This window comes from Aotus nancymaae, unplaced genomic scaffold (genome assembly GCF_030222135.1).
Source record: "Aotus nancymaae isolate 86718 unplaced genomic scaffold, 86718_ANA_hifiasm-v0.15.2.pri h1tg000131l, whole genome shotgun sequence".
Classification (NCBI taxonomy): Eukaryota; Metazoa; Chordata; class Mammalia; order Primates; family Aotidae; genus Aotus; species Aotus nancymaae.
This window is the reverse complement of record NW_026988546.1, coordinates 11,300,198-11,422,093: the sequence shown is the minus strand read 5'-3', so window position 1 is coordinate 11,422,093 and position 121,896 is coordinate 11,300,198. Positions and strand designations below refer to the sequence as shown.

The 121,896-nt window shown below is 44.1% G+C and overlaps 1 protein-coding gene across 2 annotated transcripts; it reads right to left on the bottom strand.

Annotated features, from left to right (window-relative positions):
• Nucleotides 1–1,116: 1,116 nt before the first annotated feature.
• On the bottom strand, nt 1,117–93,165 carry GPR45 (G protein-coupled receptor 45). 2 transcript variants are annotated; one of them, XM_021677396.2, is made up of 2 exons: nt 93,116–93,165; nt 1,117–4,781 (listed from the first exon to the last, which is right to left on the bottom strand). In XM_021677396.2, exon 2 carries the CDS (start codon nt 4,717–4,719, stop codon nt 3,418–3,420), a length of 1,302 nt encoding a protein of 433 aa, XP_021533071.1. In that variant the 5' UTR covers nt 4,720–4,781; nt 93,116–93,165; the 3' UTR covers nt 1,117–3,417. The 2 variants fall into 2 exon arrangements, with proteins under 2 accessions (XP_021533071.1, XP_012326910.1); XM_012471487.2 differs by lacking the exon at nt 93,116–93,165 and adding an exon at nt 8,564–8,614.
• Between the last annotated feature and the right edge of the window lie 28,731 nt (nt 93,166–121,896).

The following is a 121,896-nucleotide window of genomic DNA, read 5'->3' as shown; positions in this document are numbered from 1 at the left end:
TTTAGCTGTGAAGTTGCCCAGACTTCACGCAGAGTCCAGGGTTTAGGTGAACTACAGGACTAAAGAGAAGATGCAAAAAATAATAATGAAACAATGGACTGGGCACAATGGTTCACACCTGTAATCCCAGCACTTTGAGAGGCTGAGGCGGGCAGATTACCTGAGGTCAGGAGTTCAAGACCAGCCTGCTCACTACGGTGAAACCTCGTCTCTACTAAAAATACAAAAATTAGCTGGATGTGGTGGCGCATGCCTATAATCCCAGCTACTCAGGAGGCTGAGGCAGGAGAATCACTTGAACCCGGGAGGTGGAGGTTGCAGTGAGCCAAGATCATGCCACTGTACTCCAGCCTGGGTGACAGAGTGAGACTCTTTCTCAAAAAAATTAAAATAAAACAAAATAAAACAATGAAACAGTGCTTATCCTGCAAGTCTCAGGGAAGGAGACTAGGACCGGATATTTATTTGGTATCTTAGGAAATCGAAGTTTGTTAAAGGTTCAAGCGAGGCCAGATAGGATTATGAAAGTGTCATACTGCAAGTAAAAGGAGAAGATTAACTGGCTGGAGTGATTTAGCAGCACCATAATAAAAAACAAAACAAAACTCATGGGCACTCACCCGTGACCTACGTTGTTCCAACTGTCTCCCAGTTGTCATAGTCGTCATCTTATCTTTAGTCTTTCCAGCATTGCTTGTAACTTTCAGGCTCTAGACTTCCTGAAGCCTTTCGTCTTAGGGGGTTGCTGTGGCCTGAATGTGGTGTCTCCCAAAGTTCACGTGTTGGAAACTAATACTCAATGTGATAGTATTAAGACATGGGGCCTCTGGGATATTATTAAGAGATGGTGAATGAGATTAGTGCCCCTGTAAAAGAGGCTTGAGTGCTCCTTCCCCTTCTGCCATTCAAGGACACAGCAAGAAGGGGTCATCTATGAGGCAGAGCAGGAACCCTCAGCAGACACTGGATCTACCTACACCTTTAAATTGGACTTTCCAGTCTCCAGAACTGGAAGAAATAAGTTCCTATTGTTTAAAAATTACCCAGTCTAAGGCATTTTGTTATAGGAGTCTTAACAAACTGACATAGGGGTGTTAGGCATTGGATTCTGGCTTAATATGTATGGTCTTGGTGCAAATTTTGGCAAGAACATAGGCTTATACACTGAAAGAGCAATAATACTTTATTTAAAATATATACAAAGTTATTACTTTGAAACATATATATTACTGTCCAACATACATCATATAACACTGATTGATGTAAATTTTGGTACCTTCATCTATTCAGTGTGATTTCTCTTTTGTTCAAGGCTCCTGAAGTAAATTCTCTGAAATGCCCACCAGAGGGGAGGTGCCCATGGGCTTGGTCCCCTTGGTGACCTGGCTGTGCTGTTGGGCACTGCTGAGGCCCTACAGCTCTGCTCCATGGAGCTGAAGGCAAATCCTGGCCTTTCTGGGTGAACTGGGACACAGAATTGATGGGGCCCACCTCCCTCGGTCACATGTCAATTGCACATATTCTCCCTTTCTCTCCATCTGGGTATAAACGGGGAGGGGAGCAAGAGGGGAACAAGTGTCAATTATCTTCTGAACCCTCCTCTGGGCTAAGAGGAGGGTTAAGGGAAGTTATGTTCTTACTTTCACCCCCCTTTCTTCCCTGCCTCCATTACCACTACTGTAGGAAGAAAGTATGAGAAGGGGGAGCTGGCTCTTAATGCAGTTTAGAAAGAAATAAGGAGTAAGCAAAAATGAGGCTTCTGTGCTCTTAGGTTGAATTTGAGTTCCCATGATCCTGAGATAAATCAGACAACTGCTTTTGGGCACGGCTCATGCCTCATTCATCACTATCTCCCCCATAGTGCCTTACATCTAGTAGACAATCCATGCTCTTTGCATGGATGAATAAATGAATGCAGGGGACCTGACGACTGCAGGCAGAAAACACACATTTCAGAATCAGAGTGTTTGAGAGATGAAAGGGGACACTGGAAATCATTTGATCTGCTTTCTTGTTTGGCATATGGGGAAACTGACACCCAGAGAAATAAGGAGAAACAGACAAGGTCACATGACTAGTTCCTGATAGAGTCAGACCTGGAATCAAATTTTTAAAATCTCTCCATAAATTTCCCACCCTCTTCAGATCTGGAAAAATAAAGAGAGCCCGGTGGGCTCAATGCTATGCCCTGGACTCAGGACCCTTATATTCCAGTGTGGGGACCCCTGGTGATGGTGGAATAGGGCACAAGTGGAGACGTCCCCTTTGGCCAACTTCACTCCTGGGATCCAGTCCCAGTAGATAAACAGATGGCAGCAGTGGGTCTGAATGAGGTAGGAGAAACACAGAGACCAAGGGGGACCCCAAAAATTGGGCTTGTTGGTGTGGTGCTGCACCTGCAGTCCACACTGATGGACTGTGGTCCAGTGCTGATGTGGATTTGGTGGCTCGAAGGGCTCTGGAGCTCCAGGTGTCCAAAGGAAACGTGTAAACTAAGCCCAGCCTGCCCGCTGCTGACACTGAAAGCTGGTCACTACAGCTGCTTGCTCCATGGGCAAGCTACAGCACACTAGAAGCGGATGGGATAAAAACAAAGAGAGGCAGGGAGAGAGGTGGAGGGAAAGAGGGAAGGGCCAAGGGGCTCTCCAGCAGACAGGGAGGCTGAGCGGCCTCGGGGTGCAGGGACGAGGTGGGCCCAGAAGGTGGGGGGCGTTGGGGACATGCAGGAGTGCCTGGATGTGCTTCTCACTTCAGCTGGGCTGCCCGGGACCTTCTCTGGGCTTTGAGCCTCTGAGGCCCCCCATGCATCATCCCAGGGAGCTCAAAGCACAGAGGCTCACTCCACTTCCCCATGTGATTTTGGTTTGTTTCCAGAAAAGATACTTAGGCATGGCCAGAAATGCACATCTGACCAACATAGAGAAACTTGTGCATTCCCACACACCACAAACATCGATAACTGAAGCGCTCTGGTGTCAAACAAAATCAAGGAGCTGACACCTACTGCTGCACTTTCTCTTGAGCAGGTGCAGAGAGGGCTCCGAGGGCAGGTTGAAGCTCTTGTGACCGACGCCTCCTCCTGCCCCACACTCAACCAGCTTCACTCCCTGTCGCCCTCTTCCTCCCTTTCCGCCCAACTTCTGCTCTCCCAGCCCACTCCATTTTTGCCTTAAGGACTTTGCAGTTCCCATCAGCCCCATATTCAGCTCTCCTGCAAAGAGAAACAAAAATAATTCATCTTGCCAAAATTTGAAATTTGGAAGCTGCAGCTCATCTGATTACAAACGAGTACCTTTGTGCTTAAATAGCCACTACAAAGTGTAGACTATAACCAACATGCCAGGGAATAGAGCAGGACAGACCAGCCCACCCTGGGACCTGGGCTCAGCTGCCCTTTCTCTGCGGCCCCTTGGCCGCCTAAACCGCAGACTGGTTTTCGTTGCACACGTAGACTGTGCTCGGCTGGATTCTCCTTCGGATCCGCTCAGGCACTTTGGGGAGGATTTGGAAGGTCTGGGGCAGCAACTCTATGCAGGCCTCACGGAATTTTTTGATTCTCCAGCAGTAGACGATGGGGTTGAAGACGGACTTGAGGTAACTGAGCCACAGGATGCAGGTGCTGGTGGCATAGAAGGAGGAGCCGCAGTAAAAGCGTTGGCTGAACACAGACAGGAGGCTGTAGACGGAGTGGGGCAGCCAGCAGAGGGAGAAGCCCACGAAGAGGATCAGGATGGTGGTGAAGGCCTTGGTCTTGAAGCTCAAGTCCACGCTGACCTGCTGCTGCCGCTGCAGGCGCCGCAGGCCCGCCCTGGTGAGCTGTCGCAAGTCCAGGCTGTCCGACTGGTTGTGCACGCGAACCGCGTTCTTGCGGACCGTGTTGAGGATGCACATGTAGGCGCACAGCATGATGCCAAAGGGTGCAAAGAACACGGCCACGACCAGGGTGACCACGTAGGCGCGGTCGGCGGGGAGCTCCGTGTAGCCCAGCACGCATTGCGGGGCCCGCGCCGGCACCTCCACCAACGTCCAGCCCGTGAGCGAGGGCCCCGCGATGCAGAAGGACAGCACCCAGGAGACCGCGATGATCACCTTGGCCCTGCGCGGGTTCAGCTTGTCCTGGCGCTGGACGATGATGAGGAAGCGGTCCACGCTGATGATGAGCAGGATGGCCACGCCCTCCAGGACAAAAAACCAGTAGAGCGTGGCTGAGAGGCGGCAGAAGTGGTCCCCAAAGTGCCAGTGCACGGTGATGAGGGTGATGGCAGTGAAGGGCATGCAGCAGAGGGACAGCATGATGTCGGAGAAGGCCAGAGTGGCCAGCAGCAGGTTGATGGCCGAGCGCATAGCTGGCCTCTGGTACACGATGATGCAGACCACCGTGTTGCCCAGGAACCCCACCACGGTCATCAGCAGCATCACTATGGCCAAGGAGATCCTGAGGGGTACGAACAGCGGGGTAGGCCTGGAGTCCGAGGTCTTGCTGGTGTTTAGCAGCAGGTATGGGTAAGCCTCCAGGGATGTGCTGTTGCAGGCCATCGTGGGGAGACCCTTGGAGCTGGGACAGAAATCGCCAGGGGGGGTCCCCTCAGCGCTTGGGTGGCTGCCATTCTTTATCTGCTGGCTGCATCTTCCTGGATGTCTGTGGACCTCTGGGGCACTGGAATGGTTTTGTGGAGAAGCGTCTGTCTTTGGGAGCACTAGCTGGAATTTGTGATTCATGGATCACATCCTAAGCATTTCTGCCTCTAGCGACTGTGTGCACAGCTTCGTGCTTGGATGCTCTGTAGTGGACAGTAAACAAAAGTGCAAAAGAGGAGTTAGAGTTTCCAAACGCACTGAAGAGAGCACGCATTTACAGGTGTTTCTTAAGTTTATTTATCACTTGGGACAAAGCTTGGTATCACAAATATTGTCTGAGTCTTGTCAAGCAGCCCAGAAAAACCTAATCAGCTCTCCTCTGGGGGAACTGAGGAAGTCAATACTTTGTAGTTAGCATTTATGTAATAACTTCAGTTTTCAGCAGCCTGTCGGAATGAAGCCTGGGTCTAGCCAACTAACATTAGAATCCAGCTCCACAAGGGGGAGGCTTTGCCTGTTTCATTCTCTGCTCTCTCTCAGTACTGACAACAGTGCCTGGCATGCAGTAAGTGTCCAATAAATACTTGTTGAGTAGATGAACAAGTGATAGTTAATGCTGCTGCTATAATATTTGTTTAGCTTTAAAACAAAACAACCCCCTCTATGAATGACTGACATGTCAAAAGCTGTATAAATTTACATCTCAATATACCATGAACCCATCACCACCAAGGCCAAAAGCATACCCAGCTCCCCCTGCCAAAGCTCTCTCCTGCCACTTTTCTAGTATTATCATTTGGTTTTGTGGTAAGAACACTTTACCTAAGATCTTCTCTCAGCAAATTTTAAGTATACATTTTTAGGTTTTAATTTTTTAAAAGAAATGTAAGTGTGTTTAACTTTAAGTGTAAATTCACATGGAGTTATAATAATAAATAATATGGTGAATTCCTGTGTGCCCTTCACTCAGTTTTCCCTAATGGTTACATCTCGGATAACTGTGGTGCTGCTATAGTATTACTTTTGGAAGCACAGATGGGGAGAAGGGAACTTTCCCCAAAGGTAAGGTCTTTTAAAATACATTGTTAGCTGGGTGCAATGGCTCATGCCGATAATCCCAGCACTTTGAGAGGCAGAGGCAGGAGGATTGCTTGAGGCAAGGAGTTCAAGACCTGCCTGGGCAACACAGAGAGATCCCATCTCTACAAAAAAATGAGCCGGACTTGTATCTATAGTCCCTGCTACTCAGGAGGCTGAGGCAGGAGGATGGCTCGAGCACAGAAGTTTGAGGCTATAGTGAGCTAAGAAGATGTCACTGTACTCCAGCCTGGGTGACAGAGTGAGACCTCATCTCTAAAAAGAAAAAAGAGTATGAAATGAGCTTTTATTCCTTTACTTTCTTAATAAACTTGCTTTCACTTTCAAAAAGGTAAACATATTATTAATACTGATTTTGTCTCACTGATGTGGCAAGAATGTGTTCAGTAGCTCAGGTGTGCAGTCACATCTCCTGGGCCAGATGAAATCCAGTCTGCACCATTTATCCACCTGGGACATCTGGCTGTTGGATACACCTCTGCTTGTAAGAAACTTCTCTTTTTCCAAATTCCTTGTGGCCATTGTTACAGATATCTCACACCAAGGGAAATGCGGGCAATGTAAGAAGCCAGGAGGCCTCAGACCAGGCCTAGAGGATGGGAGTGACAATGTCTTGGTGATGCTACCTCAGTTTAGACCCAACCAATCCTGGGTCTTCCAGATCAAGAGCCTTTCCTTCCCAAACACACCCAGAATGGGTTCATCTCTCAGTGGTGGGCACTGGTATCCAAACTTTTTCTAAGCTATAAAAATCAGAAAACTGGTGTGTTATTTTATAAGTGGGAATTATCTCTCATGCAGACCAAAATTATGACCCTTTTTCATCTCAGTTTTCCGATTTGTGAAATGGAGGTAATTACATATTTATCCCCAGAGTTGTTAAATATAATGTGCAATGCTTGGTAAAAGAAGGTCATTAAGAAATTAAGTCCATCTCCCTCACTGTTTCAAGTTTAGGAGTTTCTGTCTCTTGGATTAAACTGCAAATGTGTTGATGGCAGGAACCATGACATGTATGTAGGAAGCTCTAATGGATTAAGCTCCTCTTGGAGCACAGAATAAAGGACCACTGAGAAAAAACACACCCTCGTGCATCCGTGTGCCTTCAATCTTAGCTGATAGTGAATTCCTCATCTGTACTCTATGCTATAAACTTAGATTTTCCCCACAACGATAATTACAGAAAGTGATTTCACGCTTAACTAAAGGAACAAATAGTGCAAGGTACTTATTTATTTATTTATTTATTTATTTTATTTTTTGAGACGGCGTTTCGCTCTTGTTACCTAGGCTGGAGTGCAATGGCGTGATCTCGGCTCACAGTAACCTCTGCCTCCTGGGTTCAGGCAATTCTCCTGCCTCAGCCTCCTGAGTAGCTGGGATTACAGGCACGCACCACCGTGCCCAGCTAATTTTTTGTATTTTTAGTAGAGACGGGGTTTCACCATGTTGACCAGGATGGTCTCGATCTCTTGACCTCATGATCCACCCACCTTGGCCTCCCAAAGTGCTGGGATTACAGGCGTGAGCCACCACACCCGGCCCAAGGTATTTTTTTTTAATGTGTGTGTCTTGAGGTTGAATCTGATTAAAATTATTTTGGCTTGTGGGCAACACCCTGTCTTAGATATTTTAATTTAGCATTTTGGTCACAGTCCCATTGTTAATATCTGAATCAACAATGCTTTTATTACAAGGGACCAGGGCACTAAGATCAAAGTCAAAGATAACAAGTGAACAAGAAATGTTCTGCTGCTGTTTTTGGAGTAATAGCACCCACCATCTCCGGCGGTTTTCACGGTGAGAAATGGGTGCCACACTATGAATTTAAGGCTGCGAAAGAAGCAAGCTAAGAACTGAACCGTTTCAAGGTACTTCTTTTAGTTCCTTTCCAAATGATCTCACCCTGGAACTGGGAGGCTGTGCAAGTGTCAGGAGGTAAATAATCATCTCTAACCGAAGTGTGATTAATCAACTAAGGAAAAGATGGTGACCAGGCTGTGTGCTGCTGTGTGCCATGTGTGGCTAGCTGTGTACTGGCAGGGTCCTCAGTAAGCTGTGTCCACGCAAAAGACAGAAGGCGCTTTCAGCAAAGCGGACACGTGGCTACCCATGCACCGCCTTCACTGCAAGGTTTTCCAAAGCCTTCCGTGTGGGCTCCCTCGGCATCCTCACGCCTGGCAAGAAGGCAGGGAAATTATGAAAGGGAAGTTCAGATGCAGCCACGATGAGCTCCAGTTCAGCAAAGTAGTGGCCTGTGGAGCCGAGAATGGAAACTGATACTCCCAGGGAAGGACGGGTCTGTGGTGAGGATGGCGGCTTGGGGAGGATGACTTCATATCTGCGACACTGACAAGCACCGGGAAAAGGAAAACCATCCCCCCGCCCCCACACTACACCAGTTGAGGTACAGACAAATTTCACACAAAATCCCACTTGTTCTCCTTTCCCGGTAGGTGAAGAATGAACTTCTAAAAACTGAGCTTCAGTGGTTGATGACCTGTGAGGATGAGGGAGGGAAACTTTGTCTCAGCTCTCCAAATAGGACAACTCTATGTGCGAACACCGGGGGCGCGCTGGGGCAGCCTCGGGAGGCTGGGAAGTACCAGTGTCTGGTGTGTTAACAAAGCCTTCCTTCCTCCCTCCCTCCCTTCTTTGCCTTCCTCCCTCCTTCCCCCCTTCCTTCCTTCCTTCCTTCCTTCCCCCTCCCTTCCTTCCTTCTTTCCCTCTTTTTTCCTTCCTTCCTTCTTTTCTCTTTCATTTCTTTCTTTTCTCTTTCTCTCTTTGTTCCCTTCCCCTTTTTCTTTTGCCAACTTTAAAAATCTTTTTATTATGGTAAATTTCAAACATATGCAAAAGTAGATGACATAGTATAGCAAAGCCCCACCTGGCGAAGCTTTTGACCTCCATTTCCTTCCGCTTAAGCTGGCATTTCCTTGTCCCCATACACCTCCCGTCCAGGCTTTTGTTTCCAGTATGGGGAGATCCTGCCAGGTTTTCTTGGGGAGAGGAGGCCAGTCTGTGATTGGCCCGGTAAGTCAGACATGAGAGGGGAGAATGTGGCCCAGGAGAGCTTTGAGGGACAGGGGGACACAGCCAGGGTCCCTGCAGCTGCACTGGGGCATCTAGCTCTCCAGGACTCCACCGTCCTAAGGTCTGGTCAGCGGGGATTCTGGTGGCCTTTTGCTAGAAAACTTGCGTTTCAGGTAGCAGCTCTCATCTTCGGCTGGGAATATGTTTGGCTCTAAGTAGACAGGAAAGAGAAGGTAAGGAATGTCTGTCTCCTTTTCCCATCCTCAAGATCAGGCATGAAGACGATCTGCCAGACCCCGATTGAAGCGGGGAGGGGACAAAGGGGGGCAGAGTCAGGGACCGGCGGAGGCACAGTCGGGTAAGCTGCGTGGCGGGGAGCCGAGGAGCAGCAGCGATTGCCACATGGAGGAGGGAGACTTTGCCACGTGGAGGAGGGAGATTTCTTGGCAACCGGGCGGTGAGCCCTGCGCGGCCTTCAGCCAGGGCACGTGCCTCCTTCCTCCACGCGCTGTAACAGAGCGGCCAAAAGGCACTGCGGGGGACGGAATGGATTATTGTGTCTGAGGTCCCGACCCGTCCAGAAAGCCCCCAGCATCCCTGTTAAGTGTTCAGGAAAACGACGGAAGCTTCCCCACCTTCAAATCCCACATGCTGCCGTATCCTCCCCAGCAGCTCCACCCACCCCCTGTGACACTTCTCCTGTTCCTTCAGCAAAAGCTGCCCTGGAATCGTCCCTGTTCCTCCGTGGCTTCGTCTATTGGAGCATCCATCCTTATTGGACCCTTCTCCAGCTCTGCCCTTCGCAAGGTGTCACGTGCATCCTGGTGCCTCTGCACCTGGACCCTGTGGGACGAAGGCTGTGCCCGGGTGTGTTCTGAGGGCGGGGCTGCCAACCCCTGATCAGAGAAGGAAATGCGCAGTGGGAGTAGCTTCTTTTGGAACTGTTTTTAACAAACATTAAAAAAAGAGTCAGGTACACAATACATACGGGTACATTTACATTTTAATTATCAGATTTGGAATTATATACACACACACACACACACACACACACACACACACATCTGGTAGGATTTCCTTTCTCTTTGCTGGTTCTATTTCAGCCAAATAGTAGAAATTTGTTGGGCTCTTTCTCCGCAGTCTTTAATATTGCTGCCGGTACAACCAATTGATTTTGTGATATTGGATTTTTAATCCCTGCTCCAGAAGAACATATTGGTTCAGAAATGCCAAATTTAAGAGATGAAGTCAATTTTGGCAGATGGAGAAGCGAGGAACAGCCCTTTGCTGTGGAAACAGCTTGACTCTGTCATTACCTGCAACCTCGTCACCTGTCTTTTTGATACAAACTCTCAAACAGATGGTATATTTCAATTTCAATAACTTTATTGGCGATGAAAAAAATATGCAAGAGCTGCCAAAAGTAATACATCAAGTAGCTGTGTTTAGAAACAGGTGTCGTGCCACGTGTCTTAACTTCAAAGAAAAGTGAGCTGAAAGGAAGCAGATTTTTTATTCCTCAACTTGGACAAGATTCTTGGGGAGAAATTTTCAACTAGAACACAACTGGGAAGTCTTTTAATGAGGCAAATCTTCATTGCCTATTCTTCTTAGTATTGCCTAACATTTCTCATGTGCTGATAGTGCTCCAGGCTAAGCCCCTTACATGGCTCAGTGGTCGTGAAGCTCAGCCCCTGCATCTTCAGCATCCGCATCACCTAAGAACTTGAGAAAGGAAAATTCTCAGGACCACTTCAAACCTACTGAATTAGAAACCCTGGGACGCCAGGGGGCGCAACCTGCATTTTCATAAGCCGTCCAGGTTAAACATTCTCAGTTATAGGAACTACGGACATGGCTTTTCTCAATTAATCCTCGCATTGACTCCTCTTTACAGATGAGGAGCTGGATGCACAGTTATTTTCTTAGAAAGTACAGTCATATGATCCTGCACTAGAACCAGACGGTCTGACTCCAGGACCCATGGCTTAACCCTCAGGCTATGCAGAGAGACCACTCAGATAATGATATAACTGGCAGTTCCTATCAGACTTTTATATCAGAAATAAGTCAGCATTGGGAGCCACAGCAAGGATATCTTTCAGCAGGAAAGGTCAGATGTGAAGGCCGTGGGTGCAAGGCCCGTGTGTGGGACTGTCACAGGGATACAGGTGTCTTGATAGGCGATTAAGACATAGGCTGCCCTCAGGCCTGCAGGACCCTGTGTACATCTGATGCAGGAGCTTTTGCAGATGCTTCTCAAGCAAATGTGGATAAGAGCTATTTGTCCCCTCAAATTTAAAATCTGGAGGCTGTCGAGAATGTAGGATTTAACGCCAGACCGATGGGAGTTACGGGGTGGCCACAGGGATTCAGACACTATCTCATCTCTTTGTTCAATCCTTGGTGCTTCCCCCACCCTTTTAAAGTCAACACTCATATAGAAAATGTTACTTGTAGGGCACACTAGAGTGACCGACCGCAGGCCTCTAAGAGGTTAATACCTCAGACATACCAGCAACCCATTCATAGCTCCAGAGCCTTGCACACGAGCTGGTGGCTGGGAGGCTCTCATCTTAGAGGCCAGCTTGAAGATTTCCGGCCTCTATATATCCTCAATCTAACAGTGACAGAATCGTTGCTCTGACCAAAGAAACAGTCATGCGTGGTATTGGAATAAGACTTTAAATATACAAAGAGCTTCCAAAATGTGCTTTTACTTCTTTCTCACAGCCGCTGGGATGATACATGACTATTCCCGTTTACAAATGAGGACACTCAGTCAATGCAATTAGATGAGTTGCTTAAGTTGATGAAAATGGAAGAATGGAAAATTGAGTCACGACTTCTCTTTCACTCTTCAACTCTTCCCTCTTTTCCTCTGTCCTGAGTAAGCCCCATGTTAGGGGTACCCACTCAGTGTATGTGAAGGTTTCATTGTGTGGACAAATTTATTTCTCTAGATTCAGATAGATTATGATTCCAATTGACTGGCTATGTTTGCTCTGGCTGTGAGAAAAAACAATTGGTTATTTAAGAACTTCTGAAAAGTCCAAAATAACCCACAGGATGGCCATAAAATACCCATATTTATGTATCTTTATGCTACCACTTTTCTTGAGAGCAGGAGTTCTTAACCCCCGGGACCAGAGTTCCCTGGCCTGTTAGGAACCAGGCCACTCAGCAGGAGGTGAGTAGAGAGCGAGCGAAGCTTCTTCTGTATTTACAGCCACGCCCCATTGCTCACATTACTGCCTGAGCACCGCCTGCTGTCAGATCAGCAGCAGCATTCAGTTCTCATAGGAGCCGAGCCCTGTTGTGAACTGTGCAAGCGAGGGATCTAGGTTGTGCACCCCTTAAGAGAATCTGATGCCTGATGATCTAATGCCTGATGATCTGCTGAGATGGAACAGTTTCATCCCAAAACCATCCGCCCTTGGTCCTGTGGAGAAATTGTCTTCTGTGAAACTGATCCTTGGTGCCAAAAGGTCGGGGACCACTGCTTTAGAGGAGGCCAAAGCATATAATCCACAGGGTCATCAGTTTCCAAATTAATCCTGTAGAATTTTGTTTGTGCATTTTACTATTAAAAGCCAACTTTTTCACTTCCTTTCTTAATTAATTTAGAGGTGCTGCATCTAAGGTAGTGTTTTAAAAATCCCCGAACTGTATATGAAGATTTTGCTAGAGGCACAAAACATGTGGCACTTGTATAAAAATGGATGGAGCTTTATACTTTAACTGAATCTAAGGCAATTAGCACTTTTTCAAGATGCTAAAAAATAAGACCTGCCAATGTTGTGTTTCTCCAGGTGGAGCTGTGACATCTCAAGTAGCCTGCGCCCAGGGGCTCCCAGGACAGCTGTGGTTTACACAGGAGAAAAACCCAGTACTGACACCTTGAATTTCACAGGGCTGCTTTATGAATCCTGTTTCCTTCTCCAAAATTACAACTGCAGGGCCCCCTACCACACTTTTACCTGGCTTGCTCAAAAACTAATTTTAAACTTTTTTGTGACTTTGGCATTTTTTTTCTGACATTTTATGCCCTAATTCTAAACAAACAAACAAAACCCCTAAGCCTGGTAAAAATATACTTTTTCATTTGTAATATAAAGAAAACAGACGCAGCTTTCGTATCTAGGAAAATTATTTTTGATATTTTAATATTTTGACAGCTTCATTGAGATCTCGTTTATGCTATCACGACCTTTGCCCACTGTACATTTACAATTAAATCATTTTTAGCCAATTTAAATGTTGCATAACTATCACCACAGTCTGCTTTGAGGACATTTTCATTACCTCCAAAAAGAGCCCTCATGTCTGTTTGCAGTCAACTGACTGAATTTTTTAATAAGTGTTCCCATTTATTTTAGAAAAAAGCGCTCCTCATATAACCCAAGACCTTGCCAATTTCTTTTCTTTTATTCATTTATTTATTTATTTTTTGAGATGGAGCCTCTCTGTGTTGCCCAGACTTGAGTGCAATGGCGAGTCAGGGCTCACTGCAACCTCCGCCTACTGGGTTCAAGCAATTCTCCTGCCTTAGCCTCTCGAGTAGCTGGGAATACAGGTGCCCGCCACCATGCTTGGCTACTTTTTGTCTTTTTAGTAGAGACGGGGTTTCACCATGTTGGTCAGGCTGATCTCTAACTCCTGACCTCAGGTGATCTGCCTGCCATTTGCTGGGATTGCAGGTGTGAGCCGCCGCACCCAGCCAGAACTTGACAATTCGAATTGACATCCTGGTAACTCTAGCAGCACCTCTGCCCTTCCTACCAGGCCTACAACATATGGAGGAGCAAGGTTGGAGCATCGTTTAGACCACTGAGTCCTTGTGCCCTGTCCCATGTTGATATCCATGATGCTAAATTAGGAAGTATTAGTGGGGCAGGAGGCAAGACAAGCTAAATTTATTTGCCCATGTAAAGCCACCAAAGTACCCACCAACATATAGTCATGATGAACCAATGAAATACAGGAGGAAAGGGGACCTCTGTAATAAAGTGTCAAAGCTTGGAGTCAGAAGATCGAAATTATAGTCCTGGTTCTGCCTTATAACCTGGGAAAAATCCCCAACTGTTCAGTTTCTTCTTTTGTAAAATGATATTAGGGTTCCTATCTCACAGGCTTATTGTGAAGATTGAATATTTAGAAAAGCACGCTGCATATCACAAAACACTACACAGGGGTAGGGAAGGGTCTTGCTTTTTGTTTTTGTTGTTGTTTTTGGGGTGGGGGTGGGAAGTACAATGTCTCACTCTGTCGCCCAGGCTGGAGTGTGGTAGCGTGATCTTGGCTCACCACCACCTCCGCCTCCCAGGTTCAAGGGATTCTTGTGCCTCAGCCTCCTGAGTACCTGGGACTACAGGCGTGTGTCACCACGCCTGGCTAGTTTTTGTATCTTTAGTAGAGATGGGGTTTCTGCCATGTTGGCCAGGCTGGTCTCCAACTCCTGACCTCGAGTGATCCACCTGCCTTGGCCTCCCAAAGTGCTGGGATTCCAGGCATGAGCCACTATGCCCAGCCTGGGAAGGGTCTTTATTAGGATAGTTAGTAAGTTCTGTCCCAAGCACAAAACATGCCAGATTTTGTGGGCTGTCTGAACCAGCTACGGGTATGTGGGTCCCCTGGGGTAGGGTCCTGATTTCTTCCTGATAATTTTGCTTCTTAATAAAGTCAATTTTGAATGTTTCAAACGTACGGTGTTTCATGCTTTGCACAACTTTTCATGATCTCATTACCTGAGCTGTTTTATTCCCATGAGGTCACACAGCATTGCTTGGTGAGGCTGAAGCTTGTCACCCGGCTTATCCTTTTAAAATTTCTCTAAGCTGGACTTTTGCCATTCTTCTCCAACAGTGGGTCAGAGCCCTCCAGCTGGCAGAAAGCACATATCCAGAACCTCATGAAGTGCCAGACTCTTCCCTCCCCTGCACTGTCAGCTGACTTAGCACACTGTGCCATTTTCCTTTTCTGTCACGTTAAAAAAAAAAAACAACTTGGACATAAAATCCTAACTTTCTAAGACACTGGACAAGAAATTAATGTATTCATTTGTTCAGTTAATATTTACTGAGCAGCGTTACCATGGGTCAGGCATGAGAGAGTCAATGGTGAGCTCTGCCTTTTGGAGCTTTATAATCTGATTTGCTTTTCTCCAGATGTGATCTGCAGATAGCTGCATAAAGATGACACTGGCTGCTTATCGAGAGGGCAGATTCTGGGGCCCCATGGCAGACTTACCAGATTAAAATCCCTGGCTAAGGGGCCAGGACTCTATCTCAGAGGATTCTTAGTGCCCCAACCTTTGAGACTGGTAGGAGATGGTAACAGAATGTAATAGAGAAGTGGAAGAGGCTGAGCTCTGCTGCCACATGATGCAAAGACAATTTATCCTCTACAATTAAGAATGGGCCAGGCATCATGGCTCACACCTGTAATTCCAGCATTTTCGGAGGCTGAGGTGGGAGGATTGCTTAAGGCCAGGAGTTCGAGACCAGCCCTGGCAACATGGCGAGAGAAAAAATAATAATAGTTAATAAATAAATGAATAAAATTAAAGAAAGAATTATACCAGACTCCTGAGGAAATGAGAAGCTATAAAAGATTGTGTCTTATACGATTGCACTTGGGGTTTCATATGAACCTGCCTGCACTGAGATCTACATGCCTCATTCTACTTCCCACCCAATCACTTTTTTTTTTTCTAAGCCTTAATTGTTTGTAGAGCAGCTTTAGGTTCACAGCAAGATGGAGAGAAAGTACGGAGATTTCCCATCCACCTGCTACCCCACATGTACGCAGCCTCCCCCACTATCAACATCTCCCGCCAGAGTGGTCCATCGATCACAGCCATGAACCTGCACTGACATATCACAAACCCCCTTGGTGTTGTATGTTCTGTGAGTTTTGACAAAAGTATAATTTCCAGCACTGTCGTGTCACACAGAATAGTTTTACTGTCTTTAACCGCACCCATGCTCTGGCTGTTCATCCCTCCCTACCCTTGAATCCTTGGCACCTACTGATCTATTCCTGTCTTCCTAGATTTGCCTTGTCCAGAATGTCACATAGAGTCAGCCCTGTATCCCTGGTCTCCACAACCGTGGACTCAAACAACTTCAGATAGAAAATATTGGGAAAGAAATTGCATCTGTACTGAACATGTTTGGGTATTTTTTCATCATTATTCCCTAAACAATACAGTACAGCAACTATTTACGTAGCATTTACATTATATTAGGTATTATAAATAATCTAGAGATGATGTAAAGATGATTTACATAGAAGGATGTGGATAGCTTATATGCAAGTACTATGCCATTTTATACCATGGACTTGAGCGTCCAAAGATTTTGGTACCTGAGGGAATTTCCAGAACTAATCCAGCATGGATAGTGAGGAAAAGACTGTAGTTGGAATCATACCATATGTAGCCTTTCCAGACTGGCTTCTTTCACTTAGTAATACACATCTAAGTCTCCTCCATGTCTTTTCATGGCTTGATATCACTGAATAATACTCCATTATCCAGAGGGACCGAAATTTATCCATCCGCCCACTGCAGGACAGTGCTATGGTCTGAATGTTTGTGTCCTCCCAGAACTCAGACATTGAAATTCTGATCCCCAAGGTAATGATATTAGGAGGTAGAGCCTTTGAGAAGTGATTAGGCTAGAGGGTAGAGGACTCATAAATGGGATCAGTGTCCTTTTGAAAGAGGCCCAAAAGGGGTCCCTTGCCCCTTCCTTCATGCAAAGATACAGTGAAGGTGCCATTCTATGAATAGGGAAAAATGTCCTCACCAGATGCTGAATCTGTTGACACCTTGATCTTAAACCTCCCAGTTGCTGGAACGGCAAGAAATAACTTTCTGTTGCTTATAAGCTACCCAGTCTGTGGTATTTACAGCAGAGAACAGATTAAGACACAAATCGTGGTTACTTCCAAGTTTTGGCAATTATGAACAAAGTTGCTATAGAATCCGTGTGCAAGTTTTTCTGTGGACGTAAGTTTTCAACTCCTTTGGGTAAGTACCAAGGTGTGTGAATATAGATTGCTGGATACTATAAGAGTATGTTTAGTTTTGTAAGAGACTGCCAGACTATCTTCCAAAGTGGCTATACCGTTTTGCATTTCCATCAATAATGAGTGAGAATTTCTGTTGTTCCACATTCATCCCAGCATTTGGCGTTGTTGGTGTTCTGGATTTTGGCCATTCTAATTGGTGTGTAGTAGTATCTCATTGTTGTTTTAATTTGCAATTCCCTAATGACACATGCCATTGAACCATCTTTTCTTAGGTTTGCTTGCCATCAGTCTATCCTCTTCCGTGTCTTTTGCCCATGTTTTTGACCAGATGTTTCATTTTTTATTGTTGAATTTTAAGAGCTTTTTACATATTTTGGATAACAGTCCCTTATCAGATATGTCTTTTGCAAATATTGATCTCCCATTCTGTGGCTTGTCTTTTCATTCTCCTTATTATGTCTTTTGTGGAGCAGAAACTTTTTATTTTAATGGAGTCCCTCTTATCAATTCTTTCTTTCATTGATCATCCCTTTGGTGTTGCATCTAAAATGAATCTCCAAACCCAGAGTCATCGAGATTTTCTTTTATTTCATATTCTAGGAGTCTTATAGTTTTACATTTTACTTTGAGGTCTGTGATTCATTTTAAGTTAATTTCTATGAAGGACACAGGTGTGTGTCATGATTCATTTCTCTTGTGCATGGACGTCCAGTTGTCCCGGCACCATTTGTTGAAAAGACTCTCTTTTTCTTGTTGTCATTGTATTATTGCCTTTGCTTTTTTGTAAAAGATCAGTGGACTCCACCCTCACTTTTTAAGCATCCATCATTTTAAGTAGAAAGTGCTCACATTAGGCTGAGGGAGAGGGCGATGTTTGCATGTTTGCTAGTAAAGGGAAGAGGACATCAGCCGTGGAGTCCTCTCATCCTTCTTGACTATCCAGACACATCCCAGAAAGACTGTTATGCCCAATGCACTACTGATTAAATGGTTATCTAAATTTACCCAGAAACCACCCTTGTGATAATGTTTGCTGCTCAAAAGGTTAACATTGGAAGGCTGCTTTGGAAAGCCCAATCCAGGAAGACCTGTGCTCTGAGAGGAGGCACTGCCGAATGGTTAGTAATGGGGCGTTGGAGTTAGTTCTTACAACCTGTGTGACTAGAGAAAAGCCCTTTAACCTTCTCAGCTAATTTTCCTGACATATAAAATATAGACAATAATATTCATTACCCAGACTTGGTGTAAGAAATAAATCATGCACTCTGCACAGTGCTTAATACAGTGACTGTTATTATTACTGAAAATTGTTACCAAGATAATATTTCATCTTCCTCTACCCCATTGCTCTCTTCCTCCTTCCCCCAATCTCAGGCTCTATCATCCCTAAAGACTTGATATTATTAATCTATTAGCCAGGGAGCTGCTTCATCTTATAGCATCTACTGACCTGGCCTAAGTGAGGCCCGATGGATGCTGGCCTCATTGGCTGGATCTACCTAGGGTTACCATAACAGTTTACCACAAGCTTAGGGAGCTTAAAACAACAAAAATGTATTCTCTTACAGTTCTGGCGGATGAAAGCCCAAAATCAAGGTGTCAGCAGGGCCACATTCTCTCTGAAGTCTCTAGGGGAGCAGGCTTCCTTGCCTTTGCAGCTCCAGGTAGCTCCTGGCAATCCCTGGTACTCGGCTTGTGGCTGCATCCTGACAATCTCTGCCTCTGCCTTCACCTGGCTTTCTTCTGTGTCTCTGCCCCTCCTCTCCTTTTCTTACAAGGACACCAGTCATTGCATTTAGGTTCCACCCTAATCCAGGATGACTTCATCTTAACTTGGTTACATTTCTAAAGATCCTATTTCCAAATAAGGTCATATTCTGAGGTTCCAGGTAGATGTGAATTTTGGTGGGGACAATGTCCAACCCATTACAGAGTCCTTGAGGTTCAGGACAGCAGGTTTTCAACATCAATAAGAACAAGTTGGTCTGTTCTGTTCCCAGAGCCCATCCCCAAAGGCCCCTTCTAGACAGGAGTGGCATGGAGGGACCAGCTGAAGTTCGGATGTCATCTTTACCCAAACCAAAACTCCAAGACCATTCAAAAACTCCCCCAGTGACTGACTGTGCAAAGTGATTTAGAAAAAATCTTCCGGAATTATTATATACTGTTTGTTTCTCTTTTCTAAGAACCATTTCTGAAGATGTCCTTGAAATAAGTAACATAAAACAGTGCCCTTGTAGTCTATGAATTGAAAAGAGCCCAAGTGGATAAAACAAAACTAATTTTGGCAACAGATAATTCATAATAATATATAAGAAGTATCTAAAAGCTCCCTGGGCTGGGCGTGGTGTTTCACGGCTGTAATCCCAGCACTTTGGGAGGCCGAGGCAGGTGGATCACCTGAGGTCAGGAATTCGAGACGAGCCTGACCAATATGGTGAGATCCCATCTCTACTAAAAATACAAAAATTAGCCAGATGTGGTGGCATGTGCCTGTAGTCCCAGCTACTAGGGAACTGAGACAGGAGAATCACTTGAACCCAGGATGTAGCGGTTGTGGTGAGCCGAATTGGTCCACTGAACTCCAACCTGGGCGACAGAGCAAACTCCATTTCAGAAAAAAAAAATAATAATAATAAAAGCTCCCTGATTTAGAATATTAATATTTGGAGAAAATTACTATTAATTAAGAGCAAAATGATATTTTAGGTTATATTTCCTAAAAAAAAGTTCTTCTTTTCTTTCATTCTTTCTGTCTCTCTTTCTCCCTCCTCCTTCTCCATTCTCCTACAACCTCAGGAGTTAATGGCAGGACATTAGTTTGCTTGAAAGAGAAAAAAAAAATAGAAAAAATTAATAGAAAACAATATTTTTCTTGCAACTTTTTACAGAATATTTATATTTATTTGTTTGTTTGTTGAGACAGGGTCTGACTCTGTTGCCCAGACTGGAGTGCAGTGGTAATCCGGGCTCACTGAAACTTCACCTCCTTGGCTCAAAGGATCCTCCTACCTCAGTGTCCTGAGTAGCTGGGACTACAGGCGCATGCCACCACACCTGGCTAATTTTTGTGTGGTTTTCTTTTTTGTATTTTTTTTTTTTGGTAGGGGAGGGAGTTTTGCCACGTTGCCCAGTCTGGTCTCAAACTCCTGAGCTCAAGCGATCTGCTTGCCTTCGCCTCCCAAATTGCTGGGATTACAGGCATGAGGCACTGCGCCTGACCAAGAAAATTTATTATAGTAAAATGAACATGGGCTTTGGAGTCAAGCCATGACTTGAGGTAGATCTGGTTGCCAAACTTTCGAAAGCTATTTTAATTCTGACTGATGTGACTGTAGTAGAAAGGAATAATGAAAAGCATTTACATTAAGAAGAATAATGAAAGAAAGATGTATTTCTTCTGTTAAGTGTGAAGGTGGATAATCACTGCAGTGCCCCCACCACTTCCCCAGTGTGTCCCTCACTAGATATTGAAACCCCTGGGCCAGGTTGGTGTGTTTCTTATCTTGAAGAAGGGAGTCAGGTTTTTCAAATGTTGCCACGGGTTCCCCCATGTGGAGGTACCCCCTGGCTCCTTCAATTTCCTGATCAGGCCATTTTTCTCCACTGGCCACAGATGATTGGGGGAATTCAGAAAGCTGACTATGTACACAAGGAAGCCCTTCTCAGTTGAAGCAAAGCAATCAGACTTTACTGTCTTGTGAGGCTTTCTTCTTTAACGCAACCTCATTTTATTGTTGCAAAATACCAAAATACCATGAAATGCAAAAAAGAAAAAGAAAAAGGGAAGAAGAGCAAATAAACTTTTAGAAACAGATCAGCCTTCGGGACGTGTTTTGAAATATGCAGTTGGCCCATTTGAGACCAAGCTCTGTATTCTTCACAGCTACTGATAAGCATGATGATCTTCTCAGGGCAATATTTTTTATTTTATAAAGTGGTTAGCAAAACATTTATCTCTGGTAGGTACTTGATTCAGTAAGGAAGAAAGCAGAAAGTGCACCGCAGCCTGGGGATAATGTGGAAAAAACTGGGTGCTTCTTAGCAGAGCAGATTCCCGCCAGAACAGCACTTTGAGTTCAGTCTTAGGGACTGCACTCCCAGCACGCACCCGAGTGATCCTCCTGCGCCCCGGGACAGAGAACCCCTGGGCTGCGCATTGCCATATTTCCCTTTGTTGAGTTCATCTGCACCTGTGCTTGTCAGGACAGGATGCTTCACATCTGAGAAAGAACAGTCTGAGTGATGGGAAACAGCAGCACGAGGAAGAGGAGGATTCGGGGAATGAAGTGTTTTTTTTCCTAAGGAGGAGTGAAAAGGGGGGTTAATTCAGCCTCAGCTGCACTTTGGAATTTTCAGGAACCCTGAAGCTGCCTAGTGCTTGTGCCCCTCCCTGGAGTGACATAATTGTGGGAGGCGAGGCCAGGGCATTCAGATCTGTATATCCTCTCCAGCAATTCTTGTGCACAGCCAAGAATGAGAACCTGTGATAGAGGATATCATGGGGTGAAGGACGAAGACTTGGAAGAAAACAGCAGACTTATCAGTTGGGAAGAGAGGAGATTCAGGGCAGTGGGCAGAGGCTGGGGGAAGCATCTTAGCTTGATGTTCTGACATTGGAGGCTTTACTGATCCTAGAAGGAGTGACCTTCATAGGTCTAGCCAATTCTTAGTGATAACAAATGCAGGATGCACCCATGGGTGTGCCTTTTTTTTTTTTTTTACACAGTTTTGCCCTTGTTGCCCAGGCTGGAGTGCAATGGCACCATCTCGGCTCACTGCAACCTCCACCTCCTGGGCTCAAGTGATTTTCCTGCCTCAGCATCCTGAGTAGCTGGGATTGCATGTGCGCACCACCAGGGCTGGCTATTTTTTGTATTTTTAGTAAAGATGGAGTTTCACCATGTTGACCAGGCTGGTCTCGAACTCCTGACCTCAGGTGATCCGCCTGCCTCAGCCTCCCAAAGTGTTGGGATTACAGGCATGAGCCACCGTGCCTGGCCGGGTGTGCCTTTCATCTGTAAACCAACCAATCCAGCCCCCACACTCCAAGCACCTCCACTATAGGACTCTCATGCTCCCGGCCACTATCTGTCTGCCCTAATCACTCCAGGGCAGATACCAGACAACCCAGGGCGTCCCTATGCCCCAGAGCTCACAGAAATTCTAACTAGCCTATCCTGGGTCTGCCTTCCCTTTAATGAAGGGTCTGTCATGTTTTTCCCGTTCCCCACTCCCCGCTTCCCCTCCTCCCTCCCCCAGATTGGCCCTGGTGCTCTCCCGTGTCACCCTGTGTGGTGTGGCATGTCCCCTTGTTTTGGAAACTGTGTATAATAAACTATCTTTTCAATGGTAGTCATTCCCTGATCTGTAAGCCTCACCATACCTGAATAATAATAAAACCTGTTTTTTTTTTTTTTGAGATGGAGTCTCTCTCTCTGTCGCCCAGTGCAGTGCCATGATCTCGGCTCATTACAACCCCCCGACCCCCATCTTCAAGCGATTCTCCTGCCTCAGCCTCTCGAGCAGCTGGTACCACAGGCGTGAGCCATCACACTGGCTGTATTTTTAGTAGAAACGAGGTTTCACCATGTTAGCCAGGATGGTCTTGATCTCCTGACCTCGTGATCTGCCCGCCTTGCAGACCTCCCAAAGTGCTGGGACCACAGGCGTGAGCCACTGTGCTCGGCCTAAAACCCCTGCATTTTAAAACAGAGAGACGCAAGCTGAGGTGGAAGAGGAGACATAAGAAATATTTTTGAAAGGAGGGAAGGAGAACTGCAGCAGCCTGGCTAGGGGTAGAGGACCAAGGGAAGGTTTTGTGTTTTCTTAAGTCATAACACCTATTTCATAGGGATATCGAAGACTTGGGATTAAATTTACATTAAACAAATAAACAAAACACAACAAGACTTCATTAAAAGAGATCTTACCCTGCCAGGAATGTGCTCACCCTGCGGCGGGGCTGTGGTTTCCATGGGATGCATGGGGAGGGATGTGACAGAGGAGAGTCTGAAACAAGCGCCGGGGCCCAGCTCGCTGCACAGGAGCTTTGGAAATGATAACCAGCAACCATAAAGCGTATCCTTGCCTTGACCACCAAGATTAATGAGAATATTGTGGTGTAAGCACATTAGTTCCTGAACAAAAGTTTTGTTTTTTAACTTAAAAAAAACTGGTAAAATGCATATAATCTAAAATGTAGTGCATTACCGCATTACCATCCAGTAGTTAGTACATCCACACTGCTGTGCAAACAATCGCTAGATCTTTTTTTTGAGACAGAGTCTCCCTCTGTCGCCCAGGTTGGAGTGCAGTAGTGCAAACTTGGCTCACTGCAAACTCCGCCTCCTGGGTTCAAGTGATTCTTCTGCCTCAGCATCCTGAATAGCTGAGATAACAGGCACGTGCCACCACACCCAGCTAATTCTTCTATTTTTAGTAGAGATGGGGTTTCATCATGTTTGTCAGGCTGGTCTCGAACTCCTGACCTCGTGATCCACCCACCTTGAGCTCCCAAAGTGCTGTGATTACAGGTGTGATCTATGATGCCCGGCAAAAGCTTTTTCATCTTGCAAAACAAAAGCTGCTCCCATTAAACTCAAATTATCTATTCCGCCCTCCTCCAGCGCCTAGTAACGGTCTATTTTGTTTCCATGAATTTGACTACTCTAGGTCTCTTGTATAAACACATTCTTTTCTCTTAGCACATATTTATATTCTGGTAGCAGAGGCCTGGGAGGGGGAAAGGCAGCCTGAGAGGAGGAGGGCGGGCCCACGATGATAAATCTGAGTGAAGCTGATGATGGTATTAGCCACAGTTTGCTGAGAGCCTCATCTAGGCCAAATATTAGCATAATAGACTGTCGAATTTAACTTTTACCACAAACCCAGAGGTAGGGTTTATTTCTACTTAGAGATTGCATAGCTTGTCTGCCCAGAATGTCAGGGTAGCTATGGGGGAGGTCTAACTGTAATACTATTCCATCCTCTCATTCCTGGGCTGGCGGGTGTGGGCATCTAGGATGTGACAATGCCTCTCTGCCCTGGCGTACTGTCATGGTGCCATGGTGCAGCATAGCTATTCAGGAGGCGTCTGCCTGAATCTCTGAGGGGTGAGGTGTGGTGTGGGTGTCTGCTGTAGAGTACTGCCACCAACCTGTCTTGGGGCACATGGAGCCAAGGGCTGGATCTAGAGAAATGCCTGCTTATGCTCGGTCAAGTTCTTGTTCAGGAGAAACTATGTAAATAGGAAGTTACATTTCAAAGAAACCCCATCAGACCAATGGTAATTACTGCTTGTAAATCGTCATCCATCATGTTCAATAAATATGTGGTTTCTCTAAGCATCTGAAACAATTTGCTCATAATTGTTTAATTTACAAAACAAATATCATTTCTTTGTCACCTTTAATGAATTGAATTAGCAATTCCATTCTAGGAATTGGTTCTAGGAAAACAATTATTGACATTTACAAAGATTTAGCTGCAGGAATGCTTTATGCCTATAAAAGAGAGAAGTTGCAAACTCATTCAGAATTCAATGACAGCAAGTTGGTTAGGAGGAGAGTGGATGCAGCACTTGGGATAAATGTTGACTGTGCTGTTTGTGAGTCTTTATGAACCTGGGCCAGTTCCTTACCATTGGTCCCTCATCAGAAAATGGGCATCTTGAGATTCCCTCTCTCAGTGTTATGGGGAGGAGTCCTGCAGCGCCTACAATATGGTGAGCGCTAGCTAGTCCTTCTGCTTGGCCATATAGCATCTAAAACAAAATTATCTTAGGCATCAGAAATGGCACTGTAGGCAAATATTCAATGGCATGGAAAGATGTTCATGAATGAACAAGTACAAAATGAAGGTTCAAGAAGAGTTGATAGAGCTTGACCCATTTATAAATGTGTGTGTGTTAGAAACCAGACTGGAAGTAAGTGTGCCTAGGCAATGGTTGTCTTGGGCTGACCCCGTTGATCTCCCTGGCTCTTACCTCCCTTCCTGAAGTCCCTCATCAGCACAGCAGCCAAGGTGCTCCTGGTCAGATGCAAATTAGATCAAGTCACTCTAGTGAATCAGTTTCTCTGTTGGCTCCAAACTCATTTGGGAATGGGAGGGAAGGTCAAATTTATTACTTATAAATCTAGAAAGCTCTCTATGCTCTTTCCCTCAGCTCCACCTTCCCTCTCTGACTCCCATATCCTCTCTTCCCCGCCCCCCTAACCCCACTGGGCTCCTTCACAACGATTTCCTTGCTGTGCCTTCAACAGATGGGGCCTGCTCCTGCCTCTGGACCGTGGTACGTGCCCTTCCTTCTGCCCAGAATATTCTTCCTCCAGTGGTCCACGTCTCCTTCCCTCACTGCCTGCAAGTCTTATTTCAGACATCACCTTTCAGTGCGTCCTTCCCCGTTCATCGTAGTGACCGTGTTAATCACGACCCACTGCTAGTTCACGCCCCATCCTCCTCTTCTTAGCACTTATCACTAACATGCACGATAGACAGGGATTCCCGCTGGTTCTGTTCACTATTGGATCTCCAGCTCCGATAACAGTCTCTGGAGCATAGTGGCCACTCAGTAAACATTTACTAGATGGATGAATTATTTTACTTTTTTTCCATTGCTAACTTATATGTTCTAAGATTTCTGCAGTTAACATATCTTATTTTGCTAATAAGAAAAAGATCAATTTAAAAAATGAGTAGCATTTTATCTATATGTTTCCATTTTATGCCATTTCTGTTTTAACTCAAGATACTTGGACGTGATGGAGAGGAATGGAAAACAGAGACAGTGAGATGAAGGGAGAGAGAGGGGGACAGACAGAACCTGCAATTTCAGGCCACATCTTGGATAGCAGCCAAGTCCTTTGCCAAATTGGGGGACTGGAATTTAATACTACTGCTTATCAAGGAAGCCAACTTACTCATTTAAACCTAGGGCTAGAATATTTCAATACCAGCTGCTCCAATTTCTAGTAATTTCCAACATATTTTAATTGTTCAGGTTCCTAATAACATCAAACACATGTTTTCTCCAGCATGAGGAACACATTTAGTTCAAAAACAGCCAAGATGGAAAACACTGGAATACATGGGCAAGCCACAGGAGTGAACCAACCCCCAGGTTAGCAATTTCCATGTGGCTTCCCCCATTTTCAACCAGGAGAAGAGGTTTATTTGCCATAATAGAGGCTGAGGTCAGGTTTCTTGAGACATTCTTTTAACAATCAGGTAAAACACAAGCCTGTTCTGTGTTAACCGCCTCTGAGTAATATTATCCGGAGGTCTGGAGTGTATAAGAGAAGATGATTCTGACTTGGATTCAAAGATCACTCTGGAGAAGGGCTGGGAGTGTCCCAGGTCTGTCCTTGCTTTTCTCACATAGCCTCTCTAGGAGACCTCTCTCTTCTATTCTAAGTTCTGGAATGCTGCTCAGCCCAATTCCACACACCCAACCCAGCTCCCTTTCTTGAGTACCAAAGTCCACAGGACATTGGCTCTTGGATATTTCATACCCAATCTGCCCAACATGGAACTCAGCATCTTCACCCTCACAGGGGGCTCTCCCCATGCTCTGTATCTCAACAGACAGCACCACTGTCCTTGCGATTTCCAAAGCAGAATCCTGGAGTTACCCTCGACATCTCCCTCTCTCACCCCATGCTTCCAAACAATCATCTATTCTCTGTCTTAAGAATCTCAAAACTCAATCCCCTTTTTTCCATCAGTGCTTGTGTTTGGAGTGTGCTCCTCTTTTAGCTGGATCACAGCAACCAGCAGGCCCCAGGGTGGCCCTCCTCACACCCACCACAGTCCACCCTCTGCAACAGCTGGAGTGTCCTCTCACCAATGAAGCTAGACCACATCACTCCTCGGTTTAAAATCCGTCAACGGCTCCCCCTTCACCTTGGGATAAAGTCCAGACGCCCTTCCATGACGTACAAGGGTGTGTGCAGAGTCATAGGTTGTAAAATCAATAACCAGCACTTAAAAAGCAGAATAGAATAGAAATACTTTAGAGTGGTTTGAGCATGATGAGGGCAAGTGTTGTTTGTGACTGTGGATTCATGCCTAGGTGTGTGCCCTGAGTTTGATTGTAAGATGTATTGTTTTTAACCTGTGAATTACAGTCAAGACAAGTTTGAAAAATACTAGCAGACAAGACCTTTTGGGATCTGGCCCAACACTCTAGGATCCTCTCTTACTTCTCCCATTTTGCAACATTCTCTGGTTACAATGTAGAATCTGCAATATCCGGACACCTGCAGTATCTCAACCACGCAGTGTCCACCACCTCCAGCCCTTTGTGCATGCTGTTCTCTTCTTACAGTTCCTTGCTTGCCCTGCATCTACTGAGCCCTGCCACAGCCTTCCTTGAGCCTCAGGCAGGGGTAGGTCACTGCCGTATGTCACATTCACACTGTCTTGCTTCCCCTGATTTGTGCCTATCTTTTCAGGACAGAAATCATGTCTATCTTTTCACCTGTGTCCCCAGCACATTGCAGAGTGGCCAACATACCAGAGATACTCAACAACCTTGTTTTGGATGAGCAACCAAATGAGCCTATTCATTAACTCGAGAGTTGCTCACCGAGGATTTCTTGGGCCTCTCTGATGTGCCAGACCCTGTGGGCACATAGAAATAAATGAGACTGCATTCCTGCCTCAAATTCAGAGAATATGTCCCTGACCTCTTCCAAAGAGAGGCTCTCAGGCAAGCTCATGAGCAAAACATGGTACAGGGTGATGCCTCCTAGAGGAGGAAGGAAGGTTCTTTTGTGCTCCCACAAATAGAAATTAAACAAAACCTCCCCTAGCCACATGCCCTTACACCAAATTTCATTACTAGATACGAACCCCCTGGTTCATGCAGAACTGTAATGTTTTGGGGTGATGAGAAGGTGTCACTCCTTGGGCCTCAGGCAGAGATAAACAGTTTGCCAAGCTCCCGTACTACCCCAGGGAGAAGGAATACATTATCAACCTCAGTTATTCACACCTCATCATGGATAACTTTATTAATCTGATCTGAAATAAAGCAATGTTGGGCAGAAGGGGAGGAGCTGGAGAGTTTCAGCTCTTGAGACCAGGTGTCTCATAGAGAAGAAGGAGAGAGAAAGAGGAACTGGAAGGACACTCTCCACTTCTGCCTCAGCATGCCGGAGACCACAGGGCTTTGGGATCGGCCAACGTGAGTCCTGATCTTGCCTTGGCTCTGTCTGCTTGGGTAGCTGTGGCCGAGGTACCTAAGCTTTCAGAATCAGTTTACTTATCTATAAGAGGGGAGGAAATATCTGTGGCCAAGCTTGTTGCAAGGATGAAAACAAAATTTGGAGGCTGACTCTCCATATGGGCTTTCCATACATAGCGCCCACGGTTATGAGGCCAGCTGGGGCAACACTCAAAATGGTCATGAGGGAGGAAACGTGGGCTCTTAAAACAGAGAGGGGGGCCTTGGGTGGGAAACAGGCTCAGGCAACTGTCACACACCCTGGAGCAAAGAGTGGGTTGTAGGACAGTTGTAAGAAGGAAAAGTACCACGGCCCATGATTAAGAAAGTAAGGAGGGACTTTTGCAAACCATTAAGCCACGAGGCACTTTTTGCATTTGTTTCATTTGATCTTTCCTTTACATATGTTATGAGCTTCTGAGTCCGGCAAACCCGCCACCAGCAATGGAAAGCTTTCTGCAGTGACCACGCGGATTGGAGGAGATAGTTAAAGGAGTGAATATGCCTGCTTGTTCTCCCTCTGGGCTTTGCAGTCCTTCTGCTTATCTGATGTGAACGTGCCTCGGGAGCATCCCAGGACGGCGTGTTCTCTGTTTCCCGACCTGCTGGAAGACCGGCAGGAAATGAGAGGATAGGCAAGGCCAGCTGGGCCCAGGGAAATGGAATACCCATGTCTCTGTTCAAAATAACTTCCACCGATACCTTTGAGAAGCTAATATAAACCATGCGAGTGCGTCTTTGTGTTCCTGAAAACATTTAATGTAAAACATGCACAAAACAGTCGCTGGGCTTTGAAGGAAAGGTGGTTTGTGTTCCCCAGAGAAAGTCAGAGTCATATTTCTATAAGAAATTTGTAAAAATGAGGAAAATGAGGGGCCCACTTGGCTCTTCCCACGTTGGAGTGAAGGGTAGTGAAAAGTGGGGTGCACTTTACAGGCAGGACTAGCTGGAGGCCCACCATGGTGGATGTGTTGGTAAAGCTGGTAAATTTATGTGCCAACTTGGTGAGGCCACAATACCTACTTGGTCCAACATCAATCAGAATGTTGCTGTGAAGGCATTCAGTAAACTTTGAGTAAAGCAGATGACCCCCCATAATGTGAGAGGATCTCATCTAGTCAGCGAGTGGGAAAAAGATTGAACTTCCCTGAGAAAGAGAGAAGAGAGAATTCTGCTTTTTCAGATCACCTTCCACTTAGCGCAACATCCACCCTTCCTGGGAGCTGCATGCTGCTGGCCTGCCCTACAGATTTCAGACTTGCAGCCTTGACAATTTCACAAGCCAAACCTTAAAATAAATGTATCTCTTTGTCTACACAACCCATTGGTCCTATTTCCCTGGAGAACCTTGACTAATAACGGGGCTGAACACCCCACTCCCACTTCAGGTAGGAAACAGGTGGTCAGGGTGAGAAGGGGCCGGGGAATGAGGGTATTTATTGGTGAGGGCTAGTGGAGTCAGGTTAACATCGGGGTAGTAGGAATCATAAATGGTTCTTGTGTCCCCCCCACCAAGCTAGGAAATAGCAAACTGGTTCTAAAAGGTTCATGGTCACACATCCATCCGTTCATTCCTTCTTTCGTGTAACAAATTCGTGATTCGAAGGCCCTCTCTAGGTGCTGAGGGGTAGCAGTGAGCTAGCCCTGCCGTCCTAGCAGGGAAGTGACCATACACTGGTAAGTCAGGATTTGAAGAGGAGGAAAAGGAAAGAATAGAGATATAGACTACTTAAGGCCCCTTTTTTGGTGGCACACACTGGGCTAGGTCAATAAGAAAGACACAATCCCTCCTTCCAGGAGGTTTTCTGAGGGAGGCCAGTGAGTTACTAGGCCGCTAAAATGCAAGTTCTGTGCAGGAGGCACACAGCATCCTGTGAGGCCATTGCGTTCTTAGGAATCACCAGCACTTAGGACTCATTCCTGGAGGAAGTGTCCTCAGAGCTTGCAAGCAGCTGCAACCCTCCTCAGGTCTCCCTTTAGGAAAGATATACACAGCAGCAGACTTGTGCACCTGTGAAGTCCCCCAAGTGGGCTCCCGGGGGCTCCGTGTCACTCAGGCACTCTGCCTGGGTGCTGCTTCCTGATGTCTTTGCTTATTGAGTTGGTCCAGTAGAAGACTGCGTCCGTTGATTCGGATTCCTGTAGGTCTGTATGCTTTCTAGTCTAGGACATAAGTAACATCTCCATCCTCCCACACAGAAAAGCCCCAGCCAGTCAAGGGGGTGGGAAAGAGGGAGAGCATAAAAAAACAGGCTGTGGTTTCCTGCCATACAAACTAGGGCCCCCAAGAGCTGTGGTCTATCCGGTCAGACAGACTCCAGAAATCAACAGAGAGGATGTGCCTAAGGCTGGCTTGGTGGTAATGGTGGCTCTGAGCTGAAAGAGAAGTGTTTTTCCTTGCCAATGGCTACATTGTAGACTGCATACACTGAGCAGGGGCTGATGAGCCTTCTCTGTTGTTAGTAACCCTTCCTCAAGCCAAGGCTTGACCACAGCATTAGCAACATTTGCAACATGTGTGTCTTCTTCAGAGCCCTTTCATTTTGCTTGACTGCCTGAGGGAAGTGTCCACTTAATTGCTACAGATGCACTGGCAACTCTCTCTTGTATTTTGCACAACATAGTGATGGAGGAAGCCCAGTCTGAAAGAAGCAAAGCACTAGTGACAACTGCAAATGGAATGAATGATCACGCCCCAGCAAGAGCAGAGGCTGCAAGGGAGCAGAGAGGTGGCACTGAGAACACACAAGACTAATATTTTATCTGGTGGATTAGGCCTTAGTTGAGAGAAGGGATCACGTCTATTTCTTTTATATTCCTTCTACTGAGGATATTAGAGAGATTTATGTGAGTGAACACAGTCTCTATTTATTAGATTAAAATGTGCTATAGTAAGCTCTTAATTTTCTGCATCAATGGCAGGAGGCATTTCTGGGCAGCAGAAGTACTAATAATAATGATAATGATATTAATACTAACTACGACCTAAAGACTCAAACCTTAAGACCTGAAACCCTGGATCTCCTAAAATATAGCACAGGGGGAAGTTCCATGACATTGAATATGGCAGTGATGTCTTAGACATGACACCACAACCACAAAAAAATCAAATTACCTAGTTTTAAAATGAGCAAAGAACTTGAAAAGACATCTCTACAAAGAAGATATGCGAAAGGGCAATAGGCATATAGAACAATGTTCAACACCACTAGAAATCCAGGAAATGCAAATCAAAACCACAATAAGGCTGGGCGCAGTGGCTCGCACCTTTGATCCCAGCTACTAACAGGGCCGAGGCAGGAGGATCGCTTGAATCTGGGAGGCGGAGGTTGCAGTGAGCCGAGATCATGCCACTGCATTCCAGCCTGGGTAACAGAGCGAGACCCTGTCTCAAAAATAAATAAATATTTTAAAAAGATAAAATTGAATGCATTGCTTATACTCTTCACTATAAGAAATGAAACTGGCCAGGCTCAGTGGCTCATATCTGTAATTCTAGCACTTTGGGAGGCTGAGGTGGGCAGATCACTTGAGGTCGGGGGTTTGAGACCAGCCTGACCAACATGAAGAACCCCATCTCTACTACAAATACAAAAATTAACTGGGCCTGGCAGCATGTGCCTGCAGTCCCAGCTACTAAGGGGGCTGAGGCAGGAGGATCACTTGAACCGGGAGGCAGAGGTTGTGGTGAGCTGAGATGGTGCCACTGCACTCCAGTCTGACCACTGCACTCCAGTCCAGACCAAGACTCCATCTCAAAAACAAAACAAAAAACCACAACAAGATGTCACCTCCATATCACCATTCGGATGACCACTACAAACAACAACAACAACAAGAAAACAGCAAGAGTTGTTGAGGATGTGGAGAATTGGAACCCTTGTGCACTGCTGGTGGGAGTGTAAACTGGTGTGGTCATTATGGAAAACAGTATGGCGGTTTCTCCACACATTGAAAATAGGATTACCACGTGAACCAACAATGCTACCTGAGTATCGCCCAAAGAAGTGAAAGCAAGATCTTGAGCAGATATTCGTACATCCATGCTCATAGCAGCATTGTTCACAGTAGCCAAGAGGTGGAAACAATGTGTGCCCATTGATGAATAAATGGGTAAAGAAAATGTGGTCTTTCCATACAATAGAATATTATTCAGCCTTAAAAAGGAAGAAAATTCTGACATATGTTACAATACCAATGAACTTTGAGACATTATGCTGAGTGAAATAATCCAGTCACAAAAAGAAAAATATAGTATTATTTCACTTATATGAGGTACCTCTATTAGTCAAATTTACTGAAAAAGTAAAAGGATGGTAAGCAGGGGCTGAGGAATTAGAAAAAAGAGAATTATTGTTTAATTGGTATAGAATTACGGTTTTACAAAAGAAAAAGAGTTCCAGAGATTGGTTGTACGACAATGTGAATATAATTAACGCCACTGAACTGTACATTTTTAAATGGTAGATGGCAAATTTTAGAGTATGTGTCTTTTTTACCACAATTAAAAATGCATTAATTCAAATTTTTTGAAAAAGAAATGACTACTGTTTATAATTACTATGTGTCAGGTGCAGAACCATGCTTCTTACCTATAACATTGTATGTGATCATTACAATGACTATACAGCATCCTTCCGGGGTAGGGACTATTAGTTAACCCATTTTGCAGAGAAAGTACTAAAGCTTAGAGAGCAAATAGCGTACTCAAGGTCACACACTGGTCAGTGGAAATGGTGCAGTCATTATGAAAACTGGTCATTATGGTTGAGTGAATTATACAACTAACAAGGACTGAGCTGGGATTAGACCTCAGTCCAAGGCCGGTATCATATTTTGGGGCAGTCAGAGAGGCTAGGGTGGGGTGGCATTTTCTGACCTTCACGTGGGACTAAGGCATCTTTTTCTCCCAATGAGGAGTGCTTCATGATCAGGGAGGCAGGCTGCATGGCTAGCTATTTTGGAACCAGGGGTAGGTGATGGGTCTTGTGAACCATTAAGGGGATATATTTCTAAGTCAATGCAGAGGGTTTGAGGAAGGTAGTGTGGCATGAGGGACCCAGTTTCCAGAAGCAACAAATAGGAGGTTAGTTTCCAGTGATGCCAATGTCTGCGAGACCCGTGCACCAAAGAGAAAGAAATGGAAAGCAGCATTCATGTGAGCGAGATCCTGTGTTACGGCGTTTACTGATCTTATTTAATTCTCAGAGAAAGAGTCATGAATCAGGGTTCTCATCATCATGCAACAGATAGGAAATTGAGGCTCACAGCAGTTCAGGAGCTCACCCCAGGTGCCATGGTCAGTACGCAGCAGAACTGGAACTACATCCCAGGTGTTTGGAGTGCTGGCTGTTCTCCCGGCAATTCCACGCACAGAACCTTCGACTATCACAGCTGTCTACACTTTTCTGGTCAACTTGCCCTCCCTCTCTCCTAGAGGGGCCCTTTCTACCTTCTCTCTCTTCAATACTCATCATCTCTTCCATACCCCGGTGCTGTGTGACTTGCTTCCAGCCTAATAGAATCAGCAGAAGCAACAAGAATAAAGCCTCCCCAGTCTATGCCCAAACCCAGCATGCTAATTGCATCTATCCTCTCCGGCCCTCTCCCGGCCCTCTCCTGGCCATGGCTGAACTGTCTTTGGTCCTGAGGCCATTCCCTCCCAACAAGGACACTGTTCCAGCACATCTCCTTTCTGTCTCTAGTATTGTTCATTTCCCTTCACTATTGGCTCACTCCCATCAAAGCACAAATATACAACAGCATATTATCTTCTTTTTTTTTTTTTTAACAGAGTCAGGATCTTGCTCTGTCACCTAGGTTGGAGTGCAGTGGCATGATCATAGCTCACTGCATCCTCGACTTCCTGGGCTCAAGTGATCCTCCTGCCTCAGCCTCCCAAGTAGCTAGGACTTCAGGTGTGTTCCACCATGCTGGGCTAGTTTTTTTTATTTTTGTGGAGATGGTGCCTTACTATGTTGCCCAGGCCGGTCTTAAACTCCTAGGCTTAAGCAATACTCCCACCTCAGCCTCCCAAGTAGCTGGGACTAAAGGGAATGCCATCATGCTGGGCTATTTTTCAGTAGAGACAAGATCTTGCTGTGCTGCTCAGGCTAGCATCTCACATTTTTGAAAGCCCTTCCTGGATTTCACAGTACACACTACCCGCTCCTTGAAAGAGTTGTCTCCACTCCTTGTTTCCTCTCCTTCTTTCTCCATTCTTTCTTGACTCCTATCGTGTCCTCCTCCCACCACTTCCACAAAACTGCTCTGTTTGACATTACCCCATGACCTCTAAAGAAGACGTCCCTAGCATATTTCACACCCGTGCAGGTCATTTTCAACGGCCTCTCCTCTATACAGCACAATTATAGTCAGCAATAATCTTTGTTTCCTTGATTCCTTCTCTAATTTAAACACAACTAAAAAAGAATAAATTTCCACTTCAAAGCTATTCAAATTCAGTATATTTCATGATGAAAATTTGCACTTAGGCAACCAAAACATTGCACCTTGCAGTTTGCACGCTCTTTTACTGTCCTAAATTTGAAACACAAATAAAAATGTCAGTTGGCTACACTGACATTTTTGAATGACAGAATCGAAGTAACTCAAGTTCTGTTTGTTTAGAGACAAGACTTCACTCTGTCACTGACATGGCTTGGCTCTGTGTCCCTACTCAAATCTCATGTTGAATTGTAGTCCCCACATGTCAGGGGAGGGGCCTGACAGGGGGTGACTGGATCATGGAGGTGGATGTCCCCCTTGCTGTTCTCCTGATAGTGAGTGAGTTCTCGCGAGATCTGATGGTTTAATAGTGTGGGCACTCCCCCCACACCCCACTCATACTCTCTCTTCCCCCCTCTCTCCTGCTTCACCACGGTAAGACGTGCTTACTTCCCCTTCACCTTCCTCCATCGTAAGTTCCCTGAGGCATCCCAACCATGCTTCTGTACAGCCTGCAGAACTGTGAGTCAATTAAACCTCTTTTCTTCATAAATACCCAGTCTCAGTCAGTTCTTTATAGCAGTGTAAAAATGGACTAATTCACCCAGGCTGGAATGCAGTGGTGTCATTATGGCTCACTGCAGGCTTGAACTCCTGTGCTCAGGTAATCCTCCCACCTCAGCCTCCATAGTAGCCAGTAATACAGGCAAGCTTCACCATGTCTGGCTAATTAAAAAATTTTTTTTGTTAAGATGGAGTCTTACTATGTCGTGCAGGCTGGTCTGTGTTTGTTTGGACCATCTCCATGCTGTCATTATCCACGACAAATCTGTTTAAATGTAGGAATATGGTCTCACAGGGACTGGAGATGGTGAACTGGGCTCAAACCCTTTTTGGTAGTTGCAAATGACTCTAGAAGCAAAGAATGTAGCTGAGTACGTATCTGTAGGGCCGACTATATACTGGTCATTCTCTCAGGATACCATTTTATTAAGAGAAACGAACACAAATGTGCTAATTTGAAACTTTTACATGTGTTATTTAAACCCAATAACAATTGCAACAGTGTTTAGAACTTAGACCAACTAAAGATTTTTTTAAGTTACATTGTTCAGAATTGCCACTGCATGGTGAGGATAAAAAGAAGGCTCATTTTTAGTCAGTTAATAGTTATTCTAAATTCTGTCCAGACAACATACCCGCTACTCTTACTCCGGGGGAAGATCCCCTCCTGCCCCACCCTCCATATTGCCAAACCCAATGGTCACTTCTCAGCCCTCTTCCTAGCTGACCTGCCCACAGCATTGAACACAATTCCTTCTTCCTACAACACTTTCTTCACATGGCCTCTGGTCCCCCAATGCCTCTGGTTTTCCTTCTAGCTGCTCCTTCTCAGTCTCTGTATTGGATCCTCCTCATTTTCACAGCATCTAAATACTGAAATCACAAGCTTCAGTCTTCAGACATCTCACTCTGTAGGTGATCTCCTAAAGTCCCAAGACTTACTAACTGGTAATTTTGTGGAGACTATTATCTCTGGACATTTAAGGACATCTGTGTGCTGGACACTTCAAAATTTGTATCTCCTAGTTGAGACTTCCTCTCTGAACTCAGATACTTTTATATTTAAGAGACGGGAATCTCACTCCATCACCCAGACTAGAGTGCAGTGGTGTGATCACAGCACACTGCAGCCTCCAACTTCTGAGCTCAAGAAATCCTCCCACCTCAGCCTTCTGAGTAGCTGGGACTACAGACATGTGACACCATGCATGGCTAATTTTTAAAATTTTTTATTTGTAGAGACAGAGTCTCACTTTGTTGCCCAAACTAGTCTCAAATTAGTAGCCCCAAGTGATCCTCCCACCTTGGCCTCTCAAAGCGCTGGGATTACAGGTGTGAGCCATTGTGCTAGGGGCAGATACTTATATTTAATACATAATTTCTCAACACCTCCACCAGGATGTCTTGCTGGTGCCTCAAACTCACTCCTTGCCCCATCCAAATCCAGCTCTATGGATGGGCAGATGGCAACTTTAGTTTTCATATGACTTAAACCAAATCCTTGCATTAATACTTTGCTCCTCTTTCTCTTATACCCCACGTCTAACCCATCAGCAAATCCTGTTCACTTCACCTTTAAAATATATCCAGAACCTCCTGACTGACTCTCACCCCTGCACTCTTGTTCAAGCCACCATCATACCAGCTTGGATTACTGCAGTAGCCTCCTGTCTCTATTCCTGCCCCTCTGCATAGGAGCGAGGGTGGTCTTTTCAAAATGTAAGGGAAATCACTTATCCCTTTGCTCAAAACCCTCTTTCCATCCCAGTCAGAACAAATTCCATTAACTTTACCAAAGCCTTTTAGGCCCATTAATAAAAATCCAGCACTATCCAAACCTCCAGCCACTACGTACTCTTACCCACTATCATTCTCTAGTGTGCTCACTCTCTGCAGCCATAATGCTTCCCAATGCTTCTCAAAACTCTCAGTTACATTATTGTCTCAGAGCCTTTGCACCAGCTTTCACTCCTTCCTGGAACAGTTTCCCCAGCTACCTACAAAGTTCACTTCATCATTTTTTTTTTTAACTCTACTTAACAATCATGTGATCAGAAAGGCCTGTCTTTTTAAACATGTTGTATTTTTGTGGGTCGATAGTAGGCATATATAGTTATGGGTTACATGAAATGTTTTGATACAGGCATGCAATCCATAATAACCACATTGTGGAAAATGGGATATCCATCACCTCAAGAATTTATCCTTTGTATTAGTATTACAAACAATCCAATTATACTCTTTTATTTTAGAATGTACAATTAAATTCTTATTGACTATAGTCACTGTATTAGTCTGTTTTCATGCTGCTGGTAAAAACATACCACGACTGGGCAATTTACATAAGAAAGAGGTTTATTGGACTTAGAGTTACACGTGGTTGAGGAGGCCTCACAATCATGGTGGAAGGTGAAAGGCACATCTCACATGGTGGCAGAAAAGAGAAGAGAGCTTGTGCAGGGCAACTTCCTTTTTTAAAACCATCAGCTGTCATGAGACTTGTTCACTAATCATGAGAACCACATGAGAAAGACCTGCCTCCATGAGTTAATTACCTCCCACCAGGTCCCTCCCATAACACTTGGGAACTCAAGATGAGATCTGGGTGGGGACACAGCCAAACCATATCAGTCACCCTGTCGTGCTATCAAATACTAGGTCTCATTTATTCTTTTTATTTTTTATATGTTTTTGTACCCATTAACCTTCCCCATCTCCCCACTACCCTTCCAAGCCTCTGGTAAGCAGCATCCTACTCTCTAACTCCATGAGTTCAGTTGTTTTGATTCGTAGCTCCCACAGATAAGTGAGCACATGGGATGCTTGTCTTTCTATGCCTGTGTCTTTCTGATTTCACGTAATATAATGACCTTCAGTTCCATCCCATTTATGCAAATGACTCAGTTTCATTCTTTCTTATGGCTGAATAGTACTCCATTGTGTATATGTACCATATTTTCTTTATCCATTCATCTGTTGATGGACACTTAATGTTGCTTACAAATCTTGGCTATTGTGAACAGTGTTGCAACAAACATGGGAGTGTGGACATCTCTTTGATATACTGATTTCCTTTCTTTTGGGTATGTATCCAACAGTGGGATCACTGCATTGTATGGTAACTCTATTTTTCGTTTTTTGAGGAACCTCCTAACTGTTCTCTATAGTGGTTGTACTAACTTACATTCCTATGAACAGTGTATGAGAGCTCCCTTTTCTTCACATCCTTGCTGGCATTTGTTATTGCCTGTCTTTTGGATAAAAGCCATTTTAACTGGGATGACATGAGATCTCATTGTAATTTTGATTTGCACCTCTCTGATGATCAGTGATGTTGAGCACCTTTTCATATACTTGTGTGCCATTTGTGTGTCTTCTTTTGAGAGTTGTTTATTCAAATCTTTTGCCAATTTTTGAATTGGACTATTAGATTTTTTTCTTATAGAGTTGTAGGCTCCTTAAATATTTTGAGCTTCTTAAATATTCCTGTTATTAATCCATTGTAAGATGAGTAGTTTGTAAATATTTTCTCCCATTCTGTGGGTTGTCTCTTCACTTTGTTGATTTTTTCCTTTGCTGTGAAAAAGCCTTTTAACTTCACGTGATCCCATTTGTCTGTTTTTGCTTTGGTTGCCTGTGGAGTACTGCTTGTGGAGTAGTGCTCAAGAAATGTTTGCCCAGACCAGTGTCCTGGAGAGTTTCCCCAATGTTTTCTCATAGTAGTTTCATAGTTTGAGGCCTTAGATTTAAGTCTTCACTCCACTTTGGTTTGACTTTCTGATATGGCAAGAGACAGGGATCTAGTTTCATTCTGAACAGGAATGTTCAGTTTTCCTACCACTATTTATTGAAGAGACTGTCCTTTCCCCAATGTATATTCTTGGTACCTTTGTTGAAAATGAGTTCACTGCAGCTGTGTGGACTTGTTTCTGGGTTCTCTATTCTGTTTTATTGGTCTATGTGTCTGTTTTTATGCCATTACCATGCTACTTTGGTTACTATAGCTCTGTAGTATAATTTGAAGTCAAATAATGTGATTCCTCCAGTTTCGTTCTTTTTGCTTGAGATAGCTTTGGCTATTCTGCATCTTTTGTGGTTCCATATAAACTTTAGGATTGTTTTTTCTACTTATGTGAAGAATGTCATTGGTATTTTGATAGGGGTTGCACTGAATCTATAGATTCCTTTGGGAAGTATGGACATTTAAACAATATTGATTCTTCCAATCCATGAACATGGAATATCTTTGCATTGTTTGTGTCTTCTTCAATTTCTTTCATCAATGTATTATAGTCTTCATTGTAGAGGTCTTTCACTTCTTTGGTTAAGCTTATTCCTTGGTATTTAATTTTATTTGTGGCTATCACAAATGGGATTACTCTTTATTTCTTTTTCAGATCGCTCACTGTTGACATATAGAAATGGTACTGATTTTTGTATGTTGATTTTGTATCCTGCAATTTTACTAAATGTATTAATTCTAATAGTTTTTGGTGGCAGTTTTAGGTTTTCCTAAATATAAAATTGTATCATCTGAAAACAAGAATCATTTGACTTCATCTAGAAAGAACTTTCTTGACCAACATATGCCTCATCACTCTCTATCTCCTTATCTAGCTTCATTTTTCTTCTTAGCCCATGCTACTAGGTGATGTCTTAAATATCCATTATTATGTTGCTCACTTTAAAGTGTCCCGGGCATGAGCCTGATTACTTGACTGATGATCTCCTGCAAGGCTTAGGTCCAAGGGCTTTCGGAGATCTCAGCAGACATTGCCAATTGATCATAGCACTGTGTGTGGTCTCCAAAGTGTTTGTGATTCACAGGCATGATGGAGAGCACTGGCATGAGAGAGGGCATTTCTTGTGCCATCCCTAGTTGAAAACTAGTCCAATGTATACACCGTGTTCCCATGCTCAATGCTGATGCTGGAGTTTGAAATTTGCCTGTTGGGTTGATCCAGAGGCTAAGATGGGTTGGGATGGGGGAAGATGATAGCTCCTGACCTCCGAAACTACCCTACAGAGATGGCTCACTGAACTGGGATTCCCCCAATGCCTCAGAAAAGCTTGAGGCCCCTAGCCATCCCCAATTTCCTGAGAATTCAGAGCCCAAAAAACATTCCTCTTCTTTTCTCTTTGCCTCAGCACTTTCCATCAGGTGTTCTGGAGAACAATACTCTCCTCTGAGTTCAATCTCTGTTGCCCTCTTTGTCATCTCCTCTTACATCTGCCAGACTTCTCTTACACAACATGCTGAAACCAACTTCATGCTCTTCCCCTCTAAGCAGAAACCCTGCTCTTCCAGTCCCACCTTCAGCAAATGACCTCACTGTCCATCTATTGCCTGAGAACTATGGAGTTAGCCTGGACATTATACTCCCTCCTCATTTATCCCCCACACCTGTTGATTGTATCTGTCAATCTTCTTTTCCTGTCCATTTCTCTCTAGACCACAATCGTAGGGTGAGTTATCATCTGAATTTGCATATTAAGGATTCTGAGAAGTCCTGCAGGGAGGAAACTCTATTGACTTGGTTAACTCAGGGTTTCCAAATCATCTTTGACAAAAACACTTGATCCCTGCAGCATATCTCCCAAGACTGTGTGCCGAGGAGCATTGTTTTTTTTGAGACATGCCCCTGATTTGTCTCCAGAGTTGGGAAAGGCCTATAGGATTTCTACTCTGTGCTGATCAGGAGCTGTTTCCAGGGTTTGATAAAGTGACGTGGCTTCCTTTGCCCCACAGTGCCGTGCTGTGGGGTGCAGAGGCGAACACCTTTCTGTAACTCAGGATCTGTAACACATCTGTTCAGCTCTTTACTCAGATGGCTCTGTCCACATTTTCTTTCCTTGTTTTTTTTTCTGGGGTACATATAATGAAACACACTCCAGTCCCCAGGTGAGGGATGTGTCCATGTCATCACCATCCCCTTCCCTCTACTGCCTGACCTGCAGTGTTCCAATCCTAAACAATACTCACCCACTCAGTGATTTTTAACTAGCGCATTCCATCGGCTTTGTTATTTACATACACATTTATTTATTCAATCAGTGTTTATTGTGCTAGAGAGACACTATTTTAGATGCTAGCGATACAGTGGTGAACAAAATCGTTAAAGTCCCTGAATTCACTAAAATAACAGGGAGATAGATAATAAACAGAGAAATAAAACAAATAAATGTGAAAATGACCAGGTGGTGGTAATAAAGATAAAGCAGGAGCTAGCGGCTGATGGAGAGCCTGTGTTGTGTGGAAGACTGTGTGGGTGGGATGGTTGGGGTGGGAGAGGCTGTGTCAGGGTCATGGTGATACATTCTTAAGGTCACAGGAGGCTGGTGGAGGCCAGACGGAGGGCAGCTGCTGTGGAAACAGAGTGAGGTTTTAGATTTGACCTTTCAATAATGTTTAGTTGGTATCAATAATGGCATCTTCTATCTCTTTTGTAAATAGGCATATGCCAGGCAGAACTGTATATAAAGAAAGACTCACACGCTAAGAAAAATTCTTTATCTTAGCAGATAGACTGAAATCATTGTCTGTGACTTCTGTGATCTGAACATTTGTGACCCTGCCCCTCCCACCCTGTAATTCATATGTTGAAATCCTAACATATGAATTATGGGGTGATGGTATTAGGAGGTGGGGCTTTAGGGAGGTGATTAGGCCATGAAAGTGGAGCCCTCATGAATGTGATTAGTGCTCTTATAAGACAAGACCCCACAGAGCTTGTTCACTCTTCCCGTCATGTGAGGATCCAGCAAGATAGTGTTGTCTATGAACCAGGAAGAAGGCTCTCATCAAGAACCAAGTCTGCTGTGCCTTGATCTTGAACTTCTGGCCTCTAGAACAGTGAGAGATATATTTCTGTTATTTGTAAGCCACCCAGTCTATACTATTCTGTTATAGCAGCCAGAATAGATTAAGACAGTACCTAAATATGTGTATTTTTCTAAAATGTGTATTTCATCTTTGAATTTAAATACAGAAAGCACTCCTTGGAGACAGACTTCTAATTTAAGATTGCTTTGAAAGAAATGCAGGCATGGATAAGTGGGTGACCAGTCTCACCACACATACTTCCAAATAGGATTTGAGACTGCAAGGCACACATTCTCTTGTGCCGTCACAGCCGGCAGACAGTCTCTCATTTCACCTGAGCTGTCCTCACCACTTGGTACTGCTTCCCAATACAGGCAGTCACCAGATCACGGACAAAATGGTGAACTCCAGGAGACTCCAGTACCCCTATGCATGGAGACAGAGGGGTGGTTAGGTGAGAGGGATGTTTTGCAAAAACATTTTAAAGTGCTAGTGGTCTTGGGTCCTAACTCTTCCCTCTAGGTTCACTCCCTTTGGGTTGATTTTCCTTACCATCGCAGTCCCTGACACCTCCTTCTCTAAAATCCTAGGTCTTCTCTGTCTGCCCACTCAATTGGCACTTTGTTTATATCACTCTAGTGATGCCCAGTGGTACGCATTTCCCATATCAATTGCCCTTGGCTGCATGGGTATAGAGTCCCTCAAACTTCCCTCAGGACCACCTGGGGTCAAGTTACAATGCAGAGTCTAATTCAGTAGGTCTGGGTGAGGCCAAGCCTCAGGTGAAGCCCATGCTGCAAGGCTGGGTCATGCTCTGAATAATGAGGTATAATAAAATTGTAATATGCAAACTGACATAACTAGGCTCAAGTTCAGCTCTGCTCTTAACTAACTCTAACTCTGCAGCTTTCAGATCTTTAAGCCTCAGTTTTATGCTTGCCTGCCTGCCTGCCTTCATTTCTTTCATCTTTCTTTCTTTCTTTCCTTCCTTCCTTCCTTCCCTCCCTCCCTCCCTTTCTTTCTTTCTTTCTTTCTTTCTTCCCTCCCTCCCTCCCTCCCTCCCTCCCTCCTTTCTTTCTTTCTTTCTTTCTTTCTTTCTTTCTTTCTTTCTTTCTTTCTTTCTTTCTTTCTCTCTCCTTTCTTTTCTTTCTCTCTCTCTTTCTTTCCCTTCCTCCCTCTCTCCCTTCCTTCCTTCCTTTTTTCCCTCCCTACCTCCCTCCCACCCAGATTCTTGCTCTATCTCACAGGCTGAAGTGCAGTGGCGCAAACACAGCTCACTGCAGCCTCGACCTCCTGGGCTGAAGCAATTCTCCCTCCTCAGCCTCCTGAGTAGCTGGGACTACAGGTGTTGACACCACATTGGGCTAATTGTTTGTTTGTATGTTTGGTAGAGACGGGATCTCATTTTTGTGGCCAAAGCTGGTCTCGAACTCCTGGGTTCAAGTGATCCTCCTGCCTCAGGCTTTCAAAGTGCTGGGATTACAGGTGTAAGCCACCAGGTCCAGCTAAGCCTCACTTTTCTTAACTTAAAAGTGTCACACATACATTGTAAGCTGGTGGATAATGGATACTATCCACACCCACAGAACTTCTAGTTTATGAATTCTTCACAACTTTCTTCACTTTCTTTTATCATGCTCATACTGGAGGCCAATTTGCTGTCTCCTGACTGCTCCCAGGGTTTGCTGAGCTGCTTGGGTGGCACGATGGATGTGCATGTTTAGCACACAGCCTGGCGTGTGGTGCCTGGCGTGTGGTACCTGGCTGTGGCTGTGATGATTATTTTTATTATGGTTGCACAAAACTTCCCCAAATCCATATGATTAACATAAAATAACTACTTCCATAATCTGCATCACTACTAATTTCCAGAGGAAAACTCTGAAGAACTGTGTGGGCTGCCTTTGAGGATGAAGGAGATGTCTGCCACAATCTGTTTCCATTCTGAGGGCACAAGCTGAACCTCAGCCTCTTCACTCCTCACTTACAACCCAACCCTGAGTCGGTCCGTCATGACCCTCCACTGAGAAGAGCAAATTATAACGATCTTTGTATGAAGCAGTCTGAACTTGCCTTTCTGTTGCTTATAAACTAAGTTGCAACCCAAACTGCTGAGAAATCTCTGCACGTCAGATATTTTTCTCCTAATTGATAAGAAAGTGCTCAAAAATAGAACTGTCATCTGACAAATCCTGGAACTAATTGCCTTACACATAGCAGGCTGCTAAATGTGACCGGCATTCTCCCCTCCATTCAGTGGTTCCCAAGGAAACAAGGTTAATGCACTCATGACTAACGTTTGACTTGTCAATCCCAGTTCACTGCAGTAGGCATAGAGCATGGGGGAAAACACTGAGAACGTCGTTTCATGCTTTTCTTCCCCTTCTGCTGGCAGTGCAAATGTCTCAACCAAAGATTAAACACATGCTCAGCCAACCATCAAAAATCAACCAGCATCTGCCCTTATTCCCTGCTTCTAAGGTTTGCCTGAGTGTCCTACTGGTACCACAACACTGAGGCATTCAAACTCCTCAACCACAGACTTTGAACAGGAGTGAACTCTTTAGCAATGACTGGTTAGAGTTTTCTTTGGGTGTGTTTTGACAATTTATTGCTCTTCTTCCATAGACACGTCACCTTATTTAAAAAATATGTAAAATATTTCTACCTATAGAAAATAACAGATAGAATTATTCCACATTAAAATTAAAAAACATTATATATATATTTTTATATACATAAAATTTTTATGTATATATTTATATGTATTTTTAAAATGTATATTTTAAAATGAAATACACATTTTATTTTAATAAATGTATTCTAATAAATTTCATATTTAATAAAAATAAATATAAAATTTTATGTATATATTTTTATATACATAAAATTTTTATGTATATTTTATATACATAAAAATATATATCATATAATTTTAATATAAAATTGCATATATTTTTTATATATAATTTTTTCCACTTAAAATTATAAAACATTTTAATATATAAATATATAAAATACATTTTTAATATATTTATATGTATATATATTTATATACAAGCACAGGTTTCTTACATGCATATATTGCATCATGGTGAAGTCTGGGATTTTAGTGAACCATCATCCAAATAGTGAATACTGCACCCAATAGGTAATCTTTCAACCCTCACCCTCCTCCCTTCCTCCCTCCTTTTGTAGTCTCTACTGTCTATTATTTCATTCTCTGTGTGTACACACACACACACACACACACACACCCATGTGTGCCCACTCTTTAACTCCCACTGATAAGTGAGAATATGCAGTATTTGACCTTCTGTTTCTGAGTTATTTCATTCAGGCTAATGACATACAGTTCTATCCATGTTCCTGCAAAAGACATGATTGCATTCTTTTTTATGGCTATGTAGTATTTCATGGTAGATATTTATACCACATTTTCTTTGTCCAATCCACCACTGATGGATACTTAGGTTGATTCCATATCTTTGCTACTGTAAATAGTGCTGCGATAAACCTTAAAAGTGCAGATGGCTTTTTGATATAATAATTTCTTTCCCTTTGGGTATATATCCAGTAGCGGGAATGCTAGGCCAAATGGTAGTTCTACTTTTAGGTCTTTGAAAAATCTCCATACAGTTTTCCATAAAAGTTGTATGAATTTACATTCCCACCAACAGCGTGTAAGTGTTCCCTTTTCTCCATATCTTCACCAACATCTGCTTTTTTTAAAAAAAAATTTTGAGATGGAGCTTGCCCTGTAACCCAGGCTGGAGTGCGGTGGCACAATCTTGGCTCACTGCAACCTCCACCTCCCAGGTTCAAGTGATTATCCTGCCTCAGCCTCCCCAGTAGCTGGGATTATGGGCGTCTACCACCATGCCCAACTAATTTTTATATTTTTTTATAGAGACTGGATTTCACCATGTTGGCCAGACTGGTCTTGAACTCCTGGCCTCAGGTGATCCACCCTCCTTGGTCTCCCAAAGTGCTGGGATTGCAGGTGTGAGCCACTGTGCCCGGCCCAACATCAGTTGTTTTTAGACTTTTTAACAATAGCCATTCTGACTGATGTAAGATTGTACCTCATTGTGATTTTAATTTTCATTTATCTGATGAAAAACCGAAAAGATTATTAAAATGATGTATGTGTCATATTTCACACTTATAATCAGAAATGACAATAGTAATAATGACAGTAAAATCCCCAAATTCATCATCTTTTTCTCCAATTCAGTCCTTTCTGACTTCTAATTTTGATTATGATGGCAACACAGTGCTCAAGACAATCAGCGTGAAACCCTTAGAGCAGTGATTGACGGTTACCTCTTCTTTAACTCACAAAGCCAATTGATGGCACCTCCAAGTTAAAAAAATTTTTTTTTTATTTTTCTGGTTCTCATTTCTACTTTATTTTAAAAGCTTCAATTGCTGTTCTTTTTCTCATTCTAGTCCTTTCTAAGTTAGCAGTTTTAGTCATTTGAAGATATCATTCCACTGTCTCCTTGCTTCACTGTAGGTTGAGAAATCAGCTGTCAGTCTTGTAATTCCTTTGTGTTTACTCTGGCTGTTTTTTTTTTTTTCTCCTCTCCAAATGACTTTAAAAATTTTTTTTTGGTGTTCTATAATTTCTCTATGTTGTGCTCAGTTGTAGATGTCTTTTTTAGTTTTTATTTTTCTTTTCTTTTTTTTTTCTATTTTAATTAATTAATGAAATAAGAACAGGCTATGTTGTTGCCCAGCCTGGTCTTGAACTCCTTTGCTCAAGTAATCCTCCCACTTTGGTCTCCCAAAGTCCTGAGATCACACGTGGAAGTCAGTCACCATATATGGCCTTTTTTTTTTTTTTTTAATTTTTTGGATGCCATTATAGAAATACTTTATTTTGTCTGTATCATTGTGAATGCTACTACTGTTATCTTAGTAATACAAAACTACCACATTCTCTTCTCTATTTAAAAAGTCTTTGGTCAAGCTCTGGAGAATTTTTATAGGCACATTCTCCTGTGCGGGCTGGATCAGCAAACACTTCAATAAAATCTATTTCCAGGAAGAATAGACCATCATGCACTTTATCAGCCAGAGTGACTCCTGTAGAAGACACCTTGTGAAGCAGAAGCTGGTACTTGCATCCCAGATTCTTCCATGATTAGAGAAAAAAAAGTTTGGAAAAAGGAATGTTTACTGATTAATTCTAAAAAATGTTTCGAAGGATACAGATGAACAGCCAGATGGAAGAGGTATGTAGGATGAGGTGTGGGAGAAGGGATGAGGAGCTTCACTGCCCTCTCAGGGCACACTACCCTCCAGGAACCTCCATGTGTTCAATTATCTAGAAGCTCCAGATGTTTTTTAAATATTCTACTTGACATTAGTTAGGCTTCCTGAAGCTGAGGAAGCTCAAGTTTTCCTACTATTTCTAGAAATTCTTAACCATTATGTTATCCAATTTTGAGTCTCTTTCATTCTTCCTTTTTCTCCTTTTGTCACTCTATTTAGACATTTGAGGGAAGTTCTCACTTTATTCTCTGTGTCTTCAAACCTCTCTTATTTTCCATTTCATCATCTTTCAGTTACGCATTTCAGGTGATTTCTTTAGGATTTTCTTCCAGTTTACAAAGTTTTTCTTTTGCTGAGTCAATTCTGCTATTTAATCTGTTTAGGGAGTTTCCATTTCCCCTTTTTCATTTACATGTTCATGGCACAGAGCTTTAAAACTCCTGAAATTTGTGATAGAGATGTCTTTTTATGCTAATGAGACAACTCATGGTGGCACCCTAGATAGCTTCTGGATGGGGCTGGCCAGAGAAGCCAACCACATGATTAGAAGGTTGGAACTTTCAGCCACCTGACCTCCAGGGAGGGGAGAGGGGCTGGATTTTGAGTCCATCATGGGATCAATGATTCAATCAATAATGTACATAACAAACCCCAATAAAAACTCTGGACACTGAGCTGTGCCTGGTGGCTCATGCTTGCAGTCCCAGCACTTTGGGAGGCCAAGGAGAGTAGATCACAAGGTCGGGAGATTGGGACCGTTCTGACTAACATGGTGAAATTCCATCTCTACTAAAAATACAAAAATTAGTTGGGTCGGGGGTGACCCAGGCCTGTAGTCTCAGCTACTTTGGAAGCTGAGACAGGAGAATCACTTGAACCTGGGAGGCAGAGGTTGTAGTGAGTGAGATCACACCACTGCACTCCAGCCTGGCAAGAGAGTGAGACTCTGTCAAAAAAAAACAAAAAAAAAAACAAAAAAAACCACTCTGGACACCGAAGCTCTCCCACCGAAGCTCAGGAGAGCTTCCTGGTCAGTGAGCAGATCAATGTCCCGGGAGAGTGCTATGCCCTGATTCCATGAGCAGAGGGCATGGAAACTCTGCTTCTTAGAGCTCACCCTATGTCTTTCATTTGGCTGTTTCTTCTCCTTGTATTTTTTTATGCTAAAACTGCAATTGGGTCAGGCACAGTGGCTCATGCCTATAATCCCAGCACTTTGGGAGGCAAAGGTGGAAGTATCACTTCAGCTCTGGAGTTCGAGACCAGCCTGGACAAAATGAAGAAACCCTGTTTCTACAAGTAAGCAAACAAATAATAACAACAATAAAGAGAGAAAAACAAACAAAATACAAAAATTAGCCAGGTATGGTGGTGTGTGCCTGTAGTCCTACCTACTTGAGAGGCTAAGGTGGAAGAATTCCTTGATCCCAGGAATTCAAGGCTGCAGTGAGCCATGATTGTGTCACTGAACTCCAACCTGGGTGACAGAGGGAGACTTTTCTCAAAAAAAAACAAAACCCCACAAAATTGTCATTGTAAGTATAGTGCCTTTCTGAGTTCTGAAATTTATTTTAGTAAATTATTGAACCTGGGTTGCAGGGAAATTGTGGGAATCCCTGAATGTATAGACAGTTATAATTGTGAGTAGCCTGATGACCCTTGAAGTACAGCTGGCATCTGAAGTAAGGGAAGTCTTGTTTGGAGACCATGCTCTTGGACTTGTGGAGACTATGCTAACTCTGGATGGTTAGTGCCAGAAGTGCACTGCTGTACACGCAGTTGGGATTGAGACAGAAGAGAATCCCAACCTTTCTATTTACTGTATATGAGACTTTGAGCGAATCACAAAAACCTCTCTGTGACTCAATTTTCTTATCTTACAAATGACAATATTAGCAGTGTGTACCATAGTAAATGTTTGGAAAATAAGTGAGATAACTCAGTGCCTGGCATATAGTAATTGCTCAACAATGGTGGTGAGTGCTATAAGTTTCTGCTCAAATGTCACCATATCTAGAGAGCCTACTCTGCCACCAACAAGAAAATATTACTCCTTTTTCCTTGCAATGAGTACTTTTCTGTTCCTTACTCTGCTTTATTTTTCTTTTAGCCTGTACCATCACCTCTATTACTCAGCTCTTCCCATGATAATGTTTCATAAAAAAATCACTCCTGAAGTTCAGTTGCTTGCAGTAGCAAGCCTTTATTCTCATGCTCCTGGACCTATAGGCCTACTGGTTTGGCTGATTCAGGCTGGGTTCAGCTGAGAGGTTCTTCTTCCATCTTCAGGTCTGCTGGGCTTGTCTCCAGGCTGCATGTTGGGTCCAAGCTGGCTCCACAACTGTCTCATTATGCTGGGACCAGAGACCACCCAGGGTATGTTCTCATGGCAATACGTATTGCAGAAGTACAAGAAGCAGGCCAAACCCTGCAAGCACATTTCAAGCCTCGGCTCATGTTGTGCTTGCAAATATCCCACAGTCCAAAGGGAGTCACCCAGCCAAGTCCAAAGACAAGGGGCAGGAAAATGTACTCTGCCTGCTGGTGGAGAAACTCCACTGTCACATGGTAAAGTGTGGTGCATAATTCTAATATGAGCAGAGTGTAAAGAGCTGGGGAACCAACCTCCCATACCACTTGACAGATTATATTTTCATTTGTTTTTAGCTAGAGTGTATTTCCTGCCACAGTAATATAAACTCTACTCTAAGAGGAGAGGAACATTCGTTAGTTTGTGCACAGTTCTATCCTCAGCGCCTAAAACAGTAGCCCTTCAGCAGATAACTGCTGACTGAATGAATGAACAACTGAGCCAAGTGAGAACAGTAGTAATAGTCATGCCCCTCACCATTCTATGAAACAGCTTCTAATAAGCTGTGAAATGACCAAGAAGAAGGAGAGGTGAATAGACAGGGCTCCCTTGATGTTGAAAGAAAGGGCATTGCAGCAGCATCTGTGAGCTGATTACCTCCTTATATCAGAAACTCACAGTGGTATGGTGGAGTCACAGGTTCTGAGCCAGGTCACCGTTTAACCATGTGGATAGCTTTACATTCATCTTCAAAGCCAGATTCTACAGCAGGAGCTACACTTAGAGTGCCAAAAGGTGCTGATGAAACATTTCAGTACTTCAGTTTCCCTGGTTTTCTGTAAGAAAAGGCTCTAGTGCCAAGCGGACTTTGTTAAAGAAATGCTCACAAGCTGGCTGATAACAGAATCAACCAGCTTCAATTCAGTACATAGGATTCTACACCTGGAGCTGGAAACACTGAACGAAGCCAACTTTTTGATATTTCTTTGGCTTTTCTCAAGGAATGACACCATGAATGGAGAGAATCCTAAAAATACAAATTCTCTGCAATTTAGCAAATAGAGGAACAATGAAAAGTCTAATAATAAACTTGAGACAGACTAAATACCACATAATTAGCACAGTTGAACCAAAGGCAGAAGAAAAACATGTAATTAAATATGAATACTTTAGGAAGAAATCAAAATGGTCCAATAATAGCTAAGTCAACCAGAATGAGAAAGCTTATAAAAAGCAACCTCTGATTGATTTTCTCAATAAGAAGATGATATGGGTCCAAATAGAAAAGGCTGGAGGGAAAGGGGAGAAAGACAATGGTACAGAAAAGGGAAGATTATGTTGTAACTGAAGAGAAAATAGCTGCTTCTCTAGGTGGACCTAGGAGGCCAAGTTCTCTTATGACCGGTAAACCAAAATGTGTGAAATTTCGTTTACATATATTCATTAAATCCTTACCATGCTCGAGTCCAAGGTTAGGAGCTATTCTGAGGAGGGCATGTGACTCAAATGTAAGGAATCTGGTTTCTACACTGGTACACTTAGGACCCTCAGGGGAAGACCTTTATCAGTGCAAAGAAAGTTCAAACTAAAGAAATCTTTTAGTCCTTTGTATCACAGGAGATTTGGGGTTGTCTGTGCTTTTGCCGAGTCAGGAGTTCACTCCAAAGTCTGACTGAAGGGCAATAAAAGGTGTTCCCGGTGGGAAGCTGCTGCCCCACCTTCATTTCAGCCCTCAGTTTCTTCACAAGCCCTTTCTTCAAATTCAGTGTTAGACGCCAGTTAGGTACAGATCTGCCTGGATTTCAGTTACACTAAATATAATCTCATTTGAATATGCACAAAAGTACATGTCGGTGTTGATGAAAAGTCTCTGCTTGACCAAACTTTAGTCAGGCTTTTCAATCTTTGCTGAGCCCATCTGTGCACTTCCTTGTAAAATCCAGTCGTAGCAAAGAATCCTGCTAAGTCAGTTTGGCAAGATCCTCTTATCCTTGACATCTGATCAACCTCCGTACCTGATCAGGGTGCTCAGCCTCCACCATCCCCAGGGGATATCCAGTCACCTCGGGCTGTTTTCAGGCCTGTTAAGTTTGTTTTGCCAGAATCCCCCATACCCTTGATGTTTCCTCTCAGTAATTTCCATCCATTGACCCTGACCCTGCTCCCACTTGCCCATGCTGGATTAGGAGTTGAGCCCAGTCTCTCCTCCTCTGCAAAACCCCATTGTAATCATCCCTACATCTATCAAGATGGTCCTGAAGAAAGTTGACCCTACTGTGCTTTATCAAGTGTCATTGCATATTTTTTTCTTTAACAGTATAAGCTATTTATGTGTGTGGCTCCTATACTGCCAGAAAACTCAACACAAATACAAATTCAATAGAGACCCAATGATACATTGTTTAAAAAAATCAAATGAACAGCAAGCAATAAACATTCTGCACATGACGTTGTCCAGCATGGAGGGTGCACAATGCATGTCTGTGGAATGAGTCTCCACAGACTGAAGAGTGATTTTAGCACGACTGCTACGTTTTTAACTGACTTTGCAAAGGCTAAGATGAGAAGTGGGGAAAGACTGCAGCCAGAGCTCTTGGCAGAGCAGTGTTGATCCCTACGTAGTGACAGCAGAAACTTTACTTGGGAAGGAAGGGGCAGGAACTCAGCTAGGGGAGCTGTCTCCCTCTGGTCTGTCAGCCCTCAAAGGCTGGGTCCTTTGCCTGTTTTGTTAGCTGTGTCCCTGGAGCACCTGGGATTGTCTGATTGTCTTTGGCACACAGTGGGAGCTGCACATGTACCTGCTGGATGCTCTCTCACCTTCTCCGCTGCGGGCTCCAGCCCTCCTTCCTGAACTGCACACAGGAGGGCCTCCTGAGATGCTACGCCCACTTCTCCAGAGCCCGGCTGCAGCCACACCTGATTTAACCTGGTTGCCTGCTTTGAAGCACACAGACCAGCAAATAGCAGCAAGCTGAGCATTTATTTCAGGCTAGAAAAAAGCCCAGCACTGACAAAGGCCCGGAGGTCCTGGCCATATGCATGTGCTCAGTCTCTATCAAGCCCCCAGCTGGAGGGAGGGACATCCAGAGCTCAGGCACCCAAGGAAGTGAACACTTTGGACCCTGGGGTTATTTGAAGAAGCCACTCAATGGTGCAGAAATTCTGCTTCTAACTCCCCTGGCCTTCTTGTCTTTCTTTCTACAGAGAGAATGGAAGCATTGGTGGGATGGAGGAGAGCAGTGGCAGCAGTGGTAGCAAGGCCCTGAGAGCTGAGGGTCACCTGCGATGGCCCAGGGCGCCAAGGGCTGCTACTGGAACCCTGTCTTGCAGGAGTGTGCCCATCCCTGGGCCTTGAGCAGGGTTCAGGAAGTGTTCTCAGGGAGGGTTTGCTCTCTGGGGCAGGTAGAAGGTTCCTGTGGCAGGCAAAGCCCTGTATCCCCTCACTGGGGGCCTCTACAGCAGCCGCCGCCCCCCCCCCAACTGACCCACGTAGCTAGTGCATTAGGATTTATTAGACCTGTTATCTCTCATTAACATGTATAAAAAGCGATCAAGCCATACTACACTCTCCCCCTTCAAAACCTTCCCATTGTGTTCAGAATATAAACCCAGAACCCAATCCCTTCCCCTCCCACCAGGCTCCAACCTTCCCCACTTCACTGCAGCAGCGTGGGCCCCTATGGTTCCTAGAAAAGCCAGGAGTGTTTGTACCCCGGACCTTCGCACTGTACTTCCTCCAGGTGACGCCATGGCTCAAGCCACCTCGCTCATGGCTGTGCCCTAGTGCCCCCCTGCTCCTGGCTAACACAGCGACCCCAGGCTCTCTCTGTCCCTCTACCCTGCTTTATTCTCCAAAGCACATTCCTCTACTTCACACTGAATGATACATTTGCCTGTTCTTCGACTTATTGTGTCGCTCCATTAGCACTGTGAGGGGAGAGGCTTGGTCTGTTCTTTTCCCCATCCTGGCCCTAGTGCCTAGAATAGTGCCTGGTTCTCAGTGGGTAAATAATAAATATTTGTTGCCAGACTAAATGAACATAGCTTCCCAGAGGAAAGCACAGTGAATCTACCCGTGCACCTGCAGAATCTGTCCGCTCTGCTAAAGGAATGCATATACTCACCCTCAGTGCTGTTATTACGAAGTTTGTTAGTGAAGTAATAACAGTGGTTAACAATGGCTGCCCTTTGCTGAGGCCTTAGCACATTCCAGGCACTGTGAATGGTATTAGCTTTGATTTTGCTTCTCACAACCCCCTTACAAAGGGGTATGTTGTTTCCGTAGGGGAAGATGACGCTGCAGCTGGGTGATGCCTAATGACCTGCTATGACAGGTGAGGCAGGACTCTGGACTGTCGGCTGCTGATCAGGCAGGTGAGCCCAGAGTGAGCCACCAGACAGTCCGTGGCTGCAAGAGACTCTCCAGGAACCTATACATCTGGGGTTGTCAGAAAGATTCCTGACTTTTGGCTTTTCTCCAGTTTCTGTGCAGAAAAAATAAAAGTATAATTACTCAGTTCCTCCTCTTTCTGCTAAAGAAGCCCCAGAGGAGGGGTGTCTGGCTTTCTAGTGGCTCTCTAGACTCTGGCAGTGACTGTTATTAAGCCAAGTAAGGCAACATTTAACTCGGAAATTCTGAGTTCAGACTGCACCACATAATCCCTGGGGACAGTCAGGTCCCACCCCTGACATTCCCTTTGCACTGACTTGAGGAGGGGCCCAGCCACCTGCTTTCTCTTAAAAGAGCAACGATTGATTTCAATGTGCAGGGGAGTCTGGAGGAGGCTGTGGAGGCCGGGCCCAGGATGAGGGGTGTGGGGAACTTCACTTTCTACCTAAAGTTAGGGCAGAATTCAGACCTTTCCTTTTGCCTCTGCTCCAATAGGGGGAGGTACTGTCAATGATGCTGTCTTTTAAAAAACATTTTGATATTTTATTCATTATGAACATTTTTGGCATTAATTTTGATTTAAAAAAATATTTTGCATTAAAATATTATGTATCTTGATTACTGAGTGTTTTGGCATCACCGTAAGTTTTGCACCCGAAGCAAGTAGCACACTCGCCTCTCTCTCATCACAGAACCTGGCAGGGACTAGACTATCTTGAGACTGAGAACATCTTTGTTTTCAGGATCTGAGATGTGGGTGTGGCCCTGTGAGGTAAGGAGGGGGAAAAGAGGCTTGGCAGAGAGGAAATGAAAGTTTTTCTCTCTCCAGGTCTAAGCAGACAATGAGGTAGTGAATGCAGCTGAAATGGCGTCTAACTCCATCAGCAGAGCCTCCCTCCAGGTTCTTCACTCCCTTGGGCTCACTCCAGGGCTCATTCAGACTTTGGCTGTAAATCCCATCTTAGTGTGATGATACCTTCAGCCCACATCATTCCCCGAAGCCCCAGACTCCTTGATCCACCTTCCTGCTTGACAGCCTCACTTGGGTATCTAAGCACATCTCAAATTTGTTCAAAGCAGGCCTCTTGGTTCCAAATCCCTCCTTGCCAAGAGCAAAACAACAGCAGCAAGGAACCCTGGTGTTCCTAGACTTCCCATCTGAGTACCAATGGCACTGCTGTCTACAGCCCCAGCGCACCCTTATCTGTAGGTGATCTCGCCAGCTCCTTGGGAGGCTGAGGTGAGCGGATCACTTAAGCTCAGAAGTTCAACACCTCCAACATGGTGGAAGTCCATCTCTACAAAAAAATGCAAAAATTAGCCAGGTGTGGGGGCACGTGCCTGTGGTCCCAGCTATTTAGGAGGCTGAGATGGGTGATCAGTTGAGCCGAGGAGGTCGAGGCTGCAGCGAGCCACGGTCACGTCACTGCACTCCAGCCTAGGCAACTCTTTCTAAAAAAAAAAGCAGGAAACAAAAGACCTAAACAGATATTTCTCAAAAGAAGACATACACATGGCAAACAGGCATATAAAAAGTGCTCAACATCACTGATTATTAGAGAAATGCAAATCAAACTTCAATGAGATCTCATTTCACCCCAGTTAAAATGGCTTTTAGTCAGACAATAACAAATGCTGGTGAAGATGTAGAGAAAAGGGAACACTCCTACACCGTTGACGGGAATGTAAATTAGTACAACCAATGGAGACCAGTTTGGAGGTTCCTCAAAAAACTAAAAATAGAGCTACCATATGACCCAACAATCCCACTGCTTGGTATATACACAATGGAATGCTACTCAGCCATAAAAAAGAATGAGATCCAGCCATTTGCAACAACATGGTTGGAACTGGAGGCCATTATGTTAAGTGAAATAAGCCAGGCACAGAAAGACACACGTCGTATGTTCTCACTTATTATGTAAGAGCTAAAAATTAAAACAATTGAACTCCTGGTGATAGAGAGTAGAAGGATGGTTATCAGAGGCTGGGAAGGGTAGTGGGAGGTAGCAGGGAGGTGCGAATGCTTAATGGGTACAAAAATATAGTTAGAAAAATGAATAAGACCTGGTATTTGACAGCACGACAGGGTGACTGCAGTCAATGATAATGTAATTGTACATTCTAAAACAATTAAAAGAGTATAAATTGGATTGTTTGTAACACAAAGGTTAAGTGCGTAAGAAAATGGATACCCCATTAACACTGATGTGATTATTATGCATTGCATGCCTGTAACAAAACATCTCATGTAGCTCATAAATAAATATACCTACTATGTACCCACAAAAATAAAAGTATTTGAAAAAGAATAATTTCTCTAATCTTTACAATGCAGATGGCATTAGCCCATTCTACAGACTCTTACAGAGGTTTGCTGGTGACCTGCCAATGGCCGCGGAGAGGGGAAGCAGTGGGACAGGACATAGCTGAGGTCTCACTGGCCCTAAGGCGTGTGCTCCTTCAGTGACATTAACTCTCAAGACAGAAAATGTTCCTGCTGTTTTAATTCATCATATGCCCAGTGCTTCAATGACAGTATCCACTCTGCTCACAGCAGCCCTATGTAGAAGCCATCGCTGTCTCCATTTCACAGACAAGGAAACTGAGACTCCCAAAGTCACATAGCTAATACATGTCAAAGCCAGGATTACCGGTCTCCAAATCCCATGCTTGCTCCACACGGCAGGCGGCCTTGTGGTAGAGCCCTCTGCCTTAATTCCATCTTTTTAAAAACACCGTCTCCACCTTTGTCATTCATTCATATCTCCTCTCCAGTAGAATGTGACGCAGCATTCCACTCCTCCCCTCCTTCCTCTTGGCATCTCACGCCACAGGCCTGGATTCTGGAGTCAGCACTGGGCTAGTGATGGGGAAATCGTTTTCACGGGGAAATCAGGATGGGCAGCTGAAGTTTTTGAGAAAATGCAGTGAAAACAAGAAGCAGCTTCTGTCAGTGGGCAGGCTCTGGCCGAGGGGCCAGGGTGAAGGCTTTTCTGTGGGAGTGACCATAGCACGGAGTCCCTGGGGTTTCTATGGAGACACCTCTGTGGCTTTCTCTGTCTCACTCACCTGTGGCAGAGCTCAGGTCACGAGCTTTGGAGCAGTCAGAGGTTCCTCATAAAGGGAGGGGCGCTGGTGCTCCCTTCCCTCCAGGTCATGACAAAACCTACCCTGGGCTCTGTCAGAACAGCCCCCCTAACGAGGTGCCCCTTGCTAGGAGAGGGAGTGAAATAGAGGCAAGTCCCACATTTGCCAGTGGAATTTTCCAGAAGCAGCTTTGTAAAGCAGATTATCCTGAAGCTCATTTTTTTTCCCACAGCAATAACACTGTTATTAATGCCATGATTCTGACAGGGAAGCTCAGAGAAGCCGTGGATACGGCTGGCTTGGCCAACGGGCTGCCTGCTCAACAGGAGTCTCTCTTCCTGCTGTCAACAGAGTTTGCATTTGGTCCGGACACACCTGGACATCCATGCAGGTGGGCAGGCCCCAGTTCTAGCCATTGTGATGTAAGGGGAGCTGGCCATGGTGCCTCTGGGACAGATTTTTGCTCCAGTATAAAGTGCAAGAGTGTGAGAGGGGGCCCAGCCACTTGGCACCTAGGAAGCCACACAAGGCTGAAAACCAGCAGCAGCTGCGCTGCAGAGCCAGCAGCCCTGGATCGGGGGCCTGCACCTTTGGTTTCCTGAGTTGATCAAGCGTCTTTATCGCTAAAGCCACCATTCACTCTGTTTTCTCCTCCTGGAAACCAAACTTAACAGGCAGGCCAACAACCAGCTGTAAAAGCAGACAGCCCTTTCTCTGGCCTCGGTGAGTGCCACTCTAGTTAGTGATGTCTCAGATGGAGGGATCCTGAAGGGGCCTCTGTGTTGTCCAGCCCAACACCCTCCTTCAACATGGAGGGAAATCGAGCTCAGGGAGGCGAAATGCCTTGCCCAGTGGAAGAACCAGGAATAAGAACTACACTTCCAAGATTTGGACGGCTGGGAGGACCCACACCCAATCCTGCAGCCTGCCGCATTGGTCTTATGCTTTAGCCAACCCCAGTACAGCCTGTAGGCACAAGGCAGCCTCTGGGGACCCCTCCTCTGGCTTCCCTGTGCCTGCCTGCCATCCGGGCTCTCCAGTCCTAGAGGGACTCTAATGAGTTAACTGTCTCCAGGGTGGTGGGAACCACTTGGGTTACTGCCTATATTTTGGAAGATGCAAATTCAAAGCTCCGGAGAAAAGGATTAACTTTCTATGGCAGAACTTCAGAATGCTTTTTTAGAATCTTTCTCCCACACTCCTAAAGCACATTTCATCAGACCCTGCTACTCTGTGCCCCACACATCAAGGGGTGGCTTCTCAAGCTAGGATGTTTTCTGCTTGGACTTAGAGAAGATGGGCCCCATTTCATGCTTTCCCAGCACAGACTTGCAGCTGTTTCAACCCTTGGAGGAGCTCAAGAGACTCAGCAACCTGGGTTCTCTTCCCACTTTGGTCACTCAAAGCGGAAGCAATGCTTCAGTGTGCTGGCCATTAGGCCAGTGTTTTCATGAGCCATCTCATTTGCTTCCACAATAGTACCTTAGAATGTAAAGGGTTAATCTGATTTTTAAAAAAGCAACAACCACCAAAATACAACAACAACTGAAAAACAAACCTCTGACAGAAGAATCAACTCCCCCAAACCCACGTGCCCTGGGCTAAAGTGGGAGGTTCCGCAACATCCCTGCGTCACTGCCTTCTCTTGTCTGGGCTCAGGCAATGGCTGCTTCTATTGGGCATTCCATCAAGAGGGAAACCACAGTGATAAGTGCAGTGCTGTTGACAGTCTTTTAGTTTTTATTGTGGACAAAATAATAATTCCATGTGTGACTAGAATCTCTAAAAGTCTTGACAATGAGAAGCAATGCATGAGAGGATAAGCGCACACCAAATCTCCAACTTAAAACCGAGTGCTCTCTGGCCGGGCGCGGTGGCTTACGCCTGTTATCCCAGCACTTTGGGAGGCCGAGGCGGGCAGATCACGCAAAGTCAGGAGTTAGAGACCAGCCTGGCCAACATGGTGAAACCCCGTCTCTACTAAAATTACAAAGAGTGGCCGGCCATAATGGCGTGTGCCTGTAATCCCAGCTACTTGGGAGGCTGAGGCAGGAGAATTGCTTGAACCTAGGAGGTGGAGGTTGCAGTGAGCTGAGATGGTGCCATTGCATTCCAGCCTGGGCCTCGCAGCAAGACTCTGTCTCAAAAAAAAAAACCCCAAAAACAAAAAAACAAAAAATAAAAACAAACAAACAAAAAAACCAGAGTGATTTCAAATACTGTGTTGACTTCACAGGGCCACCATAGCAAGTCCCATAAACTGGGTGTCTTAAAACAACATGAACTGAGTCTCTCACAGTCCTGGAGGCTAGAAGTTCAAAATCAAGGTGTGAGCAGGGTTGGTCCCTTCTAGAGGCAATGCGAGAGAATCTGTTCCAAGCCCCTCTCCCAGCCTCTGGTGGTTGCTGCGCACCTTGGTGTTCCTTGACTTGTAGACACACCAGCACGCCCTCTGCCTCCATCCTCATGTGGCTTTCTCTCTTTGTGTCTGTGGGTCTCTCTGTCCATCAATCATTGGTTATGTCCACCCTAATCCAGTGTAACACCATCTTAACTTGATTACGTCACTAAAGATCTTATTTCCCAATAAGGTCACAGGTATCAGGTGTTAGGACTTCGACATAGCTTTTTTGGGGCCCCAATTCAACTAACAACAGATGCTGCTCTGTTTATATATATGTGTGTGTGTGTGTATGTGTGTGTATACACACACACACATATACACACATATTTCGGTATGTATAGACATTTGTGATACATACTTACAATCATCTTTTTAGATAAATGCTGGAATATGTACATATGAAATGATATAATGAAACATATGAGATTCGCTTCAAAATAATATAAAGCAGAACCACTGTGTGAGTTTAGATGTAACAAGATTGGCCTTTAGCTGATAACTGTTGAAGCTGCCAGGTGGGCACATGGGTACACGGAGTTCGTTAGATGTGTTCTGGTTACCTGTGGCTGTGCAGCATCTCAAATTTAAGACACAGAGGCTTAAATCAACCACACTCATCTTATTATTTCTTTCAAGCTTCTAGGGAGTTAAGGAACACTGCTAAATGGTTCTTGCTTTGGTTTTTTTTGTTAAGGACTAAATGTTTGTGTCTCCCCCACCCACATTCCAACGTTAAACACCACTCCCCAGTGTGATCGGATTGGGGTCGGCCTTTGGGAATGATAAGGATGATAGTCCCGAGAGAGCTTGCCGCCTGCTGCTGACTGACAGCTGAGGACCCGAGGAGGAGTCAGCAGCCTGCAGCCCGGAAAAGGCTCTCATCAGACCCTGACCTCCTACTGCTCAGCCTCCAGATCTGTGAGAAATAAGTTTCTGTTGTTTACAAGCTGCCCAGTCTGCAGTGATTTGTTATAGCAGCCTGAATGGGCCAAGACCATCTCTCGTGTAATTACAGTCGGCTGGCTGGAATCAACTCAGGGCTCCTGGCACCTGTGCTGGGGAGACGACCACATTGGAGGCTCCCCGGGCTCCTGTGTGTGATTCTCCAGTACCACGGCTCTTTCAGATTCCTTCCCCAGATTGCCCTGCTGTTGTGTGGCAGCATAATTTCTGCCACATTCTTTGGCCAAGGCAGTGGCAAGGTCCATTTGACTACAAGGGGAGAGGGACGTAGACTCTACTTCTTGATGAGAGGTGTGTGAAAGGCCTCGCAAATGCATTTTAAAACAGCCACGTACTATGCACTCTACATTTGCCTATGTTTAAATGCTTCTGTAATGATACGTATCAACATACAATTTATAAAATGTTATTTAGGAACTCTCTTTACTTCCTTAAACTAATTTCAAATTAAAATAATATAAAAGTTCTGCATACAGTTTGGAGGCAAAAGAAAGGAAGCAGAGAAGGGAGGAAAGAGGGAAGGAAGAAAGGATAAAGGGAGGAAGGAGAGAGGGGAAGGAAGGAAGGAAGGGAGGGAGGAAAAGGAAGGAAAGGAAGGAAGAAAGAAAGGGAAAGAGAAAAGAAAGAAAGGAAGGAAAGAAAGAAAGAAAAAGAAAGAAAGAAGGAAAGAAAGAGAGAGAAAGAGTCTAGAAAAGAATATCTTTCCAGGATCATGCAGAAAATAAACACTGATGTGAAGAATCTGGGGAAATTTGAATGCTATTTTATTAGACTTTGTAGCCTATAATTTCAGTTCTCTTTTTATACCATCTCTCAGTTTTAGGGTCTGTAAATGTCTGCCGACATATATATGCCGTTGCCATATGAGAAAAAATACAGACTTTGGGATTTTTTTTTGGCCAGGCAGAGGGAGATATTGGGGAAAGCAGAGTGATGTGCAGGGAGGAGTGGGGGCTCTGCCATCTGGGGATTATCTCAGTGCTTCTCTGAGGGCCAAGAGGGACAGGAGAAAAAGTGTGGTGGTGGTCCCATCACGCTGCCCACCGGGTATTTCCCACCCACGCAGCAGACTCGCCCTCTCCTCTCCCTTGAGGGTGGGTGTGGCAAGTGGCATGCGTGCCCAGAGAACTGTGAAGTGTCTGCTTCTGGGCGGATGTTCATAGCCAGCATTAAGTCACTCTCTTCCTTCTCCTCTCCTGGCACTTGGAGATGGCACTTCCCCTGGTCTGGGTCCCTCGCGCATTCCTATTGAAGGCGACAGAGAGAAGAGCCCCCGCCAATCCGTGGTGCACACAGAGCATGGGCTATAGACAGCCCTTTGTCACTCTATGGGCTGTTTTCGCAGCATCACCTTACCCCTCCTGACTGATACAGCAGATGGGGTCTTGGGGTTTGGGCCAAAGCTCTGCCAATAACTGGCCATGGAGGTTTGCCTTCACTGACTGAGCCATGCATATTAACGCTTCCAGCAAGCTTCAGAAAATACGAGGCGTCTCTGCAAGACATATGAAGGAGCAGCTAGCACTGGCTGGGCACACAGTGGGTACTCAGTGAAACTCACTCTCTGCCCTACGCATTGCCTTCATAGTCTCTGTTTCCTCATCGTTAAGATGAGGGCATGCGGTTGGAGTGGATGGCCTCTGCCTTGGTCCCTTTGAGGTGTGATAGCTATCTTCATGACTTGTTTCCCTCCCACTGACCCCGCCCTCTAACACCATCACCCTGGGGCTTGGGTTTCAACATGGGAATTTGTAAATTCAGGGGTACCCACATGCAGCCCTCCGCAGTATCTGGGAGCCCTTCCTGCTCTCAGTTGGTGATGCAGTCACAGCTAGAGAGCCAGGGTGTCCACGCTTGCTTTGATAATGATGGATTATTTGGAGGAGGACGCTGAGTGGCCAACTGTGCCTTCTTCCTTCTTAGAAGAGAAGCAGGATCGTTCCTCTGCCCCCAGAGTCACTTACTATGTTTGTAAAATACTTGGCAGTCCTTTGCAAATAAATAAGTGCTCGGACTTATTGGATGTCTCCCTGAGGCTTTGTGGATAAGCACCAGGAAGGTGACCAGCAGACCTCGAGGAAAGCCACAAATGTGTGTGTTTTCAGCTTCTAATCAGCCATTCTCTACATTGGCTGTTTGTTTTTCACTTGCTTACGTGATCAGATCTGCTTGGCAGACCGCATTTCAAGGCTTCCTCCTCAGCAAAACCATTTTAACACTTAATAAGCCTTAGGGTGGAGTGCAGCTGCTGTTAAGTCCTGGGCAGCGCTGGCAAGATTAACCCTCCCTTCTCCCCTCAACCTCATCTTAATGTTTTCTTCTCCATTAAGTTCTGTTTGGCACACAAATATTTGTAGGCTCCCTCAGGAAAATCCTTCAGGAAAATCCTTCCCCTTCCTCTGGCGCCTGATTCCTTCAAACAACAAAAAATTAAACCCTCAGGAAAATCCTTCCTCTTCCTCTGGCGCCTGATTCCTTCAAACAACAAAAAATTACTGAGCACCTACTCTGTGTGAGGCTTGACAGGCTGGACTGGATTCAGTATGGGGCCTCATCCCATGGGGTGTAAGAGAGATGGGCTTTTCCATCAATCAGCTGAATGATGGAGAGGGAGAGGCTGGTAGGAGCTGTGAAAGCGAGATCTATGGCACACAGACCAGGCCTGGTGGGGGAGGGTCAGGGAAGCCTCCCTAACATGTGTGTGTTCCCCAGGTGTGTGCTGTCACTTGCCAGCTCCCACTCTGGGGACCTTACACTCTCCCACCTCTGTGCTGAAATTCCCAGATCTTTACCTCTAACCCCTCCCTGGAGTTTCTGGCTTGTATTTCCAACTGCCAGTGACACAACTTACTATTATACCTTGTAATCATAATATCACATGTACCTAGCACCTGCTCCATGCCTGTTTTACATGCATGTACACAATCACTATTCCTGTTTTACCCACGAGGACTCTGAAGTGCAGAGGTGTTAAATACTTGCTTGAGGTCACATGGCTAAGAAGTGGTAGAACCTGCATTTGAACCCTTAACTCTGACACCGAATCTAGGCTCTCCACCAGCCTTTACCTCACACTTGATCTTAGCCAAAAGGCCGAGAAGCGATCAGCCTTTACCTTATTACCACCTGGCTGGCTCTTGGCACCTCATATTAAAATATCTAAAACTAAGCTTACCTTCCTCCTCTCCTCCCAGCCCCTGTCCACCGTGCTGTAAGAGAGTTGTCCCTCCTTCTGTCTTTTTCTGTAAACTGCATCATCTTTCCCTGCCAAGGTGCTCAGACTGGGCACCTTGAGTCACCTTGGACTCCCCACTCTGCCTCTTCCATCCTATCTAACCAGTTGCTAAGTCCTGTGGCCATTTCCCTGCAAAGTTTTCAAGATCGTGATAGCAGCTCTTCAATGATCCAGTTCTAGCCTTGCTTTTACCCAACTGATCTCGCAAAAGACATGCTTGCAACGTTCACCTTCTTAGATCCCACGTCAGTTGGGTTTCTCCCTTCATCAAATACCTGTGGCTTCCTAATGAAAATCAGAATTCGTAAGTCCAACATTCCACCTGAGATTTCTCTTGGGTTGCACATATCTCCACTGGAAATTACCATGTGCACCTGAAACTCAGTGTATCCCAAACTGTACCACACTTTCTGTTGCAAAGACTCCCACACGCCATCTATTCACCCTTTCTTCCTTTACTGTGGAACCAGAGTCTTAGCATAAGCCGTTTCCCATTTCCCCTGCAGCTATGTATGGCCATGTGACCAAGTACTAGGCAAAAGGATGTCAGCTGCTTGTGGGTGATAACCTTCAAGGGGAGAGGCATACTCTCCTTCCGTTTCACTTGGGCCACGTGTGCCTCGTGGTGAGCTGTGCTGGATCAGCAGATAATGGAACAAGGTAGTTGATATGGTTTGGCTGTGTCCCTACCCAAATTTCAACTTAAATTGTATCTCCCAGAATTCCCACATGTTGTGGGAAGGACCTAGGGGGAGATAATTGAATCATGGGGCTGGTCTTCCCCATGCTATTCTCATGATAGTGAATAAGTCTCACAAAATCTGATGGCTGTATCAGGGGTTTTGCTTTTGCTTCTTCCTCATTTTCTCTTGCCACTGCCATGTAAGAAGTGCCTTTTGCCTCCTGCCATGATTCTGAGGCCTCCCTAGCCATGTGGAACTATAAGTCCAATTAAACTGCTTTTTCTTCCCAGTGTCGGATATCTTTATTAGCAGTGTGAAAATGGACTAATACAGTAAATTGGTACCAGTAGAGTGGGGCATTGCTGAAAAGATACACAAAAATGTGGAAGTGACTTTGGAACTGGGCAGCAGACAGAGGTTGAAATAGTTTGGAGGGCTCAGAAGAAGACGGGAAAATGTGGGAAAGTTTTGAACTTCCTAGAGACTTGTTGAATGGCTTTGACAAAAATACTGATAATGATATGGACAATGAAATCCAGGCTGAGGTGGTCTCAGATGAAGATGAAGAACTTATTGGGAACTGGAGCAAAGGTGACTCTTGTTATGTTTTAGCAAAGAGATGGCGGCATTTTGCCCCTGCCCTAGAGATTTGTGGAATTTTGAACTTGAGAGAGATGATTTATGGTATCTAGTGGAAGAAATTTCTAAGCAGTGAAGCATTCAAGAGGTAACTTGGGTGCTGTTAAAGGCATTCAGTTTTATAAGGGAAGCAGAGCATAAAAGTCTGGAAAATTTGCCACCTGACTATGTAATAGAAAAGAAAAACCCATCTTCTGGGGAGAAATTCAATCTGGCTGCAGAAATTTGCATAAGTATCAAGGAGCCTGACATTAATCCCCAAGACCATGGAGAAGATGTCTCCAGGCCATGTCAGAGACCTTCATGGAAGCCCTTTCCTTCCTAGACCCAGAGGCCCAGCAAGAAAAAGTGGTTTCATAGGCTGGGCCCAAGGTCCCTGTGCTGTGTGCAGCCTAGGGACTTGGTGCCCTGTGTCCCAGCCACTCTGGCCGTGGCTGAAGGGGGCCAACGTGCAGCTCAGGCTGTGGCTTCAGAGGATGGAATCCCTAAGCCTTGGCAGATTCCACATGGTATTGAGCCTATGGGTGCATGGAAGTCAAGAATTGAGGTCTGGGAACCTCTGCCTACATTTCAGAAGATGTATGGAAACATCTGAATACCCAGGAAAAAGTTTGCTGCAGGAGCAGGGCCCTCATGGAGAGCCTCTGCTAGGACAGTGCAGAAGGGAAATGTGGGGTTGAAGCCCCTACACAGAGTCCCTGCTGGGGCACTGCCTAGTGGAGCTGTGAGAAGAGGGCCATCATCCTCCAGACCCCAGAATGGCAGATCCACTGACAGCTTGCATGGTGCGCCTGGAAAAGCTGCAGACACTCAACCCCAGCCCGTGAAAGCAGCTGGGAGGGAGACTGTACTCTGCAAAGCCACTGGGGTAGAGCTGCCCAAGACCATGGGAACCCACCTCTTGCATCAGCATGACCGGCATATGAGACATAGAGTCAAAGGAGATCATTTGGGAGCTTTAAAATTTGACTGCCCCACTGGATTTCAGACTTGTATGGGCCTGTAACCCCTTTGTTTTGGACAATTTCTCCCCTTTGGAACAGCTGTATTTACCCAATACCTGTACCCACGTTGTATCTAGGAAGTAACTAGCATGCTTTTGATTTTACAGGCTCATAGGGGGAATGAACTTGCCTTGTCTCAGATGAGACTTTGGACTGTGGACTTTTGGGTTAATGCTGAAATGAGTTAAGACTTTGGGGGACTGTTAGGAAGGCATGATTGGTTTTGAAATGTGAAGACATGAGATTTGGAGGGATCAGGGGTGGAATAATATGGTTTGACTGTGTCCCTACCCAAATCTCAACTTGAATTGTATCTCCCAGAATTCTCACATGTTGTGGGAGGAACCCAGGAGGAGGTAACTGAATCATGGGGACCAGTCTTTCCTGTGCTATTCTCATGATAGTAAGTTTCACGAAATCTGATGGGTTTATCAGGGGTTTCTGCTTTTGCTTCTTCCTCATTTTCTCTTGCCACCGCCATGTAAGAAGTGTCTTTTGCCCCTGACATGAGTAGGTGACCTCCCCAGCCATGTGGCACTGTAGGTCCAATTAAACCTTTTTTTCTTCCCAATACTATGGAGCCACCACCTTAGTTGTAAGCTGCTTATGCTTTAACATGTAGGCAGAAATAATGTTGTCTAAGTCACTTTGTGCATGTGTGTGTGTGTTTTGTTTTGATCTTTGTTTAAACAACCAAATCTGTATTCCGATAATACCTTGCTCCTCCCCCTACCCCAACTCCCTTCTTCTGGTTAATAACACCCTGGACCTCGACTGCTTAAATCAGAAAGCTGGGTACCACCAGCTGACTACTCTTTTCACTCACCCTGTCCCTCCAATCAGTCGCTGATTTTTCCAGTTTCACTTTAATTATTCCCCAGACCCGGGAGCGCTCCTTTCCATCGTGACTCCCTTGTCCTTGCACACTTTTCCTTTTCCAACCATGTTTCTCGGTCACCTGGCCCTGTTCTGTCTACCCTCCTCAGGGGATTGTTTTAGCCAGCACCCCAGACCATGACACACCTGCTCAAATCCTCTCAATGACCAAATCAAAGAAGGGTGCATGGTCTGTGAGGTGGGGCCGGTGGATGTGAGGAGCAGAGGAACTGTTATGGCATAACAAGACTTCAGAGACTTTCCAGCCACATGCAATGTGTGGATCTTGTCTGGATCCAACACACCACTGTACAAAAACATTCTGAGCCAAGTGGGGAAACTTGAAAACTGACTGATGATTAGATGACATTATCGAATAATTGTTCATTTTTAAGGTGCCATAATGAGATTACGGTGTTTTAAAAAATAGTATTTTTCTCATAGGAATACATCCTGAACTCCTGACAAATGAAATAATATTATGTCATGGGGTTGATTTAATTAAAATAAGTCATCAGGGGGAGGGGAGCAATGGAAAATAGAAATGAAGCAAGATTGGCCAGGGACTGATAATGACTGAACCTGGATTACAGGTATGAAGAGGTTGGTTATACTATTCTACCTCTGTGTTTACTTGAATGTTTCCATGGTAAAATGTTTTTTTCAAAGCCAAAAACCAGAAATCCAGTGTACAAGGGAAACTGGATGAATTCTGCTGCTTTCAGGGTCAAGCAGCAGGTCCTTCAAGCAAGGCAGGACGTGCTTCAGGCCCCCCGCAACCCTCAACCTCTGTCCTCCGAACTCCTGTCCCTCTCCCTCCCCATCGGGATCTCCAGCCCTGCCAGGCCTTCTGCTGCTACCAAATGAGCCCTCTCACAGCCCTGAGCCTCACAAACATTCTCACATCTGCTGGCAGCATTCCTTCCCCATCAGTCCCCGCTTGCTCACTACACGGCCCTTCTGGAGTCTGGGCCTTCCCATGACCCTGCCTCACACCCCGACCCTGCAGGGAGGAAAAGTAGTTTTCCCTGAACCATCCTCAGTTCATGGCTGAGACCCTTATAACAAATGACAGATTAACAAGAGGAAAGCATGCAAACACGTTTAATGTAAGTTTTACACGACACAGGAGCCCTCATGAGGAAATGAAGACCTGAAGAAATGGTTATATTCTTACGTTTGGTTTGATGAAGAAATGGATAGTTGTAGAAAAGTAAGTCTCGACAAAGGGTGTCTGATCTAATGGCAACAAACCGGGGAGAACTTAGCAAGGCCTGGTTGTTCACATTCTTCTCTGTGTCCCTGTGTTTTCAGAAATAAGGATGTTCTTTGCCTCTGGGTACAAAAAGGGCACCTCTGGCATGAGTGTCTCATAATCTGCCTCTAGGGGGAAGGTGAGAGAGACCTTCCTGCTTCTGCCATTTCCCCAAATGCCAGGGTGTTGGGGTAGCAGGCCTTGAACCCCATCAATCCGCACAGTGCTTAGGGCTCCATCGAGAATGGTACCCTCCAAACAGTTCTGAATTCATTTGCTTTCTTCTGCATCCCCCTCTAGAACCTGAGCTCCTTGGAGATGGCAAGGGTGACCCCTGAATATTGTCTCCAGAGGCAGGGCACTGTCCTGGGCCACAGGGAGCGTTCAATAAGTGAGCAGAATGACTTCGGGACAAGAAGGCTAAGCCGAGTGACAGTGCTGCTGCTGTGGACCAGGGTGCACGCATGTCCCATTGTTCACTCTGAAGTGAGGTAGGATCACACAGGTGGAGGAGGACTTCCTGGTTGTCACCAAATCCCCTCTTGTCATCCCAGAGATGGGGGACTTTTCCAACTTGAGGTCAGTATTAGAAAAGTAGCCATCTTGGCTGCCACTCTTCTTTAAAATGAAGAGAACAGATGATGAAAATGTCTCTGCTGAGAATGTGTTTTTCCAAAAAAAAAAAAAAAAAGATTGGAAGCCACGCCTCCTCCTGGAAACCTCAGGTGACCCTCTACCCTCTTGAATGTGGCTCTGCAGACACAGGGTCAGTGCCTCCACTGTGCTCTGTCAGCAGAAGACAACTTCTGAGCAGCAGGGATGGGGCTTCCTTCCTCTGAGAGTCTGAACTATAAATATCTGCGGAGACAGATTTCTCCATAGGGAACGAAAACGGAGAAATTTGTGATAACAAATAAGGAAGCGGCTCCTATCTCTTTAATAAACAGGATTCCAATTCTCCTCACTTGCCTCTGGGCCCCATGGTGCAGTCTGTTTATAATTCCTTATAAATCCTTTAACCCTGCAAGTTTCTTTCCACGCATTGCCATTTCCCTTTGCTCTTTCCTGGGGGCAGAAATAGCACCTGGAGGAAGCCATTCCATTCACTTCCTGCTCCGAGGAAATGAAAGAGATAAAAACAAAACCACCAACTATCCCATGGCCTGCCTCGGTCTCTTTTCTGATGTGAGCCTCAGGAAAGAGGAAATAATATTGCATTAGATGAGGCCAAAACAATGGCTGTTTGCTGGATGCAGGTGAGTGGTCCTCATGAGTGTTGAGGGTGCTCCTTGGGGAGCGCTGGGCACTGAGATGCAGCCAGGAATGAATGAAATCTAAAGCGTCCTTCCATGCAGCTCACACCACGTGGGGAATTCCAACATCGATCAACACAGCCACCACTACTCACTCAAACCAATCCAAATATCTTGAGCAGTTTGGAAACAAGTCATGGAAATAAAGCAAACTACAAATCAGACCACGCTTCCAGACACAAGCCCAGCTTTTAATCCTTCACTAGCACAGTTCCTTTCTCAAGGGACTCACAAATGTTTGACGAAGGAATCAGTAGATAATTAGTAATCACCTAACAGGCAATTCATCCCTGGACTGCTGTGTCCATGACAAATGCCACATACAGCAGAAGCGGGAGGTTGGGGGCTGATATTTATGTAGCGTATGTGACGTGCTTTACAAATGCTGTTTATTGAATCCTACAGCAGCGCTATAAGGCATTGTTCATTATCCCTATTTTACAGATGAGCAAATGGAAGCTGAAGCTGGTTATACAACGGGTGCAAGATCGTAAGAGGGAAGGGGAGAAGCATTGTAAGGGCTGAACTCCAGCTTTGTCTGAGTTCAAAGCCCTGCTGTTTCTAGAATGTCATGACTTTTCAAGCTTGCTCCAGCAGGACAAAAATGGCTTATAAGCTTGATTGGGATGTTCTGCTGCTAAAATTAAATAATGATTTATAATGATAGGCTTGTCCCAATTTGCACAAAAGTTAACTGAGAAAATTTTCTTAATTTCATGTTTTTGCTTCTATTATTTTTTCCTAGGCCGTGGTGCTTGCCACCCCTTATCTGATAGTGACACCAGCAGTCCCAAAAGGAATGAAAAATTAGGAAACGATAATTAACAACCATTCATGCTCTATTCAGTAGATTTTCTTTTATTGCGGAATGAATGCTCCCAATTTTGATTTGATATCAGGGGCTCATGAGGGAGCTATATACACAAAGTTCACTCAAAAGATGTCTGGACTGGCTGTCCTGAGGCCAGCCATCTGAGGGAGAGCATTGTGGTGAACTCAGCTCCAGATATGCAAGGACACACCAGGGTATGGAATTAATTTCCTATTCAGAAGTAACTGGTCATGTTCCGTCCTCACCTTCAGCAACTAGCTTATCTATACTGGTTTCTATCATGGACAGCAACAGTCCTTGGTCACTCAGTAAATCACTGATTTCCCACAGAAGGCAAGTACCTTTTATTAAAGGAGGGAAATTAGGCCACTGCCTGAGAGCCATAGAGCAGTATTGTTACACGCAAACAATTACGTAAAAGCCAGGTCCCACTGAGAAGCCACCTCCCAGGACAAAGAGGAAAGAAAGAAAGAAAGAGATTTGCAAAGAAGCAGGGCTGAAGCTCGGCAGCCCTGCTGAGATGCCAGTTTCTTCCTTCCTGGAGCCATTTATTCAGTTACCCCTTCATTTACTTCTCACTATTAACACAGTCCCACTCTATGCTGTGCCAGGCCCCTTGCCAGGACCCTTGATGGACAGGAAAGTGGGATTCTCTGCATCTGGGAGCTTCCAGTCTGGTGGAAAACAGAGTAATAAACAGAATTTATATGACACTGTGACTCACCTGCTCTGCTGGGTGTGTGATGGGGTCTGAGTGGGGGCCACCCAAGAGTAGGGGCTCTGGGAGGAAATTATACTGTATTTTCACACTGTAATGATGCCCCAAAGAATCTCCAAATCTGATAAAGGCAATAAAAGAAAAGACAGATTGGACTTCATCGAAATTAAAACTCTCTGTGCATACAAAGACACTATCAACAGAGTGAAAAGGTGGCCAGGTGTGGTGGCTCACACCTGTAATCCCAGCACTCTGGGAGGCCAAGGCAGGTGGATCACCTAAGGTCAGGAGAAATATAAAAAAAAATTAGCGGGCACCTCCCAGCTACTCGGGAGGCTGAAGCAGGAGAATCACTTGAGCCTGGGAGGTGGAGGTTGCAATGAGCCAAGATGGCACCACTGCACTCCAGCCTGGGCAACAGAGTGAGACTCTGTCTCAAAAATAATAATAATAATAAATTAAAAATAAATGAATTAACTAATAAGATAAAGTAAAAATGCAAACCATGGAAAATATTTGCAATGCATGTATCCAACATGGGATGACTACTTGGAATACATAAAGAGCTTCTGCAATCAATACCAACAAGAAGCAACGCAATTAAAAACAGGCAGAGGACTTGATTAGACATTTGTCTAAAGAAGGTGTACAAGTGGCTAATGAGTACACAAAAATACGTTCAACATCATTAATCATTGGGACACAAATCAAAGCCACTATGAGACACCCCTCAGGCCTATTAGCGTGGTTACTGTTTAAAAAGTAGAAAATAAAAAGTTGGCTAGGATGTGGAGAAACTGCAACCCTTGCGCATTGCTGGCAGGAATGTAAAATGATACCATTGCTGTGGCAAGCAGGATGGCAGTTCCTCAACAAGTTCCCCATAGAACTACCAACGATCCAACAATTCCACTTGTGGGCATATACCCCAAAGAATTGAAAGCAGGCATGTTTTCCAATATCTCCCTGTGCACCCATGTTCATGGCAGCATTATTCACAGACAATGAGAGATGGAAGTGGCCAAAATGTCCATCAATTGGTAAACGGATAAGCCAAATATGGGATATTCATGCCATAGAATATTATTCAGTCTTAAAAAGGAAGAAAATTCTGGCACAAGCTATAACATGGTCGAATTTTGAGGACATTATGCTGAGTGAAAGAAGCCTGTCACAAAGATAAAGGTAGTGTATGATTCCATATATATGAAGTATCTAGAGTAGTTAAATTCATAGCAGCAGAAAGGAGAATAGTGGTGCCAGGGCATGGTGGAGGGGGAATGGGGAGTGAGTGTTTAATGGGGACAGGGTTTTAGTTTTGGAAGATGAGAAAGTTCTGGATATAGACGGTGGTGATGGTTGCGTAACCGCGTGAAAGTACCACTGAACTGAACACTTAAAAATGGTTAAGACGGCAAATTTTATGTTAGGTCTATTTTACCACAGTTTAAAAACATCTCCAAGTCAGCGGTAGTGCTCCCTTAGTTACTTCAGTTATTTTAGCCTTTTCTACATTAAAGAACACAGTATTCTTTTCTCTGTCAAACAAAGGCAAACAAGCTCTGCGTGAGAAGCAGTGTTCACTTATCTTCAGCAATTCAAGAATTATTTAAATATTTGTTGAACTTCACTTGTATGCCAGTGCTTTCTTGGGCACTAGGGTTATAGCCATGAACGTGATTGAAACTGGTAGAAATTTATGTACCTCTGGCTTCTTCATGGAGTTATCATGCTAGGGGAAACTAAGAACAATTATACACACACACATATACATATGTATAAAATATAGAATTGGGATATAGTGAGTCATAAAAGGCCTATATAGCAGGGTCCCTTTCTTTAAATTCTATGGACCAGTCTGAAATCTAAGGTTGTATTAATCAAGGTCTCAGCAGGAAATAGAGACAGGATCTCACTCTGTTGCTCAGGCTGGAGTGCAGTGGTGTGATCACAGCTCACTGCAGCCTCAGTCTCAGGCTCAAGTGATCCTCCTGCCTCAACCTCCAGAGCATGCCACCACATCCAGCAATTTTTAAATTTTTTGTAGAGACAGGGTCTTGCTATGTTGCCCAGGTTGGTCTCAAATTCCTGACTTCTCTTGGCCTCCCAAAGTGCTGGGATTATAGGTGTGAGCCACCACGCCTTGCCTTGAAGAGGGTTTAATAAAGGAGCTCTTTATGAAGATGTGGACTGGCTATAGGAAAATCACCCGGGGAGTACTTCAGAAATCCACTCTAGTAACAGTGGAGCTGCTACCACCACAAGTTGTATGGCTAAAGGAAGGGAGATGCTGGAACTTGGGAAGAGAAAATGGTAAGAAAAGCTGTCATGAGAGGAGCAGTGAATTTGGTGGAGGGACACAGTTAGTCCAAGGCTACCCCCACAGTCAGTCCAAAGCTACCCCACAGTCAGCCCAAGGCTACCCCACAGTCAGTCCAACCACAGTCAGTCCAAGGCTACCCCACAGTCAGCTCAAGTCTACCCAACAGTCAGTTCAAGGCTACCCCACAGTCAGCCCAACCACAGTCAGCCCAAGGCTACCCCACAGTCTGTCCAAGGCTACCCCACAGTCAGCCCAACCACAGTCAGGCCAAGGCTACCCCACAGTAAGCCCAAGGCTACCTCACAGTCAGTTCAAGGCTACACCACGGGCAGCTCAAGGCTACCCTGCAGGAAGCCCAAGGCTACCCCACAGTCAGCTCAAGGCTACCCCATAGTCAGTCCAAGGCTATCCCACAGTCAGCTCTAGGTTACCCCACAGTCAGCCCAAGGCTACCCCACAGTCAAACCAGGGTTACCCTATGGGGAACAAATACCCAACCTCGCTCTCCAATCTACTAAAATCTTCTGCTAGTTCTTTAGTGATTCTTCAAATCCAAGCAGATGAGTCCATACAATTCAGAAGGGTAGGAAGTGGCAAAATGGTGAGAGGTGGGAGTGGGGATGGGGACTTGGAGAGGCAGATAAAAGATGTTCTGCACCATGAAGAAAACATCAGGTAGGTGACCATCCTGAGCATAGCTGCAGGAAGCTGCCTCAAGGTCAGGCCATCTTCTAGGAAGTAGGCAATGCCAATGCAAGGAGAATCCGAAAATTGTTCTAGCTTTGAGCCATCCCGGGGAATCAGGCTTAGCTCACTGAAGCCTGAGATTTGATGAAGAGGCCAAGATAGTTTTGCCATCAATCCGAGTGGGTAGGATTAGACTGTTCCAAGCATCCCGAACCAAAGTTTGACCTAAACTAAAGCCCAAACCACATCAAGACTGGATTCTAGTTGAGCAAATATTCACTTCTCACCTTCATCTGCTGTGGGTGGGACAGATTTTCCCACCCTATGTATTACTTGTTTATTGCACTGCAAGGGAATGTTAGCAGATGCAAGCTGAAACATGCTGCAGAGATCTACCTTGAAAACACGTGCCCTGGGTAGCTGCAGCCCTCAGTCTGGCGCCCAGATGAACGTAGGGGTGGCAGATCCAAACCCAGCCTGAAGTCAGAGGCCAGGCCCTGCTGATCCATAGCATAAAGAAAAGTCTCACATCTGAACCCTTCCTAAGTCAGCTGAACCACAGTGGACCTGCAGATCCATGAGCATGAGAATAAATGTCTGCTGTTGTCAGCCACTGTGTTCTAGGCTTGTTGGTTACACAGCATTATTGTGACAATTGCTGACCGATATTAATAATATGGCAACAGACTCTCGGGAGTTCTCTTGATCAAGAAAAACATGAAGCCAATCCAGGCATCTTAGGGCTATCTCAGGCTGCTTCAGATGCCAATGCCCCTTTTCTATTGGGCCCACAGCAGCAGGCTAATCTTACAGAATGACATACTATCACGTGTATTGCACTCTGCAGTTCCAGTGAGTTTTCATGTAGAGGAACTCGTTTAACCTCCCTTCTTCCCCTCATTTAACAGATGAGGAAACTGAGGGCTAGAGGTGTTAGGTGATTTGCCCTGATCACAGCTGCTAAGCTGGAGTCAGAATGATGTGTTACCAGGAGTTTTAGCTCCATGCCACTGCAGAGCATCCTCCTGGTCCACTCATTTTAGCTGCATCAGTGACCTGAGAGATATAAACCAGTTGCCCATGGTTTAGAGAAGGGGAACTATGTCAGTTCAGATGAACAAAAACTAGAGTTACTAGAGTTAACACGTACAAAAACAGGGAGTCCAGTTAAATTTGAATTTAAGATAAATGACATGTATGTTTCATGAAATAATTAGGACGTATCTGTACTAAACAATTATTCAATGTTTATCTGAAATCCCGTGTTTCATGTTATGGATATACCACAGTTTGTTTAACCATTTATCTGGTATAAGATGTTTCCAGTTTTTGGCTGTTGCAAAGCTGCTATGAGCAATGGTGTACGTAAGGCATTTGTGTTCACGTATGTTTTCCTTACTCTGGGACAAATGCCCAGGTGTGAGGTAGTTGGGTTGCAATATAAGCATATGTTTAGTTTCTTGTTTTCTTTTTTTTGAGAAACTGCCAGATGATTTTCCAAAAATGAGTGTAACATTTTAAATTCCCACCAGCAATGTATGAGATGTTTCTTCACATCCTTGCCAGTATTTGCTATTGTCAGTACATTTTATTTATGTGCTTTGATAAGTGTATGATGGCATCTCATTGTGGTCTCAATTTGCATTTCCCTGATGGTTGATGATGCTATCTTTTCGTCTGCTTATTTGCCCTCCATATATCCTTTTCAGTGACATGCCTCTTCATGTATTTAGGCCATTTTAATATTAGATTATTTGGTTTCTTTCTATTGACTTTGGAGAGTTCTTGATGTATTCTACATAAGAATCCTTTGTCAGACATGTGGGTTGCAAATATTTTCTCCCAGTCTATTGCTTGTCTGTTAGTCCTTTTAACAAGGTCTTTACAAAACAAATATTTTAAATTTTGATGAAGTCTAATTTTTGATTTTTTTCTTTTGTGGATTATGCTTTCAAGTGTTATCTCTGAGATCTCTTTACCCAGTCCTACTATGTTTTCTTCTAAAATTTTTTTGTTTTTGTTTTTTTTTGAGATGGAGTCTCATTAAGTCACCCAGGCTGGAGTGCAGTGGCTTGATCTTGGCTCACTGCAACCTCCACCTCCCAGCTTAAAGTGACTTTCCTGCCTCAGCCTCCTGTGTAGCTGGGATTACAGGTGTGTGCCACCATGCCTGGCTAATTTTTGTATTTTTAATAGAGACGGAGTTTCACCATGTTGGTCAGGCTGGTCTTGAACAACGGACCTCGGATCCACCTTCCTCGCTCGGCCTCCCAAAGTGCTGAGATTATAGGCAGAAGCCACTGCACCTGGCCAAAGTTTTATAGTTTTATGTTTCACATTGTAATCGATGATCCATATTTTAACATTTGTACAAAGTGAAAGGTTTAAATCAAGCTTCTTTTTTCTCCTTGTGGATGTCCAATTGCTCCAGCACCGTTTGTTGGAAAGAGGATCCTTCCATTGAATTGCTTTGGCACCTTTGTGTTTGATTTTGGAATCAGTTGCCATACTTGTGTGGGTTGTTTTTTTCCATTGATTCAGGTGTCTGTGTCCCACCAATACTATGTAGGTTTTAATACTGTAGCTATATAATAAACCTTCATGTTCAGTAGACAAATTAATTTCATTTTATCTTTTTTAAAAAAACAAAATTGCTTTAGCTACTCTAGATCCTTTGCCTTTTAAAGTAAATTTTAGGACAATCTTGTTTATATCCACAAGAAAAATCTTCCTGGGATTTTGATAGAAATTGCATTAAACATGCATATCAATTTGAACAGAATTACTGTCTTCACTATGTTGAGTATTCCAATACATGAACATTGCGTATTTTTTCATTTATTTAGATTTTCTTTGATTTCTTTCATCAATGTTTTGCAATTTTCAGCATTTTTATACATGTTTGAAAATTTTTTACACCTATTTCAATTTTTTGGTTACTACAAATAGTATTGTATTTTAGCTTCCAAGTATTTATGGCCACTATACAGAAATATAATTTATTTTTGTAAATTATTTTTGTAAATATAATTTATTTTGTAAATTAATCTATATTATAATGTCACATAGTTCTAGAAGAGTTTTTAGAGATTCTTTGGGTTGTTCTTCATAGACAGTCCTGTAATTCTCCATCTGAGTGCTTTGTATCTCCCTTGCTTACCTTATTACACTGGCTTGAACTCCCAGTAATATGCTGAATGGGAGTGGTGAGAGTGGACATCCTTGTCTTTGAGCTTAGAAAACATTCAGTCTTTCACCATTTTTGTCAGCTTTAGGATTTTTGTAGATTTCTTTGTCAAGTTGAGGAAATATTCCTCTATTTCTTGTTTTCTGATAGTTTCAATTATGAATGGATACTGGATTTTGTCAAATGCTTTTTCTGCATCAATTGATATGATTCTGTGGTTTTTCTTTTTTAGCTTGTTAATATAGCAGATTATATTGATTAGTTTTCATATATTTAACAAGATTTGCATACCTGGAATAAACCCCCTACTAAGTTATGATGCATCATTCTTTTTATATATTGCTGAATTCTGTTTGCTAATATTTTATAAAGACATTTGCAACTATATTCATAGTGTTTTAAATTTCTGTTTTGTACTGGTTAATATTGTCTGGTTGGGGTATAGGACAATAATGGCTTCATAAAAAAGATTGGAAAGTGTTCTGTCCTCTTCTGTTTTCTAGAAGGCATTGGGTAGAACTGGTGTCAATTCTTTTTAAACTTTTAGTAGAATTCTACAGTGAAAGCATCTTGGCCTGAAGATTTCTTTTTCAAGAGATTTTAAATTAGGAATTCAACTTTCTTAAAAATTATAGGTCTATTCAAATTATCAATTTCACATTGGGGCATTTGTGGTACTTTGTGCTTTTTAAGTAACTGGTTCATTTCACCTAAGTTGTTCGATTTATGTGTATAGGGTTGCTCATAACATTCTTTTACTATCCTTTTTATGTCTGTGTGACCTGTAGTGATATGCTATTCATTCCTGATAACAGAATTTGTATCTTTGCTTTGTCTATCCTGTTAAAGATTTGTCATTTTTTAAAAAATCTTTTTGAAGAACTACCTTCTAGTTTCATTAATTTGCTCTCCTCTTCTTTTGTTTCCTAATTCACAGATTTCTTTATTTTTTATTTTTAAATTATTTATTATTATTTTTTTAAGATGAAGTCTCTCTCTGTTGTCTAGGCTGGAGTGCAGTGGCGGGATCATAGCTCGATGCAGCCTTGAACTCCTGGGCTCAAACAATCATCCTGCCTCACCTTTCCAAAATGCTGGGAGTACAGCCATGAGTCACTGTGCCTGTCTCTAATTCACAGATTTCTGATTGTATCGTTATCATTCTCTTCCTTCTGCTTGCTTTTAGTTTATTTTGCTCTCTTATTTTTTAGTTTTGAGGTGGGGGCTTAGATCATTGATTTGAGATTTTTCTGAATTTTCTAAAGTAAACATTTAATGCTATAAATTTCCCTCTAAGTATTGGTTTAAATGTGTCCCACAAATTTTGATTTGCTGTATTTTCATTTTGATTTAATTTAATCTATTTTTATTTTCCATGAGGCTTCCTTGTTGAACCATGAATTACTTAGAAGTGTGCTGTTTTGTTTCTAAGTATTTAAAGATTTTCCTGTTATCTTTCTGTTATTGATTTCTAGTTTGATTTCATTGTGGTCAGAGAATACCACAACTGAAATTGTATGATTTCAGTTCCTTTAAATTTGTTGAGGTTTGTTTTATGACCCACGTGTAATTTACCTTGATACATTTTCATGAGTGCTTGAAAAGAATGTGTATTTTGCTGGTGTTGGATGGACTGTTTTATAAATGTTTGTTAGGGTCCATGATTGGTGGTGTTATTAAGCTCTATATTCTTATTGATATTCTTTCTAGTTATTTTATCTGTTGTTGAGAGAGTGTTGAAAGCTCCAACTATGATTGTGAATTTGTCTATTTTTCTAATAGTTTTTGTTCAGCTCTATCGGTATTTGCTTTACATTTATACACTCTGTTGTTTGGTGTATGCACATTTAGGATTGCTATATTTTCTTGGAATATTGACTCTTTTATTATAATGCAATGTCCCTATGTCCCTAGGAATAGTCTTTGCTCTGCATTCCACCTTCTCTGATACTAATATAGAAGTTTCTCCTTTTTAAAATATTACCATCATATAACTTTTCCCATCATTTTATTTTTAATCTACTTATATGATTATATTTGAAGTGGGTTTCTTATAGGCAGCTTATAGGAGAATCATGTTTATTAATCCACTTTGTGGAATCTGTCTTTTAATTGGCATACTTAGACCATTTATATTTGATGTAATTATTACAATGTTAGGGATTAAGTCTACCATTTTGCTTTTTCCTTTCTATTTGTTCTCTCTGTTGTTTGTTTTTCTGTTCCTCTGTTTTTGTTTTCCTTCTTGTGGACTAGTTGAACATTTTTAGTATTCTATAGTGTTTTTAAATGTATCTCTTTGTATACTTCTTTAGTCACTGCTGAAGATACTACATTACAGATGTACAACATATCATATTCAACTCATGTTGCCATTGTACCAATTTTAGTGAACGTAGAAACTTACCTCCCTTTACTCTTGCTCACGTGTAATGTAATTGTCTTCAATATTTCTTCTACATACTTTGAGAACTGCATTAGGTCATGTTATAATTTTTATTTCCATCATCAAATATAATTTAGAAAAGTCAAATAAAGAAGGTAAGCATATTCTTTTTCCCTATTTTTTTGCTTGCTACATTTTTCCTTCTTTCATATTATTCTCTGATTCCTTCTTTTTTAATTTCTCTTTCTGTTTAGAGAAATCCTTTTAGCCATTCTCTAGGGTAGTTCTATATTCTATTATTTTATAGTACATCTGCAAATTATATGATTTTCCTTCATCTGAAAAGGTCTTGATTTTCCCTTTATTACTGAGATATTTTCACTGGATATACAATTCTAGGTTGACAGCTCTTTTGTGTCAAGACTTGAAACATACTTTGTCACTTTCTTTTGGCTCCATGGTTTCTGATGAGAAGCCTGCTCTCATTCAAATTGTAAATCCCCCGACCCCACTCCCCGATAGGCAAGGCATCACTTTTTTCTGGTGGCATTCTGGAGTTTTTCTTTGAATTTAGTTTTCAGAAATTTAATGATGATGATATGTCTTGGCGTGTATTTCTTTTGGTTTATCTTATTTGGGGTTTGCTCATTTTCTTGAGAAAAGGTTTATCTCTTTGGTCAAATGTGGGAACTTTTCAACCATTACTTATTTGAGTATGTTTTTAGCCCTGCCCTTTTAATCCTCTTCTTCCTGGACTACAATGACATAAATGTTGGAGCTTTTTTTTTTTTTTTTAATATAGTCCCCCGGTCCATGAACTTTTGTTCTTTTCTTTTTCTTTTTTTCAGTCTACTTTCTCTCTATTATTCATATTGGGTAGTTTCTATTTTTCAATCTTCAAATTCACTGATTTTTTTCTTCTCTCCCATTCTGCTCTCAAGTTCATCCATTGAGATTTTTATCTTACTTGCAGTTCTAAAATTTCCACTTAATTCTTTATATTGTCTATTTTTTCACTGAGATTTTCCATTTTTTCATTTGTTTCATGTGTGTTTGTGATGCTCAGGGTATATAATCGCTGCTTTAAAACCCTTATCAGATAATTCTAATATACCATCTTGGTGTTGACATCTGTTGCTTGATTTTTTTCATTCAAGTTGAGATTTTTTCCAATTATTTGTATGATGAGTGGTTTCAATTGAGACCTGGACATTTGGGGGATTAGGTTATGCTGGAGAAGAAGCTATTATGTAACCTATCACCCTGCCCTGAGATTGTCTAATTACTGCCCTGGGCCTGGAGCTTTTTGCCATATGAAAGCTGGGTACTAAGCTGTTGTTTAGCTGAAGATTCTTTTTATTTATTAGAAGAAAATATTTTCCTGCTCTGATTACACAGTAAGCTTCCTTGTACGGCTTACACATGTATCATATGATACCTGGCCAGCCCCAAGATTATATCTGTCCCCACCAGGAGAGAATGGGGTCTTTACATGCAGCAAGAGAGGGCTGTGTGTTCCACCTATTGCCCACATTAGCTATCAGGAGGAACCTCCTGGCCATGGGAGACCAGCACACACTACAGATGCTATCTTGCTGCATCTTTTCTTCTTTCGTAAGTTGAGCATTGTTCCAGTCAGTGCCTTGAGTGTGAGTCCTCCTTGGCCACTCTGAACTCACAGCAGATGTAGTGGGCCAAGGTTTGTAGGTGCCTCCTTCTGGTGGTTGACATTGCTGTGCTTCTTGCTATCCTCCATGTAGTGGAAATCCTCATGTGGGATCAGTAGCTGGATCTGCCTGCTCAACATGTTATGAAATTCTGGAATTCAAAAGGTAGGAAAGAACCCAAGGAACTCACTGTCATGCCATGCTTCAAGTCTTGAGATCCCTAGTGGGTCTGTCTTCTTCCTTCCCCTTTCCAGAGTCTTCTTATATTCATCTTACACACAATGTCCAGAGATTTTAGTTTGACTTAGCAGGAAAAATAAGAACCACCATGGAGGGAAAAAAAATCCATATTTCTTTTAGTTGAACTATCTTTCTCCTTGCTTTAGGAGTTATATCTGTTTCCGTTTTTAACATTGAAACAATATCTGAAGATTTCACTTTCTAAATACTCCCTAAGTTGAAAGTATGCTTCCTTCCAAGTTCTGTGCTTTTTCCCTGTTTGGAAACTTGTTATTTCTCACTTAGATCATTTCAATGGCTTCCTAACTACTCCCTAAACTGACAACCTCTCCCTTTTTTCTAGTCTCTCCTGATCTATAGATTATGACCAGGTTTATTTCCTTAAGCACAAATTTTATCCCTTGCTTCCCTTCATAAGTTTTGTTTTTAAAATAAATTTCATTGTGTATATTCAAGGTACACAACATGACCTCCATAACTTTTATCATCTCATTACTGGCTACTTAGTAAAATTCAAACTCCTACTTGGGGTTCAAAGCCATTAATATAATGGTTCACCTCCCTGTTTACAGCCTTATCTTCCCCTGCTCTCACATAAAGTGATCCACTTCCAGAGCTTGGACACACACTGTGCATTTTCATCCCAGGTCTTTACTTGTGCTCTTGTCTGGCTCAAAGAAATCTTCCTTGATTACCTAAGTCAAAACTGGTGCTTCCTCCCCATCCACAACCATAGACTTTTGCTTACATCTGCCTTATAATCCATGTCATAGTTACAAGACACAGTATATGGTTCTGGCAGGGTCTCTCCCCTTGCATAGAATCATGCCTTCTTGGCTCAGTGGCCTATGAGGGAAGCAGACCTATCAATGGCCTGCAAGGCTGGGCTGGCTGCTTGTGAGTGGGAGGTATAGTGTGGAAGCATCTGTTTACTTCTAGAAGGTGCACCAGTTCCAGGAAATTCTATTCCGCCCTAGGATTCTCTGAAGGTCCAGAAAAGGAGGGTTTAGAGACAAGTCCACCATGTATGTCTCTGAAGCATTTGTGGAGGTGCTCTAGAGCAAAGCTCCCTTCCCTTCTTAGATTTACGAGAAGTCTGCAATATGGACAGTACACCGTCTGTGGCTAAAGGTGCTTTCCCTGTAAGGGGAGTAAGTGGCATCATGAGGAGTGAGGGAAGAGAGGGGCTGCTAGGGTTTACATCTTACCAGCTGTGCAAACTTTGGACAAATTACTTAACTTACTTAACTCACTTAACTCATCCACAAAATGTGGATAATTAGAGTACCTGAAGAGAATCAATTAAAAATGCTTAGAACAGTTCATCATACTCAATAAATGTTAGCAATTACCATTTGCAATATTTTCCACCAAAGGGCCCTGAAAAGTACAGGAATACTAGGGATGATCTGGAGGAACACCCCAAATCAGTCTCTATATACATGAAATTTCTTTTAAGGCTTTTGCTACATGTTAAATATTTGTGGAATTTTGCATTCCACTCCTAGACAAAGTTGAGTTTTTAATGTCTGACTAATATTTCTTTTGCAGAGATAGCTAAGAAAATATTATATTCTAGAAAGACACCTCTCTGATGGATCTCTGGCATCAGGTGGAGTCTCAGTGGAACATTCACACATTGGAAGTGCACAGTCCCCACAGGCCTTGAGCCAAAGATGCAGAGGACCAGCGACCAGGCCAACACCAGAAAGTGTGTCTCACTCATGAGTGTCATGTGGGGTAGGTACAGCCCCTGCCCTCCCATTCGCTGACCCTCCATAAACTGAGGCTCACAGTCTCAGTCCATCTTTTTTATTCAGGAGCACTTAACTCTTGTTGGATGTGTGAAATGTGGTCAACGTAAGCGTGGAAAGAAAAATCTTGGCTTGGATTGCCTGGGCTATGATCATGAATAAAATAGGGCTAAAGAGAGCTATAATCTAATGCACTATATTACTATAATTAGAGCTTCATGCATAGCACTCTCTCCCGCCCTCCCTCCAAAATAATAAAACAGTTTAACATCAACAGTAGTGACTTTAGTCTCCACATGCAGTATTCAGTGATTGGGTAATTATTGTAACAGCATATAGTTAATGGATGCTGAGTTCAGAGTGTAAGAGAAAAGAGATGAGAAACAGCACACAAATGAATAAAATCATGGAATCATAGCACTGCAGAGCTGGGTGGGACCCTGGCAGTCATGCACCTTACACACCCATTCTACAAAAGAGGAAAGTGAGATTCAGAGAGGTTAAATGATCTGCAAATGTCAGATGCTTAGACAGAAGTGGAGTCACAACAAAAGCAAAGTTTCCCCTCTCATGTGCAGTACTCTTTCCCACCCACCATGTTGTCAAAAACTAGGAAGTTTTCTGCATGGCAAATAGACTGTTAGACAAAACCTGCTGAAGTAGAGACAACATTTCTGTGAGATTTAGTTGCTGGCTGTCTTTTCATTGCATGTCATGGCTATTCGATGTCAACAGCAGCCAGCAGTAAACATTTTTTGTTGTATCCATTTTGTTTGTTTGATGTAGAAGAGAAGAAAAATTAGCAAAGGCACAAATTAAGATTTTCTTTACTGATAAGGCTAATTGTTTTAATTTTAATTAATTTCAATGCTGTTAGATTTTGTTACTAAAATAAGAATATCAAATAAATAATGAATATTTACATTTCATAGTCCTTTTTTTTTCCTTTTTGTTTGAGACAGAGTCTCGCTCTGTCACCCAGGCTGGAGTGCAGTGGCGCCATCTTGGCTCACTGCAGCCTCTGCCTCCTGGGTTCAAGCGATTCTTCTGCCTCAGCCTCCGAGTAGCTGGAATTATAGGTGCATACCATCACACCTGGCTAATTTTTGTATTTTTAGTAGAGGTGGTATTTCACCGTGTTGCCCTGGCTGATCTCGAACTCCTGACCTCGATTCAAGCACCTCAGCCTCCCAAAATGCTGGGATTACAGGCGTGAGCCACTGTGCCTGCCATACATTTCATAGTCCTGTACTACATGGGAGAAATTTAGGCAGAGTCAACACTCTTTCTAATGAGGGCACATGGGCTTCCCAAAAAATATAAGCCAAAAGTCCTCATGGTATAACTCGGAACCAGATTCCAGCTTGTGGATGTGTAACCCCAGTTCAGCTTGACACAAATGTGCACCATTTTCTCCCCAGTGTGTTGGACATAAACACAGTCACAGTCAAAGTCATCTACACACCCCCTCTTTTCTCTTCTCCTTCCTGTAGAAAGGGAGAGGCTGATGTCAGTGGAGAAAGGGTGAGCTCATCTCTTCCACTAATCCCTGCTGACTGTCATCTGCTTCTCAATTCCAGAAAGCCAGTCCTAGGGGATGGAGTCAAGTTTCTTCCTCCTTCCTCCTTTGTCCAATAACTGCCCAATAAAATGCCCCTGCCATCACTAGGAGCTGAGGCTAACCTGAAGGGGGTGGATGTGTAATCCTATTCTGCCTATGATGGGAACATGTACTACTTTGGAAAGAGCAATGGGAGGCAAAAAGTCAGGCACCAAACCGGGTGGGCAATTGCAGGAAGTGGCAATGCAGTCAGAAGTCTTTTAAGAAGCAAGGTGGCGGGCACAGTGGCTCATGTCTGTAATCCTAGCACTTTGGGTGGCTAAGGTGGGCAAATCACGAGGTCAGGAGATCGAGATCATCCTGGCCAACATGGTAAAACCCCGTCTCTACTAAAAATACAAAAATTAGCTGGGCGTGGTGGTGTGTGCCTGTAGTCCCAGCTACTTGGGAGGCTGAGGCAGGAGAATCGCTTGAACCAGAGAGTTAGAAGTTGCAGTGAGCTGAGATCACACCACTGCACACCAGCCTGCTGACAGAGTGAGACTCCGGTCTCAAAAAAACAAAACAAACAAACAAACAAAAAGAAGCAAAGTATATGCCATTACATCCAAGAGAAACAGAGACACCACTAAGAAGCAAATTGCTCTTCAAAGATAACAGTCTTTCTTTCCCAGACTTTGACCTTCCTCGTCCCCTGAAAGGCAGTCAGGAGTCAAAGGTCTTGCTTCACAGAGTTACACCAAGTCAGGTTTCAAGATGGCAGTGGGAGGATGTTGAGGTGGTGAGGGACGTAGGCATGGGAAGCAGAGCTGAGAACAGGGACATGAGCATGGAAGACCTCTTTTCCTGGGTACCTCTGCCTTCCTGCTGGGGCTATCAGTGGGCCCCCCCTTGGTGTGGCCAGTCCAGTACAGTAGTGCTGTCAGTGGCCCCATCGATCTGACATCTGGAGCTATATATGTCTCTAGAGCACGTTCCCATCAAATGCTTTCATAGTCAACGTTTTACTTGAACATCTTCACAAGCCTACTGCCCAGTGGTAGAGCAGGTACGATTGATTGTCTTCATTGACTGGGGAAAACTGAATCTAGCACTTATAGATGCTAAGTTTTCTACTGTGCTCCAGACACTCAATAGTGCTGTACGTACTTAGTTTCCTCATCTGTAAAATGGGACAAATAATAGTACCTTTCTCATAGGATTTTATAAGGATTAAATCATATAATGCCAGAGAAATGCGTCACATGGTACACAGGAGGTCTTCAATGTAAGTGTTGGCCAACCCCCTTCAATATCCCTACAAGCGTCTACTGCAATCTCCATTTTACAGATAGGACACTGAGGCACAGAGAGGAAAATGGCAAACTAGGAATCAACCAGCATGGTAAGAGGCTTCCTCAGGCCTTCAGTGCAGATCGGCACTCTTTGCACTCAAGGACATGATTTTTCTGGGAGCTTCTGGTCTGTTTCCAAGTTCCATGCACTTTCCTTGACCCATTCCCCCTGACTAAAGACAATCTCCTACATATTGTGTGTGGCCTGGTTTGAAGAGCAATCACAAAGCCTTTTGTCTCCAAAAATACACAATGATTTGTCATCTTCCAAACAAAATTGCAAGCACCATGCTTTATGAAGACTTCCATGACATAAAGAAAGAAGCTCTCACAAAAGTCCCTAGAGCTGTGAAACAATTTTGAAATAGGGTTGAGTGTCTTGAGGCCAGTAATAATATGAAAGTCAAAAGGATGTTCTCATCAATAATCCTACAGTTTTAAAACTCCTTTTTCTTTGTTGCCTAATTTCCATCTCAGTTCTTTTTTCATAAAAGGTTAAGGGATGGAAAAAAGATAATTGGAAAAAAAACCTATAAAACATGTTTTTTTTTGTATACAGTAAACATTCCATAAATGCTTATAAGATGTATGAATAAACTGTTAGTGAAAGAATGCGTCTATTTTCTTCATGTGAATTGGCCCAAAGATCAGTTTTATGGGGACTGATTATAACCTGCAACCTTGAGAATATCCACTAATGCATTGCTGTAAGTCCCACTGCCTTTACATTTTTGATGTACCCGATGCAAGGATATAGCCCCGAATGCAGTCCAGAGGTTCAGGGGCTGTGCTAGCTCCATCAGACCTCACTTCTGCTTTGCGAACATTCAACTTGAGCTTGAGCTTGAGTTGGAAGCTCCCGTGCTTATGTCAGAATCAAAAGCACATACAGGTGGTCACCAGCTTTTGGGTGTTGTGTGGATTATGTGCCTTTTTTATTGGCAACTTGCCAATTCCAATCCCATTTCCACCCATTTGATGAGTCTTCAAAAGAATCAACACACAAATGAGATCGATAGGCTCACACCTCTGAAATAGGACACATGTTTTACTGGGAGCTTCATAACTGAGAAGTTCTCAGGTGAAAAGAGAACTGGACTCACCAGAGCACCTGAGTTGGAGTCTTGGCTCGGTGGTCTCAATGGGGAATGCTTCTCCTTCTTCCTCATCTGTAAAATGGCAGTGGCAACACCCACTTAACAGGATCTGTGTGCTCTGAAAATGTTTGTGAGAGCACCTTGTAAATAATGAAGAGATAAGCTGGCCTATCTCTAAGGATCATTAGCACCAGCAGAGGAGCAGGAGGAGGAGCTCACTGTGTGCCACTGGCTTTCCCTTGACTTGGAAAATAAATCACTCGTGATGTATTCTCAGTAGCAAGTAACTTCAGATTACTTTTATGCACCCCTCTCTTGGATACATTAAGCTTACCAATGACAAATGTGTGTGCACGAATGAATGAGCCATCCCCAAAGCAGAGCAGAAGTGCAGTCCTAACATATTTAAAAGCAACCCCAAATGACAATCCAGTATCTAACCACATATAACAAGAATTATTTACAGTCCCATAGCACTTTACAATTTTAACAACACATTCACGGCCATTATACAATTTGGTCCTGACCGCAAACCTGGCAGCAGGTGGGGTGGGTGATACTATCCTTTCACATAAGGGGCTCAGAGATGTTAGAGAATTTGAACAAGATCACATTAGAATAAGGGACAATGTCATTAAGCCATTCAAGTCTTCAGCTCGGTTCAGCTCATTGTACTGTACCTTCCTCAAGTAGAATAAAAATTTTTTTAAAAAGACTGCTTTTGCCTCTTTAGGTAGAAGTCTCTCACACCATCTTTTATCCATTCACTCTTCCACCTCCCCATCTATTTGCACATCCATCACCCATCCATCTATCCACTGATGCATCGATCTACTCTTCCATCCATCTGCCCACCGATTTATTGATCTATCCACTCACCCATCCATCCATATATCCATTCTTTTGTCTGCCCTCTACATGTTTATCTATATTTATCCACTTATCTCCCTATCCACCCACTGATTCATTCATCTATCCACCCACTCATCCATCCATCCATTCACTCAACATTTGTGGTCCTTCTTTGTGCTTGTTACTATACAGAGTATTGGAACTACTTACCAGTTTTTATTCATATAAAAAGCAAAGTTTTCAGTAAACAGGGATAGCTATGAGGGTAGTATCTGTATCAGTGTCTTCTCATTTACCATAGGCTTTCCCTGATGATAGTGAAACAAAATAGTGTGCTGTAATTCGTCCTGTCAAACACAATAAAGCACCTGGGAGGCTGGCAACAAAAGGACCAGGAAAAAGCCTAGGTAGTAAGAGTTCTTTCCTTTCTAAGTGCATTATAAGTACAATAATTACGGTTATGTTGTTGGATCACTTGAGATGAAAAGGGCACACTTCCAATTACTTCACATGGGTAACAAGTTCAGATAATTAGAACTGTATCCCTAATAGGGTCTTGGAACTTTTTGGAAGAGCTAATTTAACCATCTAGGTGTTTTCTCAGGTTGCCATTCAGAGTTAAGACTCACTTATCTTCATGATTGCACTCTGTTTTGGGCAGTGAACCAATATCAATGATGCAGGTGCCCTAACATATTGAGACTCTGTAAAGTGATGTGTTTCAAAGGAGATAGGAACGAAACTTCAAAAATCAGAACAGATGGAAAAAAATATGGATCAAATATCAACGGGTAATCAAAGAAAAAAAAACCAAACATGCAGAAGAAATAAACCATTTGAAATTTCTTAACAAATACAATAAAACGTTAACAGTTGAAACATTTTTAAAATTTGCCCAAACAGGCTGTAAATTTTATGAAGTTACTTTCACCAAGTTTCCACATCACCGATGACTTATCAATTAACACAGTAAAACTGTGGTGCTCAAACATTAGCATGCATCAGGATCACCTGGAAACCCTGTGAAAACACAGCTTGCTGGGCCCTTCCCTCAGAGCTTCCAAATCACCAGGTTTGGAGTGGATCTTAAGAATCTGCATTTGTAACAAGCTCCCGGTGCCGCTGCTGGTCTTGGGACCCCACTTTGAGAAGTGCTGCAATAGACCATCTCTAGTCCTCAACTCCCTTAACTTCGCAGTTGTATATGACACTAGGGATCACTCCTTAGACCTGTGAAGCCCAGCTTCTCTTGCTTTCCTTCCCATCTCCTCTCCTCTGTTCCCTCTTAGTCTCTTAGCGTTCCTTGGGATTTTATCCTGGGCTGCTGCCCTTTCACTGAAATCTGACTGAGCCATCTCATTCACTCTGAAGCCTTCTGTCACCACTTAAACCTGGTGGGTTCTCAGACTGCAGCTCTCACCTGTGTTTCACAAGGGCAGGTTTTCATCACCTTGTTTGTGACTGCTTCCCAAGTGACAGAGCATGCCTGGCCTATGGAGCATGCTCGGTCAGTGTGGGTTACAACTCCCCAGTAGATATTTCTACCTGAATGCATCACACACTAACTTGTAACTGAAACTAAGTACACACAGAAAGAAACATACCAAGGAAGGATATTATATACACAAGATTCTTCCCCCATCTTTCCAAGGGTACCATTATCCATCCATTTTGTAAGACCCAAGAAACTTAAGAGCTGTCCTTGAATTCTCACCTGGCAAACATCAACTTGTGTTCATTTTACCCTGTAATTCTCTTTCAATTTCACTCATGTCTCCCCATTCCTGTTGTCACTGCCTAGTCCAGGTCACCACTGTCTCTCACCTGAATGCCCACCTGGCCTCCCACCTGTGCCTTCTGTAATCTCCCAACCCCACAGCCGCTGGCTGAGTCCTCAAGTCTCCTCCTGCCATGCCTACCACGCAAGCCGATTCTAGAACTCTCCTAGTTCTCAAAGCCAAGCCCCACCCCTCAACAGGGCCTTCGCGTCATTCTGAAAGGGTCCCTGTGGCCTCTTAAGCATTATTTTCACTTTTCTCCCACAGCCCTATACTCCAATAATCTTCAACTTAGTTTTGTTCTTCAACTATTCAGTGCTCTCTTATTTCTGAGGCTGGAATTCAAGATGTTCCTTCCACCTAGCATAGACTTTCGTTTTCCCCTACCACGTTTTAGCTGGATCACTTCTACTCAATTTTCCATTTTCAACTTAAAATTCACATCCTTCAAAAAGCCTTCCCTTTTCCCCACAAACAAAACGAAACTGGGTTAGACCCAGATTCTCATGGGTTTCCCTAACCCTCCGTATCTGCATACAGGGTATTGCCTCCGCCTGTTGAATTTTTTGCTTTATGTGCCAATAATACCATGACTCATATCTATATGGTCTCGTGTCTACATTAGCACTGGGCTCAGCACTGGATTTGGTCATAAATGGAACAGGACAATTTCATTTAAGGAATAGGCCAATTGCATTTAATGGAGTGAAATGTAAAAGAAATTACCTAGAAATTATTTTAAAAGAAATTATTTTTCTATGTTGATAGAAGTCCAGTAGTGGCTCCATTGAGGGGATAGTGGCTCTGTTGAGAGGTACTGATGAGAAAAGGCATGAGGGGATCCCTTAGACCTATGGAATATAGACTGTAACTATTGCTGGTAGAGGTTTTATCAGGGGATACATAGGCAAAAATTCATCAAGCTGTCCACTGAAGAGTAGTGCATTTTATGTATGTAAATTGTATCTCAATAAAAGTGAATGAATTGTTTTTAAATTAACATAGAATTAGTATAGGCTACAACAATTTGTATGGGCTAAAACAATGTGTGTTGGATACAACATTAGAACTCAATCTGAATGTTGGTACCCCCACAGATTCACATGTTGAAATCTAATCCCCAATGTGACTGTATCAAGAGGTGGGACTTTAGGAGATTAGCTCCCAAATGCCCGCTGTCATGAATGGAATTAGTGCCCTTATTAAAGAGGCCCCAGGGAGCCTGTGTGCCCCATATACCATGTGACAATACATAGAAAGCACCATGTATGAAGCAGAGAGCTGGCCTTCACCAGACACTGAATCCACAGCACCTGGACCCTGGATTTGGCAGGCTCTAGAACTGTGAGCAATACCTTTCTCTTGTTCGGAAATCACCCAGTCTAAGGCATTTTGTGATAGCAGACTGCAAAGACTGAGATACTACCACTGGCCTGAGGCTTCCTTGAGATGCTAATTATTTCCCAAAGATCCAGAATTTAAAACATAGCAAAGTAATTCTTTTAAGTCTTTGTTCTGAAAATGTCATTGTTTTAGACTTACTATGCCTTACTTAAACTTCAGGTCCTCAGAATGATTTCAGCGTCATTCTCCACAGAATTACATACCCTATTTTAAAACCCTACTTCACAAATTAGAGAGGTTTGAGTTAATGACATATAATTATTATACTTCAACATTTGAGAAATCTTAAACTATGGTAATGACAATTGCAGCTCAGCTGGGTTCACATTATTTTTAATATGATCACTTTCCTTCTTGAATTGTAAAAACAGGACACAGAGCAAAAAACACCAGGTGGGGGACTCCATAGCCCTATTAAAAAGGAGCCACGGTCAGGTGTGGTGGCTCACGCCTGTAATCCCAGCACTTTGGGAGGCTGGGGCAAGTGGATGACCTGAGGTCAGGAATTCAAGACCATCCTGGCAAGCACAGTAAAACCCCGTCTCTACTAAAAATACAAAAATTAGCCAGGCGTGGTGGCCCATGTGGGTTATCCCAGCTACTTAGGAGGCTGAGGCAGGAGAATCGCTGGAACTTGGGAGGCAGAGGTTGCGGTGAGCAGAGATCACGCCACTGCACTCCAGCCTGGCAGGCAGAGTGAGATGCCATCTCAAAAAAAAGGAGCCCTGCTCCATGACTTCAGGAAGATTTTCCAAGCTTGTCAAGAAACGTAGGCTTGTCTAGCTGTCTTTTATTAGACTAGAACATAAAACACAGAAGTTCAAGATTCGTTTTCTAACCAATAGGGGAAAAGGCGGAGGGTTTAAGAGCTTGTTTTTTTAGGAAGTTTTACTTCTAAGAAGGTTCCCTGCCTTCTGGTGCTGGGCTTCGCAACAGCCCTGGGGCTCTGCCGCTGTATTTGTTCTGACTGGTCAGCCGTCCTTGGGGCCTGGTGAAAGCCAATTTTGAAAAACAGCAATGAAAGCATTCTTTAGGTAGGGTGAAAACCCCAAGGGAAACCGTACATCTAGATTGAGGAGCTCCCAAAGCCACTTGGCACTGATGGGATGCTTTCCACACTGCAGATGAGAACCATTGCTGCAGCTGTCTTGGGTGATGTCCCTACAAAAGTACCTGTTTTGCATCTATTCTTGGTATTATGTTAGTGAACGTCTCCCTTTCCTTACGTTTCTATTTGCAACTGGCATTTTGACACTCAGAAGTCAAAGGAGAGTAAGTTTGAAAACTCCCAATTGTCCAATTTAATGAAGACATTATTTTATCATCAACATCACCAAGCATATATAGCCGTCCAGTACAGGACTGGAAAAACTGGAAGCAACTCAGCCATCTCAGTGTGATTAGGGGAAATGAAGTGCCGCTGTGCCCCCTTTCCTGATGGGAAAATTGAGGTGGCGAAATGGAAACGGGAAGATAAATGTCCCACAGCGGATGTACTTATTCCTAATTTGGCGCACTCTGTCGCTTTTCCAAAGTAGTACCCAGTGAAAAGGAGATGATCTGATAAAGTTGGCACTGCACAGGGATATGAGATGGGAGGTGAGGCAGGGGAGCTGGGATGGGCGACGGTCAGTGATGGTGGTGGTGGTTGGTGATGGTGGCGCTTGGCCGGCTCCTCTCCCGTTTCTCCATCACTGCCCGTTCTCTCTGCCTCCTCCGTCCCCGCGTGGCCTCTGCCCAGAGAAACAGGATTTGCACCCAAGCCGCACGTCTGTGGGCGCCAGGCTGCGGCGCCCCGCGAGCCCGCACCCCCTACCCCGGCCCCGCGGCCCGGCGGGCCCCGCGCCCCTCTCTGCGCCCCGCGCCCTCCTCGGCTGTGGCCCCGCTCCACTTCCCTCGCGCCCCCGCGCGCCGGCACCGCCCGAGCATCCCGGGAGGCGAGCGGCGGGAGGATCTGGCCAGCCCGGCCCCCTCTGCAGGGAGCGCCCGCGACCCCCGGCCCGCTCCCCGCCGAGCCCCCCGCGGCCCGGCCACCGGTCACTTACGGCTGCGCTGGGCCCCGCGCGCCCGGCGGCCCGAGACAAAGGCTGCGCGGTCGCGGCGCCGCCGGCTGCTCCCCGAGCCGCAGCTGCCGGGGCCCAGGAGGAGGGTGGGGGACAGGGAGGAGGGAGAGGAGGAGAAGGACGGAGGGAGGAGGGGGCGGCGGCCAGGGAGAGCGGGGGAGGGGCCGCCGCGGCGCCGGCCACCCAGCTGCAGCGGCCCGAACCGAAGCCGCCCTCCTCCCGCGGCCAGCCACCCTCCTAGGCGCGGTCCTCCGCCCCTAAACCTCCCCCGGGAGACCAGGGTACCGCCCCCCGGGGGGCGGGGTGAGAGGAAGAGGAAGGGAAGGAGGAAGGAGGTGTGTGTGTGCGTGCGTGTGTTCCTTCTTAATCGTGATGCTCACCACCCACGCCCGCGGCCGCGAGCAATTTTAGGAAAATGCTCGACTCCCGGCTTCACCTGGCCACCCCTGGGAAGCACCCTCACCTTCCTCCTTCCACGCACCCGCACACCTCGCCTCCAGATGGTCCAACCATTTTACGAGCAGCAAAACTGAGACCTGGGAGGTGAAATGCCCGAGGACGCAGGGCTACCGAGCGGCAGGCTGAGAGGAGATTGCCGGGTCTGAGCCCTTTAAAAGGAGGACCTAGATGCTACCTGTTCTGTCCTAGGCTGATGCCCCCGTGGAGATGGGTCCAGGCCAGGAATGGGACAAGCACGTGCCATCCTGCTTGGGCCTGTGAGGAGACCCTTAGGCTTTTTTTTTCCGGGAGAAGTAAGCTTCTCAGTCATGTGCTTGACTCAGACATTTGCATCTTGGTATAAAGAGTAGCTTTGATTTATTTTTATTTTAAACACTTCTTATTATGGAATTTTAAAAATTAAAGGTAGAATAGTGTAATCAATGCACAAGTGCTCAGCTTCAAAGACTGTCAACATTTTCCGTTCTTTCATCTACTCCTTCCCTTCCCCATCGAAGAGGCTAAGGACTTTTAAAAAACATGATTACAATATTATAATGCCACTTTACAAAATTAAGAATATTCCCGATGCCCTCTGACTATCACTGAACAGCTGATAGTTATTGATTGAACACCTATTTTCCAGGTCTGTGTTTAGCACTTTGACTGTGCTGCTCAGGTTTCGTTGGGCTTGAATTTTGCCCAAAGCTACTGGTGGACAAAAGTCCTGAAAACCTGTTGCTGGCCTGCAGTCACCAAGGGACCGTGAACTAGAGAACGTGATCCGTCATGGGCCCGACACTCATTACCCTGTCCCTGCCCTCTTGAAAATTTTGATTGAAGCCTATCCTTTCAGAAAAATGCATGCAAAGAGCTTTGATCTGAATTATAAGGGTTTCCATTCAATTCACACAAAAATGTCTGCACCCTAGTGCAGGTTACAAACTACAGAGGTGAACTGAGGTGTCCCCTGCATCCCCTTGGAGTCCCATGGGCCGGCTCCTGAAGGCTCTGCTGGGTCTGGCCCCCACCAGGAAAGCTGTATTTGCCATTGGTTTGTCTGGAGTCCTGAGGCCTGAGCACAGCAAAGAGGGAAGTTATCGTGGCAGCTTTATTCTATATTTAAGTCTTGTGCAGGTGTGAGATGGAAAGGGATGCTCAGGCATACCTTAGAAGAGCATCTAAAGAGGATGAAGAGGCTCTGGCTGTGGCAAGGGACACCTGGACAGTCAGCTTCCCTGAACTCCCCTAGTGGCAGTGCCGAGGCTGGCTGTTAGTAAGTGGCTTTGAGGGCAGTGTTAAGAGGTGGCAAGGCAGAGTGGCCAAGAGGCAGGCTGTGGACTCAGACCACCTGGCTTTCAATCCCATACCTCTTGCTAGCTGTGTGACCTTGGCTGAATTACTTGGCATCTCTGTGCTTCAGTTACCTCATCAGGAAAAAGTGGGATTGTGGATCAAACCTGTGTATTGGGGCTGCCAGAGGTGTTTATAGGTGTATAGTGCCTGGCACAGAAAGGCTGGCAAGGTGCTTGGAGCATTCACACTGCTGGTACCCCCTACATGGGAGACCACAGTGACTAAAGCCCAGAGGGCTGACTGCTCCAAAGGAGTCACAGCCTTACTTTAAGCAGACAAACAAGGCCCATACCTACTTTCTGCTGCAGTAGAAGCAGAATGTGCAGAAGAGAAAATGGGTACAGATGCGTACTGCCAGCCTCAGTGGGACTTCTAGACGCTGTGAGTTTCCCCACTGCCGTGGATCCAGGAAATGATCCTTAGGATGCTGAAGGGAAGGGTTCATTCTCTGTCCCCTCACCCCAGTTGAACTGGTCTCAGTTAGCGGAACACGACATTCCCTCTCCTGCCTCCCTATGCCTTATTTTCTCTTGTGAATCTGTCCCTGACCACCTCGGGCAGAGGAAGTTCCCTCCAGTCTGAGACCCTGGGCCTGCCCTGCATTCGTGATGAGAGCTGTTGACTGTGATGAGAGCTGTTGATTACTGTGTGGTTTGTATCGACCTCTCTAGACTGTGTATGTACCGAGAGCTGGAATTGTTATCAAGTCTCAGCGTTTCCTGTAACGTCCTGTCCATTGCCTGACCTGGTACTGGTACAAACAACACTTCATGTGATATGCATACAGAAAATAGATTGTCCTCCCAAGGGGTTCGGCCCAGGCCGGGATTTCCATGTCCTGTAGCCAGCCCAGTGGCTAGCCCAGGTGACCCAAACCTGCTCACCTGCCGGCCCTTACCTGGAAGCGAAGAGACCTGCTTCTGTGAGGGGCGTTCGAGTGCCCCGATGATGACTCTCTGATTTTTGTATCTTCACCTGTATATTCTCTGCTGTGTATTCTCATCCTCCAAATGGGAAGTGCAGTTATTTGCTGTATTGTGGTTCTGAATTTCACTGACCTTGTTCTGAAGAGAATCAACCTTTCCCTTTTCCTTGTACTTTTCTACCACTTTTGTTCCCTCATTTGTAACTCTCTTTTCCTTCCCTCCCCAGTAATATGGATTATACTGATTAAAAAAAAAAAAAAAAACCTTTTGATGTACTTTGTATCAATTAGCCATAATGTAGCCATAATGCAAAATTGAGGCTAAGGCTTTTGCGGATCGAGATGAACAAGTGAAATGTGGTGTCTGGTTCTGCCCATGGGAGAACTGTCAAATTGTAGGTCTTCTTGCAGAGTGAAATATCTGGGGGACACTCAGACCTTCTGATTCCTTTGGGTAATAATTTTTACCAAAAATCTCTAGTAATGTGTCCAGATCAAACATAATGAAGAATGTTATGAGGACCCATTTGTTCTTTGTGGACAATCTGACACTTCAAACCAGCTCTAAGAGAGAGCGCTGTAAACTATGAAAATGACAAAGAACTTTAGTCTTGATAAAGAAATAGAGTTTGGTTTAGCTAAATGGAGACCATACAAGTGTGGAAAGGACAGCTTGAGGTGATGAATGGATTAGATGGCTATAAAGATCAACTTACAGAAGATTAATAGAAAGGGAGATATATAATATCTGGGCTTCCAGCTGTTGAGGAATGCTAAGCTTATTGACATTGAAGATAAGCTTAGATAAAAGACATTTAGTCCAAATGGAGAGAAAATACTTTAGAATAAGCCTAATGCTAGTGACTAAATTAAGGCAGTAAATTATCTGTGGTTCCAGTCCATTTACTATTATAGAGACGACAGATCATTCTAATGAACAGCAGATTATTAACCACAAAGTGCCCTATGTATCACAAGGAATTGGAGCCACTCACTCTCCCACATCAGAGGAAATCCAGTTGTCCTGACAAGGAAACTTTCATATCCTAGTTGGAAACTTAAAAATAAAAACTTGAGAACGTCATATGGAGTGGTTCTAAAACATCAGGAGGTGGGGTCCATGTCCCCTCCCTGTGGACCCCGGCTGGGCTTGCCGATGCGGAATGCTGGAAGAGCTGATATGTGGTCTCCTGGGACTAGATCATAACAAGCATGCGCCCCCTGGCTCACTTGGAATGCTTACCTTCCAATATTCCCTCCTGGGAGACACCCACTCAAAACTCAGCCTGGGAGAGGTCCAAGCCACAGGAAGAGGTCATAGAGAGGTGCTGAGGTCAACAGTCTCAGCCCAGGCACCAGATGTATGAACAAATGTAATGACTCCAGTGTCTGCCTTCAAGTTACCTCCGGCTGCTTGAACCTTTCCAGCTGTGAGCCTAGGCGTTGCAGAGAAGAGATTAGTCATCCCCTCCATATCCCATCCAGATTCCTGATCCAGGGAACGAAATACGGTTGTTTAATGCCATTAGATATGGGTAGTTGTTATGCAGCAAGAGATAACATGAATACCAAACAATAAACAAACATGTCAGATGGAATGAGACAGATTTTGCCTTCAAAAAGCTTACAGTCTTAGCAGGAATCAGTGTGCAATAAGCTAAACATGAAGGGGTCATGCTGAATTCCAGGCTGTTTTCTGCCCTTCGTAGCTGCGCAGCCCCGGGAAGGGGCTGGTTTTCGTGCCCAGTGTCCCCATCTGTAAAATAAGGATAACAATAGTACCTCCTGCAGGGACCTCGTGAAGAATGAATACACGTGAAGCACTTAGGACATGGTAGCACTCCAAACTGCCAGCCCATTGCTAATATTATTACGCTCCAGGCACACTTATTCTGAGGCACACGCAGGAGAAACGGCTCCTGAACCCTGATTGTATCACTGGGTGATTTGTGTTTCAAGAAGAGTAGATTCATGCAATGGGTTTGATTAACAGGCCCCTAGGTTTTATAATGAGTTCACAACAGCTTCTCTTTGATCAGAGTTTCATCATCTTTTCTGGACTGTCACCTGCAGTAAGAAATGCATTTCACATTGTGACCCATACATACATGTATCTGCCTATATAAAACTATATAAGAATTTTCATAAAATAATACTTGCCCTTATTATGTGCAACACACTCTATTTTCTATCTTGTCCCATTGCACTTTTCAACATCCACTAAACTGATTTCACAATACACAAATGGGTCAAAACCTGCCATTTGGAAGCCATGCAATAAATAATCATTTTTACACAGTTTCTGTGATGGTCAATCTTGACTGGGCTAGGAGATGCCCAGATAACTGGCAAAACATTGTTTCTGTGTATGTCTGTGAGGAGTTTCTGGAAGAGATGAGCATTTGAATCAGTGGACTGAGTAAGAAAATCCCAGTCACCAGCGTGGGTGAGCATATCCCATCCCTTCAGGGCCAGAATAGAACAAAGAGCAGAGAGAAGGGCAGTTTTGCTGTCTTTCTTTCTTTTTCTTTTCTTTTTTCTTTTTTTTTGAGATGGAGTCTTGCTCTGTCACCCAGACTGGAGTGCAGTTGCATGATCTGGGCTCACTGCAACCTCCGCCTCCCCAGTTCAAGCAATTCTCCTGCCTCAGCCTCCTGAGTAGCTGTGACCACAGGTGTGCGCCACCATGCCCAGCTAATTTTTGTTATTTTAGTCAAGACAGGGTTTCACCATGTTGGCCAGGATAGTCTCGATCTCTTGACTTCGTGATCCGCCTGTCTCGGCTTCCCAAAGTGCTGGTATTACAGGCGTGAGCCGCCGCTCCTGGCCTCTCTGTTTTTCTTCTTGAACTGGGACATCATCTTCTGGCCCTGGACACCAGAGCTCCAGGTTCTTCGGCTTTTGGACTAGGACTGGGACTTGACACCATCGGCTACCCTCACTGTGAGACCTTCGGGCTTGGGCTAGAACCAAATCACCAGCTTTCCTGGGCCTCCAGCTCAAAGATGACAGATGGTGGGACTTCTCAGCCTCCATAATCATGTGAGCAGATACCATATATGCCGTCTCATTGTATAAATCTCTCTACAGTCTATAGGTTCTGTTTCCCTATAGAACCCTGATGAACATAGATTCCTTGCCCTAAACTTTGTGTTGCTTTTGTCCTTGTTTACCAAACTCTTCTCCACTCTCTGTAAGTCCTGCCCCTCCATGACTGCCAGTCCGTTGCCTCCCCAACACAACTGATGGTTCTGAGTTCCGGCAGAGCCGTGGGTCTGTCCCAAGCAGTGATGCTGGATCTCAAGCTGTTTGATGTCATGGCTGCTAAATCAGATGCATTCCTACTGTTTCCACAGGCCCTAGCACCATGCCCTGTACATAGTAGGTGTCAGACAGGTTCTTCTGAGTTGATCTTGGCACAGGAATACTAACCTGTATTTTTCTGCTCATGTTATGTGTGTGCTAAGCAGTTAGCTGTTCTGAGATGCTGTGTAATTTGATGTTATTATTGATGATGATGTAATTTAAGTGTCAGGGAAAAGCGATTTGGCCAGGCTGCTTTCCTCTGGTGTCTCAAGCAAACATACTTGAGGAGTTCCATCTCCTCACCTCCAACACAATGCCTATCTTTCTTGAAAGCTATTTTCATTTTGTAACAATAAGACATTTAAAATCAAAATCCAGAAAATGCCTCCCATTAAAATTTTACACTGCCTATTGCCACATGCCAGCTTTGTTACTGCTTGTTGTTGCAGCCTATTATAAATAATGACCCTAGGACATATTTTGTTATGAGAGCCATTAACCAACACGCCATTCTGCTCACAAGAAAAAAGCCGTGCATCTGCTAAGGCGACTCGGTGGACAGGTTTTTGTTTTTCTGTGTTTTTTTTTTTTATGCTACAGAAAGTGGAAATTTTGTGGAAATGTACATTACAGCTGCTCCTGATTTTTCAGGGCTCATATTTCAAAACACTTTTTGTCTGCTCCTGGGACTGCTGTATCAAAAGTGTATTTGCATGGGAGTATCACATTAATTAAGGCCACCTTAACACCATGGCCTCAGATGAAGAGAATCGCTTTCTCTTTAAGGGTAGCAGTGTGATAGGGTAAAGAGTGGCTTTGATGTCACACCAAATTTGGCATTGAATTGCAGCTCTGCTATTTATTAGCTGAGCAACTGGAAGCGTTACTTTAGCTCTGTAAGCCTCAGTCCCCTTATTTGTAAGGTGGGGATAATATTATACTTCTCCAGGTCACAGTACTAGAGAAAAGCTCGTGAACAAAAAGTGGCCAGAAGCCATTCCTTGTTCATATGAGGAACGCCTGTCTTGCACCATGACATTCTGCCTTCCTGACTAAAATGGAAGAGGCCAGGGCTGATGGCTGAGCGAAAAGCAGCCCACTACAAGCTGACCAGTGACCAGGCTGTGGCCTAAATAGAAAGTCACCAGTGATAAATGGGCCTAGTCAATTCATCTTTAAAAATAGCTTTATTCAAAGAAATGATTATCAGAAAAATCCAGATAGTCAGTATGGCAGTCCGAATAATAGCCCCAAAGATGTCCACATCCTAATCCTATGAACCTGTGAATATGTTATGTTATACGGTAAAAGGGCTTTGGAGATGCAAATAAGTTAAGGATCCCGAGGTGGAAGGGATCAAAGCCCTTTTTGACAGGTTTGGGGTGGGCAGAGAGTAATCACAAAGGTCCTTCTAAGAGAGCAGCAGGAGGGTCAGAGGAGGTGCCATTGCTGGGAAAAGCCAGGAACAGAGGAATGCAGGTACCCCTAGAAGCCAGAATAGACAAGAGCCTGACCCTCCCCCAGAGCCTCTGGAAGGAACGCAGCCCTGCTGACACCTGGATTTTAGCCTGCAAAACTCATCTGTAGACTTTTAATCACCAGAACTGTAAGATAATAAGTTTGTGTTGTTTTAAGCCACTAAGTTTGTGGTAAATTGTGACAGCAGCCATAGGACATGTCTCTGAATGGAGGAAGGAATACAGACTCGGTGGGCTTCAGGAATGTTGGCCACGGTCCAGTTTTCATTTTTGGGTGTTGGTATCATGTGTGTTCCATTTATAACGACCTATTCAACGTTAGATCCATACTATATATGCTTCTCTTCATGTAAGTTATATTTCAAAATTTAAAAAAGAGTTTCAATGGCTTTTTAATCTTTTATTTTATTTTGTTATTTTCAGACAAGTCTGAGATCCAGCAGGAAGTAAACCATACTGTCCAGCTGGAATTGAGGAGAGTTTAAAGGAAGGGATATTGACAAGCTGTCGCCAGGGGTTAGGGAAGGAAACAAAGACCAGTGCAGAATCCTGAGCCTAGCAATGTGGGAGGTGGTGACCCCTCATGGCCCTGCAGAGGCCAAGAGAGAGGACGGCTACCAGAACCTAGAGGAGCAGCTCCAGGCAGACAAAAACTGTCAGTAGAGAAACCGGCTGAGGGGGTGGTGATCTCAGGCTCCTGCTGGCCCCACCATTGGCTGGTCCCAGCCAGAAACCGGAGTACAAGGGACCTAGTGGATGCCATCCAGAGAACCCGCCTCCCAGCCATGAAGCAGAAGGATGGAAAGTGGATCTGGAGGGCCTGACGCAAAATATCCTGTAGAGTCTCTCTCCTCTTGTTTTCTGTTCAGCTAAAAACTACTTGTGGTCTCTAAAGAGGCACATGCAAAATCTCGCTAGATACTGCATTGCAGCAGGTGATGTCAGCTCAGCCATAGGGCCCTGTGAAACCTGACATTTTAGCCCTGACAGTGCTCTTCATGCAATGTTGAGGGAATGATTAGAAAAAGAGGAAGAAAGAAAACAACGAACACAAACATATCTGCTGCCATCTCCTCTTCTGTAGCTGGTTCTGAGGCCCACCTGGTAACCGCAGCTGATTTTATGCCATGTTCCTCTTACTCTCTGCAGCCCTCAGAGAGGGTCTCTGTTGTACTTTGTTTTCCCAAACCTCTGATCCTAACAGGTTTGAGTCCCCAGTTCACTGCAGTTTTCTGTGGGTGAGGACTACTGGCAAGAAAGTACTAGAAGGCTGGGGCTTCTGTAAATCCCTGGGCTACCTATGCAATCCTTCCTGTCCCCGTGGAGCAGCAATAATCCAGTTTTTTTTTTCCTGGTAACTAAGATCTGTCACCCTCTCGGTCCAGTGACCCTTACCAGGCTTTTTGGTTCAGCAGCTGAGGAACCTCAAATGGCCAGGGGCCCGTCTCAGCTTCTAATTTAACACAGTGCCGTGATTGTGTTCCTTCTGGGACTTCCAGAATCATCCAATCCAAGACCACAGAATGAGAAGCAAAAATTCCTCCAGTGAATTTTTAGGTATTACAGACTTAGAAACACAGCCACCTCCACCCTTTGATTCTTAGACCCATGTATCTGGCTCCTGGGGAGACCGACCGAATATTGGCCACTGGTTTGAGGTATTTGCTGATTGTTGTAAGACAGCCTCCAGCAACTCTAGGGGTGCCGCTTCACATCTCGGTTATGGTAGCAACCATAACTGAGCCTCCAGCAGACCATCGTGCCATTCTACGAGGGCTGCTTCCAGGTGATGGTGGGGCTTGGACTAAGACCAGTGCATTTCATGAACTTTCATCATCACACATGGTGTCTCCTGGCTACTTGGCTATGAATGAGGAATTCTTGAAGCCCACACTCTGAGGGTCTGGCAGAACCCTGAGGACAGGGGTGGCAAATCCATACCCAGATTAAGAGTTTATCCTTTTGAAGACAGATTACTGTCTCCTCTATGACGACAGAGGTGAGCAAAATGAACCCCTCAAGAGGTAGCACGTTGCCCACCATATGCTCCAACTCCCCAAGAGAATGGTACCATATCAGGGGCTCAACTGGGTACTATTGGAAGTGCCCAGATCTACGATAGTAGGGAGAAGGCCCTGTTGCTCAGTCCTTCACAACTCCCATCCTGCCCCCAGGGCTACTTGGTAATTGTATAGTGTGGTGGGGAAAGGGGCTGACTGACAGCTACAGGACATGTCATCTTGTGAACCTGATTATGGTATGAGAGCCTTGATTCTGGTCTCTTGGGAAGATTCCCTTGGATTTCGAATTATTTCACATTCCAAAGAACTTTATTCACATTCCTTTATCCAAGAGCTCCTTGCCACCAGTGCTCTAATTTTGTTCTTTCATCCCATAAGTCACCGCTTATGAAACTGTGTAGATCCTGATCTCCTCTTCTACACAAGTGAACATCCTGATGTATGACCTGAAGTTTTGGGAAAATTTCCCTTCACCAGTGTCCCTGACTATGACTGCAGTGCCATCTGGGCTGTACCAGGCCAGGTCTCAGTTATTTCCACTGAGATCCGGGAACCCATTCTGTTGGAGTATCTCCCATCCTGATGTCCCCTTCAGAGGATACAGCCACAGAGTTCTTCAATGGTACAGGTGCCCCATTTCTTAATGCCTTAGTAAGGGAGGTATCATTTAGACCCTCCCGGGGAGCATGCTTACAAGGTAAATGTACAGATGGCACATAATATATCCATTCTAACCTAACATACCTACTTCCTTAAGCCTCTGAACCCTTCCTCTATGGAATACCTGGGGTATTCAGGAATTTTGACCTTGGTAACTGAAAACCATGACTGAATCCAGGCTTAAAGGAGCTAACAAGCATACTATGAATGCATACTATTCCTGGGTGCTTGCATGTACGAGAAGCACAAAGATGGGCTGCCTTATTCCTACTTCAGAGAAGGACTTGCCATCCAGCTCTGGGAATTGCAGTCAGTAGAGAGCTTCTAGCTGTCTAGAGCTGCCTCACCTGGATCATGCCCTTTCCAGGCCTCATCTTGTGATTAAGTCAGGTGGAGATTCTTGTGTCTCAGAATAGCCCAGTCATTCTGACCTGCCATGACATGTCTTGACTGTCCTGATTGACATGTATCCTCTGATAGGATACACTTGTTCCAGAGTTCCTACCCGATGGGCTGGGGCTTTATTGGCTCTGCCTTGCAGTTTGATGTTCTTCTCAGCCCAATCCTTCAATTCTGCTTCTTCCTGCTTTGAATTTTTTTTTTTTTTTTTTTGAGACAGAGTTTTGCTCTGTTGCCAGGCTGGAGTGTAGTGGTGTGGTCTCAGCTCACCGCAACCTCTGCCTCCCAAGTTCAAACAATTCTACCTCAACCTCCCGAGTAGCTGGGATTACATGCATGCACCACCACACCCAGCTAGTTTTTGTATTTTTAGTGGAGATGGGGTTTCTGCATGTTGGTCAGGCTGGTCTCGAACTCCTGACCTCATGTGATCTGCCTGCCTTGGCCTCCCAAAGTGCTGGGATTATAGGCATGAGCCACTGTGCCTGGCCTGCAAAGATTTTTTTTTTTTTTAATTATGGTAAAATATAATCAAACATAAAATTTGGCATGTTAACTATTTATAAATAGACAATTCAGTGTCGTTAATTACATTCACAATGTTTGCAACCATCATCACTACCTATTTGCAAAACTTGTTCATGATCCCAAATCAAAATTCTGTAACTATTAAGCAATAACTCCCCATCTTCCCCTACCTGCAGTTGCTGGTAACCTCTAATGTACATTCTACCTCTATAAATTTGCCTAACCTAGATAGATCATGTAAGTGGAATTATACAATATTTGTCCTTTTGTGTGTGGCTTACTTCATTCAACATTATGTCTTCAAAGTTCAGCCACATTGTATCATGTGTGAGAACTTCATTCCTTATTCTGTCCAGATAACATTCCACTGTATGTACAGGCCACATTTTGTGTATCCATTCATCCATTGAGGACCCCTCGGATTGTTTCCACCTTTTGGCTGTTGTAAATAATACTGCTATGAATATCACTGTACCAGTAATGGTTTGAGTTCTTGTTCTGAATTCTTTTGGGTATAAACCTAGGAGTGAAATTGATGAGTCATATGATATTGGAATTCACTTGGGGTGGCTGACAAAATGTTAGGGAAATATTAGGGAAAGTTATAGATTAGTTCAAAACCTTTTGGAAGGCCAAAAGGTTTTATTGGGACAAGCTGAAGGCAGCCGGTCCATTATGTCAGGGAAACAATAGGGACTATAAGATGCTTTCCCAGTTAAATCTGTTTACCCCACATCCCTTTGTCTCTACTCTGTTTGCTCAAGTAAACTTTGTGCTGGGTGGTCCTCTCAGGGAGAGGTCAAGGGGAATTACCTGTTAATGGTGTTTACTCTGGGCTCTGGAACCTAAAGCTTTTATCATTCGTAAAACCACTCTTTTAACCATGTTAATTACGCACAAGCATGTTGACTTAGAACCTCTGTTATGAAATTGATGCTGAATAAAATGGGAGTATGTGGAGGGAGTTGTGGTCGATTGGCTGCAGTCACCCTCTAAAAGCAGCCAATGACCATCCCTAGCCCACTTGAATCACTGAAATAGGTGTGAGAGAGGGTGCATTTATTCATCCGTCATTGAGTCAGGGTCTGCAGGACAGACCTCCGCGGGTGGTGATCGACATCTCAATACGATGACTATATGTTCAGCATTTTTAGGAAGTGCCAAACTGTTTTCCATACCATCCACAATGTACAAGAGTTCTAATATCTCCACATCCTTGCCAACACTTGTTATGTTCTGATATTATTATTATACTCATCTTCGTAGGCATGAAGTGGTATCTCACTGTGGCTTTGATTTGTGTTTCCCTAATGACTTAAGATATTAGGTAGATACTCATGTGCTTCTTGGCCATAAGCATATTTCTTTGGAGAAATGTCCATTCAAGTCCTTTGCTGCTTTTCAATTGTGTGGTTTATCTTTTTGTTGTTGGGTGTTAAGAGTTCTTTATATATTCAGGATATTAATCTTCATCAGAGAGATGATTTCCAAATGTTTTCTCCTATTCTATAGGCTGTTTTATTTTTACCCTTTTAACAATCGTCCTTAGATGGAAAAAGTTTTACAGTTGGATGAAGCCCAATTTATTTTTTCATTTGTCATTCTTGCTTTTGGTCAGTCAGGGAAGGAGCTGTGATGACAGAAGCTGAGGTTGGAGTAATGACACTCCTGGGAAAGGACCATGAACAGAGGAAAGCAGGTGCCTCTAGAAGCTGAAGAAGACAAGGAATGGATTCTCCCCTAAAAACCCAGTGCCAAACCTAAGGTTATGAAGACTTGCTCCTATGTTTTCTTCTAAAATTTTTATAATTTCTTTCTTATATTTAGGCTGTTGATCTATTTTGAGCCAATTTATATTTATATGTGAGGTAGGGGGTCTAACTTCATTCTTTTGAATGTGGAAATCCAGTTGTCCCACCACCATTTGTTGGAGAGACTGTTCTTTATCATTGACAGACTTGACACCCTTATCAAAAATCAATTGGCCACACATGTATGGTTCATTTCTGGACTCCCAATTCTATTTTATTGGACTATGTGTCTATCCTTAGGCCAGTACCGTATTGCTTTGATTATTCTAGCTTTACAGTAAGTTTTGAAATTAGGAGATGTGGGTCTTCCAGCTTTGTTCATTTTTTTCCAAGATTGTGTGGCTATTTGGGGTCCCTTGCAATTACATATAAATTTGAGGGTTGGCTTTGCCAGTTCTGCAAAGAGCACTGTTGGAATTTGAACAAGGATGGTGTTAAATCTGTAGATTGCCTTGGGTAGTGTTAACATCTTAACAGTATTAAGTCTTTCTATCTAGAACACGGGATGTCTTTTCATCTATTTAGACCTCCCTTCTTTCAACATGTATTTTAGTTTTCAGTGTACGAATGTTCCACTTCCTTGGTTACATTTATTCTCAAGTATATTATTCCTTTATATTATTCATTATAAGTGAAATCACTTTCTTAATTTTTTTTTGGATTGTTCATTACAAGTGTTTGGAAACATAACTGATTTTTATGTGTTGATCTTGTACCCTGAAGATTTTCTGAATGTATTTATTAGCTCTAGTAGCTTCCATGCAGATTCTTTGAAATTTTTTATATGTAGGATTATGTTATCTGCAAATAGAGATGGTTTAACTTCTTGCTTTGCAACTTGGATACCTTTTATTTCCAAAATGTATAATTAGATCAACATATTTAGCAGTTGATGCAGCCCTCACATTGGGTCCTTGGCCTGTGCGCTAAGAGGTACAGTGAGAATGGCCAAGTGGAAACCTCTGAAACTGCCCACCCTTCCATCCAGACAAGATAGTTGATCATAAACACTACTGCATGGGGTGGTGGTGATGCAGACTTAAGTGACACTTTTAAGAATCTAAAGGATGCAGAGATGGTAAGCCCATATCATTTCTCCTTTTGATCACCAGTTAAACTGGATGGATACTGGAGGAAGACTACAGATCAACCACAGGCTCAACCAAGTCATGACCTGATTGCAGCTGCTGCACTAGGTGAGGCGGCTTTGCTAAAGCAGGGTGATTGCCTGAGTCTCTCTGAGCTGCTCTAACAAAATAGCTTAAACTGGGTGGCTTGCGAGAACAGAAACTTATTTCTCACAGTTCTAGAGGCTGAGTAGTCCAAGGTCAAAGCACTAGCAGATTTGGTGTCGATTCACTTTCAGGTTCATAGATGGTGCTTCTCACTGTGTCCGCACATGGTGGAAGAGGCAGGGAGTCTCTCTCAAGCTTCTTTTATTAGGGTACTAACTAACCTCATTCATGAGGGCTCTGCATTCATGACCTAATCTCCTCCCAATGACCGTCCCTCCTAATGCCATCGCTTTGGGTGTTAGGATTTCAACACATGAATTTTGAGGTGACACAAACGTTCAGACTACAGCAGTGATTCAGCTTGAAGAACATGCTATACAGTCATTGATCCAGCAAATGTGTTCTTTCCTATCACAATTAGAAAAAGAGGATCAGAAATAGCTCACTTTCAAAGGGAACAGACAATAATATACATATACGGTTTTCTCCGAGGTTATGTTAACTCACTCTCTGTTGTAATGTTGTCTGAAGATATCTGCACTATCTGGACCACCTGTATTGATCCATTACATAGATGACATTGTGTTGATTGGGCTAGATAAGCAGGAGGTGGCTAGGACATTGGAGGCCCTGGTAAGGCACATGTGCTCCAGAAAGTGGGAGACAACCCCCTACAGAGATTTCAGGACTAGTCACATTGGTAACATTTTTAGGGGTTTATGGACAGAAACATGCTGGAACATCACCTTCAAAATGAAAGACAAATTATTCCATCTTGCACCTCTCGAGATGAGGAAGAAAGTACGATGCATGGTGACCTCGCTGGTTTTTGGAGGGGGCCTGCGTCACAGCATCTTCTATACCACTTCTGCCCGTGTACTGGTAACATAAATGTCTCCCAGCTTTGAGTGGGGCCCAGAAGGAGAAATGGCTCTGCAGTGGGTCTAGGCTTCAGGGCAAGCATTTATGCCACTTGGACCTTATGGTATTGGAAGTATCAATACAGGAAAAGATGATGTGTGGAGTTTGTGACAGGGCCCAGTGGAAGAATCACATCACAAGACCCTGAGGTTCTGTAATAAGGCCATGCTATCTTTGGACAAGCAACTTCTGCCATGCTGCTAGATTCCTGGTAGAGTCATGTCTCCGGACCATAAGACAGCAAGTGACCAGTGACCAGGCAGGGAGAATTACCTACCATGAGCTGGTTCCCGGCAGACTCCCTGAGTCATAAGGTTGGGTGGACTCAGGAGCAATCCTCTGTAAGATGCTAGATGAAATTGATGCATTCAGGCGTTCCAGGCTCAAAGGAATGAATGAGCAGGTGTTCCAGACCTCAATGACATCCACCTCTGTTGTACCAGTTCCTCTAATCTCAGTTCACATCTATGGCCATGTGTGTTTGTGTGGGTCCTTTACAACCAGAAGCAGGAGGAAGAGGAAGCCTGAGCTGGGGTTACAAATGGGTTGGCTTGGTACGTGGGTGGAAGCTGCAAATGGACATCAAGTGTACTACAGCCTATGCTACAGCAACTAGAGTACTTCAAGGGTGACCCTGAAAGACAATGGCAAAGGAAAATCTTTGCAAAGGCCAGGGCTTTGAGCAGCATATGTGATCATTGACATTGTATGAGAAAGGAGTGGTATGAGCTAGAACATAAATGGACTTCCCGGGCAATGGCGAATGGCCTGGTTGACTGGTCAGGAGCCCAGAAGGAATAAGATTGGAAGATCATGTACAGAGAAGTCTAGGGTAAAGTCATGTGGATGGATGTGTGAGAGGGATCATGAAGAATGAAGACAATTGTAAAACATGTTATCATCCACAAGAGTGCAACCACCTTGGAAGAGACACTAACTCGTCAACATTATTGATATTTTGGGCCATATAATTCTTTGTTGTGGGGGACTGTCCTGTGTATTGCAGGATGTTTAGCAGCATCTTTGGTCTCTATCAACTAGACACCACTAGCACCCTCCCTCTTGTTACAAACAAAAATGTCTTAGGCATTACTAAACGCCCTCAGAAGAGGGATGGGCAAAATCGTCTCAGTTGAGAATCGTTGCACTAAACAACCAAATAGACAAAATGACTCAAATATTTGATGGCCAGTCTGTCTCTATCGCTAATCACTCCAGTGCTGGCACGGTGAGCACATGAATTAAATGGCCACGACAGCAGAAATGGAGGGTACACATGGGTATCAAGCATAGATTCCCACTTACCAAGGCTGTTCTTGCCACAATCTCTGCCAGATCTCTGACCTGCCAGCAACAGAGACAGACAATAGATCCCAATATGACACCACTCCTCAAAGAGTCCAGTTGGTCAATTGGTGGCAAGTTGATTACACTGGACATTTTTCTGGAAGGGTCAGTGGTTCATTTTCACAAGAAAGATACACATTGTGGATCGAGATTTGCCTTTCCCGTTCATGCGGCCTCAGCACCACCATCCACAGGCTTACACAGTGTTTGAGTCACTGGCATGTGAGCCTGTCTTGTGCATCTTTTTTATTCTGATGTTTTGTTATGTGTGGCCTTGTTGACCCTGGAGAAGCTGCCCTTCTTAGGACTAGCCAATTCCTGGAGCCAGTAAATGACTTACCTGTGAGTGTACTTTTCATATGCACCGATCCAGACCCCACACCCCAACCACTTCCTTTATGAAGGCGGGCCAGTATTTCCCTGACCTTCTTACCCCATGCCCAGGTACCAGATAACTAGGGAAGCCCCTGCACCCCAGAGCCTGCTGAAATTATTGAAACAAGCCAGTTCTAAATCTGCAAACCATGCCTCACCCATTCCTTCCTGTGGAAGCCACATGAAAGTTCTTGCCCATGCTATCCAGCTTCCATCCCCTCTGCCTCCTGACTGACCCTGGCATTTCCTCGTGTGTCTCTGCGTGGTGTACCTGCCTCTTGGGAACTGTGAGTAACGAACGATCTTTTCAATGGCAGTCATCTCCTGATCTGCTGGCCTCACCATACTTCAATAATAATAAAATCTGCATTGTAAATAACAGGCCCCACACAGCCTCAGACTAGAGGACCAATTTACAATTACAGCAAAGGAGGCGTGCAGCGAGCTCCTGAGCATGGACACACTGGTTGTATCACAGACATGTTTTCTCTCAGAGACAGAGGTCTACTGGAATCCAGGAGAAGTGGTGTTACCCGAACAGGGCGAGGGGTGGGCTGGGATAGACATGGAGATGGGCCACTTTCTGTAAGGCAGTGCCTTGCCCAGCACAGGAAGCACAGGCCACAGGCACCTCCACTCATTGGCTCCTTCCGGTTCTTCGAGCTGCAGAGAGCTGCCTTGCCTGTGGTCACACTCATACAAGGTCGGCTCACATCTGCAGACTAAGTGAGGGAGAGGAGGAAGGCACAGCTGTCTTGTGATTCTGGGGAGCCGTTCTTGCTCCAAAGCCACATGCCAGATTGGTTACAGCTTTGTGGGGGTGCATGTCACAGTACAGTTTCCCTCTCCACCCTTTCCCTTCACAGGTGCTGATCTCTGTGTTAGTCATCTTGGACAGCATAGCAAAGTACCACAGGCCTGTGGCCTTAAACAACATAAATTTATTTTCTCACAATTCCAGAGGCTGGAAGTCCAACGTCAAGGTGTCAGCAGGGTTGGTTTCTTCCGAGGCCTCTCTCCTCGGCTTGCAGATGGCTGCCTTCCTGCTGTGTCCTCACATGGTCTCTCCTCTGAGTGTGTCTATGTCCTAATCTCCTTTTCCTCTTGGAAAGACACCAGTTATATTGGATGAGGCCCATCCTAAGGGCTTCATTTTAACTTAATCACCTCTTTAAAGACCTATCTGCAAATGCAGTCACATTCTGAGGTACTGGGGATTAGGACTCCAACATGTGACTAAAGGGAAGACATAACCTGGCCCATTAAAATCTCCAATGAACATCCTGCACCCAAGCTCCATCTCAGAATCTGCTTCTAGAAAACCCAGCCAGGGACTCCAAGCCAATGGGCAAAGTCCTGATTCCTAATGTCAACAGGCCTAGCCTGATCCAGTGTTCCATGTCCTCCCTTCTGGTCCACTGCCCTTATCACGCACCATCTACAGTCCTGCTCTGCCCCTTCAGTCGGTGTAAATGCTGTCTCTTCTTGGAGCAAACAACTGAGGAAGAAGCTTTACCATCTTCATATCAATACTAAGTATTTCTTTATTTTATTTTTTGAAAGTAAATTAATTAATAAAGGAACAAAGAATGGCTACTCCATAGGCAGAGCAGCCTAAATATTAATATTTCTTTAATTTGCCTCTTTGCCATTCCGCTGCCCCGCCTGAATTAAATTCACCACCGTGCCTTGCCTGGGTTTTTATAACAGCATCCTCAATGGCCTCACTGTCTCCTGTCTTGTGCATGTTTAATTCATGCCCTGTACTGCAGCCTGAGTGATCTTTCTGAAGAACTCTGCAGGCACAATGTTTTTGCGCTATTAAACTGCTGTGTTTTCCTTTCTTGTAGATGATGTAGGCTCCCCTTGCATGGCATCCGTGGCAGTCAGAGCTTGGGAGGAAGACTGCAAATGCCCAGAAAAAAGGATCCCTGCTCAGGTTTGCATGACAAATGAGGTATTTTAAGTCCATGGCTGGAATGTATTCTTGTAAAGCTGGCTGGAGTGAGAAAAAGGTTCATTTGTTTTTATTTCCTCCTATGTTTCAAAAGCATTCTTTTGCACATCAGGAGCCAAGCTGAGAGTCCTACGTACAGTTTGCTGAGGACCCGGAGTAGGCAATGGCACAAGGAGATTCTCCACTGAGGGGACCAAAGGGAGCCCTCTGGAGTTGAGAGGATGAATTGCAGGAGAGAGGGCCGGCCAGGATTCCGAGGGGAGGAAGCTGATTTTGCCTGGGGTTGACATGGAGATGTGCCGCTTTCTGTGAGGCAGTGCCTAGCACAGGAAGCACAGGCCACAGGCACCTCCACTCATCAGTTCCTTCTGGTCCACACATACGCCCATGTCCATGCCCACCTGAAACTTACAGCTTTGGAGGAAACCTCAGGACAGGGAGGGTTTCATCTCTATCAATTAGGCAGAGGCCATCAACTGCAAAATACCCTCCCTCGCCCCCCACTCCTTCCCTCTCCCTTTCCTCTCCCTTCCCTCTCCCTTCCCTTCCTTTCCTTTCTCCTCCCTTCCCTCCTTCCATCTCTCCTTCCCTCCTTCCCTTTCTTTCTTCCTTTCTTCCTCTCTTCCTCTCTTCCTCCTTCCTCCCTCTCTTCCTCTCTTCCTCCTTCCTCTTTCTAAATTAACCAGTCGTGAGAAGGGGGTATAATATGGTCTGGAGGGAAGACCCAGCGATTCTAGCTTTGAGCAGGCTGCTGCAAACGGCTGGAGCACTTGCTTTCTTGTCTGTTCGTGTCACCTGATTAACCTGTTCTGGCGGACAGATGGCTATAAATGTAGCAGTTGAGTTGGAAGGACTGTAGGGGGCGCCCGTGATCCTCCTTCTTCCTTGTGTTAATCCGCTTCCCTTGAGTGTGGGGTGACTCGGCCAACGACTAACCTCAAAATTGGCCGGGAAGGAAAGACTAGTAAAGACTTCTTTGTGCCGGGCGCGGTGGCTCACGCCTGTAATCCCAGCACTTTGGGAGGCTGAGGCGGATGGATCACGAGGTCAAGAGATCGACACCATCCTGGTCAACATGGTGAAACCCCGTCTCTACTAAAAATACAAAAAATTAGCTGGGCATGGTGGCGCGTGCCTGTAATCCCAGCTACTCAGGAGGCTGAGGCAGGAGAATTGCCTGAACCCAGGAGGTGGAAGTTACAGTGAGCCAAGATTGCGCCATTGCACTCCAGCCTGGGTAACAAGAGCGAAACTCCGTCTCAAAAAAAAAAAAAAGACTTCTTTGGACCTTCACGAAGCCATCTCCTTGAAGGCGAGGGTCCCTTCCCAGATATCAGCAGCAGGTGCCATGTCTGCATCTAAGATGAGCAGTGTCTGGGCGCACAGAGCACCCGGATGCCCTGGAAAGCATGGGCTTTCCTTGCTTCAGCGAAGAGGGTGAAAAGTTGGTGGGCTTGAGGGTGGGGGTGGGCTTTAATCTGCCCTCTGTTGAGGGGTAAGTCTGCCTGTCCTCTGGGCCTAGGCGCTGGCGAAGGAGTGGAGTTCAGAACCTGGAATGGCGTCTCAGACTTTTCCCAGGTAGATGCTTATCCTGCAACTTGGTTATTTTGTCTGAATTGAACGCCCCAGAATGTTAAACATATGCATAATCAAACGTAAGTACAAGCCCACATTTGAAAGTCAAATAGAAAAGATTCCTGGATTTGTATCATTTTACATTATCCAGGTTTCTGCTTTCATCCACGAGAATGAATAAATAAGGGTAGTCTCAAACCAAAATAACTTTCTGGGCAAAGCAGAATAAATGTATTAAAATGAAGAAGAAGAAGAAACTTCTGGAGATGAAAAGGTTTTCACCCAAGATTGAGCTCAGAGAGATGGAATCTGCCTTTTATTTTCAATTTTTATCATCCAGCTTTTTATTATCAAGATGAAGATAGGGGAGTGGCACCATTGTGGAGGGGAAGAAAGGAAGCAAAAATGAACACACAGCGTTCATCAATTATCCCCAAGCAGGCGCTGCTGGAGCCCCCGACACCAACCTCCAAACACATTAGATTCCAATCAGTTCTCAAGGTCCTAATCAAATTCCCTGTTTTTATGAAAATCAGATTTCGTTTGATAAAACATTTTCAGAGGGAGCTTGAGAACGCAGCCCACCTAAGACCCTCTGTAGGCCGGATGTTCATTGAAATTAAGGAGATTCTTCATTCTGTTTCCTTTTTCCATTTTCAGAAAAGAGTAGACATTTTATAGCTTGAGGAATTATCAAACCCTTCTAAAATGAGGAAAGATCATTTATTATAAAGCTATTTCTCTTCCGACAACTTGATATTCTCATCTTGGGTTCTCTGAGAAGGGCTATCTGTAGTTGTAAAAAAGGCTTTCTTGATAACATTTATGCAAGAATTAGTTCTATTTTTAATTACACATATATCTCCCCTTGTCAAATTTAATAGGTGCTTGGATTAGAGAAATAGAATCCATGGCTTGAAATAGTATTTTTAAAGGGGCTACTTAGATTTTTGCTTCTCTGAATACAGAGGACGCACTTTTTATTGTGAAAAATAACAGGAATATAAACATGTGCAATTTAATAATTCTGAAGGGAACACTAGATATGTCCACTACCTAGATCAAGAAATAGAACCTTGCCAGCACCCTGAGATCGCATTCTGTGCTTGCTCCCTCACCCACGATCCTGACTTTGCTGGCGATCATCTCCTTCCTTCTTCTTACATGTTTACGTCCTAGATATGGATCCCTGAAGACAAGCTGCTCTCTCCCCACACTTCTCTCTTCACTCACTCGTTATGGTCCCCTAGGTTTTTGTTTATTCCTTATTTTATTTTTATTTTTAGAGACAAAGTCTTGCTCGGTAGCCCAGGCTGGAGTGCAGTGGCCCGATCACAGATGACTGCAGCCTCAAACTCCTGGGCTCAAGCAGTCCTCCTGCCTCAGCTTCCAAGTGTTGGGGACTACAGGCACATGTCACCATGCCTGGCTAATTAATTTTTGTTTTTTTTTTTTTTGGAGAGACTGGGCCTCACTATATTGCTCAGGCTGGTTTTGAACTCCCGAGTCAAATGATCCCAAATGAACACCTTGGTCTCCCAAATAGGTCAGCCACCACACCCAGCCCCCTCTTCCTTATTTTAAAGTGATTTTTTTTTTGAATGTTCAAATTGTCCTGATTTGACCAGAGGGAAGGTCCTCAGTATGGCTTCTGTGTCCTTTTGACTTCCCAGTTTAATCTAGTTTAATCTTTTTTTTAAGCATCAAGTGCAATATTACTTATAGAAAATAAAATGCACTCATTCTAACTGGAGTTCAGAAGTTTTCGACAAAGATAAACACCTGTATGACCCCACCACTATCAAGACACAGAATTTCCAGCATCCTACCGAGTTTTCTTATGCCCCCTTTGGGTGAGTTCTCCACTTTGGCACCACGATCTACTTTCATCACCATTGATTCATTTTGTCTTTCTCAGTTTTCGTATCAATTAAATCGTACAGTAGGTGTTCTTTTGTGTCTGTTATTTTTTCACTGGCATAATGTTTTTGAGATTTATCCACACTTTTGTGTGTATTTATAGTTGGTTCCTTGTTATTTCTCAGTAGCCCTGCACTGTAACATATACCAAATTTGTTTATTCATTCACCTGTTAATAGAAATTTGGGCTGTTTCCAGTTTGAAGTTTGTGGGAATAAAACTGCTATGAAATTTGCAGTGTTTGTGTGGACATATTACAGTTTTCACAGGTGTGGGATTGCTGGGTCATATGACAAGTGTGCGGTTAACTTTACAAGACATTACCACAAGACAACCATGCTCAATTTGCACAGTCGCTGTCCTAGACAATTCCGCCATTTCTCCAAGGAGTCAGGATTTCTTTAAAATAAACACGAGTATTTAGAAATTGGGATTGGGTGCTTGCTGTGCTCATTTTTACTGGTACCCACAGGCAGAAAAATGAACTTTGACTTAAACATCACAACGTTTACAACTAACATCAACTGAAAATGAATCACAGGCTTTTGATAATGCAAAACGTCAAACTCTAAAACTTTTCAAAAAATATGGAAGAACATTTTCTGGACTTAGGACTAGGAGTTGGAACTCAGACTTGATTCCAAAAACACAATACATAAAAGAAAAAATGGACCCAATCAAAATTAACAACTTTTGCTCCGTGAGAGATCCTGGCAAGAGGATGAAAAGGCAGGTTACAGAGTGAGAGGGAATATTTGCCAATCCCACCTCTGGTAAAAGACTAGTATCTGGAATATAGAATTCTCAACACTCAACAGTAAAACAAAAACAATCCAATTAGAAAACAGGTGAAAGACACGGACAGAGACATAACCCATCTTCACTGAAGAGGATACAGATGGCCGACAGACACATGGTAAGATGCTCAACTTCGCTGACCATTAGGAAAATGCAAATTAAGCCACAATGAGACATCGATATACACCTGAAAGAATGATTAAAATAAAAAAAAGTGATGAAACCAAAGACTGGTGAGGATGCTGTGAAACTGAGCCATTCACACATTGCTGGTGGGAACATAAAATGGCACAGCAAACTGAGAAACAGTTTGGTAGTTTCTTACAAAACCAAACATGCAATCACCAGGCCATCATGCTCTTGGGCATTTATTCCAGAGAAATGAGGACCTATGCTCATCCTCAGAAATGTACGTGGATGCTCGTAGCAGCTTTAGTCATTCTCAAATTGAAATAGAAAATATTTTAAGTTAGAGAAAAATTAAAAATTAGACATATTCATCAATACTTGCAAAAATAACCACCCCTTCCCACTTAACAAAATTAAAAATAAAAGCCTTCTTTGAAATTATTTCCTGCTTTGTAGATAATACGAATCAGTGGATAATCAGGAAAAATTCTTGTTATGATAAGCAGTTTTCTATTTAATTTATTAATATTTCAAGAAGATTCTCTCACACCTGAAATGGCTTTTGAGAACAGAAGTAGAGAGAAATCTCTGTTTAAATGCGGAGGCTCTGCCAGACCCCAGCGGAGAGTGGCACGCTTCCTCCTGACAACACCCTAACGCCTCTTATCATTTCGATGAATCGGCAGAAATTAACACTCGGTTTCATTTCTTGCCTCTCTCATTAGAAAAATCCAGATACCTTATATTCTGCTTATGCTAATGTTTTTAAACAAACCTTTCTATCTTATGTGCATAATATCAAAACATTGTTTGAATCTTATAGTCATTTATTTTGGTTCATTTCAAGCTCAGAGATACGTGAGCACTGAGATAAGCCAAGACCTCCTCTGACCCCCAAACTCCTCTGCTCTGCGAAACCTGGGCCTCTCTGAGTGACAGGTAGATGCTTTCATCATCACTGATGCTGGCAGTGTCAAAGATGCTGGGAGAGGGGCCTCAAACAGACCAGTCTATGCATTCCTTCCAGAACTGGAGGTATTTCTCCTATAACTTAATGCTGGATTAGAGACTTCTCTACAACTTGCTATGTGCCAGGCATCGTTCTGAGCATTTTATATATGCTAACTATTTCTTATAACCACGGCATGAAGTAAATAATAGTGTTATCCTCATTTTACAGGTAAGAAAAGTGAGGCACGGAGAGGCAAATTACACACCCAAGGCTCCGCAAGTAGGTGGTAGAGCCTGGATTCAGGCCAAGCAGTTCAGATCTGGACTCAGGCTGTGCTACCTCCCAGCTGAATGAGAGTGACTGGCTGGAGAATGCATGAATGTGTGAGTGATTGAGTCAACAAATGAACAAGTTTGTCCCATGTGGCCCTAAGGTGTGGGGAGGACCCCATCAGCCCAGGAGCTCCAAAGTGCCTGGGGTCTATCTGGGACCTGAGGCCTTGTTCCTGGCCAGGACTTGCTTTTCCATGAATGTCAAGGTTGCTGAAATGTAGTATCAGGAGTTCAGAGTTGGGAGGCAGAAAACCTGCCTTCTTGTTTTGGCTGCACCCACCAACTTGCTGTGTGTTCTCAGGGGAATCAATGATCCTTTCCCTAAATGAGAGAGTTCAACAAGAATCATTTCTAATATTTCACAATGCCATATGCTGGCTTGTCTGAGTGAAAGACTGTTGGCAAGGCTAAAAACGTCCAGCTCTGATCTTGAGACTGATTTTGGAGACCGTCCTCATCCCTATTTAGGAAAAGCACAGGGCCTCAGGCCTCTAAGTGATCTCCATGGACAGGTTTTATATGGGCAAGTTACAGTCTATATACTGTAAATATGTATATTCACCTCACAGCTTGGGAATCAACTTGTGTTGACTGTTGAGTTTAATAAGTAAAGGATAAAAGTGAATGTTTAGTTAGATATCCCTGTCTTCAGAGCTGAAGCAAAGCTCTGTACAAAGTAGGAATTATAGGGAGTGTGAAAATACACCTTCAAAAGTTTAATAATGCCCTAGAGAAAACTGAGTTCGTTTTACAAAAGGGGAATTTACAGTCAAATAGCTGCATTCATTCTATGAAACCAGGTTTCCTCATGGAACTATTCATTATCTGTGTGGGTTTCAGAAATCGGGGACAGGACTCCCGTAATCCTGCTGCAAACATCTCCACAGATCTTCAAATACACATGGCTTTGCCCTGAAGTCCATCCAGTTTGGCTTTGCAATTTCTGTTATAAAAGTTTTGCTTCCTATCTCTATGGGTGATTGAAGAGTGAAGTTAGCTCTTTTTTTCATTTAACAGGGGAATGAACACGTGTAAATTCTCTGCATTTGCCCTGAGCTCCTGGTTCTTCCCATTAGTAGGAACTGAGCTGTGTTGTTGTCTGAGCTGGCACAGCACAGGGCATGGTGCCCACATCACAAGTCACACGGGGCATTCCCTGTGAACAGCTCTTCAGTTACTGCTGAACTTAGGGTAATGGCTGTGATTGTTTCAAATATACGCTAGTGCTGGAGAGACAATATATTGGGGAGGGGGCATCTTGCACTAGCAACTTTTGCCCAATTTTCTCTTGAGACAGCTTCATCTAAACCAGTCTTCCTGATGAGGAGGCAGCCAGGACGGTCCTGCAGGCACACCCTGGTCAAAAACATTTCCGCAGTGAAACACTACCCGCAGTTGTTAGGGTGAGAAGGAAGTTTAGGTAGATGGACTAGAGGATAATAACTATGATTAGCATTCAGAGAAATTAAAAACTGCCATTTATTCCACAGCCAAGGGACATAATGAAACCAAGGAATATCACTGCCTTGCTACAGCTCTTGAGAAAAGATCCATTTCCTCATTTGCCAAATATGAGTTGATGTTTTACTCTCCATCACAGACTGGGCTGCGGCAGAGATGACAACTGAGTCACGAAAGGGAGATGGGCACAATGGACTCCCACGCCTGGGTTGGACATGCGCAGTGAGTGCGCGTGCTCAGGGCCCTTCTGGGGCTGCAGGCAGGCCTGAATTCCTGAAGGAGGCGCTGTGGATCCAGTCCCATGGATGCGGAAGGCCAGGCCTGGGACCAGGGGAGCGCCCTGCAGAGGCTGGGTGTTGGCCAAGGTCACAGCCCCAGAGAACACTGTAGGGGCCGCATTGTGTCGCTGCAGCCGGGGAGAGCAGGCAACAAGGCCTGAAAGGTGAGCTGAGACAGATCCCTCAGGGCACGGCACATGCCTTGGCCTCTGAGCTGTGTCTGTAGGCACAGAGGAGACTGAAGAATTTTTTTTAATTGAATTTTTTATTGTGGTTTAAAAAATATATACATATGCACATAATGTATACATATTTTTATGCATATTTAATATATAAAACCATATATAAATTTTATTAAAAATGTTTTATATATAACATGTTTTATATATAACAGTATTGTATACCATGTGTACAATATTTTATATATATAATTTATGTTTTATATAGAAACATATTTTTTTTTTCTTTTTTTTTTTTTTTTTAATTGCATTTTAGGTTTTGGGGTACATGTGAAAAACATGCAAGGTTGTTGCTTAGGTGCATACGTGGCAGTGTGATTTGCTGCCTTCCTCCCCTTCACCCATATCTGGCATTTCTCCCCATGCTATCCCTCCCCAATTCCCCACCCCCCCGCTGTCCCCCCCACTCCCCCACAACAGACCCCCATGTATAGTGCTCCCCTCCCTGTGTCCATGTGTTCTCCTTGTTCAACACCCGCCTATGAGTGAGAACATGTGGTGTTTGATTTTGTGTTCTTGTGTCAGTTTGCTGAGAATGATGGTTTCCAGGTTCATCCATGTCCCTACAAAGGACGCGAACTCCTCGTTTTTAATGGCTGCATAATATTCCATGGTGTATATGTGCCACATTTTTCCTGTCCAGTCTATCATCGATGGGCATTTGGGTTGGTTCCAGGTCTTTGCTATTGTAAACTGTGCTGCTATGAACATTCGTGTGCATGTGTCCTTATAGTAGAGCGATTTATAATCCTTTGGATATATGCCCAGTAATGGGATTGCTGGGTCAAATGGAATTTCTATTTCTAGGTCCTTGAGGAATCGCCACACTGTTTTCCACAATGGTTGAACTAATTTACACTCCCACCAACAGTGTAAAAGTGTTCCTATTTCTCCACATCCTCTCCAGCATCTGTTGTCTCCAGATTTTTTAATGATTGCCATTCTAACTGGTGTGAGATGGTATCTCAATGTAGTTTTGATTTGCATTTCTCTAATGGCCAGTGATGATGAGCATTTTTTCATATGCTTGTTGGCCTCATGTATGTCTTCTTTTGTAAAGTATCTGTTCATGTTCTTCGCCCACTTTTGAATGGGCTTGTTTGTTTTTTTCTTGTAAATCTTTTTTAGCTCGTTGTAAATTCTGGATATCAGCCCTTTGTCAGATGGGTAGGCTGCAAAAATTTTTTCCCATTCTGTTGGTTGCCGATTCACTCTATTGACTGTTTCTTTTGCTGTGCAGAAGCTGTGGAGTTTGATTAGGTCCCATTTGTCAATTTTGGCTTTTGTTGCCAATGCTTTTGGTGTTTTGGTCATGAAGTCCTTGCCTACGCCTATGTCCTGAATGGTTTTGCCTAGGTTTCCTTCTAGTGTTTTTATGGTGTTAGGTCTTATGTTTAAGTCTTTAATCCATCTGGAGTCAATTTTAGTGTAAGGTGTCAGGAAGGGGTCCAGTTTCTGCTTTCTGCATATGGCTAGCCAGTTTTCCCAACACCACTTATTGAACAGGGAATCCTTTCCCCATTGCTTGTTTTTATCAGGTTTGTCAAAGATCAGGTGGTTGTAGATATGTTGTTTTGCCTCCGACGCCTCTGTTCTGTTCCATTGGTCTATATCTCTGTTTTGGTACCAGTACCATGCTGTTTTGATTACTGTAGCCTTGTAGTAGAGTTTGATGTCTGGTAGTGTGATGCCTCCTGCTTTGTTCTTTTTGCTTAGAATTGACTTGGCTATGCGGGCTCTCTTTTGGTTCCATATGAAGTTTAAGGTGGTTTTTTCCATTTCTGTGAAGAAGGTCATTGGTAGCTTGATGGGGATAGCATTGAATCTGTATATTACTTTGGGCAGTATGGCCATTTTCACGATATTAATTCTTCCTAACCATGAACATGGAATGTTTCTCCATCTGTTTGTGTCCTCTCTTATTTCGTTGAGCAGTGATTTGTAGTTCTCCTTGAAGAGGTCCTTTACATTCCTTGTTAGTTGTATTCCTAGGTATTTTATTCTCTTTGCAGCAATTGTGAATGGCAGTTCGTTCTTGATTTGGCTCTCTTTAAGTCTGTTATTGGTGTATAGGAACGCTTGTGATTTTTGCACATTGATTTTGTATCCTGAGACTTTGCTGAAGTTGCTTATCAGTTTCAGGAGCTTTTGGGCTGAGATGATAGGGTCTTCCAGATATACAATCATGTCGTCTGCAAATAGAGACAATTTGACTTCCTCCTTTCCTAATTGAATACCCTTTATTTCTTTTTCTTGCCTGATTGCTCTGGCTAGAACTTCCAGTACTATATTGAATAGGAGTGGTGAGAGAGGGCATCCTTG

Coding starts and splice junctions, on each gene's coding strand:
- GPR45 (XM_021677396.2), bottom strand. CDS start 4,719: ATGAATCACAAATTCCAGCTAGTGCTCCCAAAGACAGACGCTTCTCCA.